The following is a 144,179-nucleotide window of genomic DNA, read 5'->3' on the forward strand; positions in this document are numbered from 1 at the left end:
CACGAGCGTGGTACCATCGAATTGATGCCTACTTTCTACAAAACGGGTTCAGGAGAAGCCCATCAAATGCAAACTTGTATATCTTTAGAGAAGGAGGCACGTGTATGATCGTGGTCCTTTATGTAGACGACCTTGTCATAACAGGGAACCATGAAGAGAAGATCTCGCAGACGAAGCATTTGCTAGGAAGAGAGTTTGAAATGACAGACCTCAGACTGATGCATTTCTATTTGGGGATTGAAGTTTGGCAGGAGTCAAAAGAGATCTTCATTTCATAGCTGAAGTATGCTGGAGAGATACTGAAGGCATTTGGCATGGCTGAGTGCAAGACAATTGGTACCCCTATGGAGGTTGACTCGAAGCTCTCAAATGAGGATTCATCACCACTGGTGGACGAAGCAAAGTACAGAAGGCTTGTGGGTAGCTTGATTTACCTGTGCAACACACGGCCGGACATCAGTTTTGCGACTGGTGTACTAGGCAGGTTTTCCAATAAGCCCTAGGAGAACCATTGGAGGGCAGGGATGCGGGTGCTGAAATACGTCAAAGGCACACTTGATTATGGCATCACCTATACCAAGGGCAACATCTTGATCAGATTCTGTGACTCGGATTGGGCAGGAGATGTGGACAGCAGGAGATCAGTGATAGGGTATTGTTTCTCACTTGGATCTAGAGTTGTGTCATGGGTCAACAAGAAGCAACCCACAGTTGCTCTTTCTTCTACCGAGGCCGAGTACAAATCTGCATGCTTTGCTTCTTGCGTGGCCGTGTGGTTGAGGATGATTTTGGGGGACATGGGTGCAATGCAAAACAAGCCTACATAGTTATCATGTGACAATCAAAGTTGCATGGCGATTGCAAAGAACCCGGTGTTCCACGCTCGCACAAAACACATTGAGATTCAATATCACTTTATATGTGAGCTCATCATGGATGGAGAGGTTGACTTGGTGTACTGTCCGACTACAAAAAATGCTGCGGACATCTTCACGAAGGCTCTTGGAAGAGACTTGCTAGAGAGGCATCTTCATCGACTTGGCATTGGGCCGAAAAAGTAAGTTCACTTGCAGGTGGACATTGAGGGGGGTATTAGATATCAATGCTCCACTCTCGTGTAGCTATGCGGGAACCAGTTAACTCTACTTGTAAGCCCCCCATATGAGGAGAAGGCATTTGAGTAGCTCGGTTATCTGGTTGGTCCTGGCTTGGACACCAGATGGGGGCCATGTGTGGCCTGATGGTTGGATGGCTTCAGATAGAGTTGGCACACTGCCAACTAGGCTACATGCAAGTGCGGGAAGGCATCCCTTGACTGACCGCACTGAGGCTAGACGGAGCATTTCTTGAGGCAGCCCACTCTCGGGTTGTGGGGCCCATTTGGAGCCTTAGATGATCCCGGATGGCTCTGGACCGAATGGATACTGTAGGTTAGTTGCTCTATTTTGCACACCGGTTCTATCGTATGGTCGGTGGCCTATTTTGGGATCGTCCGCTTTGGGTGGACTGGGTCGATCACCCAATTTAGCTTAATCGACTACGACTGGTGGCTATATAAGAGCAAGCCCGTGAAGCCCATTTCATCACTGGCTATAGCAACCCTGATTCCTTAACATCCAACCTCTGTCTTCTATTGTTTCCAGCATGCCATCGAAGCTTCTTTCACAAGAGTGCACGATTGGGAGGTAGCGCCATCTCTTGTATCAGTTCTATAGTAATCAAATTTTTGATTCTCCATACTATCTTGTTTTCTCTCTTGCGTACGAGATCTTGTTATCTGTTGAGCACAGACGTTGTATTATTTTCTTACAGACTACACTATCAAGGTGAGAGCTAGCACGGTGGTTGTAGCCCGACTACTGTCAAGGTGAGAGCCACCGTAGTGTTTGGCCCAAATTTTGAATAATTCGAGGTGACAGTACTGACTTGCATGGTAACAAATGATTAGAGGTGGTGGCATCTAAGATTCCCAACCACATCTGTGGTGGTGGGTAAGATCCACCAGGCTATCAATTAATTACCAACCACCACAGTGGCCCGTAATTACTCAGCTTCCAGTTACCACCATCGGGCTTGCATGCATGATTACTACGAGTACGGTAAATTATGGTAATGAGGGATTAGAGGTGATTAGGCTTCATGATTTACTTTTGTGGGAACTACTATGCGATGGTGGTGGCTGTCATCATCCATGTCTGTCTTTCGTGGCTAACTTAATTACCAGCCACCAGAGTGGCACCACATGCCACCTTCTTCATGATTACTAGCCCGTCTGGGGGATTCCACCGTGGTGGCCTGCAATTAATATGGATGGAACCTCGAGCTCTAGCCACCGTGGTGGCTCAAACTTTATAATATATATAAGATCTGTGGCATTTGGCATTTTACTACGTTGCTCCAATCCGCCCATGCTCTACAACTTTGCTCCACACCCATCCTCTATCCTCTATCTCTTTTTCGTCCCTACTCTACTTTGCTCCATGCTCCCTCCTCCAACTCTTGTCACTAAATCTGCTCCCCTGCTCATCTTCTGCTCATCCACTCATCTTCAGCATGCCTAGTTGGTCCCCCCCTCGATGCTCTGTGATCCCAATAATATCTGCCTTCTCATATAAGGTGATTGTGTTGCACTCATGTGGAGTAGAAATGCTCACACTAGTTGAGACCCTTCGTTCCCACAGGCAACTCCCCACACATCTGAATGTCATCACCTTGGATAACATGCTCATAGAGGGCCTCTTTATGGCTGTGATGTATGGGTTCCCCCTAGATGTCAACAAAGCCCTCAATATTTTCAAATCAGAGTACTCTTGACTTGCTGGGGGGGCCATAATCTGAGGCTTGGTAATGTGCATGGTCTTCAGCCTCTCCATCGTATCCTCCTTTGGCTCCCTAAAAACTTTAATGCAACAAGCTAGACTGGCAGAAAACTGAGTTGTACAAATTCCCTCTTGCTCAAATGAGCCTCTCAGCAATATGGATGTAATCTTTTGGGTGAGCTCAACGAGCTTTTGGCTCACTAGATGTAATGTTTTGGTGCTCAAGGCATTTCTGTAATCCTTTTTGTTTAATTTGAGGCTCTCAGTATGCATTGTTGCTAACTTTTATATTTGTATTTGAATGGTTATGGCCGCTACCTAAAATCTTTTGTTTAAGGCTCTCGATAATTGCCGAGTTTTTATAAATGTAAGATCCTCTGTTCAATTTTTTCTCGGTATACGTTGATAATTTTTATATAACCTATTATTGGATGTAAATGTACATTGTAATCTCTTTTGCTCAATTTTCACTCGATAAATTGTACTTGTGCCATCATTTATATTTACTCCAACAAGGACTAAAATACCAGGAAAGAAGGACTACAATTTCCTTGGTTTATGACCAAAATAGCACTAAAATAACTCCAACGACCCCACCGTTGTGGTTGCATGGAGATACATCTAGAAAAATACAATTAAACTTTTAGATAATGCAATTGATGATATGGACCTTGAGGGGTCCCCTTTAGGGGTAAGGGCCATATTGACATGCCATTTTTATCTAGTGGCATCCTGGATATTGTATAATGCATGTAGATATGGCCCTTTCCCCTAAAGGGAACCCCTCAAGGACCATATCATCAATTGCATTTTGCTTGGTTGCACAACGGAATACATTTTCCTTGTTACAAAAATATATAACTCCAAGAACCAGCACAGTGGCTTTCATAGATCTCCTCCTGTAATACGTAAAAATAGGTAATGGAGCTATAACTCCAAGAACCAGCGTGGTGGTCTCTCCAAGACAACCTTGAATTCTGGGCGATGACAAGTGGTCATGCAAGAGACTCTGCACTGAGATGATGCCCAAAATGATAGATTACGTCTCATTATTATGACAAAAACACCGTTGTGGTCTCTCTAAGCCAAACTATGATTTGCATGGGCTACAGGCAAAGAAGCGGCAAAATACTGCATGATGACACGTGGTCAGGCCAGAGACTACACTACGGCAGTGTTCAGAATGATAGATTGCATCTAATTATTACGGTAAGAACTAGCGTGGTGGTCTCTCCAAGCTAACCTTTAATTTTAATGATCTACATGGATGCGTGCCCAGTGACAGGTGGCAAAACTACAGCAAAAGGTTGCACGATAATAAGTGATCAGGCGGCATAGGCCAAAGATTGCACTGTGTGAAGCAGTGTAGAGATGCCATGTGTCAAGCTATGTGGTGTTTTAAACAAATAGATTGTGTCTCATTATTACGCCAATGCACCTTCATGACGTCAGGAAAATTATCGATGAGAGCACGGGTTCATGCAAAATTCAAATATTCACCTAGAAGCGCATCGCGTCGTGGCCCCAAAAATAGTTCCGCGATTGGCTACACCCAAGCTAACATTGACTTTGGCTCAATCCTCCTCTAGCCTAGTGCCATCTACTCCTCCAATGATTGCTTCTCCGACGTGACCTACAATTGTGCCTACCACCAACAATAGCTGCACCTCACGGAACCTCTCCACCATCAACAAACCGATAGCTCCCGATGCCTTCACTGGTAGACCTCCAATCAAAGATAACAGAATCTATAAGATTTCAAAAGAATCTACAAAGGATTTCGATGAACTGCAATCAACACATGGCAGATAAGGCTAGGACAGGTTTGTGGTTGGCCACTAGGTTAGTGTTAGTGGTGTCTCCAAAAGACTGGAAAATGCCTACACATATCCACACCTAGCAATGGAAGTGCTAGGGCCTGACTAACATCAGAAAGATGAAAACATAACTCAAAACATACAAAGAACTAAGATAAATGTGTATATAGTAGAAATATTGCTAATAGTTTGTATTCGAGTAGATCACAATGACAACCCTGATGAAGATCAGCTTATAACATCATCCGACTTTAGTTAGGTGTAATAGTCAAAAACAGGCCACTACTACTAGCTGTTAGGGACAGTTATAACTGTCCCTACAGCTACAAAATTATCCACTACTTACTTATGTAACTTCCCTTTATTAGGGGTGTACTAACCCTCCTTGAGTGAAGTCCACGTGGGTGGAGAGGTCACCCTCAATAGTTAGGTAAAGTTAACCTTGGTTGACCAACAAGTGGATAGGGTTGGTTAACTCTAACTATGGTTTAGTCATGGTCAGCTGCTATGATTTAACCATGGTCAAGTTCATCCAACCATGAGTTAGGGTGGTTGGTTACCATTGTGCCTTGTGGCAGCCTTAGTCATGGTCAGCTGTAATTTAACCATGGTCATGTTCATCCAACCATGAGTTAGGGTGGCTGGTTACCATTATGCCATGTGGAAGCCTTATCCACATGTGACATGTCACCAATGCCCAATCAGCACATCCAATCACCCTACCATGTAAGCTGCCTAGTCAACATCCACCTCAACTGCCACATGTCACAACCCCTACCAGGCATAGTCACCCTCCTACCAAGCACACTGTGCACCGTGCATGTGCACCCTCTTGGCACCTCAACACACTGCTCCACTATCACACCCCTTTCTAGGCATAGTCTCTACATGTGACTCTGATTGCCACATCATCATTGAGCACTTTTCTCCCTTTTTGGCCCTCCACCTAGATCAAGTCGTATCTGTTGATCCAAGAAGAATTTGAGGGCGCACCAGAAACAAAAAACGCTTGATTTTTTGTGCTCTACATGCTCATCAAATCACACGCACACTTAAGTGCTAGTATCACACACTTTTGAGCCTCGGTGACAAATTCACTTCTTACATGCACATCAACCTCTACATCAATGCATTTGACCCAGCACCTAAAATGAACAAGGAAAAGTAATTATTTGCTACTTTTACATCGCTCATCGAGACAATTGGTCTAGATCTAGTTCAGAGTAGATTAGATCATCCATAGTGGAGAGAACTCTAAAGCAGCCAATCAAAGCCATGCTAGAAAGTTCCTAAATAGTAATCAGAGTCAATCCCTTCACTCACATGCAGTTTCACATCATCACATTACTTGAAACCTAATGTTCCATAGTTTAGTGAAGTGAGCAAACTTTAGATAGGGCATTGACCGACTAATCAATGGGTAGATAGCACATGATTTGATTTCAACACACATGCCATCATTGTAAAGCTATTTGGCTATTTTTTGGCATTGTGCATAGTATTTCAAGCCTTGTAAAGACTCTTGGCTGATCCCAACAGCATTTGGACACTATGAAAGATATTACCGCAAGAAGCAGTATGACCAAGGAGGTCAATCCACCAGTAATCGAGGGAATTTCCAAGGAAGATGAAATCATCACGGTGGACATTCAAGTCACAGTCATTATGCCAATGAACCTGAGAGCATGCAAGCAAGGATATGCATAAGACTAAAACAGTATATCTTGACATTGATTGCAATTCCAAAGGGCAATTTAGCTATCAAGTTAACCAAGCAGATCAAGATTCTTGGTACATTGACAATGGCACATCATCTCATATGATTAAGCATCAGGAATGGTTCATAGAGATGAAACCATTAGAAGGATAGAAGAATGTCATCTACACAGTAGCTAATACACCTAATCCATTTCAAGGAAAAGGCATTGTCCCTATGAACAATTTCACAGGTACAAAAGGATTGGTGAAAGATGTACTCTATGTTTCAAAACTCAGCAAGAACCTCTTGTCAATTGGTCCAATGACGAAACACAACTATTAAGTCATCTTTGATGGAGATGAATGCACGAATGTATGATCAGAGACAAATCCAAAGGATATCAACTAGTAGAAAAAGCAGTCAAGGAAGGATGCTTATTCAGGATGCTAGCTTTAGTACCATATTTGCATGCCATGTCATCACAACTGCAACAGATGCCACTTTTTCACAAAATGGCACAAAAGATTTGGACATGTCAATTTCAGAACCTTGATACAACTAAGAAATCAAAATATGGAAATTGGAATTCCTAAGCTTTAGTTTCTTGGAAACATTTGCAAAGCATGCTGCTTCAATAAACAAAAGCAAACCAACTTTGGCAGAAGCACCTCTCGAGCATGAGGTATTCTTGATTTGATACATATAGACCTACAGCATCAATGGTGCACTTTACTACTTGACTTTCATAGACAATTACAGCAGATATTGTTAGGTCTATTTTCAAAAAGAGAAATCTAAAGTATTTTCCAAATTTCAAGAGTGAGTGTACTTCGACGACAGAGTTGACAAGCCAAAGTGGCAAATTGCTATGAATGAAGAAATGGAAGCTTTGTACAAGAATAATACTTGGGAATTATGTGACCTTCCACCAAGGAAGAAGGCCATAGCAAACAAATGGGTATACAAAGTGAAGTACAATCCAAATGGAAGCATTAAAAGATATGAAGCCAGTGTAATGCTTAGTCCTTCTTCCATTCCCTAGAGTCATCATCGTGAGGGAAGGCCTACTTCATGATGTTGATCTTGAGGGAACTTTGTTGAGAGACCATGCTCAACATCATGTATTCGATATGTGCATAGCACTAACCCAATAGAGTGCTATAAAGGAAAGGGTAGATGCCCTAACCCTAACCCTAAAAGGGTTTGTGCATATCCTACATTTTTAACTAAATCTAGTATATAATTAGTCATTTGTGGTATGCTCTCTAGCTGCTCCCTCTCTCATCATCTCCTCTCCCCTCTTTATATTTTGTCAAGTCCTACATGCAATTCCTACACGCATGTTCTACACGCAGGTCCTACATGCAACTCCTACATGCATGTTCTACATGCAACTCCTACACGTCGTTTCTACGTGCAACTCCTACATGCATGTTCTACATGCAATTCCTACATGCATGTTCTACATGCCAGTCCTACATGCAACTCCTACATGCATGTTCTACATGCTAGTCCTACTTGCAGTTCCTACATGCAACTTCTATATGCCCATCCTAGATGCAAGTTCTACATGTAGAGAGACAAAGTCATACGATTCCTATATGCAGACAGAGAAACCCTATAGCTTGTATAAATACCCCATAATAGAATGAAGCCCACACTCTTTGGGTCATTGTGTTGAGTTCTACTTTGGTGTTTCATGAAATTGTCTCTAAGTTTCCATGCTCCCTTGCACTCCACATCCAAAAGCATGTCCTAACCTTGCCTCCTATTCCCCTCTCCTCCAACCTTGCAATTCCTTCTCTCCCTCTCCTCCAACCTTGCACCTCCTCCTCTTTCTTTTCCTCCCTTCTCCTTCCTCTCCTACTCCCCCATGCTCTTACATCTTTTTCCTCTCCCACTCCTATGCTCCCCTTACACCCTTACTCTCTTAGTCTAGTTCCTTCTTCGATTCCCCAGAATCATCATCTTGAGGGAAGGCCTACTTCATGATGTTGATCTTGAGGGAAGGTGTTGGGAAACCATGCTCAACATCATGTGATCATATGTGCATAGCACTAACACATACAGAGTACTATAAAGGAAAGTGTTAGATTCCCTAATCCTCACCCTAAAAGGGCTTCATATTTTGTCACTTCTATAGCCATGATGGTAGTCATAAGACCATAAGTGGTAGTTTCAACCTGAATTGCTTTTCCTTTCTAAGCGTATGTCAATCTGGCTAGTGGTTTGCTTTCCCTAGTAGACTGTATGAGTTGATGTTTCTCTTCTCGGGGTGTCTCAGGCACTTCTCGCTCTTCGTCAACCTTTTCTGTAGGTGACTGAGTAAGAGGTGTGTCCATCTCCAAAGAATTTGATGTTTAATATTCTCATTCCCCATCAAAGATTACATCTCTAGAGTTAATGACCTTTTGGTTGATGAGATCATACAACTTGTATTTGTTGCTTTCTTTGTTGCTATAGCCAACCATGATGCATTTACGTGACTTCGCATCCAATTTTATGCAATGATCATCATGTATGTGGGAATATTCAATGCAACCAAATATGTGGAGATGCCTAATGTGTGGCTTGTGTCCAGTGAATTCTTCATAATGTGTCATACCATATATCAGTTCGGTCGGAAGCCGATTAAGCAAGTAGTTTGCAGTGGCAATTGCTTCTGCCCAATACTAATTTAGAAGATGCTTCTCACTGAGCATTGCTCTAGTATTGTCTGCTAGAGTAGCGTTCTTCCTTTTAGCTCTTGCATTCTGCTGAGGAGTATGTGTACAAATGAATTGTCTTTGAATGCCATTACTTTTGCAAAAGTTCATGAATGTTGAAGACATGTATTCACCTCCTCTATCTTATCTCATGACTTTGATCTCTCTACCTGTCTGGTTTGGCTTTGAATTCTTGAAATCTAGAAAAGACTTTAGATTTCTCTTTCACAAAGGAGACCTAACAATATATGTTATACTCGTTGATGAAAGTCAAGTACTAAATTGAACCATTGATGATACGGGTATGGACATAACCTCATATATCTATGTGAATTAAATCAAGAATGCCTCTTGGTCGAGAGGTGTTGGTCGAGAGGTGCTTCTACCAGAATTGGTTCGCTTTTGTTTACTGAAGCAGCATGCTTCGCAAACTTTTCCTATAAACTGAAGTTTCGGAATTCCAATTACCATACTCTAATTTCTTAGCTCTATGAATCTTTTGAAATTGACATGTCCATATCTCTTGTGCCATACTTCGAAAAGTGGCATCGGTGGTAGTTGAGCTGATCTGGTACTGAGGCTAGCATTTTGAGCAAGCATCCCTTCTTGGCTTCTTTCCTACTAGAGCTGATATCCTCTAGATTTCTATCTGATAGTGCATTAATCTCCATCAAAAATGACTTGATAGTTGTGTTCTGTCATTTGCCCAATGGACAAGAGGTTTTTGCTGAGCTTCGAAAAATAGAGTACAACTTTCACCAATCCTTTCGTATGAGTAAAGCTTTTCATAGGGACAATGCCTTTCCCTTGAACTGGATTAGGTGTGTTATCTGACGTGTAGATAATGTTCTTCTATCCTTCTAATGGTTTCATCTCTGTGAACCATTCCTTATGTTTTGTCATATGAGATGATGCACCATTGTTGATCTACAAAGGATCTTGATTTGCTTGATCGACTTGATAACTACATTCCCCTTTCAAATTGCAATCAATGTCAAGATACATGGTTTTAGTCTTCTTCATACCCTCACTTAAAAGAAACATATTTCAGGCTCATTAGCATAATGACTATGACTTGAATGTCCACCACACGATGATTTCCTCGTTCTCAAAAGTTCCCTTGATTGCTGCTACGTTGACCGCCTTAATCGTACTGCTTCTTACAGCAATCTCTTTCATAGTGTCCAAACTTATGATAGTAGTTGTACTAAATGCTTGACATCATGGTGGATGAATGGAGTCTCGACTATGCAGAGAAGTTGTCGCTCAGGCTAGAGGGCAGTCGTTTTCCTTATTAGCTATGGTTGTCGACGTTGAGGAGCCATGAGCATTGGCGAGCTTGTAATTTGTGTTGGTAGCCGTAAGGTTTTCTCTAGGTAGTTACTGGCAAAAAAACATGTCACCTCCAAGCTTTTGGTCACCAGCTAGAGATCGTAGGCTGGAGGTCGTAGATGGATGATGGCATGAGGAGCCGTTGGAGTCGTAGATGGAAAATGAAGATGCTTTGAGCATTGTTGTGTTGAGTTGCCAAGTCATCTGGCTAGTTGAAAGATGCAATTGGAGTAAAGCTTTGCATGTGAGTCGTGGCAGTTGGAGTTGCTATGCCCGTGCCATGTGTAGGTCGTTGAAGCCATTGTGGGCTTTAGTTTGCCACCTTAGTTTAGTTGTAGATGTCTCTCTATGTAGAGAGTGCTTGGTGTGCTAGCTATGGAGCCCTGTATAAGTTTAGGTAGTGCCGGTTAAGGAATAGACTATTCCTTTCAAGAGATGTCTCCCTCTCAAGAGGTGTCTCCCTCTCTCTGTCCCTATAAAACAGAGCTTCAAAAGCTCTCTATCTCTAAAGCAAGAAATCTCTCACAAAGGTTCTTCGAATAGAAAATCTCTCTCTCTCAAAGAATGAACAACTCACTCCCTCTTACAATCTAAATAAGTGGAATCCTCACAAATCTCTCACACAGAAATATCTCAATCGAATGATGGAAATTTCTCGCCAATGGACGAAAATTCTATCAACGGAAGAGAATAACTGAACTCACGAGATCTTAGTCTCAAGAACTCAAATTTTCTCAATCTCTCACACTCTCATACAAATCGCAATGCCTTAGCGGAAGGCAAGGAAGCTCTGATACCATTACAAAATATGAAGAGAGGAGAGGAGAAGAGTGGAGATGAGGAGAGAGGGCCCAGCTAGAGAGCACACCACAAATCACTAACTTTATAGTAGATTTAATTAAAAATGTAGAATATGTACAATCCCTTTTAGGATTAGGGTTGGGTCATCTAGCCCTTTCCTTTATAGCACTCTATGTCTTAGTGCTATGCACAATATTGAACACATGATGTTTAGATGGTTTCTCAACAAAGCCTTCCCCTTGCACCTATACCTTAATTTGTTCAATCTTTACTATATTTTTCCAAATAATTTTTTGGATGCTTATGACTTTATCCTAAAGCAATTCAACCACTCCTGTGCTCATCTAAATGTTGGAACATGACCCTCATGGGAAGGCTTGTCTTAGCATTAGGTGTACTTGATTGGATTGCACACATGATGAAAGTTGGTGGGAGAAAGTGGATTGGAGCATGGACAACCGTGAAAGGATTGGTTGGCCGGTGCATGATCTACATGTGGCAACACTTGGAGGCTACCTTGCATAGTAGTTTGGCTCCTCGTGGATAGGCAATTACATGGCGACCTCTATGTTGAGGAAGCATCTCAACATCATGTGATCATATGTGCATAGGACTAACCCAAAAAAGTGCTAAAAGGCACAAAGGTTGGAAACCCGAACCCTAAAGGGATTTGTATATATTCATTCTTTTCAACTAAATCTAGTGTCCAATTAGTCATTTGTGCTGTGTTCTTTAGCTGTGCCCTTTCTTCTCATCTCCACTCTTCTCCTCTCCCCTCTCCATATTTGTTAGTGGTATCAGAGCTCATGGTTTTGCCTTCAACTTAGGCACCATCTTCATGAGAGTGTTAGAGTGATTGAGAGGAATTCTTTCATTCTGTTCATGTTCATCGCGTGAAGGATTTCCATTCACATTGAGAAAATTCCCGTCCATCCATTTTATGAGAGATTCATGAGTGATTTCTTTAAGTGTCATTCAATTTTGAGAGCATTGTTTTGAGAGATCTCTATGATTGCATGTGAGAGAAATTCTTCTCTTTAGAGAGAGAGAGAGAGAGTTCTTCTTCATTTCTACTCCATGAAGGGAATGAGAGATAGGTTTTATGTGTCCTGGTCTAAGGAAGCAGACTCCCTTCAAAGGTCCCACTCCAGCAAGACAGCTGCAGGCACAATGACTATAGCAAGCTTGCAACATGGACTCAAAGCAACCTGTAGCTGCCATCAGCAAGTTCTATGAGGCTCCTACATTAGAAACGACAAACACAGGTAGCTTCTACAATAAAGAAATATGCTACAAACTACTCGATGCATCTACAACATAGCAACACCACAAGCAATGACTCAATTATAGCAAGGTCACCGTGGCTAGGCTCAATACTTATCAATGCAGCACCTATAGCACACAATGCCAGTCAAAGCAATCAACCAAGGTGACTAGATGATGCGTATATCTAAGCCCAATGCCAAAATGCCAACGAGCAGCAACCCAAATGAATCAACCTGCAATTACCATGCAATTCTAGTAGTGGCAATGATGCAAATTAGATGACACAATGGCAAATCCAACTCGAGCCTCCATCCACGACACGTCTGCAATGACATTCCAAGGCTTCAACAATGACTCCTACACTCGGCCTCCATCAATTACTAGTATGCCATAGCAACAACCGCAACACAAGACTCGTCCATCCAAGAGGCTTCCACGACCCAGAAGTTTCCACGGCCACTGACTACAATCTAAAGCAACGAGCCTCCAACTGACATTAGACAAGGGTGACAATGCCTCCTAACCTCCAACACCGTAACTAGAGAAGCCACTAAACGAGGGTGCACACCTCCAGCAACACAACTCATAGACGGCTACATAGCCAAATGACTCAACTATATACACCTAGCAAGCCACGTACAAGAAAATGACCTACGGCATCCTAGTCCCTTGCAACCAGCATGCTCAACCCGACTCATGACAACACCAATGGTGCACCTCCACCGTATTGATGGAGATTTGATAATGACAATGAGTTATTTTAGATTCCATCAGCATCCTATAATTTTTGATAGCATCTTATCATCTTGGGTCACCCTAGTGACACATGGCAATGAAATACACATGCCACATCATCAATCCTATCCACCCACCATAGGTCTGGTCATCACAAAATCACCGCGTGGCATCCTATCCTAATTGCCACATCAATAATCTATGCTAGCTACCACATCACTAGTGCCACATCAGCATGCCACATCACCGACACCACATCAACTACCACGTCTTCACTACCTTGTCAACTTACCACGTTATTTTCCATTTAGCACATAGCCCCTCCACACACACACTTACCTCTCCACAAGCACACTATGCATGCTACATGTGCACCCAGCTGCCACAAGCACATTTTCCATGTTCCTGTCACATCACAATACCACATCATCATTTTCACGTTGTTTTCTGCTCCACCTAGATCAAGTCATATCTCTTGATCTGGGAAGAATTTGAGGGTGCTCCAAAAAGGAAGAATGCTCAATTTTTTGTGTTGTACATGCTTGTCACATCATCCATGCATATCAAAATTTGATCATACACTTTTAGCCTCTACAGCAAATCCACCTCTTGCATACGTTTTAAGCCTCTACATTGACGCATCTGACCTAGCACCTAAAAGGAACAAAAGGGAAAGAAACTATTTCCTACTTTTCATCACTCAACGGTTGGTCTATCGGAGTAGGTGAATTCATCCATAGAGGATGCAACTCCAAAGTAGCCAATCAAATCCATGTCCAAAAATTCCAACCTGGTTTCTACTTGGAGTTAGTCCCTATGGTCACATGTGGTTTCACATCATTACATTTCCTAAAACCAGACCACCTTCAATTTAGTGAGTAGAATTCAAAGTGTTTAGAGGTATTGTTAGATTGATCAGTGGGTAGATTGCACATCATTTCATTCCGCACTCACATGCCACCATTGTAAAGCCTCGTTGGCTATTTTTTCTACATTTGTGCACATTATTTTAAGCCTTGTAAATCCTCTTGGCTATTCCCAACATCATTCACTAGATAGCCTTGTAACAAATTGGATATACATTGCATCTCTATTTTTAGCATAGTGCCAATGATCCTAAGTATCTTGCAAGTGAGGATATGAAAAAAACTGAAACTGTGTACATTGACATTGATTGTGAATCAAAAGCGAAATGTAAATACCAAGTTGATCAAGTAGATCAAGATCCTTGGTACATCGACAGCATTTAGGTATCTTTCTCAATGGAATGCAAGCTATACAAAGTGTCTAGGTGGTGAAAAAACTCTGCTCCAAGAGCTCGACCCATCATACACAATGCACGTTCTTTTGTTCCCATGCTAGGATCTTGTCTGCATCGTGACCACTTCTTTTAGGTTTCTTCTCTATCCTTGATACCACACCCCACAATTTTTTATGCATGAACCAAAGTTGGGTTAACAATTGTCAGCTTGAAAACTTTCAACCGTTGAACTTTACAATTGTTTCATACTTTTCTCTCTTCACGAAATCCATTGCTCGGAAATAAGCAAACCTATCAGACTATCAATGATACTTAAGTCTCGCAAGCTCTCAGGATCACTAATGCTCTGCTACCACTTGTTGGCTAAGAACTATATCGCAAGCATGAATACCTATAAGTAGTAACAATCTTTAAACCCATAGCTTATTAAAGAACTCATACAATCCTAACAGTAGCAAATCGAAGGGAATTTGAAGGATAGTTTCTCAAATGATTAAAGGGCAACATTTACACAAATTTTCATAACCCAAAAATATGAATTCGAATGCAGAGAGTAGTGGCGACAATAGATAGATCATAAGGACACTATATTCCTCATGACCAAACATACGAGTAGGACAAGGACTCTCTTTGCATGCTTATCATCCTTGCTGTAGAATACAAGGGATAGAGACTCGACTATGGACTTGTCTATTAGCATCTACTTGACCTGCAATACTACGAACAAGAAGAGAGACAATTTTGGAGTCTCATCAAAGAAGACCACATAGGCTTGTGGTCTAGAAGAAGAAGAAGCTCCACACGGCCTGTTATACTTGTAGAGTGAATAGATATGGAGAGTGGGAGATCAAAGAGTGGAGATGAGGAGAGAGGGCATAGCTAGAGAGCACACCATAAATGACTATTGTAATGTTATGGAAATTATATTTTCTGATATATCTTGCTTTTGATATTATTATTTTAGTCAAGTGTGACTATGGAAAAGTACTACATAGGAGCACACTGGACACGGCGAGGGTCCTAGTGGATACTTTGTGTGGTTAGTTGGGGACACCTAACTAGCTTGTGTATTGCCATGCTAGATGGTCGGTATTGTGGGTGATTCCATGTTAATATTGATGTCGCTAGTGTTATTGGTGTTGTGCTTGATTATTATGCTTTGAGCGTGGTTATGTTGGGATCGGTTGATTCGGTGATTCGTTCAATCGATTGTTAATAACTAATGTAATTGACGGCTTGAGTACAGGTGATGGAACTCATAGCTAGAATTGGAGTTAGTGCAAGGGTACTGATCGAGGTGTCGCACAGCGCATTATAAATGGCCATGGGCCAATTTCGTATTTGTTTTATTATTGCACGTTTGAGCAATATATTTTGTTGAGGACATAATTCATTCTGGGACCTAAGATGGCTATGTAAAGCAAATCCCTCATTTTTCGATGAGAGGGATAATTTTGGCTCCTTGGTGCTTTTATGGAATATCATAAATACACTAGATGAGGAAGCATGAGCCACTCATCTAGGGGGGGAGATTGTACCCAATCTGATGTCGTTTTCGTGGTGTGATTGCGCTCTTCTTCTCCAATTGATTAAGTGGTGAATTTGTGTTCAAGATAATTACTTGGAAGGTTTCAGTGGTATCAGAGCTTTGGTGATGCTCTTGTTAAACTCATGTGAGAAGTTAATGAGAAGAGAGAAAGCCCACGGAAAGAAAGAAACAAAAGAAAAATTTCAAGGCTTTTACCATGGTCATCTTGTTGCAAAAGGGAGCTGGCGGCGGCCTAGAGCCCTGCAGTGATAGAGAAGTTTGAAAAAAAAAATTTACTTTTGGCAGAGCTTCCAGAATTCGAACATTGTCAGCAACCTTGCCTTGCCAACCCTTCACTAAATGATGCGAAGTTCGAACGCCTCTCACTGTGTGCAACTTACATCAGGATTTCATGCCCTCAGAAGGTCACTATAGCAACTTGGCTAGCATGCCATCGTCGGCAGACTGCAATAACAAATGTACTCTTGAGGAGAGCTCTCTAGAGCCTAGATTCCTCTAGTGTATGTGGCTCAACCCTTACTCAGCACTGCAGTGAGTAGCTCGGCGCCCGCTCACCCATCTGCACCTCCGTGCACCCATTTGCAGTGATTCTATCGTCAGCAGCCAGCCGCCTCTATGGTTATGCTACCCCTACGTTGCCCGCTACAGACTGTCTAGGAGTTTCTCCTCTGCATCGCTCTGCAATACTGCGGCCTGCCGCTTCCATAAATCCAGAGCCTCTGGCCCTCTGACTCTACATGCAGTTCCACTGTGCATTCAAGCAGCACATCAAAGCATCCGTTGATTCTGTACACTGAGAGTCGATTTCGTGAATCTGCATCTTTCTGACCTCTGTGTGTCCACACTGTTTGAGCCTGTGTCTATTATCCACTGTCAAGTCAAAGGTTACTTTGACTATATACAAGGTTAAAGACACTAAGGTCCATATTTTACTCCTTCAAAAAAAAAAGAGAGAGCTCTAAAGTTCTAAAAAAGAAGACGTTTTCCTCTCTTTGGCAATCTGAAACACAAAAGCAAGGCCACTCCACCGACTAGCAAAGGGCGTATATTTAAAAAAAAAGAAAAGAAAAGAAAAGAGAGTAAGGCAAAATTTGAAGAAGCTCGAATGAAGAAGGCGATTGGAACCACGAATCACCGAGCAATTAATTGGAGATCAATCGAGCGCATAAACGACTATGAGCGACATCATTGGTCACATATCTCCCACTCTAATCCTTTCCACTTCCAATTAGAGAGCGAGATAAGTGATTTCTTTTGCTTTATATTTCATACACTTAGTATCTTCCGCCATCCATTTCTTACCATACACTCGAATCGCACTTTTTTTTACCCGTTTAATTCTCATACACTTAGTATCTTTATTTTTTCTCCACTCCGCTTTATTTGTACTTATTGCATTATCATGGCGCATTAACCACAACCACCCATGCTCCAAGAGCAGTTAGATGCACTTCAGGCATAGTTGGCCGATGAGCGTGAGCATAGGGAGAGATTGGAAAAGAAAATCAATGGTAAGAAAAGGAAGAGACATTCATCTGATGATGAGTCATCCGACGATGATACTATTATCAGGACAGTCAAAGCCACACTGAGAGCACAAAATTCGAGGAAGAAGAGTAAGATAAGTAGAAAAGCTTTCTCATTTCAAAATTTTGATGGAAAGAAAGAAGCACGCACTGTCTTGTCTTGAATCAGTCAGCTAGATGATTATTTTTTAGGGGAGAAATTCTTTGAAAAAGATAAGATTAAATGCGCTGCAAATCATTTAGTAGAGAGTGCTGCACTTTGGTGGAACATCACTAAGCATAGTAAAAGGCGACCAAAATCTTGGAAGTCTTTTTAAAAGCTCATCAAGAGAGATTTCCTTCCCGCACATTTGAAAGCAAAAGCTAGACAACAGTGGGATATTTTCAGGCAGTTCGATAAGGAAAGGATCTCCACATATACTGATAGGTTTTGGCAGACGTTGATCCAACTACAGTCCTTAGAGAAAATTAATGAGCGAGATCAACGCAGGAAGTATGTGGCAGGTCTAAAGTCTAAGTTGAGAGCCGAGATTAGCATGTTTCATCCTCGCTCACTAAGCTCAGCAATTTCTCTTGCAATGAATTGTGAAAGGAAGAATGGGATCCCAAAAGAAGGAAAAGATTCAAAACGGCATGTATTTTTCCATAAGAAAAAGAGATTTGATAAAAAGCCTTTCTTTAAATTTAAAAATGGTTTTGTTCCACAGAAGACAGATTCTTCTTCGAAGCCAAACGGTGGGACTTTTCCAAAGAAAGAAATAAGGTGTTTCAAATGCAACAAGCTGGGACACATAGCCACTGAGTGTCCTGAAAGAAAGAAGACCCCGACGGCAAAACTGCACATGATTGACAACGAAGCAACTAAGCAAGAGGGAGGTCAATATAATTGTCATGCTCTTCTAAAGATGAAAGGTTTCATTAATGGCAAAGAGGTTGTTATTTTGCATGACGATGGTAGTACACATGATTTCATTTCGAAAAGAACCTTAGCAAAGCTAAACCTAGAGTCTTTCCCATCTAACTATAAGGTCAAAGCTGCTTTTACCAAAACAAAATACAATTGCACTAGAGAAGTCAAGGATCTTGAAATCTCAATCAAACCCTACAAGGATACACGAGACTTTCTAGTGGCACCCCTACAGGGAGTGGACATCATCTTAGGAATGCCAATGAGGCATCAATATAATCCTAAGATAGATTATGATTCACATCAGATGTGGATTGAGAAGGACAGACAAGAAATATGTCTAAAAAGCTCAATGAAACCTGAGATCGGTCCTTTACTCAACCACACACAAGCCAAAAGAGCAATTAGAAAACGTGAGAAGACATATCTAATTTTGGTGAATACGGTAACGGCTACTCAGCCAAACACTAAGCTTACACACCAAAAGTTTCTTTCTCAATTTTTTGATTGTTTCTTAGAGGATTTACCACCTAGACTACCGTGTTCTCGATCTGAAGATCATAGGATAGAAATCCTACCGGGCAATACTCCACCTTGCAAAGCTCCTTATAGAGTCAACTAGCTAGAGCAAAAGGAAATACAAAAGCAAGTGGAGGAACTGATAGAGAGAGGATTGATAAGACCCAACAGTTCTCCTTATGGAGCACCTGTCTTATTAGTCAAAAAGAAAAATGGAATCTACCAAATGTGCATAGACTATCGTGCACTGAACAAAATCATAATGAAGAACAAGTATCCAATCCCTAGGATTGATGATCTTTTAGACAAATTGAAAGGGGCTAAGGTCTTCAGTAAGATAGATCTCAAATCTGGCTATCATTAAGTTCGTATGGTAGAAGAGGATATATACAAGACTGCCTTTAGAACTCAAACGGGACATTATGAGTTTCTAGTAATGCCTTTTGGGCTAACTAATGCTCCAACTACTTTTAGTAGAATGATGAACCGAATCTTTCTTAAACACCAAAATTGTGTGGTAGTATTTTTCGATGATATTCTGGTGTTTAGCAAAGATGTTGAGGAGCATAAAAAACATCCGAAGCTAGTCTTTTCACTCTTGAAAGAAAATCAATTGTACATAAATCTTGAAAAGAGCAGTTTCTTTCAAGATCAGATAGAGTATTTGGGTCACATTGTATCCGTCGATGGGATTCGAGTAGATCCAAAGAAGATTGAGTGCATAGTCACATGGCCTAAACCCTGAGATATACATGAATTGAGATCATTCTTGGGATTGTGTAGCTTTTACAAAAAGTTTATCAAGAATTTTGCATACATTGCACATCCATTGACAGACCTTCTTAGAAAAGCTAAGCATTTCTTATGGACTGAGTGTCAAGATAAATCTTTTACAGTTTTGAAAGAAGCTCTCACACAAGCTCATGTGTTGCAATTACCCGATTTCTCTATACCATTCTTTGTAGTTGTAACCGATGCTAGTGGATATGGAATTAGAGCCGTACTTATGCAAGATGGACATCCAATAGCATATGAGAGCCGAAAATTAAAACCAGTGGAATGCAATTACAGTACATATGATAAAGAATTAACCGTTGTTGTCCATGCCTTACAAATGTGGAAACATTATTTGATGGGATCTAAGTTTCTTATCAAAACCGATCAGCAAAGTATCAAGCATTTGTTAACTCAGCCACTAATATTCGATAGGCACATCAAGTGGGCATCATTTATACAGAGTTTTCAGCCCATGATTCAGTATCAACCTGGAAAGGAAAATGTAGTTACTGATGCTCTTAGCAGAAAGCCAAGTATTAATCACATCACTGCTGTAGAGACCCAGTCTTTTGAAGGTATGAAGAATTCTTATCAAGGGGATCCAGACTTCTCTGATATATGGAACAAATTAGAAAATAACAATTGAAATCCTATATTGGACTATTCATGCAATGATGGATACCTCTTTTATCAAAAGAAATTATGCATCACTCGACCCTTTAGACAAATTGTAACGGAGGAAATGCACAAACCACCATAGATGGGACATAGTGGAGTGACTGCCACTTTACAAGTGATAGCAAGAGAATTCCATTGGCCTACTATAAGAAAAGATGTGGCTAAGTTTGTAGCCGAATGCATCACTTGTCAGAAGATCAAGAGTTACAAAGGAAAGACCCCAAGATTGCTTATGCCTTTGCCTATTCCTACACAACCTTGGGAACAAATATCCATGGATTTCATAACAGGATTTCCTACTACAGCAAATCAAAATGATATGATTTGGATGATAGTAGAGCGCTTTAGTAAGCAAGCTTATTTCATCCCATGTAAGAAGACTTTAACAGCTTAGCAAGCTGCACATTTATTCATCAAGCATATCTTTGTTCATCATGGCTTGCCAAAGATTATACTGTCTGATCAAGATTCGAAGTTTTGCAGTAATTTTTGGACTGCATTATTTCATAATCTAGGCACTAAGTTAGACTTCTCATCAGCTTTTCATCCAGAATCAAATGGACAAACTAAGGTTACAAACAGTACTATTCTGGATATGATAAGAGCTTATGCCAGAAGTCAACCAAAGACTTGGGACAAATACATTCATCTCTTACAGTTTGCTTATAATAATACTCCTCATTCTGCAACTGGAAGAGCACCCTTTGAGATTATCTATGGGAAGGTTTTACCTCCTATCACACGATTGACCCATAGAGTGGAAGCAGCAGATGCATTTACCCATGACTATCAAAATATTATCAAAGAGGTTCGAGAAGCCATTGCAATCGCTCAAGAGAAGTACACAAAACAAGCTAATAAGAAATGGAAACACATGCTTTTTAAAGAAGGCAATTATGTACTTCTTCGGATTGAGAAAAGAAGATTGAAGAATGTTGAGAAATGGCCAGTAATCAAGATGTCACCACGTTTTTATGGACCATTCAAGGTGATTCAGAAAATCAATGATCTAGCTTATAGGCTTAAATTACCTAATAATTGGAAAATACATAATGCTTTCCATATCAGCCTCTTAAAGCCCTTCAAAGGACCTTTACCTATTCATCCTATCTATGAAGAGGCCCCATTGATTGTTGATGAAGAAGAAATTCTAGAACCCGAATGTATTGTTGATCATCAACAGACCTCGACCCGAAAAGGAAATGTCTATACTAAATACTTGCTCAAATTTAAGAACCATCCAAGAGACGATGCTCAGTGGATGCCTGAGCGGTTCTTCTGAACTTTTCCAGACCTCCTTAGTTCCTATAATCAAACACGCAACTGAGGTCAGTTGCAATCCAAGCAATGGAAATTATATTTTCTGATATATCTTGCTTTGGATATTATTATTTTAGTCGTGTGACTATGGCAAAGTACTACATAGGAGCGCACCGGACGCGGCGGGGGTCCTAGTGGATACTTTGTGTGGTTAGTTGGGGATGCCTGACTAGCTTGTGTATTGCCATGCTAGATGGTCGGTATTATGGGTGATTCCATGTTAATACTAATGTCGCTAGTGTTATTGGTGTTGTGCTTGATTATTGTGCTTTGAGCGCAGTTATGTTGGGATCGGTTGATTCGGTGATTCGTTCAATTGATTGTTAATAACTAATGTAATTGGCGGCTTGAGTACAAGTGATGGAACTCATAGCGAGAATGGAGTTAGTACGAGGGTACCGATCGAGGTGTCGCACAGTGCATTATAAATGGCCATGGGCCAATTTTGTATTTGTTTTATTATTGCAAGTTTGAGCAATATATTTTGTTGCGAACATAATTCATTTTGGGACCTAAGATGGCTAAGTAAAGCAAATCCCTCATTTTTGGATGAGAAGGATAATTTTGGCTCCTTGGTGCTTTTATGGAATATCATAAATACTCTAAATGAGGAAGCGTGAGCCACTCATCTAGGGGGGGGAGATTGTACCCAGTCTAATGTCGTTTTCGTGGTGTGATTGCGCTCTTCTTCTCCAATTGATTAAGTGGTGAATTTGAGTTGAAGATAATTACTTGAAAGGTTTCATGTACATTAGATTTAGTTGAAAAGAATGAGTATATACAAACCCCTTTAGGGTTAGGGTTAGGGTTTTCAGGCCATTGTGCCTTTTAGCACTCTCTTTTGGGTTAGTGCTATGCACATATGATCACATTATGTTGAGATGATTCCTCAACACATCCCTTTAGATCAATGTCATAAAGTAGGCCTTCCCTCAAGATGATTATCAGGGGGAATAGAAGAACGACTGAACATCACATTCCATAAGGTCCCTTTAACGATAATGTCCTTCCTCAGTCAAACCAAGAGCTTGTCGATGCTTCTCGAAAAGCTCTTTTCTAAGTGGTTTGGTAAAGATATCTGAAACATTCTCTTTGATGTCCCAATGTTGCAATGTGATATCACCAAGTAACACTCTCTCTGATGAAGTGCTCTTTGACATCAATGTGCTTTGTCCTGGAGTGAAATACTGGATTCTTGACTAGTGCTTGAGCCGAGTGATTATCATAGTATATTGTTGTTGGCTTTGACTCATCAAACTAATGTGTTCCTGACAATAGTCTTTTGAGCCATAAAGCCTCACATGCACCTGTTGTGAGTGCCCTATATTCTGCTTTAGATGAAGACAAAGAAACAGTTGGCTTCTTGTTTGACAACCATGATATAGCACCTTAACCAAGGAAAAATGAATATCCTTATGTGGATCTTTTGGTCTCATGATCTCTTGCATAGTCACTGTCATAGTATTCGTGCAACCTTGAATGACTTGCTCTGTATTCTATTCCAAACTGTCTTGTACCTCTGATATACCTTAAGACTCTCTTGGCTGCATTCCACTGAGACTGTGTTGGATTTGCCATAAACTGTGCAAGTGAACTTACTGCATAACAAATATTTGGCCTTGTGATAGTCAGATATATAAGAGATCCGATGAGCTGCCAATGGTACTTATCATTGACTATAGGCTTTTTCGAATCTTTGGTTAGTTTCAAACTCTGTTCCATGGGAGTGGCTGCAATCTTGCAATCTATCATATGAAACTTCTTCAAGAGACCATCCACATAATTCTGTTGGCTCATGGAGTCTCTCAGAAATCAATTTGAAGACAATAGTGCATTGCACATGAAGCTATCATTGCTTCCTGTCACAAGTAGATCATCTACATACAAAAGTGCAATAGTAATATCTTCGCCTTGAACTTTGTAGTAGAGAGTATGATCTTCATTGGACTTCATGTATCCCAGATTAGCAAAATACTTATCGATTCTGCTATACCACCTTCTGGGTGCGCTTGAGCCCATCTACAAATCAAATACTTCCTTTTTCAATAATGCCTTTGAATGTTTCATTTTAACTCCGAACAATGTCTCAAGTGTCATCACATAGTTCTCTACAACGCAGGCCAGTCCATATTGAAAGAGTTTGCATTAAGAAGAAAAAGGATGAAGCTACAAAAAGAGGCAAATTGATGTTTGCATAGTTGATGATTGGGTGTCCTAAAGAGTTCTTGGCACGTTTCAAAACTGCATCAAAGCACGTGTATCAAATGATCTCAAGGGGATCATGTCTCAGGTGTTAGAAACTACGTGTGGCTTCTTGTTTGCGTCGAGATTCCTTGCTTGATAGTAGCTTTTTTGTGTCCCTCCCCATTTCAGTTCTAGGGGGGATTGTTGAAACATGACCCTCATGGGGAGGCTTGGCCTAGCATTAGGAGTACTTGATTGGATTGCATACGTGATCAAAGTTGGTGTGCAAAAGTGGTGCACAACCCTAGGATGATTGCCTAGCTGATGCATGAGGCAACACCTGCAGGCTATCATGCATGGCAATTTGGCTCCTCATGGACAACCGACTACATGGCGACCTATGGAGCTCCTCCTTCCAAGCCACGAGTTTGTATGGTCTCCTTTGATCAGAGTCCACAGTTGTCTCTATTCTTATTCATAGTATTTTAGGTCAAGCAAATGCCAATAGACAAGTCCACAATCGAGTCTCTTTCACTTCTATTCTGCAACAAGGCCAGTGGATCTTGTCACCCATATGTCTGGTCATGAGGAATATAGCATCCTTCTTATCTATCTATTGTGTCACCACAACTCTTTTGTGTTCGAACTCATATTTTTGGACCATGAGTGTTTGTATAAATGTTGTCCTTTCACCGTTTGAGAAACTATCCATTGAATTTCCTTCAAGTTGCTACTCTCAAGATTACATGAGTTCTTTGATAATCTGTGAATTTAGAGATTGTTACAACTTAACGAGTATTCATGCATGAGATACAGTTCATAGCCAACACTAAACTGAGTATATTTTGAAGCACCTTTGCTAATCTGTTTCTCTATTTCACTTCTAGTTTGTAGGTCAAATTTGCTCATGTTTGAGAGAGTTGTCTTCAACGTGCATACTTAGCGATTCACGAAGGCAATTATTCCATCATTGAAGGCAAGGCACACATCAGTGGAGCCATATGAATAACCCAAATAGCAGCCAATTTGCAAATTTATTAACAAAACCTCATTTACGTGGGAAAAGCAAAAAGTAACATTTGAAGGATGTTATTCTTTTGGAGAAGCATTTTGCCAAGAAAGGGACTTTATTCTGCACACAAGGTATGGGCTTTCTAACAAACTGAAAATGTTTTTTAAGAACCCAAATTTTTCATTATTGTGAGGCAAGTCAAGATGCAAGGCAATCACGAGAAGAGAACATATGGAATATGAAAGAGTACTTGATCTGTGACCTTGCCCAACAACTAGGTGAGAACGAAGAATAGGATCTAAGGGGGAAGAATCAAGGCAACTAGTCATGACTGTTCCAACTTCTATTTGTTTTTTTGGCCTGCCACAGGGAAGCCTTAGTGAAGGCGAGGGCTGCTTCCAAAGCGAAAAAATGCTTTATTAGTTTTATTTTGTAAATATAGTTTTGTTCCACTCGTGCCTCCAATACTGGTTGTCTTATTTTGGTAATTCATTGTCCTCATTCCCACCATTTCTCCCTCTTTTCCTCATTTCTATTTCAAGGCCCTCTCTCTCTCTCTCTCTCTCTCTCTCTCTCTCTCAAGTTTCTCCTCACTCTGGATCTCCATGCCCACATTATCGCAATGCAGCCAAGAAGCTGCACCCTTGCTCCTCCATCGCGCCTCCAACTCCTTCTAGGCAGGCCTTATGAATGACAAAAGTCATTCAACTTGTTAATCTAAAAAACCATATCAATTGGTATATGGTTCATTGTGCAATCAAAGAGACACGTAGTTGATGTAGGCTGGAGTTTTACAAGGAACAAATACTACTGATGATCCAACAAAGAAAAGCAAACCTTCAAGGGTCAAGCAACAAAACACTTGGACAAGGGCCCTTCCAGCGACTCCCTCGTAGACTATAGACCTTGTTCTGTTGAAAGCCATGAATAGCAATATGCAAAATGGAGAGGGAACAACACTAGATAATCAATGGGAATCAATGGCCATAGCAATGAGCAAGCAGATTGAATAAGGTCCAACAGCAACAAAGTTGCAAGCAAATAGTGCAATGAGCACCAGAAAAAAGACAACCAGCTCCAGCAAGAAGCTTGCTCAATAGCCTCTACTCATTTTTGTGGCCTATACGTTCACAGGGAGTTTGGGTTTGTCTTCAGTTGCTCTGATTTGGTGACTACAAGTCAACCTTGCAGCTGTTGAGACTGCCCAAAGAGCATAATGTCATTGTTAGGGTGTCCAAACAGCACCACCACAAACAGTCAATCAGACGTCAATAGCAGAAAGGCAGAAAGTGGGGACAGAGGGACAGGGTAAGCGAAGAGGAAGAAAGGCATATGGCACCACCACAAACAGTCAATCAGACATCAATAGCAGAAAGGGAGAAGGTGGGGACAGAGGGACAGGGTAAGCGAAGAGGGAGAAAGGCGTATGGTACCATAAGTAACAGCTACATGCCATGGCCAACCACCCCACAAAGAATAGGTATGGCATCGAACAACATGCCTTGCACTCCCCATTTACCTAGAAGCTCTCTGCTCCGCATTTCTCATTCTGTATCTCCAATTAAGTTTTCAGAGAAATAATGTATAGAGCCAGTACACAACCAATGGTTAAGATTCAATAGGCTTTCCCACAAAGTTCAGGTTTCAACCGTACCCTGGAGAAGACGACTGAAATTCCAACATCCTGGAAGGTTATACAAAGACTCAAAAAGTTTTGCAAGACACATTGAAACAGTGGCTGGTGGAGACATGGCCTGTTGCTACAATCGTTTGACAATGAGCAGATTGACACAAGCTTTAGCTAGACAGCATCTTATTCCTTGTATCATTTTACTCCAGCATTTGCAGACATAACTAACAGAAATTGGCTTTCGATCAATCTGAATGAACCTTTCTACAACTTAAATAATCATTTAGTGGGTAGATTCCACAAATCCAAAAAAAGGCTGTAGGAACACATAAGATGGCATTAAGCAATTAAAACATTGCTTCCCTAAAGCTTGGCATGCCATAAAAGCAATTACTATGCATTTTGGCCCTTTCAGGCATAATTGATAACAATAAGGTCAGGAAGTAAACAAACATCTGAAGAATACCCGTGTGAACATCAGTAAACACGCATTGTAAGAATAATCATGTTTCACAACACATGATGTACAAATAGGAAATCCCTGGGTTCAACAACAAGGCAGTCCATACTTATACAATTTACAGAGATCATTTATACATAAAGCAGTCCCTGCCAAAGCATCAGGACTGAGCTGAGAAACTAGATCCAGACGTTGGCTTTGAGAACAGATTTGGATATGTATAGTAAGGGTCATCCTCTAGAGAAGGCAACCTTGAAGGTTGCCGAGGATTCGTCATCTGTAAATCTGCATCATAAAAGGGTTCATGGCCATCACTACTCTCACCAACAAATCCATCATGCCCAGTAGGGACAGTATCTTCAAAAAATCTACTTTCTCCTTTACTGGAGGATGGCTGATATGATGTCGATGCATCATCATAGTCATCTCCATATGTATCAAAAATGAATTCTTTATGTCTTTCTTCTTTGCCCACATGTACAAACTCATCAACTTGGACATTCCCTGCATCGATATCAAGAATATCATTCGATTCAGTCTCTCCTTTTCTTCTCTCTTCCTCGAATTCCTGTGTCCCCTCAGATTTTCCAGATGTCAGCACGAAGTCACTCTCTACATTATCCATCACATCTTCAAAGGAAGACTTTGATCTGATCTCAGAAGGCATTTTATCTTCAGTGCCAGGACTATATTGATGCATGCCTATGTCCATGTCATTGACTTGACCTGGGGATTTTTTAGAGATCCTTGACCTGGCAAGGTTAGCAGCTACTCTAGCAGCTTGAGCTGCCTTCTCAGCAGCGTCTGCAGCTGCCTCTGCAGCTTCAATAACATCCTGAAAGTTCATGCTACCTTCACTTCTGGTTCTGGAGTGAGATCTCTCCAATGATACGTCCTCTACATTCTTCGAAACAGCAGTTTCTCTTGGTGGAGAATAGAAGCGATTTGATGTTTCCTTTTCGTTTTTAGGCATCACCAAAAATGGAACAAATTTTGGCCCCTCAAACGGGTCACCAGACTGAATATGGGCACTTGGACTCCCTTTAGGTGGAGAAGGAAAGGACGATACTTCCGCTTGGGGTGAAGACTTTGACTTGGTAACATCAACTGGAGTTAAGTGTGACTCTTCTTCTTCATGTAGTGTCATTGGCATTTGAGTGGCACCAATAAAATGGTTCGGTCCATCCTGTGAGCCAGTAATAAGCATACAACCCCACAGCCTCATTGTAAATTAATACAGCAAAAATCCAATATTGATCAAAAAATAGATGGGACAGTGACTGACCAACAAGTCTTCTGGGGGCTTTGAGAAATCGATCTCTGCACTGGAAGCATCCCACTCAACGTCATTCTCTTCTGCAATCTCTTTCATCACATTTAGCTTCACCTTTGCACTTGGTGCTCGAGCAGACAGCTTCTCAATGATCTGCAGAGCATAAACGCAATACATGACAACTTCGATGGCAAATAGAAACCCACCATAGACAGAGAAGTTGAAAACCAGATAAAATCACTCACCAGTCGATTCACTCTACAATCTGGTCGCAACTCAGTTGCAGCTGCTACAAACTCCCTGCCATACTTAATGCCAAACAAGTTCTGAACTTCTAACAGTTCCGGTATATCAGAAGACCTGGGTGCAGCAAATATCACACTTGCAACTGCCTCTCGCAAGTCAAGGGGACACTCCCTGGTCATCACCAAACAAGGCAATGATATTATGTTCTATTTATACAATATATTTTTTTACCTGTCCTTATAATCCAGAAAACAATCACATTTGCACAAGAAGCTTGTACGTGAAACATACATAGCTGCAAAAAGACTTGTGTCCATTACATCAATGCCTTCCTTACACAGCAAGTGCATCATCACAAACACATCCCTGTAACAAGGCTTAAACATAGAAAAACCCATGGGAACGGTGTACCTAATAATGCTCTTACAATGCCATGGGCATCTGCAGCCCATGCATCTGCCTAAAGCATAGGTCACGCTCACTGTTCTTACCAGCAAGCCAGGGGGGCACCACCAGGGCTGCCACATCGGGCTGCCAGACAACCAACTACGCAGAAGTGACAGCAGCCAAGCAGCTTCAGTACAGGAAGGGTACAGGCCAGGCAAGAGGGGCTATTTATAGGCCAACCAAGCCCTACACCTGGTCAGCCAAATTCACAGACAATTTGGCCAGCAGCCGCCAGCCGGGAAGGGTTCCAAACATATAAAAAAAGCCCTTCCTCCCCTGGTTTCTCCATCAGCCAGCAGTAATCCAGGCCTCTAGCAACAAAAGGAGGACTCGGCAGCCCTTGCGAGTAGATAAGGAGAGGGAGAAGAGGAGAAGACTATTGGAATGGTCACCTCCCCATCTGTAAGCCCCCATATGAGGAGAGCATGGGGGGGGTGAACCTAGGTAGAAAAGATAAGGGAGGGGGCTGCCACATGGGCAGCACCTCACAGGGAAAGGACAGCACATCAGCCTATCTAAGGTGCCTCAAGGGCTGCCTGTATGGGCTGGAATAGGCCCTGAATGATGGCGGACAGGTGGCACAATTGTACGGCTGCATGGCAAGGGTCTATGGGCAGGCATAAGGCCTGCAAACAGGCCTGCAATAGGTGCAGGAATGGGCAAAGGAAGCAGCCCAAAAGGGGCTGCCAAAGGCCCTTATAAAGGGCTGATTGGGCCAGCCAACCAGGTTGGCCAGCAAGCAGACTGGTCAGCCAGTCGGGTCGGCCAGGATGAGGCTGGCTGGTCGGTCCATTAAAGGGGGCCTTGTGCCCTATAAAAGGAGGGCCTCCAGCCCTCATTCAGCATCACTTGAAGCAGCAGTTGGAGAGCAGATAGCAAGAGCCACACGCCCACCCTTGGACCTACACACAGGAGGACAAGGAGGCTGACATAGGGATGCAGACTGAGCTCAAGGTGCTACCCACCTAGGCTGGCTTCCGGACAGCAACGTGGAAGGGATCTAGGAGAGTGTTGACTTCGGTCAACGGGACTTGGCATGCACCAAGAGGGTTAACTACGGTTAACCAAGATGTGCCAACTTCGGTTGGAGAGTTGTGCCAACTTCGGTCAGAGAGACTTGACTATAATTAAGGCGCCTCAACCCTTGGTCAAAGCCTCTTAATTATGATCAAGAGCGTTGACTTCGGTCAACCAGAGAATAAACATATATTTTTATATTTGTTATGTGTGCACATGTGTTCAGTGGGGACGCCCACCGTGACTAGAAATAGTCTACAGTGTGTTATTTGCATGCAAAGCGCTAACAATTAATGGGTGCCATGGTGGTGCGCTTTGATTAATTGTTGCAAGTACTAGGAAGAGTTATTTTTCCTAAGCGCAACGGAGCCTAACAAGAATTTAGGAGGCGGTTCGCATGACCAAGTGCTTCGAAGACTCCAGAGTTGCCCTTAGTGGCATGTAATTAGGAAAGTAATGTAGAATTTGACAAGTGGCTTGTTGCCAAGAAAAAGAGCCTAAGAGCTCATGTAATTTGATTCACGTTTTGGATTTTGTCGAGACAGCTCCATGCTGAACACTTTGTAACAAATTCTCTCTTGAAGAAATAAAATACCTTCGGGGGGGGTCCAGCCCGACATGATGTCCTGGGCCCTAGCTGTGTGTAGAGAGAGAGAGAGAGAGAGAGAGAGAGAGCTCTTATGAGAGTGTTTCTGCAGTAAATTATGAGCGTGAGGTTCCATGAGAGAGCAAGTGATTCCATTGGGATCAGAGCCAAGGCTCATAGCCTTCTCAGGATGTGACCATCCAGCAAGACAATAAAGATTTGACGTTGATTCCAAAGATAGGATGGTATTGGCCCAAGAGTTGGCAGCTGGAAGGTTTGGGGCTTTAAGTGTGAAGGGACAGGAATGCTTCTTCGAAGCCTATGAATGCACGAAAGTCCCTAAGTCCAAACTGATCAATTGCGTAAAGGAATTGCCTTACGCACGAGTGTACAAATAGGCGTCATTGACCATTGCGGGGAGCAATACCAGAGATAGTTCTTTGTGAAGAACTCTACTGAGTGTATACTTGATTTTGCGTGAAAGGTGTCGCTCCACCTGGAGGGGTCTACGCAAGCAAACGTTTGATAGCAAAAGAAACGACGAAGAAGATCTTGACAGGATGCCTGACAACGCACGTATGACAGAATAGAATAGGCGTTAAGGGGCTTGCAGGAGTGAACGCTTCTCATGGGCAATGGACAGAGCGATAGATTTATTGCGTCAAAAAGTATTTATGGGTGGCATTCTTTCGTCAACGTGTTCCGTTGGGCGGACCTCATCGCAATCATGAGCCATAGCCACAACTACACATGGTTTGGGCCGCCATCGCCATCGCTACGCAGCTTGGCTCCCCATCGCCCGTCAAGGAGACCAAGCGTTGCTTAAGCTTCTAGAAGGCTGCAGAGATGATGATGTGGCAGATCTGACATGTGGCGCTGATGAGGCAGGAAAGGTAGCCAGCTGACGTGGCACACGTGTGACCTGACGCGTGGCAGTGACGTGTCATATGCTGACATGGCACTGACACATGGCAAACAAGTGGCTAACCCGTGGTTAGTGTAACTCTGGTTAGCTGGACTTTGGTCAGAGGTCCAATTAGTTGGCCTAACTAAACTAGACTGGTTAGTGGAACCAGGTCTGACCAACTAACCTTGGTTCTAACTAACTAGACCATGGCTGGTTAACTAGACTACAGGTGGGTTGACAACCAACCAGACCAGAATAGAACCAGTCTGGTCAGTTTGACCAAATAGTAACTATCTAGTCACAGACTAACCAGACCAGAGCCAATCAGTCAGGTTAGTGTAACCAGCCTGTTACCTATCCAGTTACTGTCTCAAAAAAAAAAAAAGGGCAGTTGCAGAGACAGTTTTGGCCATCAATTTTCACCTATCTGTCAGACCTTTACTGTCAGAAAAGCAGCAGAAGAGTAGAGAAATCAGAGATTTGCAGAAAAGAGAAAATGCATGCCTTTGTGCACTGGAAAGATGAATCAGATGCATTTTGAGTGCTTTTTGCAGCAGCCTGAAAAGGGGCAATACAGTTGTTGATGCTTTAGCAACTTTGTGGGGTTTATACTTTGAGTTGATAGCCCATTACTGGCACAAGTTGTGAATGCAAGACACCTCTTGTTGAGGTACTATCTTTCTGAAAAGCAAAAGCTGAGTGCATCAATTGCTTACACTGTGTGTGTGAGAGAGTTGCAGATCTTAGATAAGTTGCAAATCATCCCATGAGGGAATGGCAGAGTCTAACCAGGTACAGCAGACTGAAACTATAAACAAATCGAATGCCTACAGAGAGTTGATTACTCAGTTAGGAGAGGCAACAAGCGATCCCTTGTTTCGCAAGATGGTACAACCTCTTTTTGAGGGAAAGCCAGAGAAGCCTCCCTCTGGAGCAGATCAGGAAGAAGCAGTGGTGAGTAAAAAGAGGAAGAGTGTAAGTCCTCTTCCCAAGAAGAAGAAGGCGAAGGCGAAGCATCACACAATTCATCTAGTTCGTCTTCATCTTCCAGCTCTACCTCTTCATCCTCGACATCACCTCCTCCTTCGGGATCTTCAGAGTCTAAGAAGAAGAAGAAGGAGAAGAAGAAGACGTCCAGTAGGAAGGCAAAGACTAAAGAATTCAAGGACGGTGGAAAGTCAGTAAGATTTGCCACTTACAATGGCCAGTATGGCCAAGCTGAAAGGCTATGCAGTCCATAAGGCAGTTTGATGCTGCCTTTAGCTTGGAAAAGTTCAGTGAGCCCTCAAAGCTTCGTATGGTTGGTTTACACTTGACTGGTACAGCCAGTGCATGGTGGATAGCTAAAACAGCCAACTATGTAGCCCCCAGGAAATGGAAGGACTTCAAGAAAGCTTTCTATAAACAATTTATTCCCAAACAGTTTCGGGATCATGTCCTTCTGGGTTGGGAGAGCATTCATATGGAAGCACAAGATACAGTTGAGTCTTACAACCAGAAATTTTGGGACGCATACTTGCAGGTTTCGCCTTTCAAGAATATTTCTGACAAGAGGCAGGACTCACTCCAAAGATACAGGCCCAAGTGAACACCAAAGATATTAAAGAAATATCTGATTTCATGCATTCAGCCAATGTGGCTAGTCTCATGTACATGCGGTGTGCCTTCACTACAGGCAAGGTTGCCGAGGGATAAAAAGCCAGCGACCCCCAAGTTGGAAACAAGAGAGTTTCCCAAGGCTCAAAAGAGGGGATTTCAGCCTCAGAAGCCGAGGGGAAACCAGGTGCAAAAGCCCTATAAGGGAAGAGTACAGTTTACCCCTGAACAGATTGAAACTTTTAGGAAAGAGCGTAAATGCTTGAGGTGCAGCAAAGAGGGGCATGTGGCTGCCCAGTGCCCAAAAAAGCCTTCAACTTCAAAGGGAAAAGAGGCAGAAAAGCCACGGGGACCGCAAAAGCCAATGGCAGGAGGAATTCCTGACATACTGGGTCATGTTTCAAACCCAAAAGAACGAGAATTGCTGCTATCATGGGGCAAAGTCAGAGACCAACAAGCGCTGATTTTATTTGATCCAGGGGCTACTGATAATTTCATATCAGAGGACCTAGCCCTGAGACTGGGAATAAAGACGGAGGAGTTGGGCAGGGCTTTGGATGCTGATCAGATGTTCTGTGAGTCACTCCCTTGATAGGGAAGCTCCGTCTTCATGTACAGAGTTATGTGGATCAGGAAGACTTCTTCATTTCTCCACTAAAACATCATAATGTAGTCTTGGATATGCCTTGGTTTCGTCGCAAGGCAGTGAAGTTGACTCTTCCTAAAAAGAGTGCTGGAGTTTGTACATAGGGGCAAAGTACATTGTGTGGTTGCTAGGAATAGAGGGGAAACTATTCCCATTGTATCAAATAGTTCTATTGGAAAAGAAATAAAGTCTGCAGTTTCAGCTTACATGATTTTTGTAAAAGAGAGATGTGGAAATGCATGCTGAAATAAGTGAGGCAGATCAGAATAAATTTCAGTTTCTTGAAAATTTTAAAGATTGCTTTTCTTACACTTTGCCAAGGGAACTACCCCATGAGAGACCTAAGGATCATGGCATAGAACTCATTCCTGGCAGTGAGCCACCCAATAGGCCCCCATACAGAGTTAGTGCAACTCAGCAAGAAGAGATTATGACTCAGGTGCAGGACTTGTTGTCCAAGGGGTTGATTCAGCCCAATTCTCCTCCTTTTTGTTCCCCTGTACTGCTAGTACAGAAGAAAGATGGCTCATTCCGTATGTGCGTCGATTACCATGCATAGAACAAAATGACCATCAAGAATAGATTCCCTATTCCGCGCATTGATGATGTGATGGATCAGTTAAATGGAGCTTCAGTTTTCAGCAAGATAGACTTAAAGAGCGGCTATCACCAAGTGAGGATACAGCCTCAGGATGTACACAAGACAACGTTCCACACTACTTTTGGGTTGTATGAATATCTCATGATGCCTTTTGGATTGACAAATGCCCCAGCTACGTTCAATAGGATGATGGCGCAGATCTTTAAGTACCATGGTATGCCTAATATACCTAGATGAATCCAGGAACATTCCCAAACTCATCCTCTAAAAACACAACATAGTGCAGTTTCAATCTCATGATAGTCACTCACAAGGTTGAAAACCATAAACTCCATCATGCATAGCAAGGACTAGCTACTATGACATCCCCACTGACGTCATCAGCGCCCAACAGTGGGTATAGACCATAGTATAAAAATATGCTCTCACACATACAAATCCACACACCCACACATACTTGAGCATCCATTTATACAAAGTCTTCGTACTGAGTTTCTGTCGGCACTCCGGAGGTGAAGGGCAGACTCAGCCATGACGAAGGCTAGCACTAAAGGAGAAGGCTAATCAAAAGGTAGTCCAAAATCTCTTCATTCAAGCTACAACTGCTTGTGAAGTCTAAACGTTTTCATTTTAGTCTCTCCCCAATGAGCATCTAAATCTAAATCCCAACGACCATGGTATGCCTAAGTCCATTGTCAGTGATCGAGATCCCAGAATGACCAGTCTATTCTGGAGAGCTTTATTTGATAATATGGGCATGAATGTGAATTTTTATTCTTCTTTCCATCCCCAGACAGATGGTCAAAGTGAAGTAGCAAATTCTACAGCATTGGATATGCTGAAATGCTACATGGGTGACCAAGGTTCAGACTGGGAAAAGTACCTACCATTAGTAGAGTTTGCTTACAATAATACAGTACACAGCTCTACAGGGAAAGCCCCCTTTGAGGTCATTTATGGGAAGGTGATTCTGCCACCTATCTTGAGGACCAAGGATGAAATATTTGCAGCTGATCAGTTTGTGAGAGACCTCCGGACAGCTTACAGCCAAGTCCGGACAGCAATTTAAAGGTCTCAAGAGAAGCATAAAAGAGCTGCAGATAAGCATAGGAGACAATTAGATCTCAAGGAAGGGGATTGGGTACTTTTAAAGTTCGAGAAAGCTAGGCTCTGCAAATTTAAAGGCAAACAGAAAGTGTATGCAAAGTTATCTGCCACATATTATGGCCCTTTCAGGGTTACAAAAAAAATAAATGAGGTTGCATACAAGTTGGCATTGCCAAAGCATTGGAGGATTCACAATGCATTCCATGTGAGTCTTCTAAAGAAATTCCAGGGGCCAGAGCCTACAGATCCAGTATCAGAGGATCCACCAGAAGTGGATGAGCTGGAGGAGGTCCTTCAGCTAGAGCAGATTGTGTACCATACTATACGCAAAGGCCCTCAGGGGAAGGAGTTTTACAAGTTATGATCAAGAGCGTTGACTTCGGTCAACCAGAGAATAAACATATATTTTTATATTTGTTATGTGTGCACATGTGTTCAGTGGGGACGCCCACCATGACTAGAAATAGTCTACAGTGTGTTATTTGCATGCAAAGCGCTAACAATTAATGGGTGCCATGGTGGTGCGCTTTAATTAATTGTTGCAGGTACTAGGAAGAGTTATTTTTTGTTACAATCTGTGACGTATTCCTTTCTCTATATCTAGACTTATGGATGGTTTGATGAATGGACACTTGTGGAAGGGTATGCGATTTCGACGCGACACTTCCTATGAGGCACAACCCTTCACAAGAGACATTCTATTGAAGAGACATTCCTATTGTAATGTACCCTCTCATCAAGGGTCACACCCTTCACAAGGGGTACACACCTCTTCATGCACATACACTTTGGAGTACACACCTTTTCATGTGTGACTCTTCACTCTCTATATAAGAGAGGCCCAATTATATGGATGACACAACAGCTACACTACAGACACTCAAGCAATACAATTATTCCTTGTTCTCTGCTATTTCAGTCTCCTTTCTGTTCCTTAGCACATTTCTAAATATAGTAAATCTAGGATTTCTTACAGTGGTATCAGAGCAAATTTCGCTCCTACCTGTAGGAAATGCCCCCCACCTTCTAGCGCCTATCTAATACATCTCTTTTCGCTAGAAGGATATCCGTGCACATTGTGCATGGAAGAGATGGAGAGAATGAGCGTAAAAATTTTTAGTGCCAACCCTACCTAAAGCAATCAATGGCCTCTCCATCTCCCACACATCACGAGTTGATGTGAATGGACACGACAAAAATCGTGTCTTTTCATGTGCTTGGGCTGTCCCAAAACCAAGGGACGCACCTTTTCCACCATTGGACACACCTTTTGATGAAGAGTCTTGACTCCTCACCCAAGGGACACACCCCATCGTGGAAAAAAAGGACACACCTCTTCATGTGGGGACACCCCTTTTAAAAACAGGGACACACCCTTTCATGAAAAGGTGCACCTATTCCAAGGGTCACACCCCTTCGAATAGGCACACCTTTTGGCACCAAGCACTTATAAAAAGGGTACCTAGAGGGGTTAAAAAGAAAAAACCCAGCCCCAAACTTTAGGTCTACCCTAGGGTCAAATAAACCCACCTTTTAAAGTTTTTTTTGGGCAACTACCCAACGTAGGCAGCACAAACGAAAAAAGGGCGCACCTTCTCAACACCCATACTGATTTTCGTCAAAAAGGTTGGCCTCGCTGCGCAGCCCCTACCCTCGCCATTTCGCTGCCAGCCCCTAGCCTCGCCATTTCGCTGCCCTGCTCCCCTCGCCATATGCAGCCCCTAGCCTCGCCAGTTTTTCAGCCCTGTTTCCTGCCAGCCTGCAGCGTGAGAACAGCGCCAGCCAGCCATTCTGCCGCAAATCAGCCTGCAACCAGTTTTCGCCATTGACAGCCTGCCTCCCCCCTTCTGTTTCGCGAGTCTTTATTGACATCAGCAGCCTGGTGCGCCAGCCCCCTATCGCGATCCAGAATTGGGTACCTGCAGCCTGTTGCGCCATAGACAGCCTGCCCCCCTTTGTTGCGCTACATTATCTGCCAGATCAGCAGCAGTTCAGCACTCCTCTCGCGATGAAGACAGCCTGTTAAAAGCGCCCTGTTCCTGTTTTCCAATCCGGACCAGACAGGCCCCGATCAGCCCCGATCGGCTCCTCACAACCCACTGCAACATGGACCTCCGGACAGCGATCTGCAGGCCTTTTCTACGCAACAAATTGGCATATTAAATCAATGCCAGGTGGATTCTTTCCATTCTACTTTTAAGGATTCTCTTGTCATTATCAAATTACAGCAAATGAAAGACGCTCCCTTAAAGCATGGAAACCCCTGGTAATTCACCCGGCATTTCAAGGACACCTCAGGCATCATCTACCACACAATATCATGTTCAGATTGCACAACCAGCCCATTTCGGAGCTTTGGCATCGTGGGTCTTCTATGTCACGTGCCCTCCTAATGATTTGGACCACATCCTATATCTTCTGCATGAGGCACCTCAATTACATCTTCCTCAGCACAGTCCAGGTTGTGTTCCACGAGACACGAAGATACCCAAAACCCGATATTCCTCAAGAGTTTGCTGTCCATCTTTGGAGAGAATTTTACCCGTCACCTTCGGCATCTCCAAGGTACTCTCCACCTCCCTCAGCTCCCAGATATCCTCCTATACAGGTTGTACCTTCCCCAAGACAGTATTTACACTCTGAAGGCACTCCTTCTCCTGGATATCCTCCACTTCCGACAACAGCTCCTTATCCCTTCTCAGATCCGTGGACTCTGCAACCTACTCCTGTACTCTCACGAGCGGTAACACCCATTTCGGCATCACCAGTGTTACCTCAGATAGGACCTCCTTTACCAAATTTCCACGAGTGGTTCCATCCTGCCTCGCCTGCCCCCTCCAACATGAGCAACCTCAGGGAGCAGCCCGAATCCTCTTCCAGGAATGGTACAAACTAGAGCGCAAGTTCGTGCTTTTCTCACGGGGACCTCAAATATGTCGCAACACTCGCGTGCAGCCTCTCCAGAGATCAAAGACTCAAGTCCAAAAAAGACCCCTGAAGTCAACATACAAGGTGAAACTCAAGTCAACCAGAGATACTGTTGACCTCACTGAAGGCAAAAAGATCGCCTTGGCAGCCTCCCTCCTCAAGGATACAGCTTTTCTATGGTGGCAAAGACGCTTAAAGGATGCCAGCAACCCCGAACCTTCCCTGGCCACTCAAGTACTTTGTGGCCAACCTTTTTGCCAGCCCTACCTGGATATTTTTCCACAAGAATTGCCAAAGCAGTTACCACCTCGACGACCAGTGGATCACCCAATCGAACTTATTCCCGACAGTAATCCACCGTCGAGACCTCCTTATCGGATTTCTTACACTCAAAATGAAGAAATCCAAAGACAGGTGACCGAGCTACTCGACAAAGGTCACATTCGGCCCAGTCGCAGCCCTTTCGAATCTCCTGTACTACTTGTGGAAAAAAAGAATAAGTCAATGCGCCTCTGCATCGACTACCGAGCCCTCAACAAGCTCACTATCAAAAACAAGTATCCATTGCCTCGCATCGATGACCTCTTCGATCAACTTCTACACGCAACACAATTCTCAAAGATTGATCTTCGTTCAGGTTATCATCAAATTTGCATACGAGAAGGCGATGAGTACAAGACAGCTTTTCGAACAAAGTATGGACACTATGAATGTTTGGTCATGCCTTTTGGATTAAACAATGCCACAGCCACATTCATGACACTAATGAACGACATCTTCAGGCCTTTCCTCGATAAGTTCGTCATTGTTTACCTCGATGACATCCTCGTTTTCAACAGATCCCTACATGAGCACAAACAACATCTTCACCAAGTTTTTGAAGTTCTCCGCGCAAATTCTCTCTACATCAACATTGAGAAGAGTGAGTTCTTCAAGACCCAACTCGAATATTTGGGACATGTTATTTCAGCTCAAGGCATCTCTGTGGATCCCAAGAAGGTCGAGGTAATCCGAAACTGGCCTACTCCTAAGAATGTTCATGATGTCCGCTCTTTTCTCGGATTGGCAAACTTCTACCATACAAAGGACTATCAGTTTTTCGAAATCGCAGCTCCTATGTCCGAATTATTGAAAAGCACAGCAGTTTTCCAGTGGCTTCCCGAAACAGAGTATAGTTTCCAACAACTCAAGCAAGCACTCACTACCACACCAGTTATGGCTATTACTGACCCAAACCTTCCGTTTGAGGTCATGACCGACGCTTCCGACATCGCTACAGGAGCAGTCTTGATGCAAGAAGGCAGAGTTATTGCTTTTAACAGCCATAAACATTCTAATATCCAAACCCGATACCCGGTTTATGATAAGGAGTTTCTTACCATTGTACATGCTTATCGCTCTTGGAAACATTATCTCATGGGAGCCGACTCGGTGGTCAAGACAGACCATCACTCTCTAAAGTATATCTTTACTCAGCCAGTCATGTACGCTCGACAAGCACGCTGGGTTGAGTTTCTGGCCAACTTTCACATGACCATTGAGTACATTCCAGGACTACGCAATGTAGTTGCAGATGCTCTCAGCAGGCTAACTCTAGCATCAACTATGGTAATCTCTACATTATCTGTGGATGTTCCGAATTCATTCAAAGGGAAGTATTTCAATGATAAAGACTTCGGCACAGCAGTACAAGTTCTTTCAAAAGATCAACCTTCGACTTCCGAACAAAAGATTTTCTCTTCCTATTCTTATACGGACGACCTTCTGTATTATCAAGATCGCGTCTGTGTACCACATGACAAGGATGTTCGACGTCTTTTGTTAAAAGAGCATCATGTAGTTCCTTATGCTGCCCATCCAGGCATCAACAAGACTTATCGGTTACTCAGTGCAACATACTACTGGCCTCAGATGAAAAGCGACGTCATCAAAATGGTTACATCTTGCTTATCTTGTCAACAAATAAAAGCAAGCCGACGACTTCCAGCAAGACTTCTTCAGCCTCTTCCAGTTCGAACTGAAAGGTGGAAAAGTATTTCCATGGATTTCATTATAACACTACCACGATCCTCCCGAGTAACACTCAGATTATGGTAATTGTTGATCGATTGTCTAAAATGGCACACTTTGTTGCTTGCAAAAGCAGTGCACAGGCTCCAGACATAGCCAAACTCTTCATACAACACATCTTCCGACACCATGGATTGCCCAAGAATATCATATCCGACAGAGATCCTAAGTTTACCAGTCACTTTTGGATTTCATTGTTCGAATCTTTGGGTACAACTCTACTGTTCAGTTCAGCCTACCACCCAAAATCAGATGGCCAGACTGAAAGAGTCAACCAAGTTCTGGAAGAAATGCTTCGACATTATATTCAGTCACGCCTAGCAGCTTGGGAAGAGTATCTACCACTCCTTGAGTTTGCTTATAATAACTCTTTCCATAGTGCCATCAGCATGACTCCATTTCAAGCAGCTTATGGACACACTCCGATTGTACCAACGAATTTTGTACTTCAACATCGAGTGGCCCTAGCTGATCAACTGGTTCAAGAAATGCAAGACATTCTACTCCAAGTCATGGATCATATGCGAAAAGCGCAAGAGGGGTATCAACGGTCTGCCAACAAACATAGACGTCACCTGGAATTTAACACTGGTGACATGGTGCCTTATTTATAGCCCCACATCGCTATAAGACGGTTAAGTCTGTGTTTCCTAAGTTGCGACCAAGATACTATGGACCTTTCCGGATCGTCAAGAAAAATTCACCTTTAAGTTACAAATTGGAATTACCACCATCATGGGGTAAAATCCATCCGACATTTCATATTTCTTGGCTAAAGACGTACATTCCAGGCGATGAAGCAGTTCCTCCTGCAAGTGATTATGTCCCAGAAATCGAAGACAATTATGTTCTCCTTATTCCTGAGCGTATTCTGGACCATCGACAGTGAGAGACTCGACATCGACTTATCACAGAATTCCTTGTTCTTTGGCGAGATCTGGACGACTCCGACGCTACTTGGCAATCTGATGAAGACTTACAGCAGTACACTAACATTTTACAGCAGTATTTTCAGAATTTATAGTGATATTTTCTACATAAGTTCATTATCTCCACCAGGGTCTTATTTTGAGTGGGAGGGGATGTCACGATCTGTGACGTATTCCTTTCTCTATATCTAGACTTATGGATGGTTTGATGAATGGACACTTGTGGAAGGGTATGCCCTTTCGACGGGACACTTTCTATGAGGCACAACCCTTCACAAGAGACATTCCTATTGTAATGTACCCTCTCATCAAAGGTCACACCCTTCACAAGGGGTACACACCTCTTCATGCACATACACTTTGGAGTACACACCTTTTCATGTGTGACTCTTCACTCTCTATATAAGAGAGGCCCAATTGTATGGATGACACAACAGCTACACTACAGACACTCAAGCAATACAATTATTCCTTGTTCTCTGCTATTTCAGTCTCCTTTCTGTTCCTTAGCACATTTCTAAATATAGTAAATCTAGGATTTCTTACATTTTTCCTAAGCACAATGGAGCCTGACAAGAATTTAGGAGGCGGTTCGCGTGACCAAGTGCTTCAAAGACTCCAAAGTTGCCCTTAGTGGCATGTAATTAGGAAAGTAATGTAGAATTTGACAAGTGGCTTGTTGCCAAGAAAGAAAGCCTAAGAGCTCATGTAATTTGATTCACGTTTTGGATTTTGTCGAGACAGCTTCATGCTGAACACTTTGAAACAGATTCTCTCTTCAAGAAATAAAATACCTTCGGAGGAATCCAGCCCGACATGTTGTCCTGGGTCGTAGCTGTGTGTGTGTAGAGAGAGAGAGAGAGAGAGAGCTCTTATGAGAGTGTTTATACAGTAAATTATGAGCGTGAGGTTCCATGAGAGAGCAAGCGATTTCACTCGGGTTGAGTGGCAAGGGTACGAACCAATTAGAGGTATTCGCTATTTTTGGCACTTGGGGCCCGAGACTATATAAGGGGCCCAAAGGTTCAGTTCTCAGGGAGCCGATGGGAGCAAGTTTGGTTCCCAGGTGCTAGGTCTGATCCTGGATTGAGTCGCGGACGCGCCTACATCATAGCGTAGCCCAAGGCCCAACAGCAGATCCCAAGCTTCACAGCGCCACCTGGTAGGTATGGGACACCAAGTTGGTTAGGATATGGTTGGAAGTTCGTGCCAGTAGCTCAGCTCGTAGCTCGGAGGGGACATCTCCTGATTCAGGATCGCATCCCGTAGATGTCATGGTTGGGTCTCAGTTTCCTCACGTTTGGGTGTTCTTGTGTTTGCTTGCAGGAGTGCTGTCGTGTCAGTTGGTATCAGGGCCAACTCTTGAGGTAGGAACTTCTATTGCGAGAATTTTGGACGAATTTTGCTCCAAGTATGCCCTAATTTCGAAAGTCGTGTTCATACCTTGCAAGTGTTTGCTGGTTCATCGGTTTTAAATTATGGAAAGAAGGTAGGAGAAGGCAGAGAGTGAGTGAGTTCGGTGTTGAACTGAGGCGCTAGGTGAGAGAGAGAGCTAGGTGTAATTGGGAAGGGCAGAGAGCAATTGCAAGGGAGTGTGATTGCTGGAGAGAAGCGTTGGTAGGAGAGAAACGATGGGCTGAGGGGGAGCCTTAGTTGAACCTAGGGACGGCAGGCTGAGCAGTGAACATGAGGGCACCGAGGGCTGGAGCAATTCACAGCCAAGGAGGGAGTCGAGGGGTGCGCCATAGGTTGGAGCAGGCCGCAGGCAAGGCTGCGTGAATTCGGCGGGGGCCTAGATGCTCAAAAAGCACCACCCCTCCAAGTTAGGAGGGGGGGGGGGGGGGGGGGGGGGGGGGGGGCTTGCTTAGAGGCTGAGCCCTCTAAAAGCATCGCTCACCCACTCCAGAGCTTATCGCAGCAGCAGCCCCCTTACGAGCAGATTTGTGCGCAGGTCTACACCCCTCCACATCCCCTCGCCGATTTCCCCCTCCGGTTCCGCCTGCTACAGCACTCCGTACGGGACAGCAAGGAGCTTGGCTTCGAGATTGACAGCCTCCGCCAGCCCCTTCTCCTTTCATCCAGCCAGCCCTCTTTCCTTCATCACCTCTATTTCGTCAACTTTTCTCTCTGTTCCAGCCTCTCAGTTTTGAGACCACCTATTACTTCTCTCAGCCTACTTTCTTCATCAGATCCGATTTCAGTTATGGCTGATTCTGTAGACCCTGAGCTTGCGATGGGAGACCAGGATATGAACTACCATGCGGAGGATGACCAGGGTCTCTACGATGATCTGATTACGAAGACAGCCTTCAGTGAATTCACCACTGCTCTTGATGAAAAGTTTGAGCAGGTTAACACGAATCAAACGGTATTGGCATAGCAACTCCAAGGCATTCAAACTACACTCACACTTTTGACTAGCACTGTTCAGGTGCTCACGCATGTGGATGCCATGGCTTCAGTGTTAGGTCCGAACATCACTCAAGATCCTTTTCCCAGAGATCAGAAGTCGTTATTGACACTTGGTTGCACAAGTGGCAAGTACACTTCCAGTTTCACCCTTACCCTGATGACAAGCTTGCAACAGGGTTTATGTCAGGCAAGGCTCTATTGTGGTGGAAGGAACTCCGACCCAAGCCTGCAACATGGATAGAATTCGAAGGGGTCTTCAGGAAAGAGTTTCCGAAGAAGGAGGCAGATTGATATCGTAGGCAAGCTCAAAGCCCTCGATATGTCCAAGCTGAATCTAACTTTTGAGGTTTATGTTCAAAGGTTTCAGGATTTGCAGAGCAGAGCTACAAAGATGGATCCAATGACCTTGTTGGGTTTCTTTGTGGACGGTTTGCCTGACTCGTATAAGTTACAGATCAAGAACAACAAGTGTATCACTTTGCAAGAGGCCATGAATTACGCGTGCATCTATGATGATGCAACCACAGTTGCCGACACGGGTGGGAAGAACAAGAGGAAGTTCTTCCAGTCTACCACTAGTACCGGGAGTCGAAGTCTAGAGACAACGCCTCCAAGAAACATATGACTCAGGCGAAGAATGGTCGTGCTCGTTTCCTTCGTACATTGAAGCTAAAGAAAAAAGGACGTTGCTTCATATGCAAGGAGCGGGGCCACACTAGGAATGATAGTCCTAAGCGCAAGAACCAGATGCAAGCGCCAGGACCGAAGCTCCATGCGGGTCCAAGTACCAAAGCTAAGGGAGCTAATCAAGTTTCGATGACAGGTATTTCTGTAAATGTCATTACCTGCCCACTTTCTTGTAATTGCACTTTTAATAATTCGTTATTTGGTTCCCATGATCTTTTCCGAGTTTATGGAGAAGTTAGGGACCAAAGAGTACACATTCTCTTTGACCCGGGCAGCTCACACAACTTTGTTAATTACAAACTTGTACAGAAGATGGGACTGTCTACGATACCTAGCGATCACACCTACGAGGTGCAGCTTCCAACTAGGAAGCAATTTTGGGATCGCAAGATTGAAGCACTTTCTATCCTGATTCAAGACTACACAGCTACTCTTACGTGCTGTCATGCACTTGGAGCATGTGGAGTTGTTAATCGGAATAGAGTGGTTTAAAACCCACGATATTCGGATTGGATGGAAGGAACATACTGTCACAGGGGCATGAAATTCCAAGTACTTTAATGTACTACAAGACTGTGACAACTTTGGTTTTAAAAGTCCAAGCATGGGCTTAATAATGTGTAATTAAACGCGGCATGGTACCTAGCACATAAGCATAATTAATCCGGAGGCCCAAAGGCATTCCAAGAAATTAAAAGAGTGGTTGTTGAAAAATGATGACGTGGCATTTTTAGTGGGTCTCCTAGAGGGCCATGTACCCTCAGTGGCCCCCCATAGAAATTAAAAGAGTGGTTGTTGAAAAATGATGACGTGGCATTTTTAGTGAGTCTCCTAGAGGGCCATGTACCCTCGGTGGCCCCCCTAGAGTTCCAGGTGGCTCTAGTGCCTTCTACATGCTCCTTTGCCATTCCTGGACCTTCCTGGGCCTTCTAAACTTCACATGTGTGGTTTTATCTCTCATCTTCTCCCTTTGTTGAGATTTTGGACTGGTTTTTCAACCTCCTTCAGCTGAATTCCGGTTTTCTTCATAACTCCTCACCCGTTTGGACTCCTCAACTTCCATTTGGCCCGATGGCTTCCCCTCTACCTCCCCTTCGCAATGACATGCTTTATATGATGGCAATACAGAGAAGGTCAACCAATTGGTTGAAGATATGCTTTGGGCATATGTTTCTAAGAGACAGTCTTCATGGGAAGATTATCTACCTATGATAGAATTTGCTTATAACAGTGCAAAGCATTCGAGTACTGGTTGCAGTCCTTTTATGCTTACGTACAGGTTTCAACCTAAGTCACCAGTTATGGTTGGGTTAAAGGGAATACAAAATGATGCTGCAAACAGTTTGCCAAGGAGTCTATTAGATCTACCCAAGATCGGGATAGATTTTATGCTAATAGACATCGTTCACCTAGAGAGTTTTCTGAAGGAATGATGGTATATTTGTGTATTCCCAAGGAATCCAAGAGCCTAAGTACTGGTTTGGTTCCGAAGTTATCCCCCAGATATTGTGGTCCCCTCAAGGTTATTAAAAGAATTGGACCAGTTGCATATAAACTAGAATTGCCTCCTGATGTTAAAGTACATCCAGTGTTTCATGTCAGCAGACTGAAAGAGTTACTGGGTGCGGATGATCAACTTGTTTCTCCTCAAGAAATAATAGAAGTTACATATTTGACTTTTATTCTACACGAACCTGAGAGTATTCTTGAATTTCGTGATAGATAGATTCGTAATAGAACTATCACGGAATACAAGATCAAGTGGAAGGATCATGTTGAGGAGGATGCAACATGGGAGACATTACAAAACCTCCAGAGGACATTCCCGAGTTTTTTAAATAACTCAGGAGTGAGTTCTTAGACGAGGGGAAGTATGTCATGTGCACAGATTGGTATCTCACAGGTACTGGGTACACAAGACTAGCTCAGGTAGCCTAGGGAGGCTTAGAGCTAGGCAGGCTTGATTCTCAGGTTGAGTGGCAAGGGTACGAACCAGTTAGAGGTCTTCGCTATTTTTGGCGCTTGGGACCCGAGACTATATAAGGGACCCAGAGGTTCAGTTCTCAGGGAGCCGATGGGAGCAAGTCTCGTTTCCAAGTGCTAGGTCTGATCCTGGATTGAGTCGCGGATGCGCGCTTGCATCATAGCGTAGCCCAAGGCCCTGCAAAGCTTCACAGTGCCACCTGGTGGTATGGGACACCAAGCTGGTTAGGATCTGGTTGGGAGTTCGTGCTAGTAGCTCAGCTCGTGGCTCAGAGGGGACATCTCATGATTCGGGATCGCATCCCGTAGATGTCATGGTTGGGTGGTGAGCAGCCTGCTCAGTTTCCTCACATTTGGGTGTTCTTGTGTTTGCTTGCAGATCAGAGGTTTCAGGAGTGCTAGGGTCGTGTCACTCCTACTGTCTCCACATCTACGCAACTCAAAACACCCTACATGGATTGGAAAATATGAGAAGTGCCTTCTCATACAACCATGGCAAATGAGTGCATAATGCTTTAGAGGTAACACACAGTGAGGTGCCCCTGGCATGGAGCTCCATTTGAGAGCATAGCATGGCTGGACTGCATCACAAGCCTTGAAAATATAAGAAGTGCCTTCTCCTACAATCATGGTAACTGAGAAGGTGCTTGTGAGCGACTGCAAACAAAAATAATGAGTAAATGAGCGAAATTTTTAAAAAATAAATCCGTAAGCAAAGCTATGCTTATATTCTCATCAGTACCCAAGCACAAGCTGCCAGATATCTAAGGTACAACGATTACCATATATCTAAGGTACAGCGATTACCATATATCTAAGGTACAGCGAATACCATATATATCCCAATCCTGTGCAAAGTATTTCTTGCCTGCAATGCACTAGAATGTAAGGCAGAGAATGCCAAGGATTGGAACCAACATTTGACTTTTAAGGCATGATAATGTTCTAAACAAGACCATAAAGTAAAAGCATCTAATCAATCCACTGTAATGATGTACAACACACTCTGGATGGTAATCACAAGGATTCAGGTGGTTTGTACTTGTCTTTATAGGCACCAGCATGCACTTATAGTTTATCACGATGACCCCGTGGAATTCATAGCCTTTTGTAATTGTAAACCTGATCCAATCACATCGCAAGACTGCGTCACAAGCATGGGGATAACTCAATGTGAACATTTAAGCTTGAGAAATGAGGAATTTCACCGAATCCCGGGCTGGGTGATAATAAAAGAGAGGTTCATATAGTTTCCTCAAAAGTTGAGTTGTCCAATTTCATAGGTGTTCCCAGCCTTTTCATAGACCCTCTATGCATCACTGAAGCAACCACAATGGTCGACCCTATCATGTGTATATTTGTCCTCTCACAACTCATTTGACCTTCCTAGCCTTGCCCTAGACCCACTATGCATCATAGAAGCAACCATAGTGGCCACCCTATCATTTATCTAGTTCTCTTCTCTGATACCTCATTCACTTTTATTTCCATCATGCTTGAGAACTGAATATCTAAGGTACAACAATCACCATATAAATTCCAATCCTGCAAAGTATTTCTTGCAATGCACTAGAATGTAAGGCAGAGAATGCCAAGGATTGGAAACCAACATTTGACTTAGATCTAAGGATGATAATGTTCTCAACAAGACCATAAAATAAAAACCCAAGATGCAGCCAATCCACTAGAATGAGGTACGAAACATTCTGGATGGTAATCACAAGGATTCAGGTGGGTTGTACTTGTCTCCATGGGCACCAGCATGCCCTGAGTGTTCATCATGATAACCCCATTATATTCGTAGCCTTTGTGAATTGTAGTTGTCAACTCGAACCATTTTGCATAAGACATGCCAGTCTCCATCCTTCCAAAAGTGGCAGAAATTACAGCTATCATTGACAAACACATGTTTACAAAGGCATTGTGCGATGAAAGATGCTCTCAGCACTTTCAAATGTGCCTGTACACCACTGATAGGATAGTTCCAAGTGGCACCACTGAAGAAACAAGCTGGTTTCTCTCTGACAACCAAGTTCTTTGGTCCATGGTCAGCACCTTTCGGCCTTGCTGATTGGTATTGCTGTTTTTTCAAGCATTAATAGAAGTCTTTTTCTCTGGAAAAAAAAAGACATGACATAGCAAGTCACCTGATTAGAAATTTTTTATCAGGATCAGACCTAGTTGCAGTGAATGTTTACAGCAATATATGCACATCCTAAAAGGAACTGAGGCTTTCCAAACACTATTTAGCACAAGATATGATTCTATCACATTATAGGACTCGTATGTGTCTGCAATGTAAAGCTAACACAGTGAAGTCATCAGAAGCCATTGATGATATGGGGAGAAGCTATAATGGGTTGCAACAAAGACAAAAGGCAACCTTCCTATCTATCCCAGTTTGTTGGACTTGTTTGCTTTGGGATAATAGACACAGCACATACATGAACACCCTAAAAGAAAATCAAGCTCCCAAGATACTATATAAAACAAGTATCAAAATGTATGACCCGTATCTGTCTGCAATGTAAAGCTGACACAGTGCAGTCACCAGAAGCCACGAAGAAATATCGGGAACAGCCATACTGGTTGCAAAAAAAGCTCTGAGGCAACCTTCCATGCTACTCCCATCTAGTCCATCAACCCTTGGCAAAAACAGACAACATGCTGAATTTTACCGTGTGACAGGAGGACACTAACAAAGGGTGTGGATAAGAAAAATTAAGATTGAGCTGAAAGATCAATCTTAAGCAAAAAAACACAATCAAAGCTGAAAGATCAGTCTAGATCCCAAACACAAAGAAGGGATGCTTTTGGCTCTCATTGTAAAGAACCCTAAGCTGCATCATGATGCCAACTCATGTCTAGCATCATTTCAAAATGTTTCAAGTCTTGCATTCAAGGACATTGAGAAGCCAAAAACATGATAAAGATTTGAAAGGCGCAGCCTCATATATTTTTAGGGGAGAAAGCTTGTCCTACATAACTTAACAATTGAGGAAGGATTAGGTACTGACATAAATTATTTAGAAAAGTATGACTCTGAGATTTGTTATAATATGGATCATATATTTACATACGCCTATGTAGAGAATGCTAAAAAGAAGACTCTCTCTCTCTCTCTCTCTCTCTCTCTCTCTCTCTCTCTCTCTATACACGCACACACACACATATATAAAACCCTGAAAAGTCACCTGAAGGGTCCTGTCTGTATGTCAAAAGAGTTGGTTTGATGACCAATGAAAGCGCTTAGGCTCTCTGAGACCACACCCCGGTCAGAATCAGGCTGGGAAAGAGTAAACGGCAGTTTGTTGCCCGCCATGAACAAGATCTCTTTAAGTATCCTTTACAGCAGTCATTCCAAAAAAAATTGGATGAAGGTAGTGGAGAAGAGATCGCCATGCCCTATAATGGACCCAAGCCTCTAAAAAACTTACTTGGATACACTCCACCATGTTCCTAACCAACCAAGCCTAACATAGAAGACATCCCTCGCCCCACCAGATCCACACTCTTCACCACATCCCGTCTAAAAGAAGCCACCAAGAAGCTCCAAAATGGCAAAGCCAAGGATGAAGAGGGCCTATCCCACGGGTGGGAGGTACTTGCTGTAATCCTAGCAAAGTTATTCAATGAAACTTTCTACACAAGCCTCTCAACCTCTTGGACCACAAACATCATCATATAGGGATCACATGGATGCAAGCAACTACCAGACTATCATGGTTGGAGCTCTGATGGCCAACGTATATGGATGAGCTCTTGAGACGCACATTAGGGAGCATGCCGAGAGCACAGGCGTGCGTGCGATGAGACAAGTAGGTTGTAGATGGGATCGCTGCACACTTTACCACATCTTCACCCTAAGACTGGAATATGTCCAATCTTACAAATTAACTCTTTTTCTAAAGCAATCAGAAGAAAGAAGGAAAGAGAGAAATCAACAAAAATAGAGTAAATGGGAAAATAATAATAAAAGTAACTTAGTAAGAAAAGCTATGCTTATGTTCTCGTCAATGCCCAAGCATAAACTGCCATCTAGGTTTTGAAAAGCTCAGAAAGTGCTCTAATAGAACTAGAGAGGGCAAGTGGAGTTGCAGGCTGTGAAACTGTAGTGAATCGTAGATTTATATCCAGCAGTCTGGTGCAGAGACATCAGAGGTCTTGTAGAGCCAGATCGGCCTAACCCCACCCAACAGGGTCAGGTCTCGTCGAGTTAACCCAACCAGTCTGATCAGACTAACTCACCAGGTTGGGGACCTGGTTGGCCCCCAACCCAGCCCTGTCCTGGTTGGCTTCTGGGACAGCTTGATCGTGGGTCAGACGGACCCCTCAGGTAAGCTGCAATCTGGGTTTCGAAAAGCTCAGAAAGTGCTCTAATAGGACCAGAGAGGGCAAGTGGAGTCGCAGGCTATGAAACTGCAGTGAATGGTAGATTTCTATCCAGCAGTCTGGTGCAGAGACATCAGAGGTCTTGTAGAGGCAGATCGTCCTAACCCCACCTAACAGGGACAGGTCTCGTCGAGTTAACCCGACCAGTCTGATCAGACTAACTCGACCAGGTTGGGGACCTGGTTAGCCCTGTCCTGGACGGCTCCTGGGGCAGCTTGATCACGGGTCAGACGGACCCCTAGGGTACCAAAAACAGCCCAAATATCACTGTCTACTAGCCGAGCTCCTGCATGGTACCCTGGCAAGGCAGTTGCGCTGGTAGGGGTCCATCTCTCTCCTGTCCTACACTGATCCACACTCTCGCTAAGTGGGCCCACCCCTCTCCCTAAGAGGCAAAAAGGAGATGACTAACTCTAACACCCCCTCTCAGCTCCTGGATGTCAGATCAATCCACAAAGGTGGTGTGCCGCTGGAATATCTGCTGGAACATTAAAGAAGCCCCCTCTCGACTCGAAACCGCCTCAAAAAGACTGCCTTAAATCTGCACCATATGCTCCCACGCATCATGTACAATGAGCTGGTCACAATCTCCTCAGGCCACGATCCAACTGGTACTGCTACTGCTACTGCTACTGCAAGATCCGTTCAAAATCCCACCAGCCATGAACAAACACTGGTAGGAGGCTGGGGAAAGAAGAGAGGAGGAGGCTGGAAGAGAATGTGGGAAGGGACAAGAGGTTGCTCGATGCTTGCCGCCTGCAACACCTTCTCAACAGTGCCTTGCTTTCCACGCTTTGCAACACCTTCTCCAAAGAATTGCCTTCTACCCCGAACTGCCTCGCCTTCTTCAAGCGCTCCTACACACCCAATCTGTCCACTTCTTCCAGCAGCACTGGATTTGTACAAGGTCTTGTTCAAGAGACAGACGATGGTTTAATCAATGCACAATACAGTGAGTGTGCATGCGATATGGGCTGCAACAATATCTCCACGTCATCCAAGAAACACCTGCGCGTGTCCACACATCAAACACCTGCAAGCAACACTCTCCAACAATCCCTGAAATGCCTCCAAACAGCAGTGACTTTCCTTACTTGCTCCTGCACCTCCCCCAGTCCCAGGTTCTACTCGTTTTGCTGCTCTCATACCATGTGAAAGGTGCAGCAGATTTGTGAACAGTAGACTGAGAGCAAAAACAGTAAACTCACAATGCGATGGAAGGAGAGACACTTCAACACCCGAAATCAAGAGAAAAACTCTACACTGAAGCTGAGAAAAAACACTAGTACAAGATGAGGAAAAAAGGCAGGGGAGGAGCCTATAAATAGGGACCCAACCCTGCAGTCGGCCTGCTTATGCAGCCGACCTGGCTCGACCCACAGGTCGACCTAACACGACCCAACAGGGTTGCGCTGGTCGAGTTAACCCGACCAGGTTGGGGACCTAGTTCCCAGCCTTGTCCTGGCCAGCTCTTGGGGCGGCCTGATCGCAGGTTAGACAGACCCCTCATATAGCCAAAACAGCCCAAACCTGGCTGTCTGGCTGTCTACTAGGCCGTTGCCTTGGTACGGGTCCATCCCCCTCCTGTTCTACACTAATCTAGGCGGGCACAACCACAAAGCCCTCTCTCCCTAAGGCCGAAAGGAAATGACTAACTCTAACAGAAGATAAGAAACTGTGAGGGTTGGAGAAGAAACAATGGCAAGCAGAGTGGGACAGCAGTAGGGCGGCTGGCCCTGGAGTCACAAGTGTTGTTAGCTATGGCCTCTTGAAAGCAGCTGACGTGGTAGAAGATGTATGCAACCTGCATGTGGTGGTGCTGGAAATTTAAACATAATCTACCTTGAGACTAGCTTCTTCTATGCTTGTGGACTGGTCACATTAGGTGCCATAATTAAGCCCTAATCTTATGGTGGTCATATAAAGCCTCTTTAACCCTCTATTGAGCATTTGAACATACATGCAATTTAAGACTAAGCACATGTCACAAATGGAGCGGGATCCTCTATAAAGAGAGAATTTGGTGCAAAATGTGCCACAAGAAGTGGAGTACAAGATGAGGACCATGCACATCTTTGATGCTATCAATAGGTCAGAGAGAAACATGACACCTCATTGCATCACAGCCTCTTTACCAGCCATAGATGTTGGCTCCTCCTTGAAAGGGTTAACGGAGTATAGAAGGAAAGTTTGCATATTGGACCTGGCACCAAATCTTACCAGACATATCTTGGAATCAATAGACACAGACTATGTAACTAGGGCAGCCACTTGTAGAGCTGTAAACTTTTGACCTGTCAATTCTGTAACAAAAATACTGTTGGGTCCCCAATGGACATTTGTGCAACCCTCAACCCCCCCCCCCCCCCCCCCAATCTCTCTCTCTCTCTCTCTCTCTCTCTCTCTCTCTCTCTCTCTCTCTCTGCCTTCAGGAAAGAGTGTTTAAAATCTGATTCTCTTTAGCATACACTCTACGTCTGCCTACATGAAGAACCATGACCAAAATTATAATTTTGTTTGGGGGCACTAGAAAAAGCATCCCAAATTGACAAGAACCACTGCTGACTGGTGCAGCTCCACGTTTACCTTTGCGATTCAATGATAGGAAGCCGAACAACAATGAGTTCACAGAAAAGCTCTAAGGTGTCATAGGCTTCCATGATGTTTTGCTCCCGTATAATGTGTTCTACCTGCAAAAAGTTACACGGTGTCAGAAGGCACACAAACTATTTACAGCTACAAAGAACCTCAACAAACACAAACCTTCATGAAAGTGTAACATGCAACAGTAATCTGATCATGTAATTCACAGCAAGACCTTTAAACCTTTAGCAAGGAATGAGCGTCGTTTACCATAGAGAGAGATAGAGATGAGGGTAGAGAGAGAGAAGAGTCGACAACTGATTGGGTCCCTGTACCCACTGAGGGCCCCCTCCCCCAATCAGGGGAGAATTTGCTTTATACTTGGAGAACTGAGAAATACAAAGAACACTCTTCAAGAGAGCACGGAACGCGCTTCTAAAGAGCTCACTGTGCACACATATAGCAGACCCAAAGACCTGAGAGGCAACGCCGACCAGTACCAAGACCTTGATGCTGTCCACACTGACGATATAGGATGCTTCTGCAAGACAAGGGAGAGGCTTGTGCTGTCTACCGGAAATGCAGGGTTACTGCGTGAGTGAGAGAGTGATCACTGAGAGTAATAGATACTGAGAGAGAGCTGAGATATGACTAAGAAACTAGAGCTAAGAAGTAGGCTGTGTAGCCTCTAAAGAAAACTGAGAAAAGCTGAGGAGATAGTGTCCAAACCTCTCTCCGTTTGCTGGTCCAAACCTCCAACTGTTGTGCTGCGTGGACCCCTTCAGATCAGGCTGAACTGATGGCCAAGGGACTGAGGCTAGAGCAGAGCCAGAACTGAGGATCTCAGGGGCTGCACAAGGAGGCTGGAGTGGAGCTTGTAGGAGAGCTGAAGGCAGGAGCACTGAATGAGGAAAGAGGGCAGCCAAGGGGCCCTTGCTGGACTGAGCCAACCCAGTCTGTAAACAGCCGACTGAGTCGGTCTGTTTTACAGACTGGTTGGCCTACAACCAGCCTATAAAAAGCCCTCCCTGGCTCATTTGCCAGGGGAGTTTTTGGACAGCCTTTGTAGGCTGCCTTCCCTGCTTACCTGTCCTAACCTAGGCTAAGACCTAAACTATAAGATGGAAACACTTAACCTACTGTTCTCCAATAGGTACTAGTGAACAAGAACTAACTTACTGACTTGACCTAAGGCTAAGAGACTGACCTACGCAGCTTGTGCTTGACTGTCCCTGGACAAGGGGTCACAGCATACGACAAAATCTCCTATCTGGGAACTATAATGCACTTGTCGACGTAGCCAGTGTGTCACCTTGCACCCAAGTGCAGGGGTGCATGTCACATTCGCTCCTTAATTTGGCGGTAGGTTCATTGCTTCCAAGTAGTCCGCCAATATCTGGAGAAACTCCTAAAAAAAACCTTCATCCAACCACACTGTTTCATGGGTACCTCGATCGCGGAACTTGTAAAACTCACAAATCATGCGTCCTGACCCATGCTTGAATTTATGAAGAAGGATCTGTTCTGGCTGCAAAACTTCGGCTTCATCAAGAACTTCAGGTTGTTGCTCATCGAAAATCTCTGAAAGAGGAGGTCCAAAATATAGCTTCAACCAAGCTACATGGAACACGTTGTGCATAGTCCAACTGTGTGGTAGGCGTAACTTCATTGAGACATCGTTGATCTTTTGAATAATAGGGAATGGTCCGAAGCTCCTGAAGGACAGCTTAGGGCATCGCTTGCCCACCTGCTTCAATCGTTGCTTGATAATCCGTAAATACACCCATTGACCCTCTTTATACTGGACATCTCGTCTGGATTTATTAGCTTGGTGTGTATACGATGCTTGAGCTTTGGCGATGCGGCTTTTCACGGACTCCGTAATCTCTGCCATGGATTCGGTGGTTTTGTTGGCTTCAAGAGATGGAGACACCATCCGGGTGAGGAGTGAGGTAAATCGCCGTCCAAATGTCGCTTCATAAGGTGTGCGACCAATACTCAAAGAATAGGTATCGTTTAGAATGGCCTGCACAAGCGAAAGAAACTGCTCCCACTTTCCATGAGCATCATGACAATATGATTTCAAAATATCAAATGCCATACCATTATACTTTTTTGTCTCGCCGTTCGATTGCGGATGGAAAGCGCTGGACATCTGCAACTTACCAAAATTATCAAACAAGGCTCGCCAAAAGCTAGACGTAAACTTGGAGTCCCTGTCGAATGCGATGGTCTTTGGCAACCCTCCAATGGGATACCAATACTTGATAAACAAACGAGCTACATCTTCAACACTGGCCGTTTGTTTGCAGGGAATGAGCATGCAATATTTACTAAAGCGACAAACAATAGTAAGACATTGAGTATTACACGTACCTGCGGATGCTGGAAGTGGCCCCACGAAATCCATACCTATGTCCTGGAAAAAACCATCAGGGATTGGCAATGGAGTAAGTAAGCCTGCCACTTTCTTGTGGGAAGCCTTGACCTTTTGGCATATTTGACAATTCTGCACATAGCCGTATACGTCCGTCCGCATCTTTGGCCAATAAAAATAGTGCTCTAACTTCTCCAAAGTCCCATTGATACCTCTGTGACCACCGATAAGGGCGTCATGGACAGCATGAAGAAGCAACTGCCATTTGTCTTTGAGTACACATAACCTTTTCTTATAGGAAAAGCCAACCATCCTCTAATGAGTAATGGCCTGGAGCAAGCGTCGTAGCTAACTGAAACTGCATGCCAAACTCTACTGACTCCGCGTACTGTGCCTTCATGCTATCAAGATCCTTTCCTTTGATTTTGAGCACAGTGGCCTGCTCAATGGTCTAAATGGAACCTTTCCGACTATGAGCGTCTGCAACGGGGTTGTTTTTGTCGGGAACGTACTCGATCATTCTCCCAAATTGTTGGAATATCTGACTCCACCGCTGTTTTAATGCCTGGATAACACCGAGGAGCTCTCTATCATACACTAAATAGTTTTTTTTAGCATCGTTAAGCTTTCTGCTATAGTATGCCACGGGCCTATCCTATTGCTGTAAAACTGCCCCTATGGCGACATTGCTAGCGTCTATGATTACCAGAAATGGATCATCCCAAGAGGCGATCTTCATAACTGGTGCTATCGTGGCCAATTGTTGCAAGTCGTGTAAGGCCTGCAAAGCTTTGCCTGTGACTTGAACTTTTTATATGCGTGTCTTTACTCCCTTGAGTAAATCTGTAAGAGAGGCTGCGTATGTTGAGAAACCCTCCATGTGCGAGCTATATGCTTGACACAAACCCACAAAGGATCGGATCTCCTGGGCCGTCGTGGGGACAGCCCAACTTGTGATAGCTTGGATCTTCTCAGGGTCTAATCAAATCCCTTGAGCACTAATGATGTAGCCCAAATACTGAATTTCCAGCAATCCAAATTCACTTTTCTTTGCATTGAGATATAGCCAGTTATCACGTAATAACTGTAGGGCACATCGCACATCCTTAATATGTTGCTCGGCTGTCGCGGAAAAGATAAGGATATCATTGAGAAAGATGAACAGGCACTTCCCAATATACTATGCGAATACACGAGACATCATCTTGTTGAATGTTGGTGGTGCATTCTTCAGACCAAAGAGCATGACAACGAACTCGTAATGAGCTTGCTCAGTTCGAAAAGCTGTCTTTGGGATGTCAACTTCAAAAATCTAGACTTGATGGTAGCCACTCTTGAGATCAATCTTTGAAAAAAATCTTGCACCATTGAGTCTTTTCAAGATGTACTCGATGTGGGACATAGGAAACTTGTTATTTACCATAAGCTTGTTGAGTGCTCTGTAGTCGACACATAGTCGTGCGGACTTATCCTTCTTTGCCACAAATAGAATGGATGCAACAAAAGACGAAGAAGAGGATCTAATAAACCTTGCGTGCAATATTGAGACAATTGCTGCTCTAACTCCCCCTCCATAGACTTTAAAAGTCGATAAGGGAAGTTACTTGGAGGTGTCGAGTCCGGAAATAGATCGATGCGATGGTCTTCCAGTCGGTTGGAAGGCAGCTGGGGTGGCAGATGGTCCCGGAGCATAATGTCTTTAAACTCTTGGAGTAGATCCACTATTGCTTGCCCCATCGGAGGAGCGGCTTGAACTGCAGTGATTTGGCACTAGACATAGACAAGTGCACACATAGCACCCTTACGTCGGCGCGACCTGCTTGAATATGAGAGATTAATGGAATCCCTAGTATGCTCCAATCACCGCGTATCACGACGCGCTCACGTAAACCTTCCACAATCGTGAAGGTGTCCTACCGTCAATCAGGGGTCAAAACATGCTCACCGAACCACTAAATCCCGAGGATCATGTCGCACCCCATGAAAGGAGTCAATATAAAATCCCGCGTAAACATTGCCTTTTGAACTGAAAAAGTGAACTAGATGGCCTTATGCGTTATGTGTGCGCAAGCCGGACGTGAACCCGTCCACTGTAAGCTCGTGAGGCACCAAGGTGCACCCCACTGTCTTGGCAAGCTGAGGGGAGATGGCATCTTCTAAACTCTCCATATCAAACAGGACAATAAAGTGATGCCTGTTAGATGTTCCGTACGCTCGAATGAGCGCCTTCATTTGATCTGAGAAGTCCCCTCCTCCTTACCTTGAAAGACCACCGTGGAAACGGCGTTCAAAGCAAGGAAGACGACATTCGTAGCTGAGGATGGAGGCGGGACAAGAAGAGCCAATACATTGGCGATGGACGAAGCAAGTGCTTTTGCAGCCTTTTCGGCAAACCACTTCGGACAATCCTCCTTGCCATGCCCAACGATATGGTGGCAATGAAAGCGACGATGTTCTTGGTGGTACCACTTCTGCTCGTCGGACTGTAGATAGCCTCCCGTAATACACTTTAGCCTTCTCATCCGGAGTCATCTTTGGCTTGGACTCCTTCTTTTGACCAAAAGCCTGGCCGTCTTTCTTTTGGAACTGGTTGTCCTTCTTATCCTTATCCGCTGTGTTGTTTGACTGCTGCGGGACTTTGGAATCTTTCTGGACCTGCTTGGGCTTTCCCCCGTTCAGCATCATCTCCAGATTCTGTGCGAGAGTTAGCGCCCGCTCGTAATCCGATGGGTCGAAGTTCCGAATGGTAAAACGTATGTTCGTGTCCAATCCTCGAATCAATTGCTTCATTTTGGCGCTCTCTGTCACGCCTAACTATTGCGCCAACGTGATGACCTTGTTACTGTATATCAACACAGGCAAACCATTCTGGGAGAGATGAGCGAACTCATCCTCTAGGTTAAGCATATATTGGGGTGGGAGAAAACGGGATTGAAGATCGGCCACAAACGTTGCCCAACCGAAATTCGTCTTAAACGTTTTTGGGTCAGTATGCTTACTAGCCCAATGCTACCACCAAGTCACCGCCTCACCTGTAAGATGAAGGACTGCAAGGTGGACTTTATCTTGCTCATCTTGAATCCGCACTAACAGAAATGAGCTACAAACTGATGAATAAATTGTAAAATTGCTGAATGGTCACACTTACCATCATACTTAACAAAATTTGTTGCCCAACCGAAATTTGTCTAAGACGTTTTTGGGTCAGTATGCTTACTAGCCCAATGCTACCACCAAGTCACCGCCTCACCTGTAAGATGAGGGACTGCAAGGTGGACTTTATCTTGCTCATCTTGAATCCGCGCTAATGGAAAATGAGCTACAAACTAATGAATAAATTGTAAAATTGATGAATGGTCACACTTACCATCATACTTAACAAAATTTGAAGTGGACCTAGTGAGTGGTGTTACCTTTGTCGATGGCGAAGCTATGGCGAAGACGACCGCTGCGCTCAAACTTGCCTGCATAGCGGCTAACATCTATTTGTGTTGGAGAAGCATCGCCTCTCAGTCTAGCTTTTGTTGCCTCCACCACAGCGAGCTCTGCGTGTCGCAGTGCCGCCTCAGTTTTGCGTTCCTCACGCATCAACAAGAGCAATTTTTCAAAATCTATGGTTCCTCTTTCTTCCAGTGACTTTTCTACTTCTTTTTCCTCCAAACGTTGTTTTGTCTAGTCCAGTTGTCTTCTACTTTCTTCCAGCTGGGATGAATGTTCTTCGAGTTGCTGCAGCAGGACCCGATTCTACTCTAGAAGGTTCGCCATCACTTCTTGAGCATTTGACGGAAGCGTATCTTGTTGGTAGTCTTTCTCCTCTTCAAAGTCTTGGAGGTTGAAATCTTTTCCTGACCCTTCCATGGCGCTTGATTGTGTGTCCTTTTCGAATCTCAACACAACCATACACTCGCGGTAGTCAAGCTGGATACAGACCGAAGCTCCGATACCAATGTAACATGCAACGGTAATCTGATCGTGTAATTCACAGCAAAACCTTTAAACCTTTAGCGAGGAATGAGCGTTGTTTATCATAGAGAGAGAAAGGAGATGAGGGTAGAGAGAAAGTAGAGTCGACAACCGATTAGGTCCCTGTACCCACTGAGAGCCCCCTCCCCCAATTAGGGGAGAATTTGCTTTATACTTGAAGAACTGAGAAATACAAAGAATACTCTTCAAGAGAGCACGGAACGCGCTTCTGAAGAGCTCACTGTGCACACATATAGCAGACCCAAAGACCTGAGAGGCAACACCGACCAATACCAAGACCTTGATGCTGTCCACACTGACGATGTAGGACACTTCTGCAAGGCAAGGGAGAGGCTTGTGCTGTCTACCGGAAATGCAGGGTTACTACGTGAGTGAGAGAGTGATAGCTGAGAGTAATAGAAACTGAGAGAGAGCTGAGATATGACTAAGAAACTAGAGCTAAGAAGTAGGCTGTGTAGCCTGTAAAGAAAACTGAGAAAAGCTGAGGAGATAGTGTCCAAACCTCCCTCCGTTTGCTGGTCCAAACCTCCGACTACTGTGCTGCGTGGACCCCTTCAGATCAGGCTGAACTGATGGCCAAGGGACTGAGGCTAGAGCAGGGCCAGAACTAAGGATCTCAGGGGCTGCACAAGGAGGCTGGAGTGGAGCTTGTAGAAGAGCTGAAGGCAGGAGCACTGAATGAGGAAAGAGGGCAGCCAAGGGGCCCTTGCTGGATTGAGCCAACCCAGTTTGTAAACAGCCGACTGAGTCAGTCTGTTTTACAGACTGGTTGGCCTACAACCAGCCTATAAAAAGCCCTCCCTGGCTCATTTGCCAGGGGAGTTTTTGGGCAGCCTGCAAAGGCTGCCTTCCCTGCTTACCTGTCCACCCTTTGGGGACCCTAAAGGGACTCCTAACCTAGGCTAAGACCTAAACTATAAGATGGAAACACTTAACCTACTGTTCTCCAGTGGGTACTAGTGAACAAGAACTGACTGGCTTGACCTAAGGCTGAGAGACTAACCTACGTAGCTTGTGCCTGACTGTCCCTGGACAAGGGCTCACAAAGGGGTCACAGCATACGACAAAATCTCCTATCTGGGAACTATAATGCCCTTGTCGATGTAGCCAATGTGTCACCTTGCACCCAAGTGCAGGGGTGCATGTGACAAAAAGTCACCAAGCTCCAAACAACATCGTAGCTATGATGATAAGGATTGAATGCACAATAGCACCATGCTCCAAACAAGCATCTCAGCTATGAGGATAAGGATTGAATAGAAAATTCTTTCATCACAGCTATGAGGATAAGGATTAAATAAAAGATTCAGTTACAAAATACAACCACCTCAACAAGCATCAGCCCTCATGAAAGGCAAATTAATCCTACCAGCACCCAACATATGAGGATAAGCAGTGCATGGGTAGGATATTCACACAATCCAGTTAACATTTTCGTGTTTGCAACCCAAACATAGAAAAATCCAACCACAAGACCAGGCTACAGCTCATTTCAAAAGTTATTGGTCCTCTCAAGTAATATGCGTAACTAAACAATAAATTTAAGCGTAGGAACTTGAGGTAGCAGGGCTTTAATCAAGGCTGGCATTTGTATCTTGCTTAAGCCTATCAGAAAAGCAACGTAACCTAAGTTCTTATCTCTTGGATACATGCGAACATTTTAAGCATTGGTTCACTGAGAGACACAGTTTCTATTTCAGTACTTGTCTTCGAAGTGCGAAGAAGAAGAAAACAAGTTGTACCCCGAAGTGCTTGTCATATAACGACATAAGAGGACAAACACATAAATCATTTGGGTACAAATGAAATAGGTCTTTTCCCTATTGGCAACCCTCTAAAAACCATTGGGCTACAAACGAAATAGATCTTTTCCATAACGGTAACCCTTTAAAAACAGACACAACTGAATTACTTAAAGAATGGCTCAACTTTATTTTATTCTTATTTGTTTTGGACCATGGAGGCTAATTAACTTATGTTTGTCCATGGATTAATTCATTTATTTAAGCTATGTCTAAGAGGAGTGCACATTATTCAAGAGGGTAGGATTCGAACCTACAATGTTGTCTTTTTCACATGTGAGCCCTACCACTAAGCTATAGAGTGGAAGAGCATACCTAGTGCTAACTAAAATATTATAAATGGTTCCTCCTCCCCTCCCCCTTTAGTACGTGAGTTCTTCTTTAAAGCCCCCTCAAATCCCCTTTAGCACTTGCCTTCTTCTTTAACGCCCCCTTCTTAAGTGGTCCCTCTTAATCGAAACTCCTCCCTCCTCCCTTTATCACTTAGTTTAATCATGCCCTTTCCCTCTTCCTTTTCACCCCTCTTCTTTTCTCCACAACTAATTAATGGGAATTTCCCATTTTTCAATGTATTGGGGGACATACTTACAGAATTTCACCCTCAACACAACGCCTAGATCTCAATACTGCATTCAATGACTTTGTACATTTTTTACGACAATAGCCCACAGTCACCACTTATCACAATGGCCCACTTGCTGTGATGTTCGCAGAGAGAGAGAGAGAGAGAGAGAGAGAGAGCAAACAATGGCGATAACCTAAAATACTCGGATGGTAGAATGGACCTACGTAAAGATGACAGACTACGCTTTGCTGGCAAATCAAGCAAACGGATGTTGTATTATACAGAAAACAGAAAGCGCTAAAAAGTCTGAGTTTGATCGCGGACCCGGATGCGAGCAGTAGTTTCCTGTCCATTTTGAAGAAGCTGGGCAAGCTCTCTACGCATCTGCTTCACTTGAAGTTCCCTCTTGTTTCGCAGCACTTTTATGCGGGAGTTTGCAAGGTTCAACAAAGTTTTGCTGGTCATCACAAAATACGTATAAATGGCATAAGGAGAAGGCAGATCAAGTTAAAATACGATCGCTCGGTTCCTTTGACAGCAAGAGCAGATCGGTCGAGATAAAACCCATTTAGTGTGTAATAGGTGCACATCAAACTAAAGTCAAAGATGCGTTAGTCCGAACGCAGGTGCAATGCTGGCGTTTATCTTGAAAGAGTGAACTTCTGAGGAACCAAATAAAAAACGTCCCGCAATCCAATGGTGCACCTAAATCGAGACTAAGGAAACGAAAGCGTAAGCTTCAAGGGGAGCAACGACGGAGGAGGGAAGGGTGAATTACCATTTATCAGCTTTGAAACCTCTGTGGAACCAGGTATCGAAGACTTGGTTAAGGGGGGTCATAGCGAGAAAGAGGATGATGGATGGAAAGATGGAAAGCAGAAAAATGGAAGAGGGAGAAGGAATAGAGATAATAAAAAGAAGAAGAAGAAGATAAAGAAGAAGAGTAAAGACTATAGAGACCAAGATAGTACGTGTTGGAAACGTGTAAAGGAAAAGTGGATGACACAATTGTATCCATCACACCGACAAGACCTCCCTCGCTTGCCTTTCTGTTCCCATTCATCATGGCATTGGTTTGCACATGCACATCAGATGACTGCCCATAGGAAGGTCTAATTGGAGGTTCCACTTTGAGAAGCTAAAAATGTTGATTGTTTGAAATTCCCATTTGGATTTTTATCATTGGGCTAAGTTGCACTTGCTATTTGTATCCCTTGAAATCCTCCATGTGTTTCTCCCCTCTCTCTCTCTCTCTCTCTCTCTCTCTCTCTTCTTCTTCTTCTTCTCTCTCTTTCTCAACCCACCATCTTGTTGCACTTGCTATTTGTATCCCTTGAAATCCTCTCTCTCTCTCTCTCTCTCTCTCTCTCTCTCAATTCGCCCCTTTTTCACGCACCATCTCGGACAGGCCACATGAATGAAATTCATCTTGTTACACACCACGCCAAAACAAATGTGAGCCTCCAACCACGATTCATTTTGTTAAGTTAAAAGCTCTTGTTTGTTATGACCATTTGATTGTTTGACTTTATTTAGTTTTCTCTTTGTTCATTAATGTTGCAGGTAGCCCTTTGAAGGTCTTTGTAGGCCCTACCTTGTCCCCTTCGCTAATCCATATTATGGTAAGTGAAAACCCAAGGTGTTGTGAAATAAATATCTACATGACATTAGGGATTTTTTAGTAGTTGGATGCACATAGAGATGTGCATCCTTTGATGCTCACCATCATCTAATTTCATCCTTACATGGTTGTTGGGCCTTCAATGCCCATGTCATGGATTTAATTTCCAATGTAAGACGTAAGTACTTCAAAAGGGCCATACATGAGCCCGCTTACTCTATCATAGGGGACACTTAAATGGAGAATGCACTTGCCATGTCTCTCTATAAAAAAAGGTTGGGAGGGAACAACCCTTCAATGAGAAGCCATTTATTGATCCTCCAAACGCATTAATTTTTTGGCATGCCTAGGGATGTGTTTCACACTTTCTAAATGACTAAGGGTGCTTTTAAAATCCACAATAGTAATTGTAAATGAGACGATCAATACAAAAGAATTAGTCAATTTTTGGCTTTGCGCCCATTGTAATGAATGAGCTACATTTAGATAATGGAAGACATGCGCAAAGATGATCCTCGCATTTGCACTCACTCCTAAGAAGGGAAATGTTTTAATTCTATAAATATTGTTGTTCATCATTGTGTAAGCCCCCATGGCATCCATTCCTTGAAGGTGTTGGACCATATGTCATTGGAGTGGGCCTCGAACAACCAAAAAATCCATCAATTGATTAGAAATGGATACAAAAAGGAGCGGTAAAATATGCTCTCTTGAATTAAGCCATCTTGCTTCTCATGCTTAATATGCATTTTGTGTCATGCACATTGTTGTGATTTATAATCCTATCATGTGCTATATTGAATGCCCCCATTGTGATCAATTTACAATATTGTGTGGCCTTATTGCAAACATGTGGCAAACTCCTCTGTGGATAGTTCCAAAAGAACAAATAGTGGAGAAAGCAATCGTCTTGTTGCCTTGGTTCACTAGAGATGTGAGCTTATAGGCATGATTAAAATAATTTCCTTCCATAAGAGTCTGCCTTTAACTCTACAAATCTTGCAATGCTCATTTGATTGTGTATAGGGGTGCATAGGCTCAGTGTGCATGGTGACATTTGTCAAATCCCAAAGAGTGGATGGGGAGACATTAGTGCTTAAAAGGCTAAAATCAATGGGCACCAAATCAACTTAGGTGTGGATTTAGGGCTAGAAAAGGTTCAAGGTTTAGGATATGGGATAGGTTGGAGTGCAAAATGGGTGATAGCCTACCAATGAATGCTTGTGAGGGTTGTAGGATTAAGAAAGGGGTAATTTTGGGTGTAAATTGCAAACGTTAGTCACGAGCTTATGGGGCGAAAGGGTTGTATAGGAGTTAGTCTTGTAAGAGTGGTCGGAGAGAGAGAGCATTAGGCATAATGGAGTGCTAGATTGTTAGTGATGCCAATGGGAATGAGAACCAAAATTGCAAGTGGAGATGGGCGTAATGAGAGACATAGTGAGACCTTGTATGAGGTCTAATGCAACGACTAGTACACTGTACTATTCCTTAACGGCCAACGTTCTCATATGAGACAAAAGCCACATGTCATTATACAAATGAGTGGGGGTCAAACATAAGAAAATCTTATAGTTACTTATGCAAAATATTTTGATCAAAGCTCTTGTACAAATGTTGCATCTTGGCTCAAGGCAATCAATGTCGTCTTCAATTTATCGACATGCTAATGACATATATGCACCATATCAATGGGGTCTATCCATTAAATTATCCATAAATAGGCATGTACAAATGAGTGACCAACTTCCAATGGCATCACATAGTTCATGTGATTGGTAGCAAGACGCGGACCCTAAAGATATTTCAATAGATATTTTGTACTCTTTAGCTTGGGAAGTCATTGCTTTGGTTAGGAAAGCATGCATATCATGGGTTTGGCATGAGGTAATTGGGTCTAGGCATCTTGTATAATGCATGCATTGTGTTAATGAAGCTACAAGTTTTTGAAATCTTGGATAGGCTCCTTCAATATTGGTATCTAAAAGAGGAAAACGTCTTGATCTACCACCCTTGCATGGGCATGGTAAAAGATTGAGGGTAGATAACACTTATCTTTTAGAGTCAAAGTAGCAATAAGAAAATATGTTCATTGCAAGCTACAGAAAAGGTCAATGTGATTTCTCTTATTGAGAAGATGCCTTTGGATAGCCCTCTCCATCTCACAGTAACTGCCACAAAGTGGGTTGAGACAGTCAGTGGACTTCCTCGGAGCTCTTTTGTTATGTTTTCTTTGAGTTCCCCCTATGCCCAATGGTTCTACAATGCCTTGAATGGATCAACATGAAGATGTTCTTGTTTTGACAAAGTTCTCAACTTGTACACAAGATAGGATGAACAAATTTTATGGATACCTATGATGTTGTATGTCGATTTTCCTTATTTATGAAGAACATGCATTCTTAATGACACACAATTGAAGCGAGTTTTTTCCTTGCGATTTTTTTCATTGGGACCCTAAAAATTTATAGCTAAAGTTCTTCATTTTAGGGGGAAAGAGTGGAAAAATAGAAGAAGCACGAGAAGAGCTCTCCCTTCTTTCTACTCTTAGTTTTGATACCATGATTCATTAAGAATTATATGTGAATTCTTGATTTGTGAGTGGAATTTGTAATTCGTCATGGGCTACAGTTCACATTAAAGGTAAAGGAGAAAGAGATCCAATTGAGATTTTTAAACCAAATTCTACTAGATTCCAAAAAGAAAGTCAAAGAACAATGAATACAAATAGATTAAAGATCCACTAATTAGATCATTGGTAAATAAAACTACTCAACATCTACAACTCGTTCTCACTTTAGATACGATATGGAAAGTGATTCACAAGTGTTGAATCCTTCTACTTTGTAGTCCATGACTTTTAAATAAGATTTAATGGGGAATAGGAAAAAGCTTAATTTTCCTTCATGTTTTGAGAATCTTTATGTTTATTAAAAATGTTAACTAGTTTTTAATTAATATTCAATGTAGGTGCCAACTCATCATGCCACATCACATTTCCACTTCATGGAAGAGCCTCATATATTACACACCATATTGCCACATCATTACCATGCATGGTGCCACAAATAGTGTTTCTAGTACATTAAACATAGCTCTTTCAAATAGGGCATTTTTCCCATGATTAATTTTGCCACTACTCTTGTACTCCAATATGGGCGAGTTTGCTATACATGTCAAAAATGACCTATTGTTATAGGTCATTTTGATTAATTTTTCCACTACTCTTGTGGTCCAATAGGGGCGAGTCTTCTATACAAGGTAAAAAATGACCTCTTAAATAATCATTGTCATGGCACCCTTTAAAGGGCATCTAGATCTCCATGTATGGTAGTCTAGAACTATTGGGTATCTAACACTTAGCATTAGCGTGCAACTCCTTAGCTTGGTTTGAATTTTTACTTGAACGTATTTCTTGCCATTAAATTACCTCTCGACTGTTGCCCATTGATAAATTTCTACCAACATGATGGGCCTCTTGGTAGCCTCTTCATAGTCCTTTTGTAGTGGGTTACTTCCAAAAAAGAAAGTGGTTTTCTTTCATTTTATGTCTTTCTTGTAGGTTGAATTAGACTTTGGAATGCATCACACTCATTTATGTGGAGAATCAAACAAATTTACACTAGCAAGATATTGCCTCAAGGGATGCACTACTAAGAAACTGTATGTATCACATGTGTTCAAGGGGTATTTTGAGAACCCCTCAACTACATTCTTTTGCCTATAAAAACACCCCCCTTTACTTATAAACTAAGCAATTGTTTTCTAAAGTTAAATTAAAAAACCCCTCCTATTATTCTAGCCTTGTTAAAAATTTCAAAAAGTTGAAATCCTCCTTTTGAATTCCACATGGAACATTAAAATTTTGTGAGGGTAACCCCTTAAGATAACCGCATATATGGTTTAGGGTGCCTACATTTGGACTTTTGTTTTTCTATTGCATCGATTTCAAGTGATCTTACGGCATTATATTTTGTGATACATTGTAATGTCATGGTTGTCGAGATGGCATAATCATTCTGCTCATAGTTGCTCTTTTGAAATTGGTTTTTTGAAGTTTGGCATGATGACATCATTAGTATTTACAGGATTACATGTTGCAGCGATGTTTGTGACACTTGTTTTTGGCCCAATTGAGGTTTGATCTTATCATCCTTAGTCTTCATGCAAAGAAGGGACCAGGGTCCATGAAAAAGAAGGAATGACTAGAATGACCCATTATTCCCTCTTTGTTTTGTTGTGCTTACTATGGTAATGTGGCCCGTTTGCCAAATAGAAGGTCCATGTGGCCAAATGGGACCATTTGACTTCGCTCTCTGTTGTGCAGCTCCTCTAGTTGTGGCTATGGTGCTTAGTGCCTCATGTGCCCAAGTAGCTCGTCAATGCCTAACTTGACCCATCTACCTTTGCTCCCCATCTTGTTAATCTTCTGGTCGTGACTATAGCTAGTTGAGTGTTGCAAGATGGTCAACCAAGGCAAACCATGCATCCCATGACTTGGGTAGCATGATGAACCTTCCCCACTCCTCTGTGAGGTCCCACATAAGGGCCACAAGCATCACAAAGAAGACGGTTCATCATAGGGAAGGAAAAGAGGGAATTTTAGAGCATGTAAGGGGCAGACCTATAAACCATGTATTGATGCTAACTTTCAATCCTAATAAGACTAAGACTCCTTGCTCACCACTATTGTGTTTGTTGTAGGTTTACAAAGGAGATTTACTATAGAACCTAGACACCAAATGGAAAATGTTATTTTCTTGAGGTATAGGCAAAGAACCATACCTCAATAGGATCACTTGTTGGCCATCTACTCGTGTTGACATGGCTACACCTTGTGTAACATGCTTAGACTTGAGGTTGAGGAAACACACCATTCAAAATTTTTGGACTTTCTCTCCTGGTTTGGACTTTTTTTTGGAGCATATCTTCTCCACTCAACTTCACTTAGTGAGCTCAAAAATTGGGTTTTTTAGAGCATTAAATGTGTCACTTATATACAAATATGGCCTTACTAAGCTAAAAAGTCAAGTGGGGACCTCTAATTTTGAAAAAAATGGCTTAGTGAAGCTATAATTTCCAAACTCGTGCATGGTGCCCCCATCCAATAACTATAATAATAATAGTAGTAGTCTCCTAAAACTAGTTCAATTTTAACACTATGAAGTGAAAATATGACACCATAGGAAAAGAGTTTGTTGAATTCAACATATAGGTGGTGTATAGATACACCATCTTTTTGAAAAAAAAGAGTTTGTTGAAAAAAAAGAGTTTGTTGAATTCAATATATAAGTGGTGTATAGATACACCCTTTTTTTGAAAAACAAACCATACAATAAATTATCTTATTGGTGGTGTATAGATACACCATTTGTATGGAAAAAAGCATACAAAACATTATCTTATGCATCTGAATCTCGTTCAGAGTCATCAGATTCATGTAATGTATTTGCGCTTGATGGGTCAAGTCCTGCCAAATGATGTTTAATATGGACACGACTTGGATCAGGGATTGTGATACATTTTTCAACATTGTATCCATGCTTCTTTTTAAAACTTCGTGTCCTCGATTTCTAGCAATGAATAATGCTACTGACTTCCACCTCTGTTAATCCCTCATTATTTGGAACCCATTCACGTTTCTTTTGCAAGCATCCCTCATAGAGTTGTTTTATTGTATATCTTCTCGGGAGATTTTTCAATGGCTTTGGTTCATACCATAAAGCTGTAAATGTTATAGAAGTTCCCTTGTCATCCCATTCTATCTTAGCAACCTTTGCAACCCAAATTGGGCCACCTTAGTCATCCAACTCTGAATCTGGATCAGATGCCCAAACTGCAACAAATAGACCCTCTTCAATCTCATTAGATGGCATAAACTCTTGTAAGGGTTTGTCTCCCTTCCTGCCACAATATTTTCGAGGTAAAAGGCATTCCTCTACTTCCTCCATATCTACTAACATATTTATATCCAAAGGAAAAGTTGGTGACCTAGCTTGTTCCGGCCAAAAGGATTCACAGTATTCAATGCTCATTAAGTTTTCTTGTCTTTCTAAAGATTGGATAATTGCTTCAGTTGATTTAATTGTCTCCAAATTCTTAGTTGATTGCTCAGGATATTTCTGCATCATTCTTTGAAGATGTTTAATGAAGGATTTCAAGCCTTTCATTTCATCTATGTCAAGTGATTTGTTTTTTACAAGAACAAATCTAGTTTCCTCCAATGGAATTATTCGTTGTAATAAAGCATATGACTCACTCCATAAATGATCTCTATCTACTGAGTAGTGCTTCCATTGCATCACTGGAATATTGTTATGCATGTGAAACCGAAAGTAGTGTGGATTTGTGTGTCCTATTAGGGCATCATATCCTATTTGTAAATGTGGCTCTATGAATGCTCTCCAATCTACCATCCTCTCTAAGATAGCCACTTCTGATTCTTCCTTGCGAGAACCTCCAATTTTTTTCCCAATTCAAAATAGCATATCCTCCATTGTCAAAACATCCATTGCCTTCAACTCACTAGAGATGACACTGAAGATTTGATCTATGTCTTCATGTGTATGGCCGACAAGAAGAAAGCCAACTTCCACTTCTTCAAATATTTTCAAACCAACCAGCATAGAGCATAAAGCAAATATATATTTATTCTTGTTCTCTCTCCAATAATTATCAACTTGTATTCACAATGTGTTAGGTAAACATCCGTGAGCATCTTTGACCTTTCTTATTGCTTTCATGATTGATGTAACAACCTGGTTACTATCATGGTCATGCAAACTATCAATCCATACATCACAAAAGATTCGGTATTCATGTACTAATACTCCACACAAGTGTGTTTTTAGTCCACGTTTGCCCTCCAATGCCAATGGGATATGTCTATATCATGGCAAAGTGGTGTATTCTGGTTCATGCCATCAATGGTGATGCACATGGACTTATCGACATGTGAAATAGCTTCCTCTCTCCAAGAAGCATACAACTTTTGGCATTAAACCTAAACCCTACATCCTAAACTTTAAATAATTAATACCAAAACATCTTAACCACCGTAAATCCTAAACTTTAAACATTTAATTCCTAAACCCTAAACCCTAGATCCTAAACTCTTAAACAATAAATCCTAAACCTTAAACCCTAAACTCTAAATCCTAAACCCTAAATCTTAAATCCTAAACCCTAAACCCTAAACCCTAACCCTAACCCTAAAATACAAGCGACAGGTTGGGGGATATATCCAACCTGTTGCACAAATCAAGAATTTTTCTTATTTGTGCAACAATTTGATATACAGTTGGGGAATATATCTAACTTGTTGCACAACTTAAGAATTTTCTTGATTTGTGCAAGGTTGGTAAGAATTTTCTTGATTTGTGCAAGGTTAGATATACCCCCAACCTGTTGCTCGAGCAACACCCCAACCTGTTGCTCGAGCAACAGGTTGGGGGTATATCCAACCTGTTGCACAAGGGTATATCCAACATGTTGCACAAATCAAGAATTTTCTTGATTTGTGCAAGAGGTTGGATATACCTCCTAACCTGTTGCTCGAGCAACAGGTTGGGGTCATCCCAACCGAGGCCTATTGTTGGATATATCCAATCTGTTGCACAAATCAAGAAAATTCTCGATTTGTGCAATAGGTTAGATATACCCCCCAACTTGTTGCTTGAGCAATAGGTTGGGGGGGTATATCCAACTTGTTGCACAAATCAAGAAAATTCATTGATTTTTGCAATAGGTTGAGTGCACCATTAACCTATTCCACTTGCAACATTTTGGGGGATATATTAAACCTATTGCATAAATTAAAAAAATCATTAAATTTTGATTGTATTTTAGGGTTAGGGTTTAGGGTTTAGTATTTAGGATTAAGGATTTAGGGCTTAGGATTTAAGATTTAGTGTTTAGGATTTTGGGTTTATGATTATGTTTTTAGGGTTTAGGGTTTAGGATTTAGGGTTTAGAATCTAGGGTTTAGGGTTTAGGATTTAGCATTTAGGATTTATGATTATTGTTTTAGGGTTTAGGATTTAGGATTTAGGTTTTAGGTTTTAGGGTTTAGGGTTTAGTATATAAGATCATGAGCTTAGAGTCTAGAATCTAGGGTTTAGAATTGAAAATTAGGTTTTAGAATTTAACTTATAGGGGTTAGGGTTTAAGGTTTAGGGATTATAACTGTCATATAAGTTTAAGAGCTTAGCTTGTATAACCTAAGATTTAGGGAACTTTAGGATTTAAGATTTAGGGTGTAAGATTTAAGGTATATAGACTATATAAAATATGCATTCCAAAGTATTTAGTTTAGATATATATAGACTATATGTTATATGCTTTTCAAAGTGTTTTGTTTATAGGTACGATCCTTTGCAAAGGCTTTACTTTAAGTAAGTATAAGTTTACCTAGTCAAAGTATCCTACTGGTTAGGAACAAGCACATAGGCTAAAAGCACACCGATTCATATTTTCTTACATTCATGCTGCATGGTGTATTAGAAGGAGGGATCCTTTGCAAAGGCTTTACTTTAAGTAATTATAAGTCTACCTAGTCAAAGTATCCTACTAGTTAGGGACAAGTACATAGGCTAAAAGCACACCGATTCATATTTTCTTACATTCATGCTGCATGGTGTATCATAAGAAATAAAAAAGTATGTGATAAGAAATATTCAGAAGAAATATGTATTCCATATCATGGATACCATGGATATCTAGTGGTTGCTAAAGTAAAAAAATGATATGGATGCAATGATACTGTAGTTTTGTGCAAAGCCTTAAACAAAGATTAAGGCTTTTGCAAAGTATTACACATAGTAACAAAGATAAGTAAGTATGCTAAACCTCTTCTAGATTCTATGGTTTTAAATACCTACCTTACAAATACATTATCTAATTTTTCATTCTTCAACTAACTAACAAGTATTATACACATAGAAGAAAAGCATACATGCTAAAAGTAAGTGTGTAAAATTTAATATTTTCTTATTTTTAAAATTAATTCAATTCTTTGATTGACTACTTTTTAAAAGTGAAAGGTTATTAGTATATAATCTACATAATTTTAAATGTTATTAATGTATAATATTAATAATTTATATATTTATTTAAATTTATATAATCATTAATTTATATTTATATTAGTTTTTAAGTTAATTATGTATAGAATAGCAATATATTCACTAATTCTTCATTGTTTTAAGAATAAGTATTATATAAAGCACATATGCTAGAAGACCTCCCTTTCAAATTATATTTTTTTAATTAATGTATTTATATATTTATTTATATAATAATTATATAATATTTATATTAATTTATAGATTAATAATATATATTTTTAGCAAAATTATATTTTAACATTAGTTAATAAAAATTTATTATATTATGGAGTAAAAATATTATAAATGGATTTCTTATATTAATAAAGTGCCGTGAGAAGAGTTTTTTGGAAAGATTTATGATTAAATTTTGTTTTGAAGTTGTTGCGTACGCAATAGGTAGGGAGATTTGAGTGGTTTTGAGGTTGACTTAGAACTTTGTAATAAAGTGTCGTGAGAAGAGTTTTTTGGAGAGATTTATGATTAAATTTTATTTAGAAGTTGTTGCGTACGAGTTGCGTACGCTATAGGTAGGGAGGTTTGAGTGGCTTTAAGGTTGAGAGAGAAATTTGTAATAGATTGTTTTTTTTTTAAAAGGAGTTTTTTGGAGAGATTTATGATTAAATTTTGTTTTGAAGTGGTTGCTTATGCAATAGGTAGGGAGGTTTGAGTGGTTTTGAGGTTGAGAGAGAAATTTGTAATAGATTGTTTTTTTTTGTTGAGTTTTTTGGAGAGATTTATGATTAAATTTTGTTTTGAAGTTGTTGCGTACGCAATAGATAGGGTTTGAGTGGTTTTGAGGTTGAGAGAAAAATTTGTAATAGATTTTTTTTTTTAAATTGAGGAGTTTTTTGGAGAGATTTATGATTAAATTTTGTTTTGAAGTTGTTGCGTACGCAATAGGTAGGGAGGTTTGAGTGGTTTTGAGGTTGAGAGAGAAATTTGTAATAGATTTTTTTTTTTGAAAAATTATTGCGTGCCCAATAGGCTAGGAGAGAAATTTCTGAAAATAGGTTGTGAGAGTTTGAGGTAAAGAGGAAAATTTGTGGGAAAAAAGATTTAATACAAAAATGGTTTTTTGAAGTTGTTGCGTACACACAAGTTTTTGAGAAAAGAATCGGATTTGAAAAAAAATTCAAATTTACAAAAACTTGATTCTTAGAAGTTCTTGCGTACGCAATAGGTTAAAAAATGAACTCACCTCTTGTAACATTTTGGAAATTTTTGAGAATCCTGCGATAGGTTTATGAGAGGAGAGAAGCGTGGAGTGTAAAAGAATGATCTTTGAATGAAAGAGAGAATGAAGAATGTTCTACTTATAGTGAACCTAAAAGAACTAAAAAAACCTTAAAAACTAAAAAAAGCTGACTTGACCTAAAAGCTACCCATTTCCTATAAAACTCTACTTCTCCTCATTCTCTCTCACAACTTTCCTGGAGCTCCACCATCTCTCCACCCAGGTACTCCCTCCCTCCCTCTCGTCCCTCCCCTCCTGCTTCCCATCCCCTCTCCTTCCGCTTCCTCTCTCCCCTCCCCTCTCCTCCCTCCCATCCCTTGCCCTCCCCTCCCCCTCCCTTCCCCTCTCCTCCCCCTTCTTCTCCCGCTTCCTCTCTCCCCCTCTCCTCTCGCTTCTCCCCTCCCTCCTCTTGCTTCCTCTCCTCGCCTCCCCCTCCCTTCCCCTCTCCTCCCCCTTCCCCTTCCCCTCTCCTCCCTGCTCTCCCTTCCCTTCCCCGCCTCCCCCTCCCCCTCCCCGCGGGCCCCTCCCTTCCCCTCCTCTCCCTTCCCGTTCCCCTTCTTGCCGGCCCCTCCCCCTCCTCTCCCTCCCCCTCCCCACCGGCCCCTCCCTCCCCTTCCCTGCCGTCCCTCCCCGTCAGCCCCTCCCTCCCCGTCGTCCCTCCCCTTCCCTGCCATCCCTCCCTTCCCCTCCCCCTCCCCGCTAGCCCCTCCCTTCCCCGCCTCCCCTCCGCCTCCCCTCCCCGTTGCAGGCGAGAGGGAGGGAGGGAGGGGAGGGGGCCAATGCGAGGGGGAGGCGAGGAAGGGGGAGGGGAGGCGGGGAGGGCACGGGGAAGGGGGAGGGGGAGGGGAGGCGGGGAAGGGGGAGGGGAGGTGCGGGGAAGGGGGAGGGGAGGCAAGAGGGTGCGGGGAGAGGAGGGAGGGGGGGTTTAACCCCCCTCACCTATTGCACATGCAACAAGTGGGGTGGGGGGGGTAATATATTTACCCCCCTACCCCACCTGTTGCATGCTAAATATATTACCCCCCCACCCCACCTGTTGCGCACGCGATAGGTGGGGTGGGGGGGGGGAATTTCCCCCCCTCCCCGCCGGCCCCTCCCTCCCCTTCCCTGCCATCCCTCCTCGTCGGCCCTCCTTCCCCACCGTCCCTCCCTGCTGGCCCCTCCCTCCCCGTCGTCCCTCCCTTCCCCTCCCCCTCCCCCTTCCTGCTGACCCCTCCCTTCCCCGCCTCCCCTCCCCGTCGCAGGCGGGAGGGAGGGAGGGGAGGGGGCCGACGCGAGGGGGAGGGGAGGAAGGGGGAGGGGAGGGGGCCGATGGGAGGGCAGGGAAGGGGGAGGGGAGGGCGCGGGGAAGGGGAAGGGGGAGGGGAGGCGGGGAAGGGGGAGGGGAGGGGGCCGACAGGAGGGCGGGGAAGGGGGAGGGGAGGCAGGGAAGGGGGAGGGGAGGCAAGAGGGCGCGGGGAGAGGAGGGAGGGGGGGCTACCCTGGGTGGGGGGGGTTAATAATACCCCCCAGCCCACTTGTTGCATGCGCAACAGGTGGGGTGGGGGGCGAGGCGGGGAAGGGGGAGGGGAGGCGGGAGGGAAGGGGGAGGGGAGGAGGGAGGGGGAGGGTTAAACCCCCCCTGTTGCACACGCAATAGGTGGGGTGGGGGCAATAATACCCCCCACCCCACCTGTTGCGCACGCAACAGGTGGGGGTAAACCCCCCCTCCCTTCTCTCCTACCGCCCTCTTGTCCCCTTCCCACCCTCCATTCCCTGCCTCCCCTCTCCCTTCCCCGACCGTTAACCCCCCTCCCTCCTCTCCTCCTGCCCTCCCGTCGCCCCCTCCCCCTTCCCCGCCTCCCCTCCCATTGGCCCCCTCCCTTCCTCCCTCCGCTCCCTTCCCCTCTCCTCCCGCTTCCCCCCCTCTTCTCCCTCTTTTTTAAGGTGGGGAGCGGTGAGGAGGATGGGAGGGGAGGGAGGAGGGAGAGGAGAGGGCAGTCCGGAGGGAGGAGGCAGGCGGGGAGGCGAGAGGGAGTAGGAGAGAAGGTAGGCGGGGAGGCGGGAGGGAGGAGGGAGAGGAGGCAGGCAAGGAGGCAAGAGGGCGGGGAGGGCACAGACAGGAGGGGGAGGCGGGAGGGAGGGGAGGGGGTCGACGGGAGGGCGCAAACGGGAGGAGGAGGCAAAGAAAGAGGAAGGAAGAGGCAGACGAGAGGAGGCAAAGAAAGAGGAAGGAAGAGGCAAGATGGGGGAGGTGGGAGGAGAGGAGGGGGTTAACCCCCAATCTATTGCGCATGCAACAGGTTGGGGGTTAATCCCTCCCCTACCCTAAGCCCCCAAAGGGCTTTAAATTTTTATTTTATTTTTAAAGACAAAAAAATTAATTTAATTTAATTTAAAGAAGGAAAAAAAAGACGAAAAAAATTAATTACTAAAATAAAATAAAATAAAATAATTAAAAAAGATGAAAAAAACAAATAAATTTATTTTATTTTAAAAATTAAAAATAAATAAAACTTAAAATAATATTTAATTAGAAATTTATTTAATATTTGAGTCTGAAAATCATTGTAATTCTCATTTTTTATTTTTGATTGTTTTTCAAAAAACTATGGCTTCCAGTTTTGGCTCCAAGGTGTCTTTCAAATACCTTGAACATGCTTGGTATTTTATGGAGCGCAAATCAAAGTATATTTTGGTGATCACTGCAGAGAATGTGTCAAGCGTGAAATATTCTCCAGAGGCAGTAAGAAATGGTGGTGGCATGGTCTCAAACATCAACATTAAAGAAAACAATTTGATAGAAGTTGTATGCAAAGAAAAGAATGACGAGGTGGTTTACAAGTTACGAGTTACGCACAAGCACTTCTTGAAGCCCTTACCAGATTCAATTGAGGGATCCCAAGAATTACTTAGTGCCTTAGAAGCATTGAAGAAAATGTGGGATGCATTTCCAAGTGGTGGTGTTGTACCTTCAGCAGCAGTAAGTGCAGTAGTAAGTATACCATCTATAACATGTAACCCTCAAGTTGTACCGCCAATATCTATGGCGATAACTACGGTAACTTCGACAAGAGTAACTACAATATCTACGGCAGTAACTACAGTATCTCCAACTATACCTACACCATCGATTGCTATGACTACAGGAACAAGAAGGAGTGATCGTGGAGTAGATTCAAGTTCTATAGCTATTCCCAGAAAGAGAGCAAAAATAACTCCTACTCTACGTGCAGATCGTTCAAGTGCAGCTTATTTAAAACTAGGCGAAAATTTGGATAGCGATTAACAGGAGGATCCGCAAGAAGAAGATACAAGTCTCAAAGACTTTTCTATAAGTGTGGCAGACTTACATCCTCCAGAGGATGAGGGGTACATTTGGGGATTTTCACAATTCAGCATGGCCACAATGCTTATTGATCGAGCTTCATTGTTCACACATCAAAGAAAGCTAGATAAGACATTTGCACGCAAATTGTATGAAAATACGTGGAAAACAAGAACTCCAGTTGCCACTAATATCACTCTTCATCCTATGGCATTTAAGAGACTTCAAGAAGATGATCCTACATTGCCTGATGTCACATTTCAAAAGCACGTGGACTTTCTTAATCTTTTGAGAACTTTAGAAGGAGTGACTTTGTTCGTGGAGAGGCTTTGTACCAAAGCCGATATGGGATTGACATCGAGAAGAGATACATGCTGGCAAAGAATAGATTCTTGGAAAGATGTAGGTTTGAGCTCATTGATGGGCAACACTTTTGTGAAGCTTGCAGGATCGCCCTTGATGAGAAAAGAAAAGGAAACTTGCCAGAGATTGAGTGGATGAAAAAGTTTCAATGGGTCATTTGTCATATATGCATATTTAACGATGACTCTAAGTACATTTTAGAATCAGAAAGGCTGAATTCTGCTCCATTTAGGTTTTAAAAAAGCTCTTCTCTTTCTGAGATCTTGATAAAGGCAAGGGAGTTATGGATGGGCTGTGGAAAGCCACAAACAATGAAGGGTAGGAGACTACATCTGAGTACATGGCAAAGAGGACTCAGTTCTAAAGATGCTTGAAAGGTGTTGTAAGCAATACGCAAGGCATACCAAGTAATAAGGTTGAGGCAAAGGAATTGAACACTGCTGTTGCAAGATACAGGGATGTTACTTGCATTGTCTTCCGTGAAGACTCAGTGTTTCAGAGCATGGTGGATGTCTACCAAGCATATGAAACAGGGAAGATATCCTTTGAGGCACCAGAGCACACTGCAACTCAGAGGAAAGAAATAAAGAAACCGATGTCTATTGTTTGGTGAAGAGCATTAAGGTTTGTTCCAGATGCAATAACAGAAGAAGTATGCAAGAAGATCCTAAGTGGTGACTGCTTTTTTGGAAAGAAGAGCAAGCATAGCAACTTGGATGAAGTGGTCACCCGAATGATTCAAAGTGAGGCTGCTCTCTCAGCACTATTATTTTTATTGAAATCTAATGATGAGTTAGCTGGCAAGTCAATTGATGTGGATAAGAAGAAAGCACTTAGCCTAGGTCAAACTCCTTGATAAGACATGGGCTAGAAAGTGGTTGGCTTCAATGGATGCAGATGCCACACCAACAAAGGATCTAAGAGCTAAAATGCCAAAGGTTATTGAGACAGAATATATGGACATCAAGAAAAAGGCCTTGCAGTCCATTGCCCAAGGTAGAGCAATTGGTGGTTTAGATGATGGTTCTCCATTTAGCATCTCCTATGATATCCTGCTATCAGAGAATGATACAAAATTTGCACACATCAATGGCATTGATACAAAGCATTTCATAACAATGAGCGGTCATGCTTGGGAGAAGCCATGCATATTTTTCATGTTGCACTACCTTCTTTAAAGAGGAAAATGTCAAAGAAGAGGGTAGTGAGAAAAATGTCGAAGACGAGGGTAGTGAGTCTAAGGGTGATGATTCTAGCTCAGGTGATGACGAGGATGAAAGCTCTGCATCCGATGACTTATGCCAAGAAGAAATCCGCACAAAGAATAAGGGTGATCAACTGTCAACTAGAGTCAAGGAGGTTCCACTCATCATACGAGAAGGCTCGCGGCAGCAAGAAGTAGTAGTACAGCACATCACAGGAAAAGGTAAGGCTAAAGAGGTGGAAGCACTTCCCTTGAAATTAAAAGTGAGGAAGGCACCCTTGATCTTGGGTGAAGGACATGCAAGTGGATCAAGCAAGGAAGCCTTACTCAAAGAAGGTATGGACGAGGCAAAGCATGACCAGGAGGAGTTACCAAGAGGCATAGATGGTTCTTCAACCATGATCTTACAAACTCCAGAGCAGCCTACTAGTCAGGAACCTAGTAGCCAGGTCCCTACTCACCAAGAACTTGGTCATGAGACTCTAGAGCAACCTACTAGTCAGGTGCTTGGAACTGAAGAGCAAACTACTGAGGACCTTGCTACTGAGACTCCAGTCTTAGAGCAGCCTATTAGTCAAGACCCTGGTCGTCAAGGGCCTGGCATTGAGGACATTGGTACTAAGAAACATGATGGCTAATGGCTTTGTAATCACAAGTTTTGAACTTCTATGTAAAGCGAATATCTGATAAAAATTTTACTACTTTTTTGATTTCTTTACTCTCATTATTGTGTATAAAGATTGTTTATGAGGTCCATTTTATACTTAATGGTGTATTTTAAACTTTATGTCAAATGCATTTTTATAGTTAAGGGTGTTTTTTAATACCAAGTGAGGTGTATATGTACACCACTTACACATAAAAGGATTTATCTACACTACCTTTCTAAGGGGTCTATATACACCACCTTTCTAAAAGAAATGGTCATAAAGGTGTGTGCACACCACTTATACATAAAGGTGTTTATTTACACCACCTTTTTAAGAGAATTGGTCATCTATTATTGGTCATCTATTGATGTTCTTAGGTGATAGTAGCTCAATTCACAAGAAGTTATGAAGATGTTTATGTAGACCACCTTTGTAAGAGATTTTTGTGAAGTTATGAAGATGTTTATGTAGACCACCTTTGTAAGAGATTTGGTTATGCATTGATGTTCTTAGTACTTAATCATCAAATCTTTTGTTTTGAGTTGTCAAATCTAGTTCAAAAAACAACATTACTAGTATATTTAAAATTTTTGGACTGGTTTTTAGTCCATTTCTCAAATTGGACTTTACACAAGTCTAAAAATTTTGAATAGTGTGTTAGGAATCTTAATCTAGGCAAAGAACCATAGGTTTGTTGGATCATATGATGGACATCTACTCATGTTGTGACTTTTGGGTAATGAGCTTTGACTTTGCTGCTATCGATCCACAACTATGCACCTTGCAAGTCTTCGAGTCTTAGTGTATGGGTGAAAGAGAGTGGTAGTACAGTGCTATGAGCAAGAAAATATGTGATTGGTGTAAGTAGATTGTACCAATGTGATGGTGACATATGGGTCTTGAAGATGAGGATGATCTTGTACTGTTCCTATATATGGGCACCTTTCTAATGGAATGCAGATCACTTGTTTTAGTCTATTTGTCTTGGTCTTCTTTTTTGAGCCTCTGTAGCCCCTCTGTAGCCTGTGGTATCAAAGCCATCCTTGATTGAGTCTCTTACTACCTTGCCTCCATGAGCCGCCTACTCTAGCCTTGTCATGGGTTCTTCTCATGGTCCTTTCTGGTTGCTAGTTTGTCATGAAAAGGCTATTAGTCTCAAAAGGTGCTATTGTGTGCCCTACTTCTCCTTAAGCACGTGATCAAACTTCCAACAAGGTGAATGATTATAAATCATTCATAAGGCCTACCCTAGGTTCAAAATAGCGAGGAAGATGTGTAGTGTGGAAAAGAGGGCGAAGATGATGAATTGAAAGCAAGAGAGAGAGAAAGGGGGGGGGGAGGCTGAAATGTGGAGGATTTCTAAAACCAGAGTGGATGGTAAAATCATTAGAGATTTTTTGAGAATTAAAATGGCTATTTTCACTTTGTTGTGAATTGCTTTCTTCCTTTTAGCAGGCTAAAAGTAGCATAGGCATGCCAAAAATAGCATAGGATATTCATAGCTATGGGCTCTAGCTTCCTTCAACTTAATGGTATTGTTTCGATTGAAACATTACTGTTCTGGTCTTTAGCAAGTTATTCGAGCTCTTGTTTAAGCTGTCCAGATAGCCGCCTTGCTATATTGCTTCCTGTTTCATGTTGTCTTGCTTCTTCTTGGTTCTGCTGGTAGTGCACTTTAGTGCGGAATGCTGGTTCTTGCTGAAGCAATCCTTTCGCATCAGTTAAGACCTCTTTGCTGCTACTATTTTTGAGTATTCCCATAAAACGACAGTTGCAGCTAGAAAGAAGGGTTGGTTGCTACAGCTATCGCTTCATCATCTCGCTGCCACTACTTGGCTTAATATGCTTGACTCATTACGCACAACTCCTTGTTTCATCCACCCTTGTTCTATGTTGATAGTGAACAAATAGACAGCAGCTGCGAGAAGCTACAATGCGGAACCAATTGACAAAGGCCATAGCGACTACTATGCAAAGCAATGTCTGCCACAACTAAATAAGAATTTGATCTCTTCTGTGTTCTCGACGAAATCGAATTTCTATTTATCTTTTTGGTTTCATCTTTTAGCTAAGGTTCTCACAAGTTCTCCATTTACTAGCACGTGGCACCTCCTACAAAGCACACTCCATACAATCCTACATGCTTGTCAGTAACCTTTTGTGGTCTTATAACTCACACAATCTCTGAGGGTTCTTCACAAGGCTCAAAATGGAGAAGTTATTCACATCTTTGGCCTGCCCTCTGGGTAGCCTTAGCAATGCTTCAAATTTGGCAAAGTAGAAATTAGGCATTTTTAGAAATTTTGGAAGTGCATTTTTCCTATTGGACGATATGTTGACTCTTCTTCATTGGACTTGAATGCAGACTTGAAGGTGGTTGACTCTCTCTCTCTCTCCACACACCATCTCCACCTTTTCTCCCTCCCCCCCCCCCTCTCTCTCTCTCTCTCTCTCTCTCTCTCTCTCTCTCTCTCCTTTATCTCGGGGAGTCTTCCTCCAGACCATTTCCTTCTTGTTTGCTTTTTTGATCTTGGGCAAGCCTTATGAATGATTAAATATCATTCACCATGTTTGAGCTCTCTTCATTCATATCTTGAGCATGTATGGGATTAGACACCATCCTTGAGCTTGTCACCATGTGGTAGAACCTTCCCATCAAAATGATTGACGTTGTGATTAAGAATATCTTCAAGATTAATGGGGAAGGGTTTCACACGTGGAGAATGAAAAAAATGTACCAGGACTTATTTGAGGAGAGTATGTCAAGTGAAGAAGAAAAAGAAAAAGAGAAGGACACATAATGGAACAAGAGGAATAACAAAACATTGGGGATAATTATTGCAAAATAACACCATTGCAGATTGTTTGGGTAATATTTCCACCTTAGGAAAACATTTGGAAATTTTGAAAGATTTCGCATAAAATTGCCCTTTTCAAAGAAATTCAAGAAGTGTGTTAATCATGAGTAAAGGACATTTTAAAATGAGCCAAAAATTCCATATTTCTTTAAACTCATTACAAAAAAAAGAAATAACATGCTTTTTGAGAGCAAATAGAATCAACATAATCGTGATATCAAATGGAAAGGTAATTGTGATATTATTGAAAGTAAGGATAAAAGAATATACTTTAAAATCAAACAAACCATTGAAAATTGATAATTTATAAGTGAAAACAAAATGTTTTCTGGCACATTTTCAAAATTGATTGCTCTTCATTAGTTTCTAGAACATCACTATTATTGGTTAAATCGATTTCATCCCCAAATGAAGTGGAAGAAGCATCTTCCTCTATACTATCGATAAATAACATTTGAATAAATGCCAAACATCAAGTTTTAGAAGTGAATTCAACCTTCTTCAAGGAGTTGAAGCTGCAAGCCATCAATTGCAAGCTTAAATTTGATGTCCAACATCGAGTGGATATTTAATATCAAGCTGAAGCTTAAACTTGATGCTCGACATCCAATTTAAGCTTGCTCTCAATATGTGACATTGGCTTTAAGTTTAAACTCACTATCAAATGACATGCTTCGATAAAATTTTTATGCCCTTATAACTTAAGTAGAAAAATTCGAATTCGTGATTTGAAAAATACGAGGAAATTGGATGAATGATTCGATAGGGAGAATAAATCGAGAAAAAAAATGATGACACATCATGTCTTTTCATAAATTGACATGTCATCCAAACGTATTCGTATGAATATGTTATCGTACAAATACTTTTATTAGTATGAATAAACATGTCTATATGTTCTTCTATTTAAGCTACTTGCATGCCATTCTATGTATCTCATGCTTGGTTTTGTAACCGAGCAAAAGAGATCAAAGAAGGAGAAGTAAAGAAAGAAGACCCTCTAAGTGACTTGTATAAAAGGCCAAAAGTTTGACTTTGGTCTTCATTTTTGTTTGCACAAGTTTGAAAACAAGCTCCCTCTTCTCTTTCAAGAGAGTGTTTTGGGTGTTCTCTTGTTTCCATTGTAGTGCCTTTGTGGTTGTCACTCTATCCCCCTTCACTCCCTTCTCCTTCTTCCCTTCCTCCTCCTCTCTTCTCCCCCCTCTTCCTCTCCCCTCCTCTCTTCCCCTCCCCTCTTCCTTGCGTGAAACCACATTGTAACAATCTGGAGGCTACTTGAGTGACACTTGCAAATGGCTCGTGCTATGTATTGCTCCCACAAGGAGTAGCCGGGAGTGAAAGCTCCATCGGCATATCTTCAACTACCCCACGGCATGTGAGTCACTATTGAGACTCACTACATTTTTGGTGCCGCTGCCGGGGAGAAAAGGTATGCTTTTGCATTTGCACTTGTCTCCCTTCGCTATATTCCATTGCACAAGTTTTCAAGCTTAACTTGGACACTTGTAGGAGAGAAGAGAGTGGAAAGAGAGAGAGAGAGAGAGAGAGAGAGAGAGAGAGAGAGAGAGAGAGAGAGAGAGAGGATGAAAATTTATTTTTTCATATAGGAATGCCATTTGTGAGCTTGTGAAGCTTGTTTTGGTTGCGTTTTGGTGTTTCAAGTTGATAGGAACTTAGTAGGCTTGATTGCTAAGTTTGTGTGTGGCCTAATCACCTCAAAAAACAATAAAACTAAGGATTTTTGTCAAGTTTTGAAGTAGTTTCATGCTCTAGAACTTTCCTTTTCTGAGTTTTTGCATTTTGACTTTCAAAAGTTATTTGTTTTCAAGTTTTTTTTCATTGAGTAGGTAGATTAGGTATGTAGCATCCCCCCATCACAAAGAATCATGAATAGAAACCTCAAAATCCTCAAAAATCACTAAATCTTAGTTGGCGAAACTGTGTTTGTTGACTGTCCCGCTGAGTCGGCACTGTAGCATATCGCACTAGTCAGATTTTTCATCGATTGATCATTAGTGGGATCTCGTTGGTCAAATGTCATTGACCCGATGTCATAACACTTCCCCGTCGACCTAACCCCTGACCATAGTTCACCCCGTCGCTCGAAGTTAATGCTTGTCAGTGTTACTTTCGAATCGATCTGACAAGTCATTGATCGGTGATGTAGTGGTTCCCTGCCGACCATTGCCATTTTACTATCCTGCCACCAGTGCGATGAACCTACCCCTTCGTCCGTAGTCATAATCGTTTTCCTCCGTCATCGTATTACTCCATCGTACTGCCCGTCACTATGAAATCCCATCGTCCGGTGTTGTCTATGTACTATGCCGTCATTGCCATACTATCCTGTCGAGTCATTATGTCACCGATCAGTGTCATACCATATCCCTGTACCCGTGGGGATATCTCATCCTTTCGATCTTGCCAACCACATGGTAGCTATTTTTCCACCGATCATTGTCATACATCCATCACACCGGTCGATGCTATTTTCTTATTCTGTCATTCGTCGTTGAAAGGTTACATCGCTGCCCACTGCCAAAACCATACTACATCACATGTTGCTATTCCCGTAGCCCACTGACCACTTCTGTGGTGTTTTCCAGTCGACCGGTGTTGTAGAGTTACCTCGCTGACTGGTGCTATACCTCTAGGGTAGCTAAGGCATCAACAAAAAATTCCAGAACCTCAGTTTAGCTTGAGTGTCCCCAGCTAGAGGCATCCCACATGCACTTGAGGTCTGGAAGGATTTTGCCAAAAGGTTAAGTGCTGGAAGAAGGCACTTTGAGCTACACTCAGTGCACCCTTCGTCCTAGTTGGGGGTTCGGTAGCTCGATTCCAAGCCTCCACTCGTTCGTAGGACCCCATCCAGAAACTCCATCTGGTTCAGATGAAACAGAGAGTCTTGAAGGAGTGATGCAAGACCCCACAGGTCCAAGGGCATTGGAAGCCCCCTTCATGAGTGTAGCCTCTCCCAACTCTCCTGCACCTTCGGTTGCATCCAGGCTTAGAGGTACGTTCTTTAATATGTTCGGCCACTTAGGATGAACAGAGTCGACAAACATGGAGCACCCCTTTGTCGGCATGTCTGCCGGGAGGGAAGGCCAGTAACATACAGTTCCCGAGCCACAGACTAGGACATAAACTACTTTCACCAATCCAGGTTCCTCCACCCATGCCAGACCCCCCAAGTGGGAGAACATGGATGATGAAGATCCATGGATGAGGGAACTCCGTAGACAAGACCCGAGTCGAGGGGATACTAGGAACTTCCAAGGTGGAATGCCTTACAACCCTCTATCCACCCCGGTCCCACCAGTCTTCATTAACTTTGGGGCACCGTAGTTCCCACCCTACCACAGTTCCCACCCTACTGCCTATAGCATGGGACCAATGTTACCATGCTCTAAGACCCCCCATCTCCAGGAGTCCATCCCTTCCCGTCTATACCGGTTGCACCAATGAACACATGCATGGGTACTTTTGTCCCAATGTCAAAACCAGCAACCATGGACACCACCACCTGGGCAAGGCCTAAGGCCAACAGCCCTGTAACCCATCAGGCCCATAGCAACACCACCTCCGCTAGTTGCTCAAATGGTGTTGATTGACGAGGCTATGCGTATTTTGGTGAATGCCTTAGGAAGGGGGGCAACACCACCACCACCCGCCCCAGTGTTCCTTGTAGGGATTACAAATCCTCGAGGAGCCATCCCATAGCCATTTCCAAACTGATGACCAAGTTCCTCGGAGGAGACCCGGTCTCTCACATGAAAAGGTTTGAGCAGATTTATGAAGCCTTTGGTGCACCAAGTGACCTTGAAATGGCCAATGCATTCGGCCTTTGGTGCACCAAGTGACCTTGAAATGGCCAATGCATTCGGCAAGGCAGGTCAATGGTATAGAGCTCTCACCCCGAAGGAAAAGATTGATTGGGAGACATTGAGAAAGGCTTTTATTGTGGAATTTGCTCCCAGCAGCCATAAATGGAGCCCAATCAACCAGCTCTATGGGGTGAAACAAAACAACAAAGAATCCCTTAGGTATTACATTGTGAGGATTAAGCACTTCAATGCCCGCTGTGAACCCTATGAGCGAATGAACCACGAAGACTATTGCCACGCTTCCTTATCGGGTAAGCAGACCCAAAGCTGCATGAATATCTCATGGTGATGAATCCCACCTCCTTTGATCTATGTAGTAAAGTGGCCATCCGTATATGTGACAATATGATGGATAAAGTGGATTCGGACAAGGCCTTGGCTCCCTCTAAAGTAGCCCCATCAGTTAGGTCCTCGAGTGTAGAGTCAAGCAAGAAGGAGGCTAACAAGCCTAAAAGCTTGGATGTGAGTGAGCTAGCCTCCAATTTGTTGGAGCAGCTAGGTCAGCAATGGAGAGCAGGAACCTCCAAAGAAGTGTTGAGCAACCCCCACTTGTTTCCACGATGAGACAATGTCTGGTGTGGGGTCTACAATGGCAATCACCCCTCCAATGAGTGCCCACACCTAAGGGCAAGGCCAACACTCTACTGTGCACACTGCCATAGGTGGGGAAACCATGATACCTCCTAATGTCATTTTTTGAGGTCCCTTCCTCAACCCATGTATCAAATCTGACCACCATTGGCCCTAATGGCCCCACCCAACCCCCAGATCCCACAAGGTGGCCTTGTAGCTAGCTCTAGCTAGTACCATGCTCAGCCAGCTCCGCTGCCTCCACCCATACTAGGCCCACAACCCTTGCTACCTCGCATCGCCCCAGTCAATCAAGTGTTGGTTGAAGAGTTGCCCAACGCTTGGGAGGAAATGGACCGACCTCATGATTTTTACCCTTACAAGGAGGGAAGTGGAGCCTTAGCTCACTACCTTCTGTTAGAGGATCAATAAGTCCCCATATTCCAGACTACCCTCGTAAATGCAAGGGCGAGAGATCTGAACTCAATTGCTCAGAGGCCCCCGCTCCAATGTTATACCTACCAAGGTACCCATAGAGCAAGTGAATGCCCCTACTGAGGCACTTCAAACCCGCCGGTGTCCTATTTCAAATGCTAGGGCTCACACTTCTTGAAGGACTGTCCATACAGGGATCTATGCCCACTACCCCAACCGCAACCAACCCCGCTCCTTTGTGTGTGAGATGTGGCACGGAGCAGCTATTCCAGGACTGTACCACGAGAAGACCAACCACTCCCTTGTGTGCGAGATGTGGCATGGAGCATCTATTCCAGGATTGTCCCACGAGAAGACCAACCACTCCACTCACCCCACCCAAGAGCGCGAGCCTCAATCTGCTTAGCATCGAATAAGGCCATGTGGTCACAATGCCACTACAAGTCATTACCAGGATGCAGGCCAAGGCACTAGGCAAGGCCATGCAGAAGCTCACCAAGAAGGGTAAGGTATCCCCATTGCCTGGTCTTGAGATTCCTCCACAGCCTGTAATTCGTTCCAAGAAAGCCATTCGAGTAGGTGACGGTTCCGATCAGAGGTGTTCATCCAAGATGGTTACGATGAGGAGACAGCTACCCTTGCCACCTCATCTACTTTCGAATAGTCTTCCATCCAGGGTGACCCTGAGGTATCTTCTATTCCGAAAGTAAATAAACCAGTGCAGGCTCAGGGCCTGGTACCGGCTCCCACCTATAGAGAGACCTACCCTGACCCGATCTTAGAAAAGCAATATGTAAAGGATGCCCAAGACTTGGTGCGTGAGTGCTAGGAGAAGCTCGAGCATCAACTAAAGGCTAGTAGGGGATCATATACTATCCATCCAGCCCACCTGATGGGGCATCGAGGATCGAAATCGCTTAAGGTCCCAGAAAGAGTGGAGGAAGAACACCTCAGTTTGGAGTAGTTGGAAGCTCTGGATCTGATGTAGAAGATGTTCCAAGAAGATCCAGTGCTGTAGAACCTCCAAGACAAAGGAGACCTATATGACTTTAATGACATGTTGTCCATGGAGGAAGAAGCTTAACTAGAACCCTACAATAGTGCCGGGTTGGCTGCCTTCCTATCTACAGAAGTGAAAATGCCGATCACGTCTCTGTTAAGAGGAAATCCCATCTTATGGCGTGATCTATCCAATTGGATGAATAGACCGTTCCTACCTCTAGCCCTTGCCAACCAATCAATGCTAGATAAGGGGCAGAACCTACCCAAGATTCCCATCAACAAGCTAGGCCAGTATTTCGAGAGTGATGACACAAACACCTCAATCCCCATAGTCTATCAGAACCAGAAGGTGGAAGCCATCCTAGATGGAAGAGGAGTGAGTGTCTACACCAAGGAATGTTGGGAAAAATGGAAAAATCTGCACTCGAGCAGACCCATCTCGTAGTAAAACTAGCCGATGGAGGAATCACGGAACCTCTAGGAGTACTGGCTGGCATAAAAATTAAGGTGTTTGGATTCATGTGCCCTGTCAGGTTTGTGGTCATGGACTTCACATGATATCCCGGATATGAAGCTATCCTAGGCAGAACCTTCTTACAAATGTTTGGACTCATGCATAACTGGCATAATGATAATATCTACTTACGACACGAGGAGCAAACCATGAGAGTGGACCTGCATTCCTACAAGGCCCACCCATTGTCAGGACACCTCTTTGCTGCGGAGTCTGACACCACCGCCCAAACCACCTCCGTGAAGCTATTCCAACCCTATGATAAGGGAGAGGATGAGGAGTCTGACGACTTCTGGTATGCACCTCTCCTCGAGCCAGAATTCTCGCAGAAGTAGATGCACATCTTAGCCAACATAGATGTCCCAGAAAGAGTAGGGTTTCAGATCACCACCCTAGAGCTCGAGGGTTTGACCCCAATGGTTTTCCTAAGGATGTTCAATATGCTCAAACCACAAGAGGTAAGCAAGGGGACAATAAGGGTAAAATCAGATCTTCACTAGCTGGCCTATGTAGGTGCCACGACCACCCACCACAAGTTCTCCTCTAATTGGGGAAACAGGGTGAGTGATGTGACCGCCCCCGTTGGCTCTATAAGTACAAGGGAAGAGCCCTCTTTAGGTCCTAAATCCCTTGCATCCAAAGGCATACACCTCAAAAGACGGCCCGTATGTCTGTTAATTGGGATCCTTCTGCTATTGCCTTCATCAATAAAAAATTGGAAGAGGCTAGCAAAGAAGGATTGACAATGCGTCATGATTATACAAATGCTAGAACACGACCCTATCTTCCCAAAAATCCATGAATTTGAGAAACTAAGACTCCAGTAGTCTTGACCTAACTTGTCTCTTCCATGAGCTAATAAGACACTTTTTTGGTCTACCCAGTGTGTAGCTTCCCTGAGTGTAACTTGCACTTTTTTTAATAAGAAATTTCTTTTTTGGATTAGTACTCTAATTAGTCCCATCTTCATAAGGGTAAAGTGGCATCTTATGCCTTTGTAGGCATCTACTTGTGATTTGATATTTTAATGAGTGCCTAACACAATGACACAGTCAATTGTTTCATGCCTCCTCTATGGAAGGCTAGATGATTGTGTTTTAATACGTTTTTCCTTTTTATGGTCCTTCTTTTTGTTTGATAAAACTAATGTTGCCTCTTTCATGGAAGGCTAGGTCTTTGCTTAATTTGACACAGTTAATTATTTCATGCATCCTCCTCTATGGAAGGCTAGATAATTGTGTTTTAATGTTTTTTTCCCTTCTATTGTCTTTCTTTTTTTGGCTAAAGCTAAGTTTGCCTCCGCCGTGGAAGGCTAGGTCTTTGCTTAATTTTATGAGCTAGATGCCTTCTACATGGAAGGCTTAATAATCTATCATGCCTCCTTGATGGCAGGCTATGTTTTTTTAAAGAAAATAATAATCTTATGGAATGTGACAACATCCTCTGCCTGAACAATTCATATATACCCATTAAGCTATGACACAATGTAAATATGATATTGTAGTTCTGGATGGGCTATGTGCTTTTGACTTGAAAAAGCTAACCTATGTTACATCTTTTTCATGAAATGCTAGACCAGTGTCTATTGTTAAAAAAGTAAATTCTTATGCTGTTCTATGCTATTAAATTACACGGCGCAGCGAAACAAAAACTGAACAAAGACTAGAGAGTACACAGCAAAGTGGAGATGAACAAAAATTTCCTTCAATACTGATGTAGTACAGATGATGGCTTTGTCTACCCGTGTGCTCCCACAGTGGAGCTTAGATGGTGATCTAGACAGATACCAAGTGAAGAGCTATTAGCTGGAAGATCTGATCTGATACAATGGATTGAGAAGGTCACCTTTTTATAGCTATGAGGGCGGTAGTCGAATCACTATAGTCGATGAAGCCGACCAGTCAATCTGGTTGGTGGAGCCGATCAATCAACCTAATCAGTGGACCGACTAGTCCATGGAATCAACTAATTATTCATGGAATATTCAAGAAATATTCCATATACCTTCGCCTCAGAGGCTCTCATTCTCGAACCCCCATGAGGGGGATTGTTGGCCCCCCTGGGACTCCCCAGCTGAGGGCCAGTTGGCCCCTAGACCCCAGTAAGAGCATGGGGCTCCTACACAATCAAGACAATGTGCCTCGTTGTGCTGCTAGCTTACCTACCCTGCCTAGCCCATTAGGCTAGACTCACATAGATCACCTTTCTACCATCAATGATCTCATTGATAGACCTCATATGACATGCAAGCTAGGATCCATCTAGTGTCCCGGGCTCACACATGACTTCTTCTCATATGGGGGTCTTACAACTTGAGCATCTTGGACCATTGGTGGTTACCAGGAGGGTGGGGCATTGGGCATATCTAACATATGCCTCCTATATGGAAGGCTAGGTAATTTTTCTTCTAGATTATTGCCATTCATCATGCCTCCTATATTGTAGGCCAACACTTCTGTCTCCAACATTTCATGATGTTCCCCTAGCATTTTCACTTTGCAAATATGAGTCCGGATGGGTTTATTTTTCCTAGGTAGAGCAATAACAAGTTGGGGTGTGTAGGCATTACCTATGTACCCATCTAAAACTCCGTTCTAACAATTGGTTTTTCCTGGATAGTGGTAGGTAAGTGGACCCCGAACTTGGAACCGAGACTACTGCATGGATTCGAGATTTTGTTACCAGTATTACTCATATATCCATATTACAATATGCAAAAAGTTTTTTCCACCTTTATCTGAGCATCGTGTGCCGTGTTGTTTATAAGTTTCTTTTTTTAAACACACACACACACACAATAGTTTTGCATACTACCTATATCTTTGGGTGAAAGGATACTGTTTTACACATGTAGTATACTTTTGTATAGTACCTATAACTTATGATAAAAGGAACACACGTGCGCACGAGAGAGAGTGAGAGAGAGAGAGAGAGAGAGAGAGAGAGAGAGAGAGAGAGAGAGAGAGAGAGAGAGAGAGAGAGAGAGAGAACTTTCAATTGATACTCTTAGGTTATAGGGGATAACAACATTGTGTTAATTTTCCATGGTTTCAAAAAGAGTCCTTGGAGACATGCAACCCTTAGCACCCTGTTTGCTAGCAAAGGAGTTTATTTACCCTTGAAACCCCTTTTGTTGGGCTCATCATCATGACTTATATTGGTTGGGTGGATGAATCCTTTTTCACCCCTTTTTCCAATTAAAGGAATGTTGAACACTTCATTAAGCTTCTAGTTGCAAGGGCACTTTATGAGCCTACTGGAATGTACTAATGGTAGGATATGTTTCACCATGAAATCCTTGGTAGCATAGCATCAAGGGAAATAATTGTAATACACATGAGCCTCTTGGACTCCAATGGTTGTAGGAAATGCGTGCTCTCAGATGGATGCCACTATGACCCCTTCCACACTAACAAAAGGGCACAATGCACCATGTATACACTATCTATCTTTTTCATTATGTATATGCTTAACGCACTATGCATACACTCATATTTGGAATGTAACCCTCTCTAGCTCTTTTTTTGTATTAGGAGGTAATTTTTTTTCCTATAAGATTATTTTCACCATTTGGTTGGATAGATTTTTATAAATATATCTTTTTACATCTCATTGATGCAAGCTACGATTTGAGAGTTATGGCCATTTTAAATTCTCATCACATCTCCACGGACCCTTTCATTGGTGAAAGGATACTAGAAGGGTGCAAAAACTTAATTTTGACTTTATGGCTAGATAGAGCAAAAAAAAAATAATTTTTATTTTTTCAAAAACTTACCTTTGATTGCATGGTTAGATAGAGCATAAAAATTTCATCTTTTTTTCTTTTACAGCTCGCCAATCCGAGCTACAATTTGAGACTTATGACATTTTTTCACCATCATCATGTCTCCATGGACCCTTCTACTAGAGAAAGGGTCTTACAAGGATGAAAAATATTATTTTTAACTAGATGGTTAGATGGAGCCACAAATTACATCACTTTTTCTTTTTACAGCACAGCAATCTGAGCTATGGTTTGAGAGTTATGACCCATTTTTTGCGTTCATCACATCTCTATGGACCCTTTTGCCAGTGAAAGGGTCCTAGAAGGATGTAAAAACTTACTTTTTATTGCACAATTAGATAGAGTAAAACACTAAATCACTTTTCCTTTTAACATCTCATCATTCAGACCTATGGTTTCAAAGTTATGACCATTTTTTCACCACCATCACATCTCCATGGAACCCTTTTATTGGCGGCCTCGAAGAAATTTGATTACATTGTTAGATGGATCACAAAAATTACATAACTTTTGATTTTATATCTCACCAAATCCGAGCTACAGTTGGAGGCTCGTCACATATCCATGGACGATTTCATTGATGAAAGGGTCCTAGAAGGATGCAAAATACTACTTTTGACTACATCTTGGCTAAGAAACAATATCTCCTTAGATCCTTTCAAAATTTTTGTTTCCCAAAGAGTGAATAAAACCAAGATTTCATAAGTTTTGAAGGCTTTTTAGTAAAAAATAAGCTCAAAAGGGTCTTTTTGGATGCATTCAAATTGAAAATAAATAAATGAATTTCGGTCTTTAAAAAGCCGATGAAATTGGATGGAAGGGTCCTATGAGCATTTTTTTGTTGCATTCAAATAAAAAATAAGTCAATAAATCTAGTTCTTAAAATGGTCCAAGTGAAGATTTAGCCAGTGGAGGGGTCTTATGAGCAATTTCTTTTCAATAATTTGAGACATAATGCAACAAGAAAAGGACAAAGGACCCTTTTGCTGACCAAATGGTCCTATGGTCTTTTTTAAAACCGAACTTGATTTGATTTCTAGTGAGGCTCAATACAACAAAGAAAAAGTCCAAGAGACCCTTTGGCCAACAAAAGCATCCTATGGGTATTTTGAAGACCTTAATTTAAGATTAATTCTCTATGTATTACTAGCCCTTCTCCATTGCAACTTGCATCGCTTCTCTTTTGGAGCATCCATGACACTCCCCCTTTTGACCTTCACCTCATCATCTCCCCTCCATTAAGGGAGGTATGATAAATGGAGGTGACCTTTCAAAAAACATGGAAAGTTATCATGATGACGGTTAACAAAAGTGCTCATAACTCTCTAATCGTTGCTTGGATCGATGAGATGCATTGCTTGGATTGATGAGATGTAAAAATAAAATGTGATGTACTTTTGTGTTGTATCTGAGTGCGTACTCAAAAATAAAATTTGACATCTTTGTGGGACCCTTTCATTAGAGCAAAAGGGTTCATGGAGACATGATGATGGTCATACATCTCAAATTATAGCTCAGATTGATGAACTATAAAAAGGACAAATGATGTATTTATAAAATTTATCCAACCAAATGATCAATATAATTTTATAAAAAAATTGGTCCTCCCAACATTATGAGAGAGAGAGAGAGAGAGAGAGAGAGAGAGGAAGAGGAAATACTACATTTTCTAATAATAGTGGAGGCAAGAGAACTTCAACTAGTCAAGATGTTGGAGTCAGGAGATTTAGTGGGACACATGAAGAGCTTGTCCATGATATTGAGGGGGAAGATCAACATCATGATGAGAAGGAGGGGATCAAAAGCCTCAAGTATGTAGATGATAGTGAGAGAGGTGGGGATCACATTGGTTTGGAGGCCAATGATGCCAACTTTGAATTGGCAAGTGGGGGAGATATCGTTAGCAAATGGAGGGTTTTTAGTTCAAGTTAATGTCATTGAATACCCTTACACACACCAATCGTTTGTTCAAGCATTAGGTGGTATGTAGTAGTCCTTAAGGTGTGTGGGGACTCCATACCCTAGAATACATCTCTAATGTTATGGTTTTATGCTATTTTCAATTGACCAATGCAGTGGTTAGATTGCATGGTGTCGAAAATGCTTTGCCTATGATATGTTTGCTTGTTTTTGAAGCATGGATATGATTATGACTACAATATGCAGCTTTACATCTTTAGTATATGCTTGAAGGAATGTACTTGTGGTATGACAAGAATAACACCATATCTATAGTGTTTTGTGGTTTGTGGTTTGGGTACACATTCTATGTTGGTATTGTAATTTTGGTGCTACGTGGTTGGTAAGTATTTGTGTGGACCTTGGAGACTAACATAGAGGATATGGGATGGAAGCATCAAAAGGGTGCACAACACCATTTCTCTAGGAAAGGGTATATCATGAAAGGTCATTGGAATCAAGCTCGGAACTATAAGCTCATGGGTTTGAACTCAGGAAAAAATCATACTCATATCAAGCTTAGATTGTAGCACACAACTCTCAAGAGAGACATGAGAGCCAGACTAAGCATCTATGAAAACATCTCTAAACTTAGATTGCAACACAACTCCCAAAATTGATAAGAGAGATGAGTGCTAGACTAAGAATCTATAAAAATTAAGATTGCAACACACAACTCTCACAAGAGAGATGAGTGCCAGCCTTAGATAAAGAATAAACATTAAAATCAAAGCGAAGACTACAACACACAACTCTCATAAAAGAGATGAGTGCTAGCCCTGAATGCAAACATACAAACATGAATATTGAAACCAAGACTACAACACACAACTCTCACAAGAGAGATGACTGTTAGCCTTAGGTAAAAAACAAGCATGAAAATCAAAGCGGAGACTACAACACACAACTCTTGTAAAAGAGATGAGTGCTACTATGAATGAAAATATGCAAACATGAATATTGAAATCGAGATTGCAATACACAACTCTCATAAGAGAGATGGATGCCAGTCTCGAACATGGGAGATAAGTTTACCTGTGTGAGAGCAAAATTGGTGCACTGGTAGGTAGGTGGGGGCACTAATAGGTAGGCACGGGCACTAGTAGGCAGGTAGACAGGAAGCAAATGATGGATTATTCATCCAAATACAGGCTACAAATGAGGGTTTAGTTTGTTTATACTGCTTGTATTTGTATGAATAAACTATGTTATTCATATGAATACTAGTTTATTTGTATGAATAAAGGTATTCGAACAAATAAAATTGGATAATTTGATTACTCCGTTTTAAATCAAAATTTTTTTTAAGATGAATTAATGCAATTTAGCTTACAATAGCTTGAGGAACTAGAGTAAAATTGACATTTTGTATTGAATTAGAGTTTCAAATGCTTCTCCTAGATACAACACATTGTCTCTTTAAGAAAAAAGCAGCAGTCACTATTTTGAGCACGTAACTTTTAATCCTAAACTCTGATTGAGGATATTCTTAATGCATTGGAAAGCTTGAATTAATGTCTACAACTTTGTAGAAGAGATTTAAATCTAAATCCATAATCGATTCAGTTGAAAATTTGATTAATGCAATCTGAGTCTCCTCTTCTAGGGAAAAAGCTACAGTTCACTATTTTGATCATAACTTTTGATTGCAAACTCCAATTGAGGACATTTTGATATTTTAGAAAGACTAAATCTCTTTCTACAACTTTGTATAAGAGTTCAAAATCTTAGTCCATGATCTATTAGACTGAACATTTGATTTATGTAATCCGAGTTTCCTCTTTTAGGAAAAAAGCAAAAGTCACTATTTTGATCAAAACTTATGATCCTTAAGGAACCTTTTGATGCATTAGAAATCTTGAATCCTACTCACCCTTGTGCCCCCTACACTACTATGACCCCCTATGACCCCTGACTGTACCCCTTCTTAGCCCTCTGCCCCTTGGTTGCACTCCCTAGATGTGCCACTAGTTTGATTACAATAGAAGCACACAAAATCGGTAATATTTCTTGGTAAATCAAATTATGAAATGAAAATTACAATTTAATATTAAGTTCATGCTTTAACTGGATGTTGGACATCAAGTTTAAGCTTTAACTTGATGTCAAACATCAAAGTTTAATCCTTGATTTGATGTTTTGCATCGTTGAAGCTTCAATTCGATGCAAAACATCAAATTGAAACTTCAATTTGATGCAAAACATCAAACTAAAGCTTCAACTTGATGTAAAATATCTAGTTAAAGCTTCAAATTGATGTTTTCCTTGAGTCAAGCATACTTACCATGAATTCAATGAAATACATATATAATTTCATGTTATAAATTCATGTTGTTAATGGATACTTTAGTCTTATTTCTTATATTTTGGATTTTGGTTCTTATATTATGAAAATACAAAATTAGTGTTGCATATCTCTTCTATGTCAAGAGGAGTACTTCCTTTGCATGTAGAGCATGAATAAGCCAAGGAATCCTTGATGTGACAAACAATGTTATATTAAGTAGTTCAGAAGTTCTACATACTTAGATGAACAACATAAGGTATGATTTATATAGTAGTTTTATTTTTCATCTTTAAGAGTATGGAACTCAAATTTGAATTGCTATAGTTATCTTATGATCTTCATGTTATTCAATCATGTATCATTTCACAAATTTAATAAATTTGAGGCATCATATATAAATGCAAAAGAAATAATGTCAATTTAATTCAAATTGCAATAAATCTAGAGATATTTTATTTGTATATAGAAGCACTAGAGCCAATTCAATAAAAGAAGTAAAAATTTTCAATAATTTTTCATTTGCTCATATGTTCTAGTCTGTTGTAGTGTATTGAATTACACACTTTTTCATTATATTTTCCTTGTATCCCAAAATGAGAAGTTTGAGTTTCTAGTTTTAGAGAATATTGTATATTCTATGTATTATGTTTTTCAAGAACATAAGATATTGTATATTTTAGCCTTTTGATAAATTAATGTTGTGAAATTTATGCACATTTTTAAAAAGTATATGAATTTTTGCTAATTTTGAGAGAATAATTAAGGAGAAACAATTGCAATTACCTAAACAATATGTAACAATGTTAACTGGTTGCATGATGATGTTTGCATCATATCATTGGTATATGGGATTCAAAACAAGCTGGGAGGAGTTGGACTAGCCATTTGGATCACAAGCAAAGAACTCAAAAATTAATCTTCTAATGCAATTTTACAAGCTGGAATTGAAAAAGGGTGAGAGCATGACGACATTTGTAAACTAGTTTAAAATCTTAAAAACACAACAACAGCGAGTTATAAAAAATGACAATCATACAAACAACAAATCAACTCCATTTTTGGGAAAAACACCAAAAAGTGTACCTTTATTCAAAATTTTCGGACAAAAAATAGACTTCCATGTGAAACAAATTTTAAAAACCACTACTTTTATGAGGAAAGAATGTATAAAATAGTACTTTTGTTTGACCAAAAATGTCTAAAAGAGTTCTATTACTCAAATTAGAAAACCTGACAAATTCCAAAGAATAAGAATCTCTTCCATTGAACTAGGAGAGCCCTTCCACCTTTTGCTTTAAAATATCAATGGTTTTTTGGCACAAATATCTAGAACTTTTTAACTCAAATCCATACATAAGAAGTTCTACATCCTACAAATTAAAAATGTCCACATGGCAATGGGTTTCACTTTTCTTTCCTTTTTTTCTTTGTTTAATCATCTCTGGATCACAGTTTCCCTTGAGTGCATCAATTGAATGAGTTCTATACCAATGTACTTCCACAACAATAATAACATTGCCCTCATAGATAAGCTTTGTGACTTTGGCCAGCCAAAATGGATGATTTTTTTCATTATCAGTAGCAAGAAATGCTATCATTGTGCCCTCATTTAGCTCATTACATTACCCTCCCATATTTCCTTCTCTTATAGACAACATTTGGTTGATTTTCTAGGGCCAACATACATTTCCCTTATTTCTCCATGGACCATTGCTAATAACTCTTCTCCAATTGGCATGTGATTGACTGTCGCACTACAATCCATGTTGCTTATGTTAGAAAATTCAATTTTATGCCACACAAATGGTACATGAGCTGAATTGCATCATTTTTGAACCCCTCAATGAGTTTGTCTTGCTATACAAAAAAATAGTGCCACCATTGTAGTGTACTTGCTAGAAAATATGCATGTGCACCCCACACTACCTCCTTAACTTCATTCAAGCATTGAAGAAAATCCATTGAACAATTATCTTTTTGGGACCTTGCTGTCTCACTTATGGAAGAGAGTAGCATGTTCTTAGCTCAAATTATTGCACGTGCTATCCAGAAAGGATAATAAAAACTTGAGTCTCTCTTGTGGGAGCCAAGTTTCGGAGTTGGAATATCTTTTGCTCCACATGAGAGTATTTTCATCCCGTTTCTCTATTTTAAGTTGATGTTGAAAGCTATGATCATTGAGCTGCACAAATGATGCTTCATAGACACCTTCTCCAGGTGCATATGATCTAAAATCCTTTGTCTCGTCAATTACTTCAATGGTAGGCATTGGAACATATGCATCTTGTAGCACATTGCAAATTTGTGAAAGATCAAAGGCACTTTTCTTTTGCAAGTTTGACAGAGAATCTACTAAGCATATGATCAATCTGATCATGTGCGTGTCCCACTAACAACAACCCAATTTTATTTTTTTTGAAAATCCCTTTGTGCACTAGCATGTTCAAGTATGCAAGTAGAACTTGATTTTTGTTCTCTCTTGTATTGTCAAGTTGCAAAAGTAAAGAATAGGTGGTAATTGACTAGGCCATCCACCAATGATCTTTTGAAGTATTGTAACTATTAAGTTTGGATCATTATGAATGTTAGGAAAATTGATGAACACTCTTGATGACAAGACACCATTGAACACCAACACTCCAACAATATGCAATTGGATGAAGATTTCCTCCTTCACATTTTTTGGAGTGTGTATGAAGTGAGGTAGCATGGTTTTTGTTTTGATCCATACCATCAGTGAGACCAAAAGCCCAAGTACTTTTCTTTCTTCTCCAAACAGTTTTTCCTATGCTTTGCCAACTTTTTCCTTTCTGTGCTTTGTTGTTCTCTATGAACATATAAAGCTTTTTTAATTTGCTCTACAATGTATGATAACAATTTTAAATTTCAATTATGTACCCTTAAAAAAAAAAACTTAAGAGAAAATAATGTTCTCACCCTTGTCTTCTTTGGTCTTTGTGGTGTCTCTTTTTGCTTTCAATTCTGCACAAATTTGACAAACCCCCACCCTGTTCTTCTTAAAAATTTTCACATGAGAGAAATATTGCCTCCAGACTCTCAAGAATGAGGGAAGGGAGAGAACCTCTTGCATACTCTCCTTGAATGTATCGACATAAATATTGTAGACTTCTTTCTTTGTGAAACTCTTTGGCAAATGAGTGAATGTAGAATTTGGGAGGACTTCCCCATTGAGCAAGACCAAGCTTTGTAGCCATTGTCTCTCAACAATAAGAGTCGTGGTGTTTCTTGAGAGCCATAAGTTGGATGAACTCCTCAAGTCCTTTGCTTGAGATTATTTTCCACATTCTTAAGTTTCCAAGGGAAAACACTTTCATGAAGCTTGCTCTACAAACCATCATATCACTAATAAAGTACTTGGTTGCCAAGGAGGAGGAGGCTCTAATTGAAGTTCTCAAGAAGAAATTTAGTTCTCGTCTTTTCAACCCAAAGAAATAATGCCATTCTTGCTTAATTTTTTAAAATCCTAGTGACCTCAAGCAATTCTTTCTACAACAAAATGCTCTACTTGCATCATGTATGGAAATTCTTGATAGTATCCTTTCCTTCCTTACACCTCTTGAAGTTCTTTTCTTCGCATTGCTGGTGTCGATGCTCAATGTGCATGCTGATTGTGAAAATTGAAGTCTCTTTGAGGAGGGGCGGTGGTTGATTTCTCCAATATCCTTGCTAAAAGTGGAAGTTTGTGAAGGAGATGGAGAAATAAGGGAGAATTGCTCATGAGTTCCATGTTACCACTCTGTCACCAAACACAAATGAAATATTACACCTTGTAAATGAGGTTTTAGAGACATGAAATATTACGCCTTTTTTTTGGAATTTAATTATTTCAATTTAAAAAATATCCAAGTTTTCTAAAAATAGGGGGACTGTGCTTTAAAAAGAGGTGGAGGGCCTTATTTCTCAATTGCAAGAGTTGGAATTGGAGCTCGAGAGCACTATAGAGGCTTGCACACATTTTTGTATAACTTTTAAGCAAAGGTTGGTCTTTTACTTGTCTTGTTTAGTTTACATTCTAAAAATATAGTTTTTAGGATAACATTTGGTTAATGTTTTGCGATTCCACAAAGATAGTTTTATGAGAGTTCGTATATTTAAAAAAGATAAGGAAAATTTTTTGCTAGTCTGAGGTATAGAGTTAGTTATGAGGAGATATTCTTGTCTGTAAACTTTGGGCCGATTGTTTATAATTATTGAAACATAATAACATATGAAAGTACACAACATCCAAAGGAAAAAAAAAATCTCTTCTCAATATGAGTCCTCCATTCCAAAAGGAAAATAAGTTACGATTCCAAAATCCAAACCTTGGAAGTCTTATTTTAAAGAAACCGTTCTTTAGAACTAGTGAAAAGAAAGTAGGAATCAGAATCCACTTCATATGAAGATTGGATTTGGATCCTATCCTTAAAGCTTACATTGGTTGTAAAGAAACAAAATAGCTCTATTTGGGATTCTGGAATCCAAAATTTTGGGAAGAGTGGACTTCTAGAGTCCAACTAAGATGTGAAAGATTTTGGAATCCCAAAACAAAAAGACATTTAGTGGAAGGTTTTTTAAACTTCAAGCATCAACTGGGGTTTGGTTTCAGTTCCCCTGTGTTAACATCCACAAAGTATAGTCGTTGAATGCAGGGTAATCAGTGATTAGAGGTGATTAGGATTCATGATCTACTTCAATGGACAAGCTCAGGGAGTTTGATCCCCAAATATCCCAAGGTCAAAGATTCCAGGCAACGTGCACAAATTGTAGGTTCCAACTAACACCCCAGGGCAAAAGAGTGCAGGCAACATGCACATTCTGATCTACGTCAATGAAAATAGCCATGGAAGGAGTAGAGCTCAAACTCAAGGAGTTTGATCCCCAAACAAAAATAGCAACGAACGACAGAGTAGACGTATTGTGATGATCGGCAGAATATGAATCTAACCACGGGCATCGAGGTAAGGTATCACATCGGACAGTGGGATACTGGTAGAGCAGCGATGGTCGATGGAATAACAAGATAGCAATAGTCGGTGGGATCGCTCTAAGGCCACGGATTAGCGGCCTGTCAGGTCGACGGGATAGTTAACTCTAGCATGCATTTAATCAAGGCGGTGGGTTAGGCCGTGGTCATAGGTTAGGTCAGTAGGATACGATGATTGTGCCATGTCAACATGGTTTGACCAACGGGATACTACTAACACGCATCGATCGACAAGATAGCTCTATGGCACTGACTTGCGGGGATAGTGGAACACTATGTCGCCAATTGGTTTTTGTGGATTTTTGGGGGATTTTGAGTTTCTATTCTAGTTTTGTAATGCTAGGGGGGTGCTACACTACCTAGTCTACCTACACAATGAAAAAAACTTGAAGGAAAAACATGAAAGATTTCTTGAGGGGTGGCTTTTAGCACACAAAAAAACTTCGAATTTCAGCAAGAATCATCATTTTTGTTGTTTTTTTATGTGTTTGGACATCACACACTCCTTAGCAATCTCACAAACTAAGTTTCTATCAACTCAAAACACTAAAAAGCATCAAAAACAAGCTTCAAGTGCTCCAAAATGACTTTCCAACAAAAAATGATAGCTTTCTTACTTTTCCATCCACAACTCTCACTACTTCACTCGTTCTTCTCCTACAACTCCACTAACAAAGCTCCAAGTTAAGATTGGATCCTTGTGCAATGGGTAGATAACAAAGGAAGACAAGTGTGATGCAAAAGCATACCTTTTCTCCCTGGCAATGGTGCCAAAATGTGTGGGTCTCGGTGGTGACTCATGTGTCATGGGGATGTTGAAGAGATGCCGATGGAGCCTCCACTCCAAGCTACTCCTTGTGAGAGCAATGTAAGGCACGAGCCATCTGCAAGTGTTACTCAAGCGACCTCCAGATTGTTGCAATGTGTTTCCATGAGAGAAAGAGGGAAGGGGGAGAGGGGAGAAGGGAGGGAGATGGAGAAGGAGAAGGGAAGAGGAGAGTGAAGGGGGATGGAGTGGCAAACCCAAGGGCACTACAATGGAAACAAGGGAACACCCAAAACACTCTCTTGGAAGAGAAGAGAGAGCTTGTATTTAAACTTGTGCAAACAACAATGAAGACCAAAGTCAACACGTTGGCCTTTTATACATATCACCTTTTGAAGGGAGGGCCAACCCTTTTCCTTTTAGCACTCTCCCTCTCTTTACAGTAAAAGGCTCTTGGACCCATAGGGTGCCAAGGCATCTTGCTATTCTTTCCAACTCTCCCTACTAGCGGAAATAGCGCTTGTGTTAACCATATAAGAGCACTTGGGACAAGTTTGACATTAGGAGGTGTTTCAAACTAGATCCCAAATAGCGCTTGTGTTAGCCTCGCACCTCCAAGGCTTAGGCAATTTGGGGCTCAAACTCCCTGAGCGCCCGCATGCCTTAAGTCATTTGGGGTTCAAAGCCCATGCATGACTCAAAACCTGGAGTGGCAAGGCTTAACTTCTGTGAGACACTTAGCAGCAACTTGTAGCTTGAACCTACAATCATGGCAGCTGGAACCTATAACTTGGCGGTTGGAACATACACATGCACATTTCCTACAATTGTTGGCTTATCCCCATGCCTGTCGCCACAACTATACCGCCGACCGGCATGTTGATCATTATCCCGCCGACCTCCTTATCTAGCCACCCATCGTCTTAACCTTATCCCTATGCCCGTAGGGATACCACTTGCATCTTACCCCATCGAACACATGGAAAGACTTACTCCACCGATCGGTGCGATATGCCTACTCCGCTGCCCGTCGCTATAATTATCCTACCGCCCGTCGCTATACCAGTATCCTACTGTCCGGTGTGATACCCTATCCCTACGATCGTCACCATAGAGCTATCCCTACTGCACCGCCGTTTGATGCAATACCCTATCCCTATGATCATCACCATAGAGATATCTCTACAACCATTGGGATACTTTGGTGTAGCCATGAATTAAAAAAATTATAGAACCTTAGTTCAGCTTGAGGGTGCCTAGTCAGAGGTCTCCCACATGCACTTGAGGTCTAGGAGAATTTTGCCCAAGGATCCCGTGCAGGAAGATAGTGGTCTCCCACATGCACTTGAGGTCTCTCAGTTCAGCTCGAGGGTGCCTAGTCAGAGGTCTCCCACATGCACTTGAGGTCCCAGAGAATTTTGCCCAAGGATCCCACACAGGGAGATAGTGCTTTGAGCTACACTTTTAGCCCAGTCTTTGTCCTAGCTGGCACCAGAAGCCCGATGCCTAGCCCCCACTTGTTAATAAGTCCCCAATAGGAAGATCTATCTAGCTCCGACGAGACAGAGAACTTAGACGAAGTAATGCAAGACCCCTCAACTCCAAGGGCTTCAGAAGCCCCATTCACTAGCGTGGCATCTCCCAACTCTCCTGCACCTTTGGTTGCATCCGGGCTCAGAGGTACATTCTCCAACATGTTCGGATGTCTAGGCCAAATAGAGTTGGTAGACATGGAGAACCCCTTCACTGGCATGTCAGTAGGAAGGGAAGGTCCACAACATCCAACTCCCGAACCACAGACCAGGACGAAAACCACCTTTGCAGAGCTAGGACCCTCTGCCTTTGCAAGACCTCCCCAATGGGAACACATGGATGATGAAGATCCATGGATGAGGGAATTCCGAAGGCAAGATCCTAGGTGAGGGGATGCAAGGAACTTCCAAGGAGGGGTGCCTTATGAAACCCCAACGGTTTATGTGCCACCAACCTACGTCAACTATGGGGCACTAGAGGATTACCAAAAGGCGAGCGATAAAAAGCGAGTGAGCCAAAAAAGGCGAGCAATAAAAAACAATAAAAGATTTATAAATCCCCCATTTTAGTAGCAAAAAATAATAACTTATTCAAAAGTCCATATGTTTCCTCAATGCTAGAAGGTTAAATATGCATATAACTTTCTGAGCCACTAACACTAATTTCACATCATCCATGAGATAGTTTGTATGTTCAATTTCCAATTCATTGTTTGTATTAAAGACAAACCCTACAGTAACTGCAATCAAGTTCTCTCTTTCCACTAGAGTAATTGAGATCATCAATGTAACCTTCCACACAGGTGGGGTGTTTCCAAGGACTCCTTGCATGGATTAGTCTAGATTCCATGCATATGTAAATGCTTAGCTTTTTTAACTCTGTTCACTCTTGGAATGAAACCCATGTTTCTTTCTTACTGGAAAAATATCCTTCCCTAATGATTTATTCTTAGCTCCCACTAATCTAACCAATGCAACAAATTAACCACAAATTCATATTTTGGTGCATTAAATTTTTTGGACTTGTAAATCAAAAGATACAAGGATGTGAAAATGTCCTCTTTTGGGCCAAAAGAGGAAGCGCATTAATGCGCTCCTTTTTTTGGCCCAAAAGAGGGCATTTTTAACGCACTCCTTGTTTTGGCCCAAAAGAGGACATTTTCACATCCCTGTATTTTTGTAAGATGTCAACATATGGTTTTTTTGGCCCAAAAGGTGAGTTTTTAACATCCCTACATCTTTTTATTGTCAAATATAAATGGCATAATGTTACATATCAAATCAAATGACAAGGCATGATTTAGATCAACATCATGCCTTTTTGCACCATCTAAAAAAATTGTGTACATCAAAATATGAATTTTGTGAGATTCTGTCCAATTTTTTGCACCAAGTTTAAAGCAAGGTTTCCCATAATGGGGAGTGAGAAGACACTATCTATTTTGGCCCAAAAAAAAACCAAAATTTAACATCCTCTACCTTTTAATTGCACTCTGGGGATCACTCTTCATAAACCCATAAAGCATGTGCAAGCAAGCATGTATTAAAAATTACCCCTATTCTTGCAATTTACATTTTGTCATGTAAATGGTTGAACTCATGTATGTGTTTACATTTTAAAATATCTACATATATAAATTACATTAAGTTGCTATTTTATAAATCCCCTCATGCACACAAACAACATGTAAGTCCTCCCACTAAAAAGTACCCCTCAATGCACAAAAGTGGTATGTTACATGTTTATGAGTGACCCCCTAGGATAATTGCCAAACCCAAATGGGGTCATGTTACAATAGTCCTTAACTTTAGACTACTCAATTTCAAGAAAGATGACACATAACCACTCTTTTGAATACTTTATACTTCAAGCAAATATTTTATAAAAAACTTAGATTCTTTCTTTGCTTGCTTGATTTTCAATCACTTCAACTAATTGTCGCTCGCTTTTTTGGGCTTGCTTACTTTTTCTCGCTCACTCTATTGACTCTACCTCGAGGCACCACAGTTTCCACCTTATCGCCCATTGCATTGAACTAACATTCCCATGCCCCAGGACCCACCTCCTCCGGGAGTACGTCCCTTCCCATCCATACCTATTGCACCCATGAATGTAGGTCTTGGCACATCTGTTCCATTTTCGATACCAGCAACTACGTGGATACCACCACCAGGGCCAGGCAACCTTGCATCCCGTCAGGCCCACAACAACACCACCCCCACTAGCCACTCAAACCATGTTAATTGATGAAACAATGCACATCTTGGTGAATGCTTAGGAAGGGGGGCCACACTACCTCCACCCACCCCAATGTTTCCCACAGGGAAAGTGAATCCCTCAAGGAGCTGTGACCCATAGCAATCTCCAAGTTAATGAGACTAAGTTCCTTGGAGAAGGAGACCCGGTCTCCCACATGGAGTGATTTGAGCAAATTTTCGAAGCTTTTGGTGCTCTCGGAGACCTAGAAATGGCCAATGCATTTGGTCTCAGCTTGGATGGTAAAGCAGGCCAATGGTATAGGGCTCTCACCTCAGAAGAGAAAATCAACTGGGAGACATTGAGAAAGGCCAAGGCCTAGCATCCTCGCCCTCTTATAAGGTGACCTATCTTGACTCGGCCTTAGAAAAGAAATACGTAAAAGATGCCCAAATTTTGGTACGAGACTGCCAAGATAAGTTTGAGCATTGACTCAAGGCAAGTAGAGGGCGAGATACTATTCATCCAGCCCACTTGATGGGCCATCGAGGGGAGAAATTGCTCAAGGTGCTGGAGGGAGTGGAGGAAGAGGAGCACCTCAGCTTCAATTAGTTAGAGGCTTTGAATCTGATGCAGAAGATGTTCCAGGAAGACCCAATGCTACAAAACCTCCAGGAGGAAGGAGACTTGTACGGATTCGAGGGTTTGTTGTCCATGGAAGAAGATGCTTCACAAGAACCCATGCGATAGTGCCGGATTGGCTGCCTTCCTATCGATAGAGGTAAAAAATGCCGATCGCTTCCTTGCTAAGAGGAAATCCCATCCTATGGCACGATCTATCCAAGTTGATGAATAGACCACGCTTGCACCTAGTTCTTATTGGCCCTAAGCCCAACCAATCCTCGTTAGAAAAGGGGCAGAACCTACCCAAGGTTCCCATCAACAAGCTAGGCTAGTACTTTGAGGGTGAATGCCGCTATCTCGATAATCTATCAAAACCAAGAGAATGGAAGAGCCCCCTTCAAGTACAAAACCCCCTGTATCCAAAAGCATGGCTAAGGCCAAAAGGACCATGGCTCCAATAGAAATAAAGGAGGAGACTGAAGAAAATGAGAACCTATGCCAGGTACCAACCCATTAGAAGACCTACACGATTGAGGATCGTAAGATCTTATACCAATAGACCAAAAGGTCTCGGGAATATGGGATACTCCCAAGGGTATGAGGGGCCAGCCTTAGTCAAGGAGGTGAACCTAGCCATGGGAGGGTAGGACCCCCAACCCATATTCATCACCAATAATCTCACCCCCAGCGAGGAGAATGCCTTAATAGCTCTCCTACAAGAGCACAAGGACTACGTGGCCTAGAAGTACACCGAGTCCCTACTGAAGTAGTGCATCACACAATCCCCATGCTAGACGATGCCAGGCTGGTACATCAACGCCCTACCCTATGAATCCCAAATATTCACTCATAGTGAGGGAAGAAATCTAGAAACTCATAGATGCGGGATTCATCTATGAGATTGAGCATACAAGCTAGGTATTGCCCATCGTAGTAGTCCTAAAGAAAAATGGAAAAATTAGAGTATGCATGAATTTGAAAAAGGTTAATGCTGCCACTAAAAGTGACCGCTACCCCTTGCCATTCACAGAACATGTTCTGGAAAGGGTAGCCAAGCCTATAGCTTCCTAGACAAATTTTTGGGTTACAAACAAGTGTCTATCACCCCGCAAGATCAACATAAAACCGCCTTTGCAACTGAGTGGGGTGTGTATGCAGCGAGGGTAATGATATTCGGATTAACCAATGCCCCTGCCACCTTCCAACGGATGATGATCACGATATTCAAAGAGTATCTGAGAGACTTTGTGGAAGTCTTCTTGGATGATATCTAAATGAACTCGAAGTGGGATGACCACCTGAAGTACCTTAGGCTTGTCCTCGAGAAATGCTACTTAAACCGCATATCCCTCAATCCTCTTAAGTGCCAGTTCCATGGGAGTTAAAGGCCACTGTACCTTAACCTCAGCTATGTACAATACTCAAACACATATATATATATATGGATGAAATAGAAGATTAGGGTGTTGTGCACCCACCAAAACTTGTGTCTCTCAAGCTCACCCTCTTAGATTCTATTGTGTCCTCACAACTGGGATCAGAGCCTTCTTGCTACAGAGAGGCTATGATGCGCAAGGATTAGTGCAATTGGGAGTATGCTATGCAATCAGAGATATGCAATCAGAGATGAGTTCACTCATAAAGAATAAGACTTGGGACTTGGTTCCTTTTCCAAATGGAAAGAAAGCATTGCCATGTAAATGGGTCTACAAGATGAACGTCATAGGTGATGATGTGCCGAAGTACAAGGCCGGTTTGGTTGCTAAAGGGTTCAAGAAAGAGAAGGGTGTGGACTTTGATGAGATATTCTCTCCGGTTGTGAAGATGACCACACTTAGATGTGTACTTGGACTTGTGGCAATAGAGGATATGGAACTTATGTAGATGGATGTCAAGACAGCTTTCTTGCATGGGGATTTGCATGAGGAAATATACATGATACAGTCGGAAGGCTTTGAAGAAAAGGGCAAAGAGCATTTGGTTTGCAAGCTAAAAAAGAGTCTCTATGGCATTAAATAGGCGCCTAGAGAATGGTATCACAAGTTTGATGCTTTCATTTGGTCCCAGGGTTTCAAAAGAAGTGAGATTGATCACTACCTCTACTCTAAAAGGGCTCAGGATAATAGCCTAATACTCCCGGCACTTTATGTGGATGATATTTTATTGGCTAGCAAGAACACTTATGAGCTTGATGCATTGAAGGCCAAGTTGCATGAGGCCTTTGACATGAAGGATTAGGGACGTGCAGGTCATATTCTTGGTATGCGCATCACACATGAACAGAGTAGGAAACTCCTTTGGCTTTCACAGAAGGAGTATCTTGCAAAAGTGTTGCAGCATTTCAATATGGAGGGGGGGAAGGCAGTAAGTACTCCATTTCCTCCATATGTGAAAATGAGTCAGGTAGATAGTCCCAAATCAGATGAGGAGAGAGCCATGATGGCCAAGGTTCCTTATGCGTTAGCGGTTGGGAGTCTTATGTATGCTATGATAGCTACTAGACCCGACATTGCATTTGTAGTGGGAGTTGTTAGCCGGTATATGGCTAATCCAAGAAAGAGGCATTGGGATGTAGTTAAGTGCATCATGAGGTACATGAAGGGTACCAAGGAGGTGTGTATCTACTTTGGCAGAGGAGAGATGCGTGTATTTGGGTACATAGATTTCGACTATGCAGGGCATGTGGATAGCAGGAGATCCACTTCTGGTTATGTGTTCACCTTTGCAGGTGGTGTAGTGTCGTGGATGTCTCATGCACAGAAGTGCATTGCTTTGTCTACCACAGAGGTTGAGTATGTTGTAGCCACAGAGGGTTGCAAGGAGGCTATATGGCTTGATCAACTAGTGAGAGATTTGGGGATTCATATAGGTGTACTGACATTGCATATAGTGATTCCATGAGTGCTATTTAGCTAAGCACAAAATCCAATCTTTCATGCAAAGACCAAACACATTGAGGTCAGGTACCATTTTATCAGGGAGGTACTTGAGGACAAGCACATAGAGCTTGTCAAGGTTCATCCAGATGATAACCCTACAGATATGCTGACAAAGAGTCTACCTAGTCAGCAGTTTGAGCATTGTCATGTATCGATGGGCATTGGATAGTATGCTCATTGGATGTTCTCCCTTAAAGGCACATTGGCCTTTAAGTGGGAGGTTGTGGGGGTTAAAGGCAATTGTACCTTAACCCCGGTTATGTACAATACTCAAACACACATATATATGGATGAAATTAGGGTGTTTTGTACCCACCAAAACTTGTGTCTCTCAAGCTCCCTCTCACCCTCTCAGCTTCCATTGTGTCCTCACAAGTTCTAGGTCAAACATGGTGTCCATTCTAGGCCACATAGTGTCCCAGAATGGAATCTCTATAGATGACAATAAAATCAAAATCATCTTGGAGTTACCACCCCCCACCAATGCCAAGGGAGTCCAATGATTTATTGGACACACGGGCTATTATAGGAGGTTCATCTTGTTCTACGCAATCATAGCTCGCCCATTATACAAACTGCTAGTATCCTTTGAGTGGACCGAGGAATGCCAAAAATCCTTCAAAACCCTCAAACTAGCTCTAGCCATAGCACCGGTGTTGAGATTCCCCGACTGGAATTTAATATTGCATGCCCATATCGATGCCTCCAACTTTTCCATCGGGTGTGTGTTAGCCCAACTTGAGGAGCATAATCTAGATTACCCAATGTACTTTGTGAGCCACCAAGTAAACAAGGCCGAGGTTAACTACACCACAATTGAGAGGGAAGGTCTGGCCATGGTCTATGCAGTCAAGAAGTTCAGGCACTACTTGTTGGCTAACAAGTTTGTCTTCTTCGTGTAGCATCAAGCATTGTTATACTTGGTCAACAAGCCTTGCATGACTAGGCACATCACTAGGTGGATGCTAATCCTTTTGGAGTTTGACTTCATAGTCACTGTACGTAAAGGGAAAACCCATGTCCTGGCCGACCACCTGTTGAGAATCCCAAACAGTGAAGCCCCAATGGCGCGAGTAGAAGATGATCTCCCAGACACTTCTCTCTTCTTCCTTGACATCATCCCTGAATGGGCCACTGAAATTGGCCACTACTTGGCAAACAGATTACCCCTGGGTTAGGCCCTTAAGAAGGATAGAGCCCGCAAGCTCATTAAGGATGAAGCGTCATATCAACCGTAATAGCCGATGAACTATACCACAAGGGAAAAGATGTCATTCTACAAAGATGTGTGTGCAAACACGAATACATCGACGTGCTGGAAGAAGCCCACTCAGGTATCACAAGACATCATTTTGACATTGATGTTAGAACACATAAAGTGCTGTAAGCTGGCCTTTGGTGGTTGACTCTCTTCGGAGACGTGGCTGAATTCATCAAATGGTACGACCCCTGCCAGCGTATCCAAATCCCACACAAGGCAGAAATGATGCCCTTGACTGGAATCTTGACTGATCAACCCTTTGAGAAATGGGGCATCGACTTTATTGGACCCATAAGACCACCTAGGGCAAATGGCTTGGCTGAGAGCTCTAATAAAATGTGTTGTAAGATCATCACCTGTACAGTTGAAGCTAGTCGTACTGCCTGGGAGCATAAGATCATAGCAATGTTATGGGCCTACAGAACCTTCTACAAAGTGCCCATGCACTGTATCCCCTTCAGCATAGCCTTTGAGGTGGAGGCAATGATGCCAATGGAGTAGGTAGTGCCTAGACTTCATCTTTCCATTAACAAAAGACTCATAGAGAATGCATTAGCAGAACAGGTAGTTGACCTTGAAAGGTTAGAAGAGATAAGGCTGCGTGCAACCTACTCAGCTCTAGGTAGAAAAGGCCCGGCATGAAAAGTGGATCGACCGCAACCTCAAGAATAAGGACGTGGCAGAAGGAGATTTGGCACTCCTATACAATGTCCATAATACCAAATGCAAGCTAAAGTACCAAGGTATGGGTCCCTACTGTGTGGTTGAGATCAGTCCCCAAGGGTCATGCCAAATAGCCATCCTTCATGGGACAAAAATGGATGGCTACCTTAATGAAAGCAAATTAAAAAGATACTACGGGCCACTCACTCTCTCCACCCGTTAAGACATGCATAGAGAAAAAGAACTCAAGGCCGAGGTGGGAACGATGAAATGCCAAGCCATCGAGGAAGCTAGAGCCTATAATGCTAAGCTCCAACAGCATAAGCAAATGACACTACTTGAGGCAATGACTGAACAGGTGGAACTAATGGATGAGCTAATAGTGAAACCATCTAGGTTGCTTGTTCAACTACAGGTTCCACGCATGTGCATCAAAGCCCTTGTGGATCTAGGAGTGAGCCACAACTTCATCTCCCAGGAGGTATGGGAAAAGCAATAGGTACCCCTAACCCTCACTGTCGATTTAGTAAGAGCTATAAACGGCCAACTCCTACAAACCTTGGGCTTTGTGAATTTAAGTCTAACGATTGTTCACCAGGAAGTGGAAATACGATTTAATGTTCTCCCCACAGAAGCAACTGATGTACATATTATATTGGGAAGAACTTGGTGCTATGTCATCAACTGTCAAATTGACTGGCATGCTCTGACTTCTTCACTACTCTCGCTGTGCCCTATGTCTCGATCTACACAACAGCCCAAGAGACCACATCCTTCACCACTGGCACCTCCTCCTCTCCATGGGCAGGCCTAGTAGAGGCCCTACAATTTTGCAATGCACCCCAATATAGGGCACTAGGTGGCTATGGCCACATGTCGGTCGAGCAACTAGGTGGCTATGGCCACATGTCGGTCGAGTGTGAACCTAATGGAACAACACCTATTTGAAGCCATGGCACAACTCTCACAGGTTGCACACACAATTTTGTAGAGGAGGTAGGAACAAGCCTCATAGCTCTCAGCTAGTCTCCTTCAAGCACAACTCTCTGTGCGTGATAGTCAATCAATGGTTGCTGCCCAAGCCACAGGTCAAGTAGCTGTACAAAGAGTAGAGGAGTACCATGCCAAAGATGAAGAGCTTGAGATGGGGACCTAACAAAGCTCAAAGATGACCTCGCCACAAGTGAATCCCTAGTCCAAACTCTCATGGACCAGGTCAAGAAGGCAGAGTTTGGCTTGCGAATAATGCTGGAGCAAAAGGTGCAATACGCCAAAACATAGACGCATCAGGAATGATATATCCAAACTCTATAGGGTCTCTTGGCACAAGAAAGGGAACTTACAATGTTCCTCCAAGCAGAGAATGAATGACAGCGTGCACCTAGCCAATCAGAGGAGTCGGGTTTGGAAGACTGGGAGCAACAAGAGTTTCAAATGTATAGGGAGGACTCCGCACAGTTTGCCACATACACACTTGCACCACACACCATCCCCCAAACCATCCAAATGCACTTCGATGCACTCCGCACACAAAACCTCATCTTCCACTTAGACTTCATAGCTCCACTTCCTCCTAACACCCTCCAAAACATCCTCTGCCGTAACCCCGACCACTGTTGCCCCATCCTAGCCATGTCATACTTTTTGTTAGATCTCCAACCCACTTCTCTTTCTCTCCTCCACCCCTTTGACCTCTAGACTCTAGCTGCCCATCCTATCCTTCTCAATTTTTGGGCCTGGTGCTGCATCATCATCATGGAATTCCTTAATTATCCAATGGACGATGAAGTGATGCAAATTGCAAAGCCCAAGGAACTCATGCCGTGGGTTTGCACACGCAAAAGTGTGCAAGCATACATTAATTGGATGCACACCTATGGCCGAGCCAATCTCAAGGGCACCTTATAGCATTCTAGTCCACCACCTACAACCCCCTCGGCATAATAATCCTCTTCAACAGGGTGCTACAAGCTCTCCAAGACTCACTTGAGTCCTTGGTGAGCAATTTTGAAACAATTCACGTAGCATACCCCAAGGAATTCACCGCCCCCCTGCCAAAATTCCACCACCACCTCCTTTGGATCGCGCCCAACCCACCCAACTAGCCACCCAACCTCCCCTCGCTTGGACAACACTGCTCAAGTATTCTTCTAATGCCTCTCACACCACCACTGCATAGCACGGGACCTCCCCGTCCATCTCCTCTAAAGCTCCGATCAACCTTCCTAATGCAACCTTCAACATGTTGCTCAAGGCAGCCAATTTTGTTTAGGCGGCTAAAAGACAATGCCAATAGGCATAGTAGAGCCAAAACCCATGCTTATTGTAGATGACGAGGCTCTACAGCTCCTCCTACCTCCCCCCTTGAAGATGTCCAATGGCTCCCTAACTTGCAATCATTTCAAGATCTTCCAAATAGTGCACTTATGCATCATTGGAAGTGCCAAGTAGAGGGCTCCCACCTCCATCTATATGAAATCCTATAGGTGCATCCCCTCAGACAATTCATCATGCAGTCATTCGATGAGATTGGTGGCATGCACATCCAAAATGCACAAGGGGAGGATACAATCTCATCGCTGATGCTCCAGTCCCAATGACCGATGTAGATGCCAATGGTCTATAGCCACGATGGTACCTTTCCTTCTTGAAGTTAGAGAAATTTTGGTGATATACTGTAGCACCCATGTCGATCACCAAATCCACCCCCTCTATATGCCCATGGAACGATAATGGACTTGGGCCCCCGATTTCGAGAACTCTAGCAAAAGGACCCCAATATTTTGTACAACTTTCCAAAGTACAACTTTCCCAAAGAGATGACTTAGGAGGGATTTTGCTTTCGCCTCCAGTCATTCAATGACATGTACGTCTCAGTTCCAGATCCCCCTGTCGTAATAGTGGTCCACTTCAACCGCCTCCTCCTCTTACTCCTCCATGATCTCCTCGCCCACAGTCACCTCATCGATGACCACCTCCATAATCTGAACAACCAGATTGTCTTCAACCCTGATGTCAGTCCTACTCAATTACAGGACCTCCGCCTTTAACTCCACATCTGCAATCTCCACGGACATCACATCTGCATGTATGAGGATATACATGCCACCCATTCTTGAAAGTATCGCTCTACCTCACTCGCCTCACTCCATGACAACTGGACCGCTATGTAGTCCTATAGATAGTCCTCACCACATAGCTCCTCTAGCACGGCTGAGTCAAGGGCAGATCAACAAACAGGAAGGGGCCATGTAAACATCCATAGAGTACAGTCGCTGAATGTAGGGTAATCAGTGATTAGAGGTGATTAGGCTTCATGATCTACTTCAACAGACAAGCTTAGGGAGTTTGATCCCCAAATATACCAAGGTCAAAGATTCCAAGCAATGTGCATAGATTGTAGGTTCCAGCTAACACCCCAAGGCAAAAGAGTGTAGGCAACGTGCACAAATTGTAGGTTCTAGCTAACACCCCAAGGCAAAAGAGTGTAGGCAACGTGCACATTTTGATCTACGTCAATAGAAATAGCCATGGAAGGAGTACAGCTCAAACTCAGGAATTTTGATCCCCAAATACCCCGAGGCCAGCGATTGCAGGCAATGTTCACAGGTGGTAGGTTCCAACTACCAAATTATAGGCTTCAGCTACCATGATTGTAGGTGTCAGCTGTAAGCTGCTGTTAAGTGTCTCATGGAAGTTAAGCCTTGCCACTCCAGGTTTTGAGCCTCATGCACGGGCTTTGAATGCCAAATGACTTAAGGCGTGAGGGCGCTTAAGGAGTTTGAGCCCCAAATTACCTAAGCCTTAGAGGCACGAGGCTAACACAAGCACTATTTGGGAACCGGCTAGGAACACCTCCTAACACCAGGCTTGTCCCAAGTGCTCTTATATGGTTAAGACAAGTGCTATTTCCGCTAGTAGGGAGAGTTGGAAAGAATAGCAAGATGCCTTGGCACCCTATGGGCCCAAGAGAATTTTATTGTAAAGAAAGGGAGAGTGCTAAAAGGAAAATGATTGGCCCTCCCTTCAAAAGGTGACATGTATAAAAGGGCAACATGTTGACTTTGGTCTTCATTGTTGTTTGCACAAGTTTGAATACAATCTCCCTCTTCTCTTCCAAGAGAGTGTGTTGGGTGTTCCCTTGTTTCCATTGTAGTGCCCTTGTGCTTGCCACTCCACCCCCCTTCACTCTCCTCTTCCCTTCTCCTTTTCCATCTCCCTCCCTTCTTCCCTCTCCTCCTTCCCTCTTTCTCTTGTGGAAACACATTGCAACAACAATTTGGAGGTTGCTTGAGTGACACTTGCGAACGGCTCGTGCCTTGCATTGCTCTCACAATGAGTAACGTGGAGTGGAGGCTCTATAGGCATCTCTTCAACATCCACATGACATGTGAGTCACTGCCGAGACCCAGACACCCTAATAGAAGGGGGTTCGAGGGGTGGTACCTTTCAGGGGGCTACTGGTAGACCTTGGCCCCGTGATGGTATGACTAATTTATGATTTATCACTCCTTCACTTGGGGGGTGTCTCATCTATTTTCAATAAATTGCATTCTAGAATCTACGTTTTGTTAACTTGGGAAGCTGGAATCCCAAAAGGAAACATAATCAATTGGAACACAGTGCAAAATCTCAAAAAGGGTCCTAAAGGCTTGTTTGCCTTGTTTTTGTGCATGTTTTTTTCTTTGAAGTTGGATTCTAGAATCCCAGTTCTCTACATTTGGGATACCAAAATCCTGAAAAACAACATGGTTGCATTGATCTGGAACATAATCATTTGCAATACTGTGCAAAAGTTCATAGAAGCTACTTTGCCTTCTCTACGGCTATTGTATGGCTTTGAAGGTTGGTTTCAAGAATCCCATTTCTCTACACTTGGGATTCTAGAATCCCAGTTCTCTATACTTAGGATATTGGAATCCCAAAAATCAACACGGTTATGTTGAAATCAACACAAACAACATATACATCATGCAAAAGCTTCAAACTATTGCTTATTGCCCTCATCTATGCCCCTTTGTTTTCATGAAATTGGATTCTAGAATCCGAGTTCTCGATACTTAGGGGAAACGACTGGCAGGCATTGTGAAATCTTGCAAATCGTATCAAAAAAAGAAGAAGAAGAGGAAGTGGTTATGATCATGGGATCTTCTATTCCTTTCACCTCTCCAATGTTTACGTGAGTCTTATTGGATCAAATTCTATCCTTCAGTTTGGATTAAATGACTCTACATTTGACACAAAAAAACCTCATTCAGTAAACATAATGTTAGCACTTCCCTGTGCTCAAGTTCTGTCCACCGATGCTCTTTACAAAGAGGTGAGAATTCTCAACAAGAATCATGTTTAGTTTACAAATTATATAAAAGCTGAAATTTCTTGGCTTTTTCTTGAAAAATGTACATTATTTAACGTCTTCCTTGCTTTTTTTAACAAGTGGAAGCAACAATTTCTATATGTTTAAAATGAGCCAAGTGCTCTTTTGGACAAAATATTGCAGTTATTATCTCCCAATTTCATAAAATTTATGTGAATTTGGAGAGATTTTGCAATGTTCTCTTCAATTTCTACTTTTGAGATGTTTTTTTGTAAATATTGTGCTTTCATATTTTTGTACCTTTCATACTGGGATTCTAGAATCCTACCTCTTAGACTTGTGACTCCCTGTTCTTTTACAACAAGGGAGAGAGTGTCTTAAAAAAATTCTCTTCTTGTAGTAGAACAATTTCCATAGCAAAGCCAGACGACACCATCAAGAATGAAAGTACATACAGGTAAGCGATCTTCAAATGAGATGGAGGCTCCTATTCTAAAGGCTCCAAAACCTACTAGCAACAATGATTCTTTTGAGGGAAAGACTATAAAATCAAAGTATGGGAATAGTTGGACATTGAACATGGGAGTTCCTCGCCTTCATAGGGCAGTAGTTGAGCCTAGTACTGCCTTTTTGGTTGTGACTAAACATAAAGGTCTATCAAGTGATACTAATTAATTCCAATGGGCTAGATGTATCATAAATATAATGGAGCAAAGATCTAAAAAGATGTATTTTCTAGTTGAGCATGAGCTAGGACCATCTAAAGTTGTTGTACTCCTTTTTCAAAAGGAATTTGAGCTACAAGAGGTCAATCCCCAAATCACACAACAATTTTTTGAAGATGCGATGTAAACAAGAGGTTTGGTAAGAAAAATTGCTCTTCATCTCCTAGTTATTCTAACTGTAATTTGCATGTTCTTTTCCTAAGTTCCTATTTTCTTGTTGGATTTAAGAGTTTTGGTCAAGCATTTTTGGAGCACATGGAGAGTATTTCTGGTGGTTCAGATTCTGCAAGTACCTCCAATGAAGATGAAGAGATGCAAGAAGATGTGGACATTGACACTAATGATTCAAGTGAAGAGGAGCCAGTTCAAGAATCTTCTTCACAAGACACAAGAACAAAAGGTAGTAAAGACAAAAAAAGGGAGAAACAACTTTTAAGTGAAGCTGAGATTATGCCCTCAGCAGGTCCAGGTGCACCCTTGTTAGCTCCACAAGATGAGAATTCAGATGATGCTACTCGAGAGATGTGTAAAAAGACAAAGATGGTTGATCCTTTACCTTGTGAGCTACCTGTCAATTGTATTGAACTACCTCCCATCGATCCCAAGACTGAGAAAAGGCCACTTTAACTACGATGTATCAATGAAGTGCATGCTTCCAACCTCAAGAGAAAAATGAAATCAAAACCTACAACCATGGTGCTACCACTACTTGTTTTGTGGATAGGAATCAATGTCCTACAAAGAACTCATGGATAAAGTCTCAAGCAGGTTCTTACAAGTATTATGTTTTAGGTAGAACACATGGATTTCTTGTAGAAAAAGAGCTTTGTCTAGAATATGACCACATGGCCACATTGGCAGTTATACGACAACAAATTTGTTGGATTTATGCGGGTTTGATTGATGAGGAGTGTACAATATTATCCATGGATCACAATGTTGATTCAGATTATCGCTTATAGATGACTTTCATTAAAAAAATTAGATATTTTGATAATGAATGGGTCAAGCAACAAAGTGAAAAACAGATTTTTGGTGATAAATTTCGAGTCATGCTTTGTGAGAGATGTGGTTTGAAAGGTTGGAGGAGCATTCTTAAGACCAAATGTCATGACATTAGAAGCAAATACTCCCCATTCAGTGACAAATGCTGTCTTGTCTTTATCCTCAGGTGCCATTCTTATTTGGTTGTAGCCACTGAAACCATCAAGAAAACTATAGATTTCATGACCTGCTATAGCATCTATTAAGGAATCACAAAATGGTAGAGGGAAAGGGTCAGTAATGGTCGCATCATTGAGCTTTCTGTAGTCCACACATATTCTGAGTTTTCCATTCTTTTTAGGCACAATGACAATAGGTGATAGCCATGTAACATGGGTGAGAGGATATATAAAACCAACTCTCAACAACTTATCAATTTTCTCTTTGATTTGTTTTGCATAGTTGGGATTCATACTGTATCTTCCTTGTATCACTGCGACAACATCTTGCTTTAAGTTGATCATGTGTTGACAGAACTTAGGGTCTACTCCCTCATATTAGTATAATGCCAAGCAAATGCATCCTTATACTCTGTCAATAAGTCTTTTAATGCCATTTTGAAAGGTGGAGGAAGACTTGTACTTACCAAAACTATCTTGGGGTTGTGGGGGTCTCCAAGGTTCATCCTTCCAAGTCATCCTATCAGAATCTGGCACTCTTTTGCATATGCTCTTCAAATTGAGTTTCAGATTCTAGGATGGCATGTGCAGTTGATTTCTGATTTTCTTCATGTAGCGGGTCATCTGGGTGGGCATGATTGTCACTTGTGGTTTTGTTTATTGATTTGAGCATGTATACTGTTCAATGATTTTGATTACATCAATTTCAAATATGGGGAAAGCAATAGGATTTCTCCTAAGGAAAATTTCCTCCTCACCTTCCTCAAATTCAGCTATCATGTTGATGCCCTTTGCTTGTAGTGTGGCTGAACTTGTTTTGGGAAGATTATCTTTGAAGAGAGATTGATTTTAAACTTCTTTTTTCCTTTCCTGATCATAATTCTTTTTGATCCCCAATCTTGTTTTACTTTGGCAGCTCTTAGCCATGGCCTCCCCAATAACATGGAATAGGCACAATCTCTTTCCTCCATTCTAAGTACTATAAATGTAACTGTGAAGGATAGTCCCATAATGGTAATTTCTTGTCCTCTTAGTGTTCCAAGAGGTTTTATCCTTCTTTGGTCACCCATTCTGACCTGAAATGGTGGTGGTGCAAGTTCATTGCAACAAATTTCTTAAATAGATCCTCAGAGAGGATGTTCACTCCTGGTCGTCCATCTACCAGGACTTCTAGGATCCTTTGCCTTTTATAATCCACCTCTATGAGTGGGACTTGATAATCCACATCTTCAATTCTAGATGTGTAAATGTTAGGTGTTTCCTCTTCATCATCACACTATGGGTGATTTGTTGGTTGAGGAACGTCAGTAAAATGCAAATTTTGACATAATTGATTCTTGAAGGTTGAAACAAGATTCAGAAGTTGATCCAATGTTATTTGAACTTTGGAATCCAAAAGCTCTTTAAAGAAGAGTGTGGGGTCTTCATGTTCATGTTTGGACTTTTCTTGTATCTAACTTCTACTCTTCAGTGTGGTGTCTGCATTTGGAATGTCTTGTTCCTCTTTGATGCTTGTCAGCTTGACTCTGTCACCACTATTTTTTTGTTCTGATGAGTCCGCCTTCGGTGAGCAAATCATTTTTATCTTTTGGAATATATCTCCGGTTGGAAGAAGCTTGTATTGTTGTGTGTGTATCTGGGACCTTATTAAGTTGTGGATGCTGCCTTGCTGAAGTTGATTAGCTGTAGTTTGATGTTAGATGTTTTCTATCGAAAGACTGTTGGACTATGTTTGGAGTTGTTCGAGGTCGAGCTAAGCCTTTCCCTTGTTTTGAAGCTGTGATGTTCTTGCTTAAGTTGTTGCTTTACTGATTTGTTGTAGAGCTTTATTTTTGACCTTGCTTGATTAGGCCAATTCATTGGTTTTGCTGTCATTATTGGTGCATCTCCAAGGTAGGGCATGGACTTTGTAGCTTTAGATTTGGTCACTTCTAGTGCATGTATATTACCCTGACTTTTTTGATTTTGTTGATTGTAAATCTCATTTATAGTATCCAAGTACACCATGTGAACACCTAGTGGTGGCTCCTTGCTGCTGATTTTGGTTACCTCTTGCATTATAATTGATGATGAGGATTCCTCTTTCTCCTCTATGTTTGCACCAAATCTCACATTGAGGACCTTGTCTCTGGCCTTCCATGCCATAGTATGTGCATGCTTGATCCTGGTTTTGTCCTTGTTAATTTTCCCAATTCTGCTGATTGGGTCTTCTTGGTGGTGCATTGTTGAATCTTTGTTGTGCTTGCCTATCTACTGCAATCTAATTAGCTGCCATGGGTGGGGCTTTATTGTTTGAGTTTTGTACATGAGGAGGAACTCTCCCCCTATAATTTGGATTATACCAGCATCTCTCCTTCTCATGATTGTCCTTTCCACAAAATGCACAAGTAACTTTGGGTGGGGGTGGGGTTGTTTTCAAAGTTTCCAATTGCTCCTTAATCATTTGCTCTAACTTAGAGAGCTTGTCTGTTTTCTTCTTGCCTTTTGATTTTTCTTTGTTCTTGCTTTGTCTTTTCTTTTTCTTTGAGGTCTCTTCCTCTTCACTCTCGTCATCTAATGTGTCATCTTCTGTAGCATCACTTTGCTCGTCTTCTACATCAGTATCTGTTTCTATTTCTATTTCAGAATCTGTGTCAGAGTTGAATGCCTTTTCTTCTTCTATTTTTTAGCCCTTGACTTTGTGCTGAGTCTTCATTCTACTCTTTGTGTAGCATCAACCATGCTGTTAAAATCATTTACTCCTCCAAGTTGATCTCTGCTAGCTACTACTGCTGTCTGTAATTCTTTGTTAAGTCCCTTATAGAAATAATTTCCCAACTGTTCATCAATGGGTTGTTGATTGTTTGTCAACCTCCTGTTCAGATTTCTGAACATTTGTTCATAGTCTTCAACTAATAGATGTTTCTGCTTCATATTTTGAAGCTTCTTGAGTTTTTTCTTTTACAAAACGACTTAAAAATACAGTTTGCAAGTCATCATAAGATGCAAAATGAGCTACACCATATTGCATAAGCCAAATCATTGCCTTATAATTAAAAGTTGCTGCAAACTACTCTTTTTTGGTGAGGTCCAAGAGTTTTCTGAATCCGCTTGCAACCCACCTTGTTTCAAATTGTTCGACATGACTGTCTGGATCTTATTCTTTCTTGCTGATGAATTTAGCTGACTTCACCAAAGGATTCTAAATCCTTAGTTGCTGCTGTTGTCTTTGAGCTAGAGCTTGTTGTCTCCTTTTGGGAGGTTGAGGTAGTGGATTAAAGTCGAGTTTCCTTTGAGCCTAAACAAATGAGCATGCTGTGAAATTTGTCGCAATACTCCTCTTGATTAATTCTTTAGTAAGTGATTGCACCATCAATTTGCTAAGTTCGATTTGAACTTCAATTATTTCTATGCCATGCACAGAGTTATTAGAAGAACTTGTTCCACTCAGTGTGTAATCTGGATCATGGAAAATGTCATCTTGATCATTTGTTTGTGTGCTTGCTTCCAGTCTAGCATGGTTTCCTGTGAAATAGGCATAGCCAATTAGGCAATGTGACATTTTCTCCTGAGAGTTATCCTCGGGGGGGTCACTCATCATATGTAACCCTATCACGTGAGTTCAACAGAAGGAATTTTTTTATTTCTAAAATTTACAGAAATAAATATACATAAGGGACTATTTAAAATAGTTTTGGAAAAAAATTACAGATTTGTATAGAAAAGGGGTACATTTTATTCATGAAATTTTTTACAGATAAGGGACTTTAAATATAGGCCTTGAACGCACGTGATATAGAGGCTTTATACATAGTGACCCCCCCGAGGAGTTATCCGACATGGACCAAGGTACTCGCCATGTAAGAGAGAAATAGAGCACTATATTCATTGGCTACTGCTGAGGTGCCTCTTATGCAATTTGATAAGGAATTTGATTGCACTTGCTCGATCTTGTCACCTTCAGTACTTGATTGTGCTTGTTGCACAGTCAGACGTCTGTCCGCTTGTAATTCGATGATTACATGCTGGCTTGTTGTACTGTTGTTGCACACTTGTATGGTCAAAAAGGAGTCAGAGTACAATCTGCTTCTTGTTGAATGCTGACTCCGAGCCACAGCTTCGTAAGTACCTCACTCGTCATCATAATGTATTCACTTCTCGTAGCCATAGCTTCATAGGCACCTCACTCATCGTAGTAATGTATTCACTTGTTCGAAGTGTTGTGGTGGCTATCTAGCTGATTGTGATTGGAGGAAGTCATTGATAGAAGTCTTGAAGAAATTTTGACAGTGGTCCAGCTTCAAGTGATTTTTGAATGACTTCGCTCGTTGAACATGGTTGTGTGCTGTTTTTGCTTTGTGAGAAGTTGTCTTTGCGACAATGCATCATTATGGATTTGATTTGCTTGGAAGTTGTTGCATTTGCTAGTCTATTTTTCCTGTAATCGTTGTAGATCTTACGATTTTTGCTCTTTTATCGAATTGCTATGTAGCAGCAACAAGTAGTCAGAGTTCGAACGCAGTAGAGGATCACCAATAGTGTTAGTGGTGTCTCCAAAATACTAGAAAACCCCTACACATATAACAGTGTAACATCTAATTCAGGTATGTAACATTGGTACCCGTTTTAAGATTCCCTCAGAAATTCATTAAAATTATAACTTTTTCAAAAAAAGGTCATACTTTGCGTAGTGAATTTTTCAAAACTTTTAAAATCCTATCAATTTTGGTACATAATGCTCGCAAATTAATAAGGACCTCAATTACAGAACACAATATCAATGCATTTAGAAAAATCAAGAAGTCTATGATTTTTTTCCTTCCTTTGACCTTTTATTTTCAATAGAAAAACTACTTGATACAACTTTCATTCCTGCGTGTAGTAACATAACCTTTTCAACATTCTTAAGTTAAACTTTGTAGTATCACATAAAGTACTGAAAGAATAGAGAATAATAATCAAATTAATGGAAAAAAGTAAATGCCTCCTTCTTCAAAACATTCAACACATATGGATTCTCAAATGTCTTAAGAACACTTGTCTATTGAAACAATTCAAAATCACAAAATTGTCAATATAATTCCATAATTGGACTCTACTCAATTCTCCCATATGCATCATCTACATCATCTTCATAACCATCCCCAACAACAAATTAATGGGAAAAACTAAATGTTCAAAACATTTAAAGCATATGGATTCTAAAATGTCCTAAGAACAATTGTCTATTGAAACCATTCAAATTCAAAAAACTGTCAATACAATTCCATAACTAGAGTCTACTCAATTCTCCCATATGTGCCATCTACCTCATCTTCATCACCCTCCCTAGTTTGGGTTTTCTGTATGGGTTTCTCAATCACTTTCTCTTTCACAACCTCCTTCTCCCATGTATTATCTAGCTCGACTTCCTTCGTAAAACTGGGTTTCAATATCTCGGGAGGTTGGGGTTCCCGTGATGAGGCTACCACCGAATCTGCATTGAGCTTCCCACCTTTCAAACCAAGCTCCTGATGCTCATCAGGCAAGTGATGAATAACACTCACTCTCTTCTTTATGTAATCACATTGAATAGGATCTTTTTCAATTGCAATTACATTTTGGCCCTTTTTTAAGGAACATGCTACGACTGCTGTGCCTAAACCAGCAAATAGATCGAGTATCCACTCATGCTCATTTGAAAATAGATCTATGAGCTGATTAATTAGGAGTTGTGGTTTTTGATAAGGATTTACTATCTCCCCATTCTTATCCATTGTCACATGCTTGAGCTTCTTTGTCACAGCTGGAATAATAAAATGATCAGGAGTAAATGGAGTAGATGAAGGAAAATTGATGTGACCAATACTTTTTTTCCATCAACAGACCAATACCCAACTGAAATGTTTTTTGTAGCAGACATGAATCGATGTCCTTTCATTTGTCTCAAATTGGGTTTCATCCTACGACATGCAACAAAAATAAGTTTTAAATTTATCAAAAGAAAACACAATTATAACAATAATAATTGACCCAAAAAAATCTTTGCATTTGATTGTTGCACTCACCAATAAAGGTGGTCACGTTTAGCACATTTATCATTGATGACACTCATCACTGCCCCGGACTGTGAAGATAGTGGGAGAGAGGGAAGGAGTCTCACTTGCGGCTTTCTCACATACACAATGGGGGAATACACACAAAGGTGGAGGCTGAAAATAGTTTTCCTCTTCTTAGTTGTGAAAGCCAAAAGAACTCTAGTACAAAGAAATAGAAGAACCCTATATGTGGGTCTCAAACCAAACTCAACTAACTAAGGTGGCATACTAACTGAGCCATGAACTAGAGTAGATAAGCATAGCTGTCATCCAGCTATTATTCGTGGGCGGTGTACCAGCCGCATCTCCAGCTAACAAGTCGGTGACATAAATGCACAACAGTCACCCTGGCATATCGCGAGTGGAGCTCGATATCTCAACACTCCCCCTCAAGCTCAATCCCAATTCCTACACACCAAGCAGGTCTCTAAACTTGCACAGCTTCTCTGTGCCCAATGCTTTCGTGAATATGTCAGCTACCTGATCCTCTGTGCTGACATAAACTAGATCAATAAGGCCTAGTAAAACCTTCTCCCGCACATAGTGATAATGCACCTCAATGTGCTTTGTTCTAGCATGATAGAATGGATTATTTGCCAAGTGTATACTGCTCATGTTGTCACAATAAATGACAACTGGCCCATCTGTAGACTGATGCATATCATAGAGTAGCTTATGCAACCAAGTTACCTCACATGCAGCCATTGTTGCACCCCTGTAATCAGCCTCTGTGCTCGACAAGGCAACTGTAGGCTGTTTCTTGCTGCTCCAAGTGACTGCAGCACTCCCAAAAGAGAACACATATCCACTGGTAGATCGTCTATCAGAAATACTACCAGCCCAGTCAGCATCAGTGTATCCATGCAATTGTATTTGAACCCCAGCCTCATAAAATAGTCCATACTGCAATGTGGACTTCACATACCTGAGTATGCATCTAGCCGCATCCAAATGCGGTTTCCTTGGAGCCTGCATAAACTGACTTACCAATCCAACAACATAGCTTAAATCTGGCCTGGTAATAGTCATATAAATCAAACTTCCTACTATGCGTCTGTACATAGTAGGGTCTTCGAGAAGCTCACCTGCATCCTTGCTCAGCTTCACATTCTACTCCAAAGGGACTGAAATAGGCTTATAGCCTGTCATCCCATATTTGGACAGCATGTCCAATCCATACTGCCTCTGCAAGAGCTGTATCCCACTTGGTGATCTAATCACCTCAATGCCCAAAAAATAACGTAGCTCTCCCAAATCCTTCATCTCAAACTTCTGCCTCAATAGCATTTTCACATGAAGGATATCTTCATCACTATCACCTGTGATGATCAAATCATCAACATAAATGATAAGTAGCATAATCCCTTTCTCTGTTTTTCTCACATAGAGTGAGAAATCTGCCTTGGAAATCTAAAAGCCAATAGTGACAAGATACTGTCCTATCTTGTCAGACCATGCTCTAGGTGCTTGCTTCAAGCCATACAAGGCTTTCTTCAACCTGCAAACAAACTCAGGATGAATAGCATGAACATAACCTGCTGGTTGCTCCATAAAGACCTCTTCTTGCAAATCACCATGCAAGAAGGCATTCTTTACATCCATTTGATGTAAAGACCATCCCTTTGATGCAGCCATAGCAATGACTGCTCTTATAGTTGCCATCTTTGCAACCAGACTGAATGTTTCTTCATAATCAATGCCGTATGTCTGTGCATACCCCTTGAGAACTAATCTTGCCTTGTATCTGTTCACAAAACCATCTGCATTGTGCTTGATTTTATAAACACACTTACAGCCAATTGCATTCTTATCTTTAGGCAAAGGCACCAATTCCCATGTAGCATTTGCTTCCAAGGCATCCATTTCTTCATCCATGGCTTTCTCCCATTTTTCATTTCCCATGGCTTGCTCAAAACAAGTGGGTTCTAGTTCCTGTATCACTTTGACCATATCGGCATAGTGAATGGCTGTAAATCCATCATATTTCAGCCTATCCACAGGATACCTAACCCTAGTAGACCTACGCAAAATAGGCTCACTTCCAGGTGCTCTCAAAACATCCCTGGTCTTCCTTACTCCAGGTGTAACAATAGAAGGAATACCCAACTCATCATCAATGCTCTGTTCTGAGCCACTGGATTCACCATCCACATAAGAGTGACCTGCATTCACATCAAACATGGGCTGATCTACCTTCTCTTTTCCTTTTCGTGATACCTGCGTACCACTATCTGCATTGCTTTGAGGAGATTCTCCTAATCTCAATCTACCTGTCCATGGCGAAGTATGTGAACCACTGCTAGAGGACATTGTAGGTCCACTGATATTTTGTGACTGCTGCATTGAATTCTGTGCAGCATTACCATTTTGTGCATCTATATCAATCATCACATTTATTGGTTTATACCAGCTGCTCATCTCATAAAAAACAACATCTCTGCTCACTGTAAACTTACAAGTAGAAGGGTTATAGCATATATACCCTTTCTGCTGTTGCAGAGAATAACCAATAAAGATGCACTTCTCAGCTTTTGGATCCAACTTGGACCTCAACTCATCTGGCACATGAACATAGGTAATGCAACAAAAAATTTTCAAATGAGAAATGTCTGTTTTCCTACCAGTATACATCTCCTCTGGCGTCATGCCATGTATTGCTGCAGTGGGAGTTCTGTTCATTATGTAAACTACTATAGCAACTGCTTCAGCCCAATAATAATCTGGTAGATCTTTTTCATTTAGCATGGCCCGAGATACCTCTCCAATATGCCTGTTTTTCCTTTCGGCAATTACATTTTGCTGTGGGGTACGACTGCATGAATATTGCTGCTTTATGCCATGCTCCTGCAGGAACCTTGCAAACTCATTTGAGAGGTACTCTCCCCCTCCATCTGACCTTAGGCATTTAATTTGCAGGCCTGTTTCTTTTTCAACCATAGCTTTAAAAGCTTTGAAGTGCCCAAACACTTCACTTTTCTTTTTCATAAAATACACCGAAAGTTTTCTGCTGAAGTCATCAATAAATGTGACAAAATAGTGACAGCCTCCAATAGATGCAGCTTTAGTAGTCCACACATCAGAGTGGATTAATTCCAACGGCTTTTTACTCTCTTGAACATGCCTAGGAAATGGTTTCCTTGCCTGTTTTCCAAATCGACAGGCTTCACAAACCTTATGCATTTCTGCAACCTTGAATTTAGGCAATCCTGCAACAATATTTTGGGCTTGCATTGATTTAAGTCACTGTATGTTAACATGACCAATGCATTTATGCCAGATATCAATATCTGCAACAGCACCGGTCCCATGTGCAAACATTACTGCACTCAATTTAGGCTTGTCAGCATCCAACGTAAACATCCCCTGCCATTTTTCTTTCCTTTTGCTATCAAGCGACCGTTATTTTTCATATCCTCAACAAAGCATCCATGAGGATTAAATCTGACGTGCAAGCCCTGCTCAACCATTTGACCAATAAAAACCAGGTTCTTGGTGATGTTCGGGACATGAAATACATCAGATAGGTATTTCTTTTTCCCATCCTACATAGACAAAGGAATTTTACCAATCTGCACAATAGGATGTGTAGTATCATCACCAGTCTCCACTAATCCTGGTTTTTCCATTTTCCTTGCATCCTGCATCCACTCTGCATGACTTGTCATGTGGTTTGATGCACCTGAGTCAACATACCACACATCATTTCGATCTTCTGCACTTGTCACAGAATTGGTCATGTGCTGCACCATAAATAGATGCTCATTTCTGTCATCACCCTGTGTACTAGAAGATGCATAATTGCCTTGCTGCAATTTTCCATTCATAATGTCATTCTGCTTTTTGTAGCAATCTTTAGCCATATGTCCCATTTTTCCACAGTAGTAGCATTCAACATTGCTGTTTACATTTTGGTCTCTTTGTGATCCACCATGGCCTCTTTGGCTCCCCCTGCCTCTAGAGTTACCATGTCCTCTTGCATAGGACTGGTTTTCTTGAGTTTGCTGCATATTCTGATTTCTACCATGGCCTGTAGATCGGCCTCCTCTACCTCTGCCTCTACCTCTTCCAGCATTTGAGTAGAAGACAGTTTCTTTTGAAGTTCCGCTTGAAGAAGATGCACCCCCATTTCTCTGCTCTTCAGAAATTAGAAGAGTAAACAACTCTTCAAAATCAGGAAATTTTTCACGGACGGCAATGGATGTCCGGAACTGTGCATAATCCTTTCCTAGACCATTCAAGGTCACGGAAACTAGATCATCATCTTCCACTAGCGACCCAATGTGATGGGATATCTCAAGGTGTATGCCTTAGGCACACCTTGGTTTCTATGTGTGAGTGCTAGAGGTACAGTTAGGTGCCCACAAGCACAGTTAGGTGGTGGAAGAGCCACATAGGATGATTGAGAGAATCTAGGAGCAGATTGAGGAGATGATTGTGGAGCTCTGAAGTCATCAGTTATATCAGTGAGCATGTATGAGGTGCCTACTTAAGGACCTCACTCTTCTTCATTCCATAATGCAAGTATTCTGAGTTTGTGTCCACTCTTTCCTTTCCTTTTAGCTTATCAACATGGTATCAGAGCCCTTTGAACCCCCTTGACCCCATTTCTGCCACATCATCATCATCTTCTTCATCTTCTTCTTCTCCATTTTCCTCTTTCTTCCCAAAATCTTTGAGAGCTTGGTTCTCCATCTACAAACGACCTTTGCCCAAACCCTCTGAGCTGGAAACTCCTCTAGTATGGGCAAACTTCCACCTCCAAGCAATTGAAGAAAAAACGTCTGTGGTGGCTGCCATTCCCCAAACAACGCATTTTTTGCCATTTCTTCTATTGCTCAATACTCCCTACTTGCTTCGCCATTGCCTGAGCCCTCTTAGGAGTAGATGGGCGACCTCAAGACAAAGATTTTGAGCCATTTTTCAGCCCATTTGGTTCAGTAACAAGGGAGAAATCATCAAAACTTAGGTTCAGGCTATAGCAACTCCCCCGGGCAAAAGTGCACACCATTTCGTCCAACCTCTATGCTGAACCCTCTTTGGTATATGAGCTTTCTTTTACTTCAGAAAGCCCTCTTTTCCTTGCTTTGAAGAGTGAGCTACAAGCCCTCCAAGTTCAACCTTTTGGTTTTGATAGTTTTGGACAAGTTTTTGAAGATGATGCTACATAAAATGCTACTCTAGCATTTCTGGTTTTTTGAATCTTTCAATAACTTCAGTAAAAGTGTGGCTTCAGTTTTGTTTTGAATTTCTAGACCTGGTTTTGATTGGAAAGTATTCATTTTAGCCACTTCTATGAAGCATGTAAGAAGAAGCATCATTGATTGAATATTGGTGACTAGTCTTTGCTACATCAAGTGCTCATATTTTGGAAGTCTTTCAGTTATTTTTTGCCTTGTAAGAGAGATAGACACTGCTAAATATCTGGGTTAGACCCTCTCATGGCTACCCTATTGAATCTAGAGAAGTTCAATGGAAAGGGCTTCCACACATGGCAGATGAAGGTGAAATTTACATTGATGAGGGAGAACTTATGGGGACTTGTCAAACCTACTCCTACTGCTTCTTCTACGGCCTCCAATGTTGGAGAATCCTCAACTCCGACATGACCGGCAAGGGATCCACCAACTAGAGAAGAAAAAGCATATGGTATCATTGCTCTTGCTTTAGGAGATGATTATATTCACCATATCTCTGACTTGGAGTCTCCTTCAGAAGCTTGGCAGAAGCTTGACATGATTTTTGGTGCTAGCTCTCACATCTCTAAACTATCACTTAAAATGTCTTTCTTTAAATTGAAGATGGCTAGTGGTACTACTTTGGAAGCTCATGTCAACTATATGCGGAGTCTTATGACTCAGCTTGCTTCTATCAACTCTCCTATTACTCCAGATGATGCTATGGCAGTGTTACTTAAGAGTATGCCTGAAGATTATGATCACATAGTTAGCACTTTGAAAAATCTTCCTAATCTTAATCTTGAAGGTATTATCTCTGCTCTCCAAGAAGAAGAAAGGCATATGGAGCTCAGGAAAGGCAATGACACTGTTTATGCTGTAAAAGTCCAGAAGAGCAAGTATACCCCTTGCAATCACTGTGGAAAGACAAATCACCTTTCAAAGGACTGCTTCAAAATTAATCCATGCAAGCACTGTGGCAAGAACAACCATAATGAGAAGTTTTGCAGAGCCAAAGCAAAGACAAAAAATGCAAATCTACTTTCAGTTGATGAGCCTCCACAAGATGAGGCATCCTTTGAAGATTATGCATTTTAAATCATCTCTATGTATGCTCCAGATCTCTCTTTTTATGTCAAGGTACTCAGCTTGGATAGTCCTCCAAAATGAATGAAATAAACTATTGTGTTTTGTGTGTTTTGTAAACACCTCTGGTCACCTTATGATGTAGGCCATGTGTATGTTTTGCTCCATGGTACCTCCTACAGACATTGTGTGCATGTACATGCAGGGGAGATAACCATTGGAAGGTCTTTTTGTATCCCTTTTGTTTACCTTACACCCATGGGAACCCTTGCTCGCATGAGAACCTAGCCATAGATTTATCCTTGACCACCATGAGATGGCATGAGAAACTATGAGACTAGATGTATCCTTGACATAGCCTGAGGCATTTCCTTGAGGGGGGGTTTGATGGGATATCTCAAGGTGTATGCCTCAGGCACACTTTGGTTTCTATGTGTGAGTGCTAGAGGCACATTTAGGTGCCCACAAGCACAGTTAGGTGGTGGAAGAGACACATAGGATGATTGAGAGAATCTAGGAGTAGATTGAGGAGATGATTGTGGAGCTTTGAAGTCATCAGTGATGTCAGTGAGCATGTATGAGGTGCCTACTCAAGGACCTCACTCTTCTTCATTCCATAATGCAAGTATTCTGAGTTTGTGTCCACTCTTTCCTTTCCTTTCAGCTTACCAACACAATGGAAGCAAGTGCATCTGCAATTTTCTTCACCTTCATGTGGTAGTCATTTATGCTCAAATTTTCTCTCTGCACATTGTGCAACTCCTGTTTGAGCTGCATTTTCCTGGCTTGTGTATTTGTGCTGTACATTTTTGCCAAAGTGTCCCATGCCTCCTTTGGCGTACTTGCATCTTGAATATGCACAATTATAGAGTTTGAAATACTGATAGACAGCCAGTACATAACTTTTCTGGCTCTCTCATGCCATCTTTTAAATGCCTACATTTCCTGTTGATTGGGAACATTAGGAAGAATAGGTTCTTCTTCATTTCCTGTAATGAACTCCCAATAGCCTTTTCCCATAAGGAAATTCATCATTCTAAACTTCCATGCCCGGAAGTTGTTCTTGTCAAGCTTTTCAGTGACAATCTGTGAAAGAGAATCAGATGCCATTACCAAACACTGCAAAATATTCTGTCACTGCAAAAAACACAGCTTTTGCCTCACGGGCAGATCTGCAAAACTGACGAAAGTGGTATTTGACCACACAGTCACTTCCTAGTGATGATTTTGCATCAACAGGCAACAAGCATGATTCTGCAACTCCCAATATCTCTGCACATAGGCATACGATGCAATTTCTATGGCAACTTTTCACCGACCAACCGAGCAATGGTCGCACAGCAAAAACAGGGCCTTTTTCTGAGTGCCTGTGAAGAACTTCTGCCTTCAAAACGGGCCCCTAAATGGCCTCGAATCAGAAAAATAAAGTCACCAAGGGCTTCGCCCTTGCCCGCAGCATATACTATGCTCTCGCCACACCACGAAGGGTGTCTCAATCTGAGGCTGTGCACTCTTGCACTTCTAGCTGTGCTACCTGAAGAGATTTGCTCCCAAACTCGAAATAGGAAAGCAACACTGTCCTCTTACTAGGACACCATGAACTTGGTTTGCTTTCTTGAGCTCCTTACCACGAACAAGGCTCTGATACCATGTGAAGATAGTGGGAGAGAGGGAAGGAGTCTCACTTGTGGCTTTCTCACATACACAATGGGGGAATACACACAAAGGTGGAGGTTGTAAACAGTTTTCCTCTTCTTAGTTGTGAAAGCCAAAAGAACTCTAGTACAAAGAAATAGAAGAACCCTATATGTGGGTCTCAAACCAAACTCAACTAACTAAGGTGGCATACTACCTGAGCCACAAACTAGAGTAGATAAGCATAGCTGTCATCCAGCTATTATTCGTGGGCGATGTACCAACCGCATCTCCAGTAGGAACATCATAAATCTGCTGAAGCTTTTGCACCTCAAGACTTGGATCCTTGGCAGTTTTCTTTGGTTCCTTGGTGCCTTCCTTTTCCACCCTTATCTTTTGGATCCTATTGGAAGCATCCTCTAATGTGGGCTTTCCAAAGACATGGCTTTCTTTGAAAGTTTGTTTGTTCGACATGATACCTACAAAAGACATTAACAATGTCAAAATATTATGATATCATGGAGAGAATATCTCAAGTTGAAAAAAACAAAAACTAGTACAACAAGCTTGATGGTTTCTAAAAAGACTTTGAGCTTCTAACATAGACATTCTTCATGGAAAAGGATCTCGACATGCTTATTATTGAAACATGATTTTGGACTAGAGAATAAAAAACAAAAAAGCATGAAAAGTAACAAGAATACAATTCAAAAACAACAAAATTATAGCCAAAACGCCTCTCTCTCTCTCTCAAATTTAATTAAAAACCACTAAGAAACAACTTCATAATTTGACGATAAATCTTCTTTTTAATAAAAATCATTCAAAAAATAACAAAAATTCACAAAAAATCCCTCTCCCTCTCGCCAACTATCCCTCTCTCCCTCTCCCTAATTCTCTCTCTCTCTCTCTCTCTCCCCTCAATATTTCTCTCTCTCTCTCTCTCTCTCTCTCTCTCTCTCTCTCTCCCCCTCTCCCTATTTCTCTCTATATCTATCTCTCTCTCCCTCTCCCTATTTCTCTCTATATCTCTCTCTCTCTCTCTCTCCCCTCTCCCTATTTCTCTCTCTCTCTCACACACTCTCTCTCCCTGTCTCCCTAATTCTCTCCCTATCTCTCCCTCTCCCTCTCCCTCTCTTTCTAATTTGCTCCCTATCTCTCCCTCTCCGTCTCCCTCTCTCCCTGACTCTCTCTCTCCTTCTCTCCCTCTCTCCCTAACTCTCTCTCTCTCTCCTTCTCTCCCTCTCCCGCTCCCTATATCTCCCTCTCCTCTCGCTAATTCTCTCTCCTCTCCCTTGGCTAGAAGCCCATCGATGATATCATCAACCAGGCAAGCGCTTGGTTGATGATATCATCAATTGGGCAAGAGTACTGTCGATGATATCATCGATGGGCTACTAGCCCATCGATTTGGGCACCATGTTAGAGCGGGGAGGCGAGGCGATTGAGCAGGGAAGCGAGGCGATCGAGCAGGGAAGAAGAGGAAGCCCGTTGATGATATCATCGATCGGGCAAGATCTTGTCGATGATATCATCGATTGGGAGAAAAGTCAGCTCCCTTCAGTCCAAAAAAACCAAACCGATGCATGAGAATTGAAACGCTTACCTGGAAAAGATGGAGAGATGAGAGGGGTAGATGGTAGAGGGAGAGATGGAGAGGTTAGAGGACTAAACAAGAAGGGATTGAAAGCTTAGAGGGTAGAATATAGAGTAATTTATGTTTCTTTCTATTTTTAGTAAATAGGACAGACTAGTAATTAAAGCAATGTGTTTTCCAAAAAGCAAACATAAAGTAGTTTAAATCATATTCAAGCACACCACCCCCATTTTCAAAATATAGTAAATTATATTGAAGCATGCCTTAAAATTTGATTTCATGACTGAATTAAAAATAAAAAACACTTAACCATAAGAAAATTGCACATACCTAATGATTTCTTTGAACTCTTGGGCGTATTCTGGAAATAATGAGAAACAAATGTGGGATCTCATGTTTAAAGAGAAAATTTTCTATTTTTAGAAATGTGTCTATGCTCAAAACCCTAAATCTGACCCTGACTTTTATGGTCAAGTATATAATTTCCACCTTTCATTGTTGCATGGCCCTTTTTGGGCATCCCCTTTGAAGCTTGCCAAAGTTCTACATGGAAGGTTCGTTTGACACTGTGTCTATCTCAATTTCTTCTTCTCATAGTTCCAAGGGCACTTCCTTTGCTACATTGGATGTATCTTGTGCTAGTGGTCTAGCCTATTTTGTGACCTTGGATGTGTCTCCTACTCCTTCACCTAAGCATGATGGTGGACATAGAAGCCCAGGTACTGTTATGGATAAATTTGACCAAAGTAAAAAGGTATAAATATGAGTGTGTGCTTGTATGTGTGGCAATAGTATAATAAAATATGGCGTGCATAGGGCCTAGGGTTGAGGTGGCAGGGCATGACCATGTGCCACCCTTCCATGTAAGAGGACCCATAAGGTGTGTTGTACATAATCCAGGGTAGTAATATTATAAAATGTTAAGGTGGCATGGCTCCTCCATGTGCCACCCCTATACCTAGGCGGTCCCATGCCTGCATTTAGTGAGATATGGCCCAAAGTCCATGGGAGAAGTAATATAAAATAGGTGGATATGGATATTATATTGGGTTATTCCCTCCATATAGGATAGGCCCATGTGGGGGAGGTATAGAAGCTCCTGCAAGAGTGCAAGTTAAATAATGGGGAAAGTAGGATGAGGTGGCAAGATTCCTTGTGCCAACCCTCCACTTGTCCTCCTAGATGTTTGAACGTATTATAAAATTGGGAAGAGACCAAGGGAGTGGTAGCATTGAGGACCTAGTAGTGGGTATGATGGTTGCTGTGTTAGCAACAGATGATCCTAGTGGATTTCCTTCTTAGATTGCTAAAGTTGTGAAAGTCAAAAAGGAAGGTTCCAAGACCAAGTCAATAGAGGTGCATTGGTTTTTCACCAAGTCCATGGATGCTTTCACGGGTCGATATAACCCAGAGATGGTGGTAACAAGGAAGCATGGCCAAAAAGGGAAGAGGCGACAAACAATTGTCCAAGAATTGATACTCTACAATTGGATGAGGTAGATATTTTGGTATATGCATTTCAATTAACACAAGCCGGGCATTTGCCAAAGGAGACACAATACATAATATCCCAAAAAATTCCAAAGACATTAATCGGATGCAGTGAACAAATGGAAGCCAAGACATGCCATGCAAAAAAGATGGTGACAGCTAAACTTGCCCAGGTTGAGTCAGAGAATATTTTAGTGGACAGCCTAGAGGAGGAAGGATCTTCAACTTCTACTGCACAAAGAGTAGGGTCTATTGCATTTGAAGGTGTAGGATCAGAGGATGAGTACTATTCTTTGTAGGATCAGTGGCATGTATTTTTGGGATGCGTCAATTTTATGAGCAAAAACCTATGAGCAGGTTTATCCGAGCGTGTTTTTCAAGAGATTTTTTAAAATGTTTTTCTTTAGGAAACATGGTTTTTACACTTTTATTTTCACTAGAACTAGATCCCTTTATCATAAAAATATACAGACTAGTCACTCATTCATTTTTACACAACATAATTTTCTTATTTAGAGACATCCCTTTGTATCCCTGTTATTACCTTAAAAAAGTGTTGATTCCTTTAAGAAACATTCCTCATAATCACTCTCAATGTAATAATACTATGCATATATAATTACTTATTAACACATTTATATCATATGGCAATATCTTTTTAGTGTTTTTATAGCATATTTATGGACATGTTTCTAAAGAAGTTTAAATTACTATAAATAAGTATGAACTTGGGCTTATATATCACTCTCATAAAATACATGTAATATTTAATACTATATATGAAAGATTTTCCAAAATATAACTCCATAGATGTGCTCAAATGGGGTGTTCCGATCAATTTGAGTGGTTGAATGACTATATTTGGACATTGGATATGAAAGTTATGTCACTTTTAAAAGTGCTGTCCAAGGTAGTTTCGCCAGCGAAACTACCTTGGGAGACTTGCTTCAAAGGGGTTTCGCTGGCGAAACTACCTGGATGGCTTGCTTCAATGAGTTTTCTTTGAAGAAACTCTTTCATGAAGATAGGTTGAGAGAGGGTTTTCAATGTCACCCCCTATTAAGTAAAAGTTGTAAGAAGGATCATAAGGGAATTTTCATAGAGAAGTCTACTCTACATGTGGGTTTCTTCAAAAGCCATCCCATTATGCTCTCACCATTCCTACAGATTTACCTAAAGATTTTTGTATAAAATAGGCATTGCTATAATACTTTGTATATTTCTAAGTGAAACTATGTTTTCTTCTGATCGATTTTTGCCATATTTATGCATAGTTGGAAGCTTTTTTTTTCCTTCGCTCGGACGCTCGGAAGATTTCGCTCAGAAAATGCTCATCCCCTGTATTTTTGTGCAACAATGTGATTTGTACCTTTTTAGGATTTTGAAATGTGTTATGCCATGGTCCTTTTATGTGCATTGGATGCATAGGTTCTTATTGTATTGGTTTTAAAAAATTAATGTATTTTTTGCAATTTTGGTATTGGAAGTATAGGTGTTTGTGCCCGCTTTCCAAAAACACTTTGTCGGCAAAATTTCAAAAAAGCATGGTTTTTATGTTTTTTTTCAAAAACCATCACGCAAAAAGGCCATCTTTTTCAAATAAGCATAAAATGCACATGAAAAAGAGGGAATCTTTCAAAGATTCCCATAGAGTTCTCTTTTTGAGGTTACAGTTCTCAGGGTGACTTAAGTCTGACTAATGTCGAAAAGAGGAAGAGATAGTACAAAACATATAAAGAACTGAGACAACTGCTTATAAAATAGAAATGTTGCTAATAGTTTGTATTTCAACAAATCACAACAACAACCCTGATATAGGAGATGAAGATCAGTTTATAACATCATCTGACTTTAGTCGAGTAACAGTAAAAAAAAGACATAGTTCAAAACATGATGTGCATTACTATTGGCTGTTAGGGACAATTATAACAATCCCTATAGTTATAAAATTATCCACTACTCACTAATGTAACCTCCCTTTACTAGGGGTGTACTAACCCTCCTTGGGTGAGGTCCACATGGGTGGAGAGGTCACCTGAACAAAGCAATTCCAAGTTCCTTCTCAATAATGTAATTTCATATATATTGTGAATGCCATTGTACAAGTTAAAATGCTCAAAGTGTCTCCATCCATGTGAGTTATACTCAATCCCTCTATGATAGAGCCTATCATTATAAGCTTGCAATATCCTCACAATATTTTTTCTATTGCTAAAGATAAATGTACAGCCGTGGCCAGGTGGATTATATATATCAGACATGAGGATTATTTTTTAGCCTTTTTATTTATTTTACTTATTTAAATTATAAATTAAAAAAGTCCCCGTAGTAGCGACAACCACAACCACATGGATTACGTATAGAATATAGAAGGATTATTACTTAATTTATTCATTAAAATTTAATAAAAAATCAAAATTTGTTGTTTGTTATTATTGTTTTAAAAAGGAGGATTCTTAAAGTGCTGATTTATTTTTATTATTATGTATGAAATAGATGAAGACATGCTTGGCTCTCATATGAGTGCCTAGGATATTTAAGGTCTTTTAAACACAAAAAAGAACTCCTTTTCCCTATCTACAAATGCATTCCATGAGATGAAATCATGGAATGCAACTCTTATGAGATCCATGGAAGATGCAATCTAATGGTTGCTACAACAATTGAGGGAGTGAGGGAGTTTTGAGTGTATGAGAACTATGGACCTCCAAAAGTGAAAGTGAAATTGCATCTTACCCCTACATATACCCAAACCCTGTAAATAAGAAATGTTAAAGTAAATACCCAATTTTATTTTAAAAGTTTAGACATGAAACCACGTAGTAAAGAAGTCAAAATAAATTGCACCTCTACTTTCTATGCCCTCCAATTGATGAATAAAAAACATACGAATTCCAAAAACCACAATCCTAAATGTAATTCTTGCACTAGTCAAACACATTCTCTACTATCTCCAATGTTGTAGAAGGGATGAAATTGGAACTATTTAGGCACTTCTCTACAAGCATGGCTACCTTTTCACCATTTAAGTTAAGGTTCAAGGACTTTGATATGCCATCTCTCATGACCAAATAGGTGCTCTTTTGCATCCCTCAGTGTCCATTGTGATGTGATGGTCACATTCTTGACATCTCCTTTATCAACATTAGTAATAAACTTCCTCCTATATTGTCAATCATTGAAGTCAAGGGGAGCCAACGGCCACTTGTTTTCTTCAATCATTCCATATGTGAAAACTAAATACAACATTTGGCATGATATGCGGCACCTAACAAACACAATGTCCTTACATGCATGAAATTGAAACACATCACCTTTTTGTTCACTTAACTGGGTTTCCCAATTCATCCCAAGCAAATCTTTAAGAGAATTTTCATCTACACACTTGCTTGACCACATAGTTTTGTTCTATGCATGACATATTCTGAAAACAAGAAACAAAAATATGTAGAGGCATAAACCAAAGACAATCTTGCCCATTTGGATGCAAAATTGAAATTCATGATTTGAAAATGGCTAGAGCTTGATGCCATCCTCACAATAATGTATGCTGGAATATACCACTACACATTTCTCTTTTGCAAAGAGGAATACTTGTCTCTAGCATGCATTTTGTTATGCAAATACTCATGAATGGCAGTGAGCTTACCTATGAGAGAATTTACTAGTTTCCACTCCTCAAAGTACAAAGGGAATATATCTACCATATCCAAGATTAATTGTCCAAATGGGCTCATTGTATTCATAGGTAAAAATGATACAGATATTGAAGATTTACAATGTGATAGTATTCTAGATTGATTAAGTGATGCAGGCATACACATGTCTTTTTCTAAAGAAACATGCTACACCTTTGCAATCCATTCTTTCTTCCCAAACTTGAAATTCAAGATGTGCCCCTTCCACGCATGAAAAATAGCATCCCTCTTGCTCTTGGGAAGCTTGTATGGACCCTTGTTAGAAACTCCATAAAACTCTAGTCATTCAAGCTATAGGTGGAAGGAATCCAATCATCCAATGCATTTTGACATTGTGGAACACACAAGGGTTCACAATATTACATGGCCTTATAGTTCTATTTAGAGGGCAAAAATGTTTAACCAAAGTAAGAGGGAGAAGAGAAAGAGTAGGTAGAGCATGAAGGGTCAAAGAGAGAGGGCATAGAGCAAGAGGGAGGTAGAGCAGCTATAAAAGATACTACAACTATGGATTTGAAAACTATAGGGAGGAAATAGCTAGGCTAGAGAAATAGAGTAGACGAAGAGGGGGCAAACCTACTACAAAGTAGAGGAAGAATAAAAACTCTCTCAAAAGGGACCACCTCCTAATCTTCAATGAGATCTGGGGTTGATTTGGGACAAATGCATATGGGAGGATTGTCGATCATGGGTTAAGGGGAGAGAGGATGGTTTGGGTGGGTCTCCAACATAATAGGAACAACTAATAGGGATTTTCTTCATGACTTTCTGTCCTCCACCTCCACCTGGCATTGCCCCACACAAATGAGTAGTCTTATTGGTACAACACAAATTTGTCACTATCCCTTCAAAGTAGGAAACACTAATTCGAGCCCCTTTTGAGATCCCTTTTCTCCCCTAATGGAAAAGAAGAAGGGGTAGATGGGCCCACATGGTGTGGACTATATGGAGGGAAAACAGAAAGAAGAGGAGGAGCAAGAGTTGATCCAAAGCAAGATGATGATGATGCTAAGGATGATGACTAGTCAGATGTGCCTTCTTTAGCTGTGCTCAAGCATTTGGGAAGAAGTATGTTAACTTGCTAGGACTTTACTATATTATTAGCATATATTGTTAGCATAGAAAATCCCCCATAGCATGCTATGCAACTATAAACAACATTTCAAGCTTTTTGCAGAGACCTTATGTATAGGTCGATTAGCTTATAACACAAATTGGTACTGCTAAATATCTATTTTGATATGTATTAGAACGCCTAATAGTAGTGTTGCGGACATGCTTTTTTGAGCATATTAGCATGCTCTTCAACATTTGGTCTAAAATGCAATACTTCATAGATATTTTGTAGAATGAGTCCCAATAGTCCATACACACAATGTAAGCATATATAACCATTAAATAAAGTTGGATAGTAAAGCCTTTTTATAGAAATATAGCATTGGTATACTCACTAGAACAATATTCACATTTTGTCCAAAGTTTTTCAATGATAATATTGACTATAATACTCATGATATTATATTTTTGATGATAAAGCCCATGGAAATACCGATCAAAACCTATGCTATCAAAGGGTGCAAGTCGTTAATTTGTTGGAACCATTGGGAGACACTTATTGGTAAAAGGATTGGTGCATGCATGTGTGTGTGTGTGTGTGTGTGTGTGTGTGTGAGAGAGAGAGAGAGAGAGAGAGAGAGAGAGAGAGAGGTGTTTAACAAAATTTCTCCATGGTAGCCTTAATCCCTTGTGAAGATACAATAACCTTAATCCATTGTGTGTGTGTGTGAGAGAGAGAGAGAGAGAGAGAGAGAGAGGTTTAACAAAATTGCTCCATTGTAACCTTAATCCCTTGTGAAGATACAATACAAAAAGTGGCCCATTCCGATTCTACCACACTCAGAAAATAGACATATGCTACTGGTATACGTGACTGCGCCTCAAGCATACCATTTGGTATGCTCGACTTCGCCACATATCGAGGTGACTTGTGAGAGTGAAGATTTACAAGGTCCATTACTACGTGAATGGATATATGCACTGGCAAGCCCAACTGTGGTAACCAATCAAGTTGGAGAACCAATGCTGTGAGCAATAGTATTGCTTGCATTTTGCACCAAATATGTCACAAAATCTGATCCTCCTGTCCCTCGTTTTACGTTCTGCTGGCTTGATTTCTTTATGTAAGTTTGAGCATGACCTATATGCAAAGAGCGGAACTTGAAAAGCTCCACGATACATTGGTCGTATTCATGTCCAAGTTCCTGAGGGTTTTGCTTCACAAATTCTCGGATCGATGGGCCTGCCTCCACCCGCTTCAAATATTGCCTGTGTGGAGAAGGCATGTAGGAACGCATCACCTATAGTAAAATTAAGCTCTCCGTCAAAAAATAGCGTGACTATAGAATATTGGATGCATGAAAACCAAAAACTGGACAGGAAAAAATTAACGAGTGAAATTTGTGTAGTCGTACTAACTTGCAAGTAGGTGTTAAGGGACCCATCTGAATGATGAATACCCAAGGCAGCATCAAGCGCAGGAATCACAGTCGATTGTGCGCCCGAAGCCCCATAGAAAGATAAATTGTCCACTCCGTACAGGATTGATCCCTGTGGAAGTTGTGGATTATTACGCCATCCGGCCATAAACTTGCGAAATTTGTGATAGAACGTATATGGATCACACTTCTCTTCCATCCGCTGCAAACTCTTTCTCATCAATCTCGAAGTGCCAGCCAGAAGGGCAAGGTTCTCCTTTACCTGTCAGAAAATATACTTGAAGTCAAGCTGTGATGATTTTCTCCTATTGGAAGCACTTACATGAAAATGCAGGGGAATGGTGTACAGACCTTGGCTACATCCATGTCTCGAACAGCTTCTTGGGCTCTGATGATAGCTCCCGAGAGTGGAGCTCCTTTGGCCTCAACGTCAGCATGAACGAGATAAAACCATTCTTCATCTTGAGTACCTGAGAAATTGTAACAACACGCCATGTTTCCAATACCTACAGGGAGAGTGTCATCTATGCGTCGCCAATTCGAAAGAAGAAGGCTTCCATAAGAAACGATCGGAGGCACGTCCAGCCTCAGTGCAATGGCACGCCATGGTTCAGCTATATTGTCCGGTAGCTTGTATGCGGGAACCTCTCCACACCAAACGTAAGCATGGGCAACGAAGGACACGGTGAGCATCGCTTTCCAAAGATAGCCAGTTTTTCCTTCTTTGATCAGTTGCTCGCAATCGAATGGAGGGAGCTTCTCGATGATTTGGCGGACTTTGGCTGCGTCGTACGCAGCCAACAGGTCCGGGAACTCGAGAGCTACTTGATTCCAGATTTCATTTTGTGGGCACACTGTTTTAAGGTCGAAGCATGCAGGGTCAGTGACGGGAAGAAAGCCACGCTCGGAAGGAGCGATATAATAGTCGTGTGTTAAGGGAACGGAGGAGGATGTAATGGTGGCATTGGAGTGAGGAGGGGAGGCTGGAAGGTGCAAATGAAGGCAAGATATGGGGCGATAGATGTGAGGATGGTTGTGGGTGCGATGAGAGAGAGGGGGAGGGGAGGCAATGGGAAAGATAGGCCCAAATTCCTTGAGGCCAGCTACAGGGAGATGAGTATGGAGGTGGGAGGAGGAGAGCTGCAGGATTGAGAGCTGCATGTTTGATTGAGGCAAGGAAGGAGACTGAACATTGTTCGCATGTACTTGAACTACTACTATTTAAGCATCTGCTTGGTCAACTCGAGGCAATTGTCCACGTTTGTTCAAAGCAATGCACCGGACTTCAACACGAGTGTCTTTTTTTTCTTTGATTTCATGCAAGAGTGTCTTTTTTTTCTTTGATCTCGTTCAAGATGTCTTTGTTTCTTTTTGAAAAGGAGGCCCGTGTCTTGACTCTTCGAATTACTCACGTTTGGTCCAAGCAATGCGCATCCCACTTCAAAGGAGAGTGTCTATTTGGGCCTCCAAGGCTCTATGGAAAGATGGATAATTTTTTGGAGTTCTTGACTCCTAAGAGTCTATGGAAAGATGGGGATTTTTTTGGAATTCTTGGCTAACCTATTTATTTTCCTTTGTATTTTGTTCAAACATGACATGACTTTTTTGAAAGTGAGGTAGGGTTAAGTATTATGTAAGTTTATTTACTCTAACCCTAACATATTACAAGTTGTTAATGGGCATTAAGGCATTAGGGAAAAAGGGAACTCATTTTGGGGCCCTGTAAGAAATTCACTATTTTTTGATTTATTTCTTTCCTAAAAGACCTCAAAAGTAGTAAAATACGGAAACGTGGCTCAGATTTGTCAGTAAGGACTACAGAACTGTCAATTCAAAAAGGAATAAGATAATCTTTTGTC

At 41.9% G+C, this 144,179-nt stretch overlaps 2 protein-coding genes across 2 annotated transcripts; both read right to left on the minus strand.

Annotated features, from left to right (window-relative positions):
• Positions 1-26,858: 26,858 nt before the first annotated feature.
• On the minus strand, positions 26,859-63,152 carry LOC147891829 (uncharacterized). The gene is made up of 6 exons (XM_087388784.1): positions 62,914-63,152; positions 62,460-62,592; positions 53,411-53,514; positions 28,516-28,687; positions 28,283-28,423; positions 26,859-28,183 (listed from the first exon to the last, which is right to left on the minus strand). Exons 1-6 carry the CDS (start codon positions 62,973-62,975, stop codon positions 27,158-27,160), a joined length of 1,638 nt encoding a protein of 545 aa, XP_087244910.1. The 5' UTR covers positions 62,976-63,152; the 3' UTR covers positions 26,859-27,157.
• A 78,456-nt stretch (positions 63,153-141,608) lies between these two features.
• On the minus strand, positions 141,609-143,490 carry LOC147891830 (uncharacterized). The gene is made up of 3 exons (XM_087388932.1): positions 142,672-143,490; positions 142,301-142,582; positions 141,609-142,182 (listed from the first exon to the last, which is right to left on the minus strand). The coding sequence occupies exons 1-3, from the start codon at positions 143,479-143,481 to the stop codon at positions 141,889-141,891; spliced, it is 1,386 nt and encodes a 461-aa protein (XP_087245058.1). The 5' UTR covers positions 143,482-143,490; the 3' UTR covers positions 141,609-141,888.
• Between the last annotated feature and the right edge of the window lie 689 nt (positions 143,491-144,179).

Source organism: Dipteris shenzhenensis, chromosome 17 (genome assembly GCF_047967505.1).
Source record: "Dipteris shenzhenensis isolate YYH24624 ecotype China chromosome 17, Dip_SZ_1.0, whole genome shotgun sequence".
In the NCBI taxonomy this organism is placed as follows: Eukaryota; Viridiplantae; Streptophyta; class Polypodiopsida; order Gleicheniales; family Dipteridaceae; genus Dipteris; species Dipteris shenzhenensis.

Excerpts from the sequence above, each read along its gene's own strand:
- LOC147891829 (XM_087388784.1), bottom strand. The coding sequence starts at position 62,975 with ATGACCCCCCTTAACCAAGTCTTCGATACCTGGTTCCACAGAGGTTTC. Across the intron at positions 28,688-53,410 it reads CCTATCATTGAATCGCAAAG|GGAGTGTCCCCTTGACTTGC; the intron begins GTAAACGTGGAG and ends GGTGATGACCAG. Across the intron at positions 28,184-28,282 it reads AGCCCCCAGAAGACTTGTTG|GATGGACCGAACCATTTTAT; the intron begins GTCAGTCACTGT and ends ACTGGCTCACAG.
- LOC147891830 (XM_087388932.1), bottom strand. The coding sequence starts at position 143,481 with ATGCAGCTCTCAATCCTGCAGCTCTCCTCCTCCCACCTCCATACTCAT. Across the intron at positions 142,583-142,671 it reads GAGACATGGATGTAGCCAAG|GTAAAGGAGAACCTTGCCCT; the intron begins GTCTGTACACCA and ends ATTTTCTGACAG. Across the intron at positions 142,183-142,300 it reads CCCTTAACACCTACTTGCAA|GTGATGCGTTCCTACATGCC; the intron begins GTTAGTACGACT and ends ATTTTACTATAG.